Genomic DNA, 142,829 nt, shown 5'->3' with positions numbered 1-142,829 from the left:
CCCCGCAAGGTACAGCCACCCATACACAGGTGTAGGTCATTAGCCCATAACATCCTATGTGTTATGTATGTGCGACTATGTACTGCGGGCTGTGTGCAGCGCCGTCGACTCCATCTCCGCTGTAGCGCAGGGACAGCCCGCCCCGCAAGGTACAGCCACCCATACACAGGTGTAGGTCATTAGCCCATAACATCCTATGTGTTATGTATGTGCGACTATGTACTGCGGGCTGTGTGCAGCGCCGTCGACTCCATCTCCGCTGTAGCGCAGGGACAGCCCGCCCCGCAAGGTACAGCCACCCATACACAGGTGTAGGTCATTAGCCCATAACATCCTATGTGTTATGTATGTGCGACTATGTACTGCGGGCTGTGTGCAGCGCCGTCGACTCCATCTCCGCTGTAGCGCAGGGACAGCCCGCCCCGCAAGGTACAGCCACCCATACACAGGTGTAGGTCATTAGCCCATAACATCCTATGTGTTATGTATGTGTCATTAGCCCATATTGCATGGTCACTGGCCCATATCGTACTAAGTGTATAGGACATTGACCAATATCATTCTATGTGTGTAGGTCATTGACCTATATCATTCTATATCACGAAGCCATCGACCCATATCACCCTATGTCACAAGTCATCGACCCATACCGTATTTGTAATTTGGTCGTTGACCCATATCTTCCTATGTCGCTAGGTCATCGACCCATATCTCTCTGTGTACAAAATATCTCGAGGATTATTTAGGTATATGTTTTTTTTTTGTTTTAGGAGGAAATCGTCCTGTCGAGGGTCCAGGGGAACTGGCTCAAGCGCTCGATGATTTCGATGTAAGTTCAATATTATTAAGAATACTGTGTCATTTGGTCTTCAATCCATATCATTCAATGTCATGTAATTATCGGCACGAATCTTGAACGCTGATCTTCATCTGCGCAGAAGTAATTTATTAGCAAAGAACCAATCCCGAGTGACGGCTATGACGCGATGCGCTGCGATGCACTGCGGACCAATCACCGCTTTAGCCTGCCCCCGCACAACGAAGATATAACACAATAGAATTTTTTGCAACGTCACTTTTCTTACTCCTTGCTTTCGACTGATTCTTAATACATTTTCTTTCTAGGAGCGTATGGTGATGGAGCCGCTAGCATACTCGGAGCTCCGCACTCGACCCTCGCTCGAAGAACGTCTGGAGTCCATCATCTCCGGCGCTGCTCTCATGGCTGATAGCTCTTGTACCAGGTACGTTATACTCTAGCTAAGTAGCTACTTCCCGCAAGAGGATAAAATATGTCATATTGCAAGTTTCTTACTTCTGAAAACAGGACTTTCGTACAGAGTAACACAGTTGAAAGCCGTTAGGGGTGGATTCTCGTAAAATTCGTTCTCAACGTATGTCTATTGTAGTAGCTACTTCCCGCAGGAGGATAAATTATAGCCTATGTTACTCGGGGAGATTGTAGCTTCCCAACAGTGAAAGAATTTCAATGGTTTTTTAGCCTTAAGGGTACAAACAAACAAAATATATTTCTTCTTTATTAGAAAGCTAGACTATCCCAGAGTAACATGGGTTATTTTTAACCGGGTGCGGTGTAGTAGTTCCCCTGGGACGCGGATGAATCAGCGCGGAAAAGCTTGTCATAATATATGTCATCCATATTGCATGACATAGCTTTTTTCCCAACTATGTTGGGATCGGCTTCCAGTCTAACCAGATGTAGCTGAGTACCAGTGTGCCACAAGGAGGGACTGCCTATCTGACCTCCTAAACCCACTTACCCGGGCAACCCGATACCCCTTTTTTTTAACGACGTCAAAAATCATCAAATGCCCCCTCCCGCTGTGGGTTAGCACCGGTGAGGGAGTGTCAGACTCTTACTGACTAAAAACCGTCGTGTTCCGTCGTAGGCCTTTTATGTACCAGGGCCGCGGTAACTCGCGCGAACAATCCCGCAGCCCCGGCAGGCCTAGGCCCTACTGGGCCCCGCTGGGGTTACCCAATACCCCTTGGAAAGACTGGTTGCTATGTTACTTAAATATTAAATATGTACATTTGTTGCAGAGACGAGCGTCGTGAGCGTATAGTAGCTGAGTGTAATGCGGTGCGACAGGCCTTGCAAGATCTTTTGCACGAGTATATGGCTAATGTGAGAACCCTGTTTTATTTAATAACTAGCTGTTTCACGAACTTAGGTGCCATGAATGAAAAGTACGCTATAATCTGTTTTCATTAGAAAAAATTGCATAATTTTGAAAGATATTTTTAATGTTTTGTATACGTTTCTTCAAACCATACAGACAGACATGTGTTGCTGGGGAGTTTGTTGCGCCACTTCTTCTTCCCAGCAACAACACATAGGAAGAGGTGAAGGGCGGGCGTATTGGGGGCTGTCTATTGTAGATTTGACGTTCAAAAGTGATGATTTTCAGCCTACTATGAATGAATGACTTTTGATTTTGACGTGACTGTCCACTTTTATGTCGCAGATAAGTCTGCGAAGTATTAAAATACATCAGCCCATTGTGTATTTGTGCCCCGAAAAAAGTTATGTTTTACGTCTTTGGTCAATTTTTTTTTCATATATTAACACACAAAGTTTCATGCCTGATATATAAAAGCCTGTGGGTGTAGCTTCCCCAAAATCAGTTCAGTTGTTTGAAGCCTGTGTCGATGCAGACAAGCAATGAAATCTTTTAGCTTTATATAACATTGCATAAATTGTACTTCTCTCCCAACATGATGATGCAACGAACGGCGGATTTCTATAACCTATCCGTTGTTTTGCGATTAGTGATTTATGGCCAGTCCCAATATTTCATCTATCTTTTGTTTTGCGTACTAGAGATAGGAATTTGACGTTATTTGTATGGAGCTAATGCCAAAATTCTATATCTAGTAAGGGAACAGATAGATGAATATTGGGAATGGCCGATAGACTTCGGTCGCACACAAAAATTTCACCGAAAACAGCGTTACCACAGCTACAAACTTCAGTCTAATTCACAGACCGGGAAGCCTGAACAATCTGCTGGCTTGGAACGAGCCATTGAGAATATGTGTCGCAAGACCAGAGACTTGAGGAGACAGCTGAGGAAGGCCGTTGTGGATCATGTTTCTGACAGGTAAGGGCTCAAAATAGTTAAAAATGCAGAAAATATGAGGGGGTCATTTGGGGGTCAATCTCCAAAAATGACCTCCATATGATCTCAAAGTGACCCCAAATGACCAATAAATATAATGGCTTTGGGGGTTGACCCTATAAATAGATTAAAATGCAGAAAAAAATTAGGGTGTCATTTGGGGGTCAACTTTCAAAAATGACCCCATATGACCTCAAAAATGACCCCAAATGACCAATAAATACAATGGCTTTGGAGGTCATTGTTGGGGGTTGACCCTATTTGACATACTACCCGGTAATCCGGAACAGTCAGCTGGCTTGGAACGAGCCATTGAGAATATGTGTCGTAAGACCAGAGACTTGAGGAGACAGCTGAGAAAAGCCGTTGTAGACCATGTTTCTGACAGGTAAGATCTCAAAAAAAATTGTAGATATGATTTATAAGAAAAAAATAAGAGGGGGTCATTAGGGGGTCAAATTTAAACAATGACCCCATATGACCCAAAAATGCCCCCAAGACCATGTTTCTGATAGGTGAGGGTTTTAAGTTGTTTATGCTTAAAAATAAAGATGTGGTCAACTTCCAGAAATGACCCCATATGACTCCTAGTTACTCCAAATGAGTGCTACTGAACAATAATAGATAATGGGTCTGGGGGGTCGTTATTGTGGGTCCACCCCACCAAACCTTTAAAAATAACTAATTTTAATGTAATATTTTCTTCTACAGTTTCCTGGAAACCAACGTTCCTCTCCTGGTTCTGATGGAGGCAGCTCGCAACGGCAACGAGAAGGAAGTCGAGGAGTACGCTGTCGTCTTCACCGAACACGCCAACAAACTCGTCGAGGTAAGACATTGTAGTCAGAAGCCTGTAAGTCTGACAACCAGGGGCCCGATTCTCTTAAGTTAATAATGTCAAAATTGATTCGCAATAGCAGTTTTAACCATATCGGGCATTCTGCTACTAATATAAGACCAATCGTATTCCAACGACATTCGATTGGTTTGCGATTGGTCTGCTATTCTGGTCATTTTGGTCTACACGGTAGTTTGCTCTACAATCATATTGCAATCGTAAATCGTTTACAGACAAAATGATTCATTATTGAATGACCGAAAGGAATAAATGTTTATTTCAAAGAAAAAAATAGTGGAATGCCACATACGCTTCAATCGTAATTGAGCCGTGATTGGATCTCAGTCGGATGTGAATCGTATGTCGCTTAAGTTAAATTAGAAGAATCGGGCCCCAGTCTAACCGAGGGGTATTGTGTTGTCCGGGTAACTGGGTTGAGGAGATCAGATAGGCAGTCGCTCCTTGTGACACACTGGTACTCAGCTGCATCCGGTTAGACTGGAAGCCGACCCCAACATAGTTGGGAAAAAGGCTCGGAGGATGATGATGATTTGTAATAATATTTTGTGTGTAGGTTGCAAATCTGGTGTGCTCGATGTCCAACAACGAAGACGGCGTGAAGATGGTCCGCCATGCTGCCGAACACATCGAAGCGCTGTGCCCACAAGTAAGTACTAGTTAATAGATAGAGAATTTTATTTCAAACTTATTATGAAAATGAGCCCACATTTAGAGTCCTTAACTTGTTCCAACCTTTCGCATAGCATTCGTCCTCTTTTCCACCGTGTATAACAACAAACCTCGACAGCGCAATGGTCACCATGCCGGACTGCCGAACCTGAGGTCCCGGGTTTGATTCCCGGTTCGGTCAACATTTGTGTGATGAGCATGCTTGTTGGCCGTGGTCTGGGTGTTACAATATGTATTTCTAATTATGTGTATATGTAGTTTATCAGTTGTGTTAGCACCCATAACACACGTTAATTAATAACTTAGCATGGGGCTAACCAACCGTGTGTAAAAAGGTGTCCCGACATATTATACTAGCCGTTTTCCCGCAGTTTTACCCGCGTCCCGTGGGAAGTACTGCCCTTACCGGGATAAAATATAGCCTATGTTACTCGTGGATAATGTAGCTTTCGAATGGTGAAAGAATTTTTAAAAACTGTCCAGTAGTTTTTGAGCCTATTCATTACAACCAAACAAAGTTTTCCTCTTTATAATATTAGTATAGATTACTAGGCTTGCAAAATTAAACTATTAGATAAAAAAAAAAAAACAGATAAAGGCAGATTATATCATTCTACCCAATTATTATTCTAATTATACAACTTATCTTCTTTGCTCTCGTGTGACACACAACTTTTCAATTCAGGAGCGGACATAGTATAGTTTTTTGCTACCATCCCGTTGCTGAAAGCTCTAAAGTCTACTATCTTATTATAATAAAACCAACGGGATTGGTACACAAATCTTCTTTATTCCGTAACGTAACACCTTTGACACGGTTTTAGAATATTCGTAGACGATAAGTATCCAATATACAATCAGACAACCGCCAGCTATCGCTCCGTGGAAAAAGAATGCCTACCCGCTGTCATCACCCCACCGAGCTCTAGTCTCTGTGTCGTGTTGCCAGCACAAAAACTTTATTAACAATCAATAATTTATCCTTTTTACTTTAGTTCAATATTTATACAACTTATTTATAATAACATAATTTTATATCCCTTACATTATATTGTTTATCGTGTACCGTTTTCCTCTACGTAGGTTATAAACGCGGCGCTAGTATTAGCAGCCCGCGCTCGGTCCCGCGTGGCGCAAGAGAACGCGGCCGCCTTCGCCCGCGCCTGGGAGAACGCCGTCAAACTGCTTACAGATGCCGTCGACGATATCACTACTATTGACGACTTCCTGGCTGTCAGCGGTATGTCATTCATGCACTCTGTCGCTTATCTAAATATATAAAACTCAAAGGTGACTGACTGACTGACTGACATAGTGATCTATCAACGCACAGCTGAAACCACTGGACGGATCGGGCTGAAATTTGGCATGCAGGTAGATGTTATGACGTAGGCATCCGCTAAGAAAGGATTTTGATCAATTCTACCCCCAAGGGGATAAAATAGGGGATGAAAGTTTGTATGAAACTTTGTCAATTTTAAACCGATCGGACTGAGACTTTGCATGCATAAAGCTACTATGGCGTAGGCAACCCTTAAGAAAGGATTTTGATTAAATTCCATCCCTAAGGGGATAAAATAGGGGATGAAAGTTTGTATACATCTTCTTAGATTTTATGAAGAAGTCCTGATGATGAATCAGAATTTTATGATGACGTTCGCTTAAATACGTTTTTGATTAATTCAACCCCCATTCAACCCCCACGTGTGATAAAATAAGTGATGATGAAGGATGTAAAATGTATTAGTTTGAACCTATCAGTACATAATGCGACTGCTAAGTGCTAATCCTAATTATACTGTCACGTGAAAGAATGCTCCTACGGGATAAGTAGTATTTTGACTATTCTATATTGCCCACGCAGACGAAGTTGCGGGCAACAGCTAGTAGTGACATAAACATCGGCACGGATATTGAGCCCTGACCTTCACCTGCGCAGAAGTAATTTATTGGGTCCCTTTTGGTGGTATGGAGTGAGGCGCGGGTGCTAAAGCGGTGATTGGCCCGCAGTGCATCGCGTCATAGCCGTCACTCGGGATTGGTTCTTTGCTAATAAATCACTTCTACGCAGATGTAGGTCAGAGCTCAAGATTCGTGCCGATAACTATACACACTACCACTGTCTCACACATGACTGCCTCGTTGGTCTAGTGGTCGCAAGTGCGGCTGCTGTGCTTGAGGTCTCGGGTTCGATTCCCGGGTCTCTTTGTGGGTTTTCCTAAACTTTTACAAAGCATTTGGTGATTGATTCACCCGTGCATCGTAGAGCACGTTAATGTCGGTCCTGCACTATTCCTTCACTCTCATAGCGCGATGGGACGGCAATACGACACGACCGGAGAGAGATCACAAGCAGGACTGACATTAACGTGCTCTCTGATGCACGCGTGTATCAATCACCAATTTCCAGACTCCGGGTTGCTTTGTGCTGTGTTCTTATAGTAATGATATTATTTGTGTACAGAGAACCACATCCTTGAGGACGTGAACAAGTGCGTGGTGGCGCTACAGGAGGGCGACCCCGACTCCCTCGAGCGGACCGCCGGAGCCATACGCGGGAGAGCTAACAGGTAACTAATCTATCCACACATACAAAGAAATGTTTCCTCATCCTCCGAGCCTTTTTCCCAACTATGTTGGGGTCGGCTTCCAGTCTAACCGCAAGCAGCTGAGTACCAGTGCTTTACAAGAAGCGACTGCCCTATCTGACCTCCTCAACCTGGGCAACCCGATACCCCTTGGTAAGACTGGTGTCAGACTTACTGGCTTCTGACTACCCGTAACGACTGCCAAGGATGTTCAATGACAGCCGGGACCTACAGTTTAACGTGCCATCCGAAACACAGACGATTGTGTCTAAGATATACTTTAAAAGTATATACAAACTTAGAAAAGTTGCATTGGTACTTGCCTGACCTGGAATCGAACCCGGGCCCTCATACTCGAGAGGTTGGTTCTTTGCCCACTTTTTTGCCCGAGTCTTACAACCAATTTTACTAAGAGTTACTTAACTACTTCATCATCATCATCAGCCTATCGCAGTCCACTGCTGGACATAAGCCTCTCCAAGTGCACGCCACTGAGATCGATTTTCGGCCCGACCTTTCAATCCGACCCCAAAACGTTACGAAAATTCCAGTCACATCGCTGTGCCCATCCTGTCTCGCACATATTAATACTCATGTTATTTCCAGGGTGTGCTCGGTGGTGACTCAGGAGATGGACAACTATGAGCCCTGTATCTACACCAAGAGGGTATTAGAAGCTGTCACCGTGCTGAGGGATCAAGGTTAGTCGTAATATAGGCTGTTTTACCGACTTCCCATAAAATATAGGGTTCTGAATTCGGAGGTTTTTTAATGTATTTCTTCAGGTATATAGGTCGTTTACCAACCGATTTGAACGATTCATATTTTTGTTTTTGAAAGTGGCATTATGTTAGTCCCATTGTACGGGCGTCGTTGCCAAACATATTATTCAAACGTCATTATGATATCTACAGTTGAAAAATTCTAAGGCGCATAACAGCTTTGGCCCGCGTCGCCAAAGTGCCGAAGGGTCTACTTCCCGCATATGGATAAAAATTAGCCTACGTGTTATTCTTACTGGCAAGTTTCATTAAAACACATCCATTAGTAGATTTTTTTTTATTATTCACTCAACTCACTTATTTATCTCGGGAAAGATCCATATTAATAACATAAGTTGTATGCAATTACATAATTGTCCAAAGTATAGTAAATAAAACACTAGATTTATTAAACATTTTTATTACAATAACGTAATATTCTTATCACAGTACAATAATTATAAGAAAAACGAGTATTTTTATAAACTTAAACTAGTTATATCTAATTTACACATCCCCCTTTTAAGTTCTGCTATCTTTCTCTTTCTTTTTGTTTTTCAAAAAAAGAAGGAGAGAGATATACTTGTGACGTCTCTCCTATTAAATTGCGTGTGAAAGAGATAGCGAAAATATATCTTTCGCATACATTTTTAACCAATATTGATAGTTGTGTCACCCTCAACTTAAAATTGTCATCTATGACTAAAATTCTGTACTACGCGGCATTGACGGTGAATTGCACCATTTAACTATAACGATAACCAAACCATTTTCAATTGTCAACTTGCCGATTTGACCAATGAGCTATTTCACGACTGAATATGGTCTGTGTAACGTTTTAGTTAGATGGTGTAGCTCACCCTTAAGTATAAAAATTGACTTAAAGTTGTCAATTGTGACTAAAAAAGTGTCATCTAATACAAAAACAGGTCATCTATTACAAATAACGTGCCATCTATTAGAAAAACATGTCATCTATTACAAATAATATGTCGTCTATTACAAATAACATGTCGTCTATTACAAAAACATGTCATCTATTACAAATAACATGTCATCTATTACAAATAACATGTCATCTGATATAAAAACAGGTCATCTATTACAAATAACATGTCATCTGATATAAAAACAGGTCATCTGTAACAAATAACATGTCATCTGTTATAAAAACAGGTCATCTGTTACAAAACCAGGTCATCTGTAACAAATAACAGGTCATCTCTTACAAATAACGTGTCATCTATTACAAATAACATGTCATCTGTTATAAAAACAGGTCATTTATTACAAATAACATGTCATCTGATACTAAAAAGTACCGCCTGTAACATCAAAGTGTCATCTTTAACTAAAAAGAGGGATATATAGTAGATACATTATTTTAACATATTATCTACTTAGTTCTCGACCTTGGGGGGATGGTCCTTGATGTACTGCAGAGCGCGGAGGATGGCCTCCGGGATGGGAGGAGGGGTGGGGAGGTGGGAGCCCTGAGAAATAGAAATTTGCATTAGTGTACGAAAACTATTATTGTTACTGGCTATTTGACTGGGTTTAAATAAGGTCTGGTTGAAAATGTGTCATATTTATAACCGATTTAAGAAAAAAAGTTTTCAGTTTGACATTATGTATGTATTTTTGTGCGCGATTGTATCATGTATTGCTAAGCCGATTTTGATGCGGTTTAGAGCATAGTATTTGTCAGATCTAGAAGGTTTTAAGTATATTATTGAAGCCGGTTTTACTTTTTTGTTAAAAGTTTTATGGCCACCAGTCGATCGCCAGAGCCTCGTTCGGTTTCATTCAGAACACCAAGCAGGGATAACTCACCGCGCTATTTAGTAGAAAATAATTGAATATCAAAACATTTTGAGGAAACGTGGACTCTAGTCTTAATTGAATTTGAATCTCATCATCAGACTCAAATCGAGTACAGAGTGCCTAGTGCGGGTTTTGCACCTTATCATAGAATTGTTTATTTAATAAAGTCTGTCATCGGTACTTGGTCGTATAACACTCCAGCTCACTTTTACGAGTGTAAGCATTATTAACCGGCAAAATAAATGAACATGTAATATCTAAATCATGTGACGTAGCATACGACTCTATATTTCAATTGACTTATAATTACGTATCGAGTTGCGAACGCACACAAAACTCAGAATCAGCACTCTGGTCTATTTAAATAAAAACTCTTGATTTTAATCTCACCTGTGGCTGGTATCCGTTTTCGTCAGCGACATACTGTAGGCTGATGACCTCTCCCTCGGGGGATGTCCAGCCCGCTGCACCCTGAACTACCTCAGCTGGTGTCTCCTGGAAATAATGAGTATGATTTTAGGTCCAGTTTTTTACTATAGGTTACTTCAGTAAAGGTAGAGATCCCGGGTAACTGGGTTGACTGGCTCAGATAGGGCAGTCGCTCCTTGTAAAGCACTTGTACTCAGCTGCATCCGGTTAGACTGGAAGCCGACCCCAACATAGTTGGGAAAAAAGGCTCGGAGGATGATGATGGCATGGGTAATGGGGACTTTGGTACCAAGGCCCGAAAAAATAAACCTGAGTTTTATGGAAACAACTCTCACAAAAACACTGCGAACCATTTCACAAAGATTTCAATACATATCAGGTGTGTCGTACCTAATCACATTAAATTAAATACGTTAATATTGGCTATGTGCAAAGCGAGTAGAGGCGGACAGATAACGACCGCAGCGCACAACACGGCAGAAATTGGAAACAAATGCGGATGTTTCAAACCCGGTTTTTATTATTATATTCATTTTAAAGTAAAACTATTGAATAAATTGCACTTAAATAATGTCAAAAATACTATTTTAATCTTTGGTTTTATTTATATTTGCAAAGAAAATTATAATGTTTACATTGTTATTATTTGACAGCTTCCGCAAATGTTGCAAACGCTACGCGTCGCCACCGTCGCGCACATGGCCAATACTGGTTAATATATTTATGTCGATTAGCACAAAGAAAAAAATAATTACGTAAAACTAAAAATGTGCGAGAATTAGAACACCATGTAAGATTCAGTCATTACAAACAATTGAAATTCTCCCTTGAAAACTGACAACTGTCAACTGGTCAAAACATTCAATACTCCTAACGTTATCTCTGTTTTACACATGATGTTGTAAATTATGAAAACGAAAAATGACTCCTGTGGCTAAACCACTGAATGGATTAGGTCTTTTTTATGACCATCTTACGTATTTGACCAAGAAGAGGGAGCCTGACGCCTCGTTTGTTGCACTCGTAACTGATCGTTTTTGTCATGACCTCCATACGTATCCGACCTAGAAGAAGGCCTGACCTACCTCAACATAGTTGGGAATTGGCTAGGCAAATGATATAAGACACTTACGGCTCCAACATTCTTCAGCGCCCCGCTCTCGCTGGCTGTGATGCCGTTGTCAGTCTCAATAGCCCACTGGTACTGGCCTTCAACTCCCACGTCCAACTCCTGGCGCACGATCACGGCAGCAGCATCCTTGGAGGCGGGTGCCAGGATGTGGGAGACGTCGGCAGCAGCGAACGCCACGAGGGTTGAGATGAGAAGGAGCTTCTGTGGAAGATATAGACAGAATTATTATTTAGGCATGGTTTAATGTTTTCGTGGTGGCCTAGTGGGTAAAGGACCAACCGCTCAAGAATGAGGGTGCGGGTTCGATCCCAGGTCAGGAAAGTACCAATGCTGCAAAACTTTTCTAAGCTTGTATGTACTTTCTAAGTATATTTTAGACACCATTTGCTGGGTTTCGGATGGCACGTTAAACTGTAGGTCCCGGATGTCATTGAACAATGAACATCCTTGGCAGTCGTTACGGGTAGTCAGAAGCCAGTAAGTCTGACACAAGTTTAACCAAGGGGTATTGGGTTGCCCAGGTAACTGGGTTGAGGGGGTCAGAGAGGGCAGTCGCTCCTTGTAAAGCACTGGTACTCAGCCGCATCCGGTTAGACTGGAAGCCGACCCCAACATAGTTGGGAAAAAGCTGAGCAGATGATGATGAGTAATATTCACTAGAAAATCAGTGAAAAACTGTACTTTTGGAATGTCGAAGTCATCCCTCAAAACGCCCACCCTTCACAATGAGGTTTTACTAGCTGTTTTATGGGGAACTACTGCCTGTACCGGGATAAAATATAACCTAGGTATGTGACTCGGGAAGAGTGTAGCTTTTAACAGTGAAAGATTATTTCAAATCAGTTCAGTAATTTCGGAGCCTAAAATAGTATCCTTTTCTTATTCTATTCTTAACTTTAATAAAAATACATTATCGTTTTGGCGTGAAAGATTGACAAACATACACAGCTCCTCACAAACTTTCGCATTTATAACATTATAATAGGACAACGGAAGACCTTTATAAATATTCACAGCTATCGATTGTTATAAATTCATTCATAAAAATAAATCTTGCAATAGACATACATACATATATTATTAACTACTATGTATTTATCTAAGCATACATTTTACTTAATTATTTATTTTAATATTAATAATAAATCATTCATTTAATTTATAACTAATCCCTATTTGTAAGAAAACTTACAATTATTTTTTAATTTGAGTGTACCTATCTATAGTCTATACTAATATTTAATAAAAAAAATTGTTTCTTTGGTCTATAAGCGCCATATCTACTTGCCCTATTTGAAAAAGTATTTCACTGTTGGGAAGCTACACTATCCCCGAGTAACATCCTAACTATATCCTAACTAATATTATAAATGTGAAAGTAACTCTGTCTGTCTTTTCTTCACATCTAAACTACTGAACCGATTTGAAAGTGAAGTTTGGTAAAGACATAGTTTCTAACTGGAAAAAGGACATAGGATAGCTTTTATTACAAAAAAATAAATAAAAATAAAATAGAAAATTTATTCCGGACATATAGCGTCAAACGAAAAATCTTCCGGAAGTCACTATTCCACGCGAACGAAGTCGCGGGCAAAAGCTAGTAGACTATATTTTATCTCGAAGAACTTCCCACGGGACGCGAGTGCAACCATACGACACAACTATTATAATTCAGTTAAGCCTTAAAACCTTGAAACTTAATAACTTAATACACATATACTTTCGCATTCAAAATAATAGTAAGGATGCATCTCATTATGAAGAAATTATTTTAATATTAATTAATTTATCAATACATATTGAAAACATATTTGGAAACTATAAATATTGATTGTTAAGGAGAATTAATTTATTAATTGTTGAGAAATAGGTCGCGAAATATATTTATCGGAACTAGATTTTAATAATTTAGTAAATGGTTTATGGAAATAAACTGATATGAAGTAAATAACGTTTATGGTTGAAATATATTCTGCTACTGTGATAGACCTACAGTTTCATCCGCATCCCGAGAGAAACTGGTGTTTCTCGTTAATCCTCTAATTATTGTAAAAAATATGGAAAAAATCGTTTTTTTTTACAAAAAATAGAAAATAGGTTCATTGTACTATTTTTAAAATTAATGTAAATATTTCAATTAAATAAATCGCATCATAGGCACATTAATAGAAATAGCATAATTATAAAATATCCTATAAAAAAAGCTTTTCATCGTAATAATATAAATACGACAATTCAGTCTCTCTTTCGGTCTGTTATGCCAAAACAGCTTTACATTTGTTTACACAGATAGTCAAAATCTAGAGAAAAAATTTGAGCTACTTTTTACTCGAATGCAGAAAGTAGATACAGCTGATTAAAAATAGGTATACTAAAATTCACTTCGTTCCGAAAAAATACTATTATTATTGAAAAGCTCACCATATTGAGTAGTTGAGGGCTCGGTGTCGGCAGTCGAACTGATAGCACTTATAACACGAGCTGTATATACATCTGTATTGTGCGCGCGCGCAAGGACACAACTAGTATAGGGGTTATGCACACTAAGGTTTTTAAAACGGGCCGTTGACGTTTTTATCGGTCGTACGAATCAAAGATGACTTTTATTCCTTCTCCTTCACAGTTCACGCAGTACTGTTGTGGAATTCGCTGCCGCCTGAATTAAGGAGCTGTCAAACTGTTGCTACTTTTAAACAGAAACATAAAAACTACTATTTGTCCTCCTCTTCTTCATAGAGTCGTTTTATAAAATATGTATTTATATTATCTTTTGCTTTATATATATATATATATGATTATATGATTAATTTATATCTTTACTACGTCTTTTTACACAGTCTATCTACTTCTCTTTATTCTAACTCTCCTACTACGGGTCTGCTAGAAGAGATTTCGCTAGAAATAAGCAGTACCTTTGTACTATTTTATGCTATCTCTACTTCTTTTATATTCTTTCGGTGTACATAAATGGTTAAATAAATAGAAATAAATCGATGAACGGAGATGCCATGACACAAAATCTCCAAAGAAAAAAGCGCCCCAAAATAAGGGTGTACGGGGGATGAGAAACATTACTGGTTTCGCCCTTACACTCCTTCTTTACAACCTTATGTTGATCGACTTACAAGAAAGCGCCTGACCCATCATCATCCTCCGAGCCTTTTTCCCAAACTATGTTGGGGTCGGCTTCCAGTCTAACCGCATGCAGCTAAGTACCAGTGCTTTACAAGAAGCGACTGCCTATCTGACCTCCTCAACCCAATTACCCGGGCAACCCGATACAAATTACCCGGTTGAAGGCGCCTGACCCAATAGCATCTTTATAATGGACCGAATAAGCCCATCGATTGCGCGTTTAAAAATCGTGATGTGCACAAGGCTTTATGTCCAAGTTCACAACTTTTTAATCATGAAATAGTTGGTATAGAGTTGTTTTAAGAAAACTGATGTTGTATGTTGACGTACGGCCTTTGTAGTATAGTCACTTTTAAATAAGTAAAATCCTGGTCCCGTTGGTCTAGAATCTAGATCGGTTCTGCGCTTGATCTCTCTCCCGTCGTGTCAGATTTCCGCCCCGAGGATTTTAAAAGGAATTTACCTTTTTTTTAAATTAAGTTTTCTTATCTCTAAACACAACATATATTTCAACTAAAAATAAAGTTTTTTTTTACTAAAACGAAAAAACATAATTTCACTTTAACCTCTTAACCTGACCTAAATAAAAACAAAAGAAGCTCAACAGAGCCACCAATCATTATCCGAGCCTTGAGCATTGCTTAACCGGCTCTTCATACGTACATACATACAAATACTCTCGAAATGTGCACATGACATCATATTTAACGTCAGAACACGATTTATTATTGAACTTTTAAAAGCTTTCTTTGTAAGGATGCCTCTTTTTAACCGACTTCCCGAAAAGGAGGAGGAAAAAGATGAAATTCATTTCTAAAAATATTTTTTTGGTGAATCGGCCTAGATCTCGGTGCGACATAAACATAGTTGCATCCATTAGCTAGCTAGAACCTAACTTCTAGGCCGATGCACCTAAAAATATTTTTTTAAGCTTTTTGAATTAATGATATTAGACTTTCATCTCCCGAGTTTTTTTTCCCAACAGCGTTAGGGCCGGCTCCCAGTATAACGCGATGCATCTGAGTACCAGTGTTGTACGGTAGGCTGCACATCAGTGGTAACTAGGGCTGCCATCCGTCCGGGTTTCCCCGGATTTGTCCTCGTTTGGAGACCGTCCGGGGACCGTCCGGGCGGGTTTTCAAGAAGTGTCCGGGGAAAACCCGGACACTCATTGAATTTAAGTATATGTTAATAGTAAATTAATTACAAATTAGGTATTATTTTGTTAAAAAAAATCGTACTTGTTTCGGGGAAAAATGCGATTTACGCCAAATGTCCGGGTTTTTTTAATGATTGTCCGGGTTTGGCGAAATTCAAGATGGCAGCCCTAGTGGTAACTGTCATGCACCTTCACTCAATAGTAATAAGTAAGATTTTCCTATTAAACTATTACCACTGACCTGAAGTTGACTGTATGGAACGATTGCCTATTTGACCTCCTCAACCCAGTTACCCGGGCAACTCTCTCTCCCTTACCTAAATTCTTTTTGGCCTGATTTACAAGGCCTCTTTTTGTTTATAGAATAATAAATTGGGTTTTTATCATATCATTCATGTCATGAGTTTTTCCACAACTTCGCTTTTTAAAAAGTATTACTATATTATGTCGAGAAAACCCTACACCGTTGTAAATAATGTACTTACAATACATTGAACTTTTAAGCTCGTCTGCCGACCTACTTGTATATTTCACGATGATACATCGCGAAGGGCTTTCCAATCAACACGCGAGCGACCCCAATATACGGCCCGGTGTGACCATTTATCGAGGAAGGCTATAGGCTACTTTTTATCCAGATTTGTACAGAGGCATCCCACGGGATGCGGTTGAAACCGCTAGCTGAATACAGTTATAATTGTTATTGTGCTATAATATTTAAAGCAGAAGTAAATTTAAGTTAACAATGAACAATACAGCTTCCTTACTAAGCTTTGCTTATTTCAATGCTTGCTAAGACTAAGTTGTCATATTTACCGGCATTTAACTACCTTTGGTTTCTGTAAAAAATGACATGATATGTATGTTCGTCAGTATGTTTATGATATATAGCTGGTGCCCGCGACTTCGTCTGCGCAGGTTTAGTATTTCGAACAATATGTTTACAAGTTGTAGCCTATGTGTTATTCTGATGTATAAGCTATGTTATTGTAAAGTTTCATTAAAATCCATTCAGTAGTTTTTGCGTGAAAGAGTAACAAACATCCATACATACAAACTTTCGCGTTTATAATATTAGTAGGATTTTGATCAGAAACCAAATGAAACTATGACTTATTCATACTTGATACCAGCTTCCATCATCGGCAAGCGACATTTTAAGCGAATTGCCGAATTACCAGCCTAAATATAGTTATTTTAGTCCTACGCATGATATCTAATAGGTCTACTGGCATATGAATATGATATTATACGCTAAGGTCTTTGGAATTTTGGTCAAAACTTCGCTCACGTGAATCTGTAACCCTCCTTTGTAAATGTAGGTACATTTCAGAAATAAGTTTCTTGCTTGTGATCTCTCCGGTGGTGTCGGATTGTCGTCCCATCGCGTTATGAGAGTGAAGGAATAGTGAGTGCACCGCAGTCCAAGCAAATGTGCGTGCACTATAATATGTCCTGCGCAGCTGGCTGATCTCCTTACATAAGAACAGCCGTAAAATTCGGCGTGGCTGCCATTTATTAACGTCCAAAGCCAGCTAGTTATTTAGAAAAGTACAGTAAATAAACGTAAAGCTTATTGCTTCATCTATTTTATATCTAAAGTCCACATCAAACTGTCATGGCGTCGCGATTCTTTACAAGTGATGATAATTAATGTTTCGTTACGTCTGTCATTCTTTTCATAGTTGGGTAATACGCTTTTTTTGAAGGCGTGTGATTTTTTAAAGTATGTACCTAGCTAGATATTTATGAAACGAGTAAGTCGTGGTGACCTAGTGGGTAACCAACCTCTCGAGTATGAATGTGGGTTCGATTCCAGGTTAAGCAAATAACAATGCATGCATACAATTTCTAAGTATATCTTGTCACCAATGACTGTGTTTCGGATGGCACGTTAAACTGTAGGTCCCGGCTGTCATTGAACATCCTTGGCAGTCGTTACGCGTCAGAAGCCAGTAAGTCTGACACTAGTCTTACCATGAGGTATTGGGTTGCCCGAGTAACTGAGTTGAGGAGATCAGATAGGCAGTCGCTCCTTGTGGCACATTGGTACTCAGCTGCATCCGGTTAGACTGGAAGCCGACCCCAACATAGTTGGGAAAAGGCTCGGGATATGATGATGATGGTGATTTAGTAAAGAATTATAGATACACCTTTCTATTAACTTTTGTTTACACAAGTATGACGTCACTAGGTCATAAGTCGTCACAAAATATTTCGTAACTCCGTTGTTCGGAACATGATTAATGATGATCATCAGCTTAAGTATAATTATGAATTATTTATCAATTCCGACTGCTTACGTTGTAAACAAATAATAACGCGTGCTTTTCAAATGTCAATGTCATTGGTTTAATTTAATTATTAAAATGTTGAAAAATGAGAAAGGAAAATATTGAATAAAATAGTTTTATTGAGCACTGACCCAAAAATAAGGGTATTAACATTGACAGATGAAAAAAATATATAACAGAGCGACAGTGATTTCAGATACAAAATATGTAAATAACCGACTTGCTATAATAAACTTGAAATCTTCTCTAAATCTGTTATTCATGATGCATCAAAATCGGTTCAGACAAACGTGAGATAATCGCGAACAAACATATATACAGGTCAAACCGCGAACCTCATTATTTTGAAGTCGGTTACAAAAAGCTTTTGAGCGTCGTGAGATTTTCCTTTGATGCTTGCTTTCAAAGAAATAGAATGCCTATAAACAGTTTAAACAAAGATCGAAAATTAAATAAAACATAATGTATTGTTTACTTAACTAACATTTAACTGTAATATAAGAAAACTGGTACTTATGTTGTACACATAAAAATGTGGTATTTCCTGAAATAGACGGACCGAGTTTGTGCACCTTGACCTACGACATGTAGAGTTAGTAATGTTTTAGACGCGGCAAGAATAGTAATGGCGTTTATAAAAATGCAGCTTGAATTAAAAATATAAAAATCAAAATTTGTTTATTCAAACTTGGCTGCAAAACAGCACTTTTCGAACGTCAGAAATTTACAAAATATATGAGACCTTTTTAGAAGTGCATATCATCCATGTAATTGTATCTGTCTGTCTGTCCCAAAATTTGGTACACAGGCAGTCTGAAAAGGACTACTTTTATCCGGGTGCGGGAAGTCATTGCCTGGGGACATGGATGGTACCTCAGAAGAAGACTAGCTGCTGATCTTTTCTTATATAATTAAGGGGGAACATTCGTTTGGTTGTACTTTGGAGGTTCCGAAACAACTGAACCGATTTGAAAAATTCTTTCACTGTTGGAAAGCTACACTCTCCCCGAGTAATGTTTATTGTTTACGTCGGTACGAGCATTAGTGCAGTAAAACGACTAGTTAGTAGGTAACAAATACGTCTTATTTACTTACCTACCTTTCGCAAAATATTATTTTTATTTACGGCACGTAACATCGACTAATCTAATCATTTATTTCCAAAGGCACACTGGTACTCAGCTGCATCCGCTTAGACTGGAAGCCGACCCCAACATAGTTGGGAAACGGCTAGACAGATGATGATTTCCATAAATACAATATGACAACCGTCTATCCGTTTGTAATTCTAAGCACGAATACCCTTCACCTTTATAGAATTAGTTGTTCTTGTACAAATATATGCCTTAACTACGCAACATGCGTCTGCCGAGAATTCTTTTGTTTATCATACAGGATCTTTTATGTTTTAAAATGTCTAAAATATTCTATCCTATGTAAGGCTATATTTTATCCATCTAACTCGGGGATAGCGTAGCTTTTTAACAGTGGGAATTTCTAAATGTAGTAGCAAGTTTCTACAAGCGAAATCGGTTCATTAGTTTCAGACCTTTTTAGATTCAAACAAAGTGTATTTCGTCTTTATTATATTAGCTCAGATAATTCCTAGACTACCTCGTTGATCTATATTGGTCGCAAGCCGACTGCTGAGCATGAGGTCTCGGATCAGATTCCCAGGTCGGGCCAAAATCGCTTTATGGGTTTTGTTATGTTTAGAAATTTTCATAAAACAACCTATAGTTAGTCTGGAAGTTGGTGATTAATGCACCCGTGCATCGGAGAGCACTTTACTGTCGGTCCTGCGCCTGATCTCTCTCCGCTGTCGGATTGTCATCCCTGAGAATTATGAGAGTGAAGGAATAGTGAGTGCACCTGTGTCCAAGCAAATGTGCCTGCACTGTTATATATCCTGCACAGCTGACTGATATCCTCAAAGAGAATATCCGCTGTGACCGAAATTCGACATTCTTCTGTTTTCGAAATTCTTCTGTTTCTTCCGCTTTCTGAGGACATGTCTGCCAAAGCCCGCTAAATAAAGTTCTCGTCTCCGCTCACTCAGTAGTTCCTCTATAAGGGATAAAGGCAGATTCTAGCCTATGGATATTTGTTATTTAAATCCAATATTCCAATACAATTAGGCCTCTAACTCATCAGTCATTGATGATATTAATAAACTAGTGTTCGGCCTTCTGAGATCTTGTTTGATATGTTAATTCGGCACTGTTTGTGTGTCTGTCTGCAGGGCTGTGTGTGCACTTGTCATTATAAACGTGTTGTTAAAAACATAACCTTTCTTGGCATCATCATCTGCTGGCTCCATATTTCGGGAAATAACTATGTTGGGGTCGGCTTCCAGTCTAACCGGGTGCCGCTGAGTACCAGTGTTTTACGAAGAGCGACTGCCTATCTAACCTCAACCCAGTTACTCTAGCAACTCAATACTTTTACCCTATACGTAGCGAACTGCTTTCATGATTTTTTCCAATCTGTTCAGTAGATTAGGCTTAGTCTAGACTTTAGGGAAAAAACATCTTTATAAGGAGTATAGCTGTCACCCGATGACAGTGAAGCCTTCCAATAAAGATTTTTAATATCGGCTCAATGGTTTCGGAGAAAATATTTACGCGTATAAACAAACAAAAAATATTTACAATATTGGTTGATATAATTTCATGACAACTCCTTCTACAGATTTTGCGAAAACAGCATGAAAAGCTTAACTTATAATTACTTAACTAAACTTTGTTTTTTTTTTAATCCGAAGTTTGTTTACTTCTTTATACGTAATCCAAATCAACCCGGATTCTTTCATTGTCAAATAACATTTAAAGGTCAAAATCAACTAAATAGAGCCTACTAATACTACTAAAAATTTACATAACTAATGATTTTAGACAGCCCTGCTATAATGTCACCTCTAAGGGTCACGGTTTTATTACGCAATCGCATGTCACAGCTATATGCGTACGCGCATAGGCTTAGCTATACTGGTTTAATGAAGAGGACACTTTTTTGGACGCTTGAGATTCAGAAACTACTGAACCCATTTGATAAAATAGGCTAAGATAGGCTAAATAATGGGATGAAGTTCCTGCTAACACTGGTAAAACCGTGGTAAAGTAAGTAAGTTATAAAGAGGAAAACTTTGTTTGTTTATTTGGTTGTAATGAATAGGCTCAAAAACTACTGGACCGTTTTTAAAAATTCTTTCACCATTCGAAAGCTACATTATCCACGAGTAACATAGGCTATATTTTATCCCGGTACGGGCAGTAGTTACCACGGGATGCGGGTGAAACCGCGGGAAAACGGCTAGTATAATATAATTAGCTTCCGCCCACGGTTTCACCCGTGGCCCTTTTGAACTTCTCTCCGTATCAGGAAACAATTATCACGGTTCATGAGATACAGCCTTTTGACAGACGGACGGACGGACAGAGGAGCGAAAACAATAGGGTCCCGTTTTACCCTTTGAGTACGGAACCCTAAAAATAGCAGCATTTTGATTGATTTGGATCTTGAGATGACCCAAAGGTTTAAGATAAGTAATGTTTACCAGCTCTGTTAAAATATCACCCGAGGAAGGGTCACGGTTCATTACGCAATGGCATGTACCATCTGTATGTCTACGCCACGCCTTAAAATTAAAGTAGGCTTCTGTGGTTTTGATTATTGGAAATATTTTGGTCTTTTGAGCAACAAATTACAAAAATTGCAATTTTAGTATTTATTATATATAATTGCTTTTTTATTTTTTTTATAATATTCTCCGAAAATATTTATTTAATTGTCAGTATTTGTTGTTATAGCGGCAACAAAATACATCTCCTGTGAAAATTTCAGCTCTCTAACTAACACGGTTCATGAGATATTAGCCTGGTGACAGACGGATGGACGGACAGAGGAGCGAAAACAATAGGGTCCCGTTTTACCCTTCGGGTACGGAACCCTAAAAAATTAACCAAAAATTTTCTTCTTCCACAGTAATGTCTAAATTCGGCGTGCGCGTCGATGCAGCGGTTTCCGCGCTCGGCGGCGGCGCGGGCGCAGCACTAGACGAGAACGACTTCATTGACGCGAGTAGACTGGTCTATGATGCTGTGAGGGAGATCAGACGCGCTGTTCTGATGAATAGAGTGAGTTTTGAAAGATGTTTTTGAAGGAAAGAAAAATGATTGAGCTTTTTTTCAGTGGTAAGATAGAAGTTCAGTCTAACCAAGGGGTATTGGGTTGCCCAGGTAACTGGGTTGAGGAGCTCAGATAGGCAGTCGCTCCTTGTGGCACACTGGTACTTAGTCGCATCTGGTTAGACTGGAAGCCGACCCCAACATAGTTGGATAATGGGGAGGGAGATGATGATGAAGTTCGATTTCTGCTCTGGGTTCGAATCCCGAGTAAAGCGTATTTTATGTTTTGTCTGATATAAATTGTCGATAAAGACTTCATAGGCGCGAGCAGACTGGTCTACGATGCTGTGAGGGATCTGATATCATATAATAATATATAATGGCGTCCACGGCCGATTTCGGCCACGGCGGCTGTTCTCATTTAAGGGATAATCCAGCTGCCCAGGACATATTATAGTGCACGAGCATTTGCTTGGACACAGGTGCACTCACTATTCCTTCACTCTCATAGCCCGATGGGACGGCAATCCGACACGACCAAAAATAGATCAGGCGCAGGACCGACATTTACGTGCTCTCCGATGCACGGGCTCAATACATATCAGGGCGCCAAGTTTTGTACTGCGTTTAATATACCTCTCCCTAATCTAGGATGAGGAGGAACTAGACCCTGAGGATGTGGAGCTCGATGAACACTACACGTTGGAGACCAGGAGCAAATGTGAGAGCAACCGTGTATATGGCGAAATGGGAACTTGAAATGCTTTAGTTAGATAATATTGTATTTAGATGTATAGGTTGTATCTTGAGAGTATATATTTGCAAAGCCGGATAAAATAATAGCATACTAGCTTTTGCCCGCGTTACAATCGCATTCCAAGGGAGCTATGTCCCGTACATGGATTAAAGTAGGCTATATGTTACTCGAATATAAATAAGGTACCTATATTTTTGTCATGTTTTATCCAATTCAGTAGTTTTTGAGCGAATCAGGGCCATACATACAAACTTCCGCGTTTATAATATAGCCCATGTCTTGATGGGTATATTTTCGCGCACTCGGATAAAATGTAGCCTAAGCTGTTCGATAAATAGGCTATCAAACACTAAAAGTATGCGGACTTGTGTGTGTTCCTGAGATTTTCGTGAACATTAAAACTTATTAGCCTTTTTGTTCAAATATTCGAAATTCCTATCAAACTTTTTCAAAATAAATCGAAGCATTTCGCGTTCTTGTTTCGCCAAAAAAAAACATTAGTGGTTGCTTTTGGTTGCTCGAATGTGCTCGTCTTGTATTTGTGGTTGCTAATCCCATTGTCCATCTAGGTTGTTTTTAATTTCATGGGTTATGCGTATGTGTGAGTGAGACAATAGTTATTTATATTATCGTAGCGTCATGAAAATTGTCAGCTGTATGTAGTTCTGATGACAATACATTAATATGGTACTGTCGAACTGATCTGATGATGGAGCCGGAAGATATGAACTGGAACTTCATGATGGAACATCGTGTCATAGCTGTGTTTGGACTTGTTAGAAACGTCTTGTCATGAACTTTGACCATGAGTTTTGTATTTATTAAAGCGTGTTTTTCTACTGTATTTTTCTTCTCACTCACAGTTATGCAAATCCCATGGAATTTTGTGTTGTTCTGTTGCTAATGTCATGTCCATTTTCAGTGTCATTTTTAATATTATGGTTTTTAGAAATGAAAGCTATCATAATACGGCAATCCGACATCACATCTCATCCACCGGAGAGAGATCAGGGGCCCGATTCTCCTAATTTTACTTAAGCGACATATATACGATTCACATTTGACTGATATCCAATCACAACTCAATTACTATTGAAGCGTATGTGGCATTCCGCTATTTTTCTTTGAAATAAACGTTTTTATCCTTTTCTGTCATTCAATAATGAATCATTTTGTCTGCAAATGATTTTAGATTGCAATATGATTGTAGAGCAAAGTACCGTATAGACCAAAATCACCAAAATACCGCAGACCAATTGCAAACCAATCGAATGTCGTTGGAATATGATTGGTCTTATATTAGTAGCAGAATGCCCGATATGGTTAAAACTGCTATTGCGATCATATTGCCATTCGATTTCTATTCAATTTTGACATTATTAACTTAGGAGAATCGGGCCCCAGGCGTAGAACCCACATTTACGTGCTATCAATGTCCTACAAAAACTCGGACGCTGGCCATCCTAATAACCTACTATGGTTGCTTTCGTTTCAAATATGTTTACAGGTTTTTTTTTTGTTTCTGGTTATTCTATAATTTAGAGTGCATCTTTCCAATATTTATTTTTGCTAAGCTCTGCCTACGCAAATGGCGACGTCGCCGGCTATATAACCAAGCAGTTAATATTGAAATGTATGGTACCTAACTCACTTGGCGACGTCACCAAATTGGAAGCGTGGCCACGAGCTACAGTTCTCTACTTTGCTTCTGGATACTCTGCCAGCGTGGCGACGTCGCCATGGCGTTTCAATGAGGCAGAGCTTTTAGTGTTTTGGATCATGTTGCACTCTAAATTATATCGGATGCTCTTGATTTCATGTGTTTAATATTGTCATTCATTTATGTGTTAAATATAGAAAGGATTTTGTTTCTAAACTGATAAAGAAAAGACAGACAGACTTTCGTATTGATAATATTAGTTAGGATATGACAAAAGGGCAGATAAAGAAACAGAATCCTATCTCTGCATGCATGCTTGATGTCGTGTTTGTTCGCATGTTCATCATCAGACCAGCGAGGATCTTGACACTGACACCGAGTTCGAACCAGTCGAGGACATGACCATGGAGACTAGGAGTCGATGTAAGTGGACGTGACACGGTGATGGGAGTAGGGGAGATTTCTCAGGTGTGCCACACTGTGACGCACACATTGCCTGCGAAAATTTCTTAAATGTCCGTGAATCAACAAAGATTGTGACAATCTATGTGGAATCTCGCCATGACTGGCTTAAGAGATTCGACGGATATTGCCAGCGTTAAAGGTCTCTGCACACAGCGGGCGCGGCGCGGCGGGACGGGACGGCGACGCGACACTGAGCAGTTGTAATGTACTAGATATTACGGACGACGCCTCATAGAGCCGTCCCGCTCGACGCGACGTGACGCGTAATGTCTAGTAGATTACAACTGCTCAGTGTCGCGTCCAGTCCCGTCCCGCCGCGCCGCGCCCGCTGTGTGCCGAGACCTTAAAATCCTGTTTTGACAGGCACAAAACAGATATAAAATCACTGAGCTATTGGCTTACCCAAAGTTACGGTAACCCACCAGAAGATAGCATAGAAAATAATTTGACTAAATCGTAGTTCATAATTTTCAAAGACTTTGCCCTGTTAACTGACAGCCGTCCTCAACATAGTTGGGAAAAGGATGAATATCGTTTGATAAAAGGGCTGACATGAGTCATATATACTTAAATAAAAATATAACATAATTTCATGGGAATAAAGTTTAAATTTCGTTTCCCAAACAATTACAATTTGTGCTGGTTTTTTCGTAGGGAAATTCAATGAAAAATGGGATCACATAACTAAAGAGATTTTTTGAAAATGATGTATTTTTAACACATTGGTAAGGCATGGGTTCTCATCAATCATCTTTTGTGTTTAAAGCTAGAAAATGCATGTTTCGCTTTTTATGTTGCAATATTAAAATTTGTTGGAAATTAATATAATTGTGGTAATTATAAGGGTAAGCAGGACTTTGTGTTAGACGTTTGAATATAATGTATTACTTTGTTTAATTTTTGTGAGTATACAGGTTGATACAAAAGTAACCTTAAATATTTACAAAGTGGTTTCTGTAGATTTTAAGATTATGGGTAACACGAACATTGACTTTTAGTGAGTAACCATTCTGCGTAATTATATCTTACTATAGTTCGGCCGCTCAGAGAATGCGTTTCTGACACATCGCGATTGAACTGACGACGTAACTTTGTAATGGCGTTGCAGTTACGATAAAAATATTTTTGCTGGTTGTTTATCGTTTTAACAATTGTTGAGCATTAAAACAACATTATTATATCAATAATAATCAATGAATGTTGTAATTTTGTGCCAAATTGAGTGTCAAATAACTTGGTAAACAATATTTTTCTAAATCTATACTGCGCTATTACAAGGTTATGTCAGCGCTTTATATTTGTAGTGCTGTGCTAAAAATAACAGGCAAGTATCGTAATCTGTTCTGGTTGATGGTTCTTATACAGTTATACTTATAATATAAAATAATACGTTTTGTTTTTCTTTTTAAGAATTTGAAAATAATGGACTATAGGATAACTTTTATGAAATATAATAATAAAACTATGATCAAACTGAACGCGCGAAAGAAAGTAGCATTTTTATATTTAGGTTGAAAATGGTAACCCCAAATGGCATCATGGGCCGTCATTTTGTGACGCTAAATAGTCGTTTGTTGTCGTTTCGTGCGCTAAGACTAAGTGCCCTGCCTCATTAGGACGCCAATGGCGACGTCGCCGGCTACGTATCCAAGCAGTTAGTATTGAAATGTATGGAACCTAACTCACTTGGCGACGGTTTGGCAACGTCGCCAAATTGGAGGCGTGGCCACGAGCTACAGTTCCCTATGTGGCTTCTGGCTACCGTGGCAACTTGGCGACGTGGCCACAGTAGCCACTATAATGTACACGGTAAAGCGCACCTCCCTCACACAGTCGCCAATGTGGTCGCCAGTCAGCTTGCAATTTCTTGAGCGACGACGTAAACAATTGACTGTCGAGACGCCATGGCCACTCGACTTGGCGACATTTGGATGCCAGAAGTAGCCAGACCGTGCCGCTGGCGACGTCGCCATGGCGTCCCAGTGAGGTAGAGCTCTAAAAACCTGATTTTGGAAGATTTTGACCGAAATATCAGGATTGATTCTGTTATTGATAATACCTAATATAATTATACACGTAGGCGAAGATGATGATGAAGACAGCACCTCCTCAAGCGAATCGGAGTCTGATTAATATTCTGTACGCACATTCAATTCAATGTACTTACTTTATTGCATAGAAATACAGATTGTAACTTTGTAACAAAGAATAAATAAAACGATTTTATTATATGAATATTACCTTTTTTTGGTTTCCACTTAAATAACTAAAATATAAATTTTAAATGATTCCGCCAATTTAAAACGAAAATAATCTTTAAATAATGCGGCGGTTTATTTTGGGGGAACGGTAACGAACTCAGTGTTATGTTGTGCCCATCACTAGTCCTGACTAACTGATAGGTGTCAGGAACGCATTCTCTGAACGGCCGAACTATAGCTTCTGCCAGCGGTTTCACCCGTATCCCGTGGAAACCTCTGCACGAACCCGGATAAAAAGTAGCCTATAGCCTTCCTCGATAAATGGGTTATAACACTGAAAGAATTTTTCAAATCGGACCAATAGTTCCTGAGATAAACAAACAAACTCTTCAGCTTTATAATATTAGTATAGATTTCTTTTGTAAAATTGGTCCGACATATCAATGACATATTATGTAGGTATGCATTAAAACTTTCCTACGGGTTTAAACCCGTATAAAAAAATTTCGTAAAGCTTAGAGGGGGTTAGAAGGTCCCTTGCAGAGAATCCATCTACATTTTAAAATGTTTAAAATGTAGATGGATCATCTTCAAGGGACCATCTACATTTTCTAACCCCCTCTAAGCTTTACGAAATTTTTTGTAACAACTTGTATAAAGTCAGTATTTCCACCTCTATCCTCAATTAAAAGAAGGTCTCTCACATAGTCCTGGTTACCTTCAGTCACTACTGGACACACTCAGAGACATTTAATGGTTACTTAAGCCGTTCCTTAGTGCACAATTCTATGAGAATCTGTCACTAAGGAGTGACTTAAGTAATTATTAAATGTCTCTGAGTGCGGCGGTAAATAACTTATTATAACATAATGTTGTATGTTACAGCGAGCGCGCACACTGGTGAGCATGGTGTCGACGAGTATCCTGACATCAGCGGTATTACTAATGCTAGAGTGAGTATTATGTATTACTAGCCGTTTTTCCGCCGTTTCACCCGTTACAGTTACAGCCTTTTTATCGTCCCACTGCTGGGCTGCGGCCTCCTCTCACACGGAGAAGGATTGAGCATTAATCTACTACACCAGAATACAAAAACCTAAATGTTATACTGATACATTAGCTACAATACTGCCAAGTTTCATCAAAATCCATCCAACTAAAACTAGCTTCAACTATTATGTATCAATTTTCCTCGAACTCACTAAACTTCCTCTCCCCTCCCAGGAAGCCATGCGCAAAATGACGGAAGAAGACAAACGCAAGATCCTCCAACAAGTGGAGCTCTTCCGTCGCGAGAAGATGACCTTCGACAACGAGGTGGCCAAGTGGGACGACGCCGGCAACGACATCATCATGCTGGCCAAGCACATGTGCATGATCATGCTGGAGATGACTGACTTTACTAGGTGAGTCATCTTTACTGGCCAAGTCATCTTTCCTGGCCAAGTCATCTTTACTAGGCAAGTCATCTTTACTAGGTAAGTCATCTTTGAAAGGCAAGTCATCTTTGATAGGCAAGTCATCTTCGATAGGCAAGTCATCTTTACTAGGCAAACGCAAGATCCTCCAACAAGTGGAGCTCTTCCGTCGCGAGAAGATGACCTTCGACAACGAGGTGGCCAAGTGGGACGACGCCGGCAACGACATCATCATGCTGGCCAAGCACATGTGCATGATCATGCTGGAGATGACTGACTTTACTAGGTGAGTCATCTTTACTAGGCAAGTCATCTTCATTAGGTGAGTCATCTTTACTAGGTGAGTCATCTTTACTAGGTGAGTCATCTTTACTGGGTAAGTCGTCTTTACTAGGCAAGTCATCTTTGTTAGTCAAGTCATCTTTCAAGGGTAAGTCATCTCTTGTGGGCAAGTCATTTTTACTAGGCAAGTCATCTTTACAAGACAAGTCATCTTTACTAGGCAAGTCATCTTAACTAGGTCATTCATCTATCTGCTTAGCCTCTTTCTTATGTGACTGATTTTACTAGTGAAGTCATCTTTACTCGACAAGTCATCTTTGATAGGCAAGTCATCTTTACTAGGCAAGTCATCTTCGATAGGCAAGTCATCTTCGATAGGCAAGTCATCTTTACTAGGTAATTCATCTATCTGCTTAGCCTCTTACCTAGGTGACTGATTTTACTAATGAAGTCATCTGCCTAGCCTTTCCCAACTATGTAAGGGTCGGCTTCCAGTCTAATCGAATTCCGTCTTTAGATTTAATCCTTCACAAGAACTTATGAATGTCAGGAATATAAATAAGGTTGATTCTTTTGCCCTTTTCAAAAACTTTCTGTAGAGAAGAACGGCCAAGGTACTTTAGGGATCGGTCTTAGGTTGAATTGAATTGAGCACTGCCTCTTGTGGTCGTGGGGTGCAGGGAGTTGAGAGAAACACGGTGTTCGGATACCGGATATATTTCGCGTAAAGCCCCAGATAGAAACGTTCACTCGGACCAGTACGCAGTAGCTGTCCGGGCCTCGCATACGTCACGCTCTCACACGTTTTTGCTTACCTTGCACTCTGCCATACATACTTATTTCGGTACATGTGTCCCTACAGTTCTCTTGAGCTTTTTAAAAATGTCAATACAAACCTTAAATTTTTCTTTCCAAAGGGGTCGTGGCCCGCTCAAAACGACGATGGATGTGATCAACGCCGCCAAGAAAATCTCCGAAGCCGGCACCAAGCTTGACAAACTCACCAGGGAGATTGCTGAACAGGTAACATACAGTAAAGGCAGCTTTTCACTATTATTTTTTACATGACAAACTATATGACAACAGCCGCTGTGATCAGTGAGGATGCTATTATTAAGCCGACTATTCAATATAATCAAGGGATATTATGTTCTTATATAAGGATATCAGCCACCAACGCAAGACATAATAATATCATAGTGCACGCACATTTGCTTGGACACAGATGCACTCACTATTCCTTCACTCTCATAGCGCGATGGGACGACAATCCGACACCACCGGAGAGATGCATGTCACTCTAGCATGGTATTCTAGAATAGTGTAGCTTCCCAAACTGAGAGAAATTTTCAAATCGGTTCCGTAGATTTGGATACTTTATTTATTCTCCTTTCCCACTAAATATAGCTAAATATAGATAAGGATTAGATTAGTAATGTGTATCAGGCTTTTTCTTACCCACGAGCCTCTCTAATTTATTATACTATCATTTATACTGTCTTGGTTCCAGTGCCCCGAATCATCAACAAAGCAAGATCTTCTAGCGTACTTGCAGCGCATAGCGTTATACTGCCACCAGATACAGATCACGAGCAAGGTGAAGGCCGACGTGCAGAACATATCCGGCGAGCTCATCGTCAGCGGGGTGAGTGTATACAAGTGTCTGGTTACTGGCCGGAAAGTGTCTGGATTTTGCTAGATGCTGTTCAGAAAGTCTGGTGTCCGGAGGCAACTAAGCAAGGTCTGCTAGCGTATCAGCAGCGCATAGCCCTGTATCCAGCGAGCTCATCTTCAGCGGGGTGAGTGTATACAAGTGACTGGTTACTGGCCGGAAAGTGTCTGGATCATGATAGATGCCCGGAAAGTGTCTGAATTGTGGCAGATACTGTCCGGGAAGTATCTGGATCATACTAAGTGACGTCCGGATGTTTCTTGGTGTCAAAGCCATCCGGAAGGATGGCTAGGCTCTAGTTGGTGTTTGGGATTCTCCATTTGATGCAATGCCTAAGTCGGTCTGGAGATTACTTAACAGTATCCGGATTCCGTCTGGATTTTATCGCAATGTCAGACACGGTTTTACCTTTAGTTGTTGAGTTTATATTGCTGTAAAAAAAAATATCTTACCAACTTTATTTCTACGACTTTCTACAGAACAACACAGAAATGCAGGCGCAGACTAACACCGGGGTCATTGTAACAGGGGTGAGTTGTAACACGGGTCGGTTGCGGTTTCTGTCCGGTTTTGTGTTGTCAGTTTTTATATGTCGCTGGTTTAAACACGAGGGTGAGTTGTAAGACGGATCGATTGCGGTTACTGTCCGGCTCTTGTCCGGTTTTCAATGTATTGACCGCTTTTACATGTTACTGTTTAGAACATAGATGTCATAGATGTTGCAACACGGGTTGGTTACGGTTACTGTCCGGGTGCTGACCGGTTTTAATTGTGTTATCCGTTACTACATATATGTTGCTATTTGAAAGCAGAAGAAGAAAACAGGTTACTGTTAGTGTCCAGTTGTGTCCGGTTTTGTTGTGATGTCTTCGCGTTTTTTCGTTGCCTTATTGGTCTACTTGTAACATAGCGCGACTGACACATGGTCCCCGGGTAAGTTGCAACACGGGTCGGTTGCGGGTGCTGTCCGGTTTCATTGTGAAGTCTCTACGTTTGGGTTGGCTTCAAGTCTAAACGGATGCAGCTGAGTACCAGTGTGCCACAAGGAGCGACTGTCTTTTGTTCATTTTTTGGTGATAGACTATCATTATAAAACAGGTGTTGGTTTTTTCATATCATTATCATCCTCCTGTCCTTATCCCAATTTTATTTGTGGTCGGCGCATCATGTTTTCTCCTTACATACTCTTCTATGTGCCGTCATCTCACAAGTAACATTCTATCTTACCATATCTACGGTGTTGGTTTTTTCATAGTTTTCATAAAAACAATTCATTCTATCTCTTCACATGACTTACATCTAAGTATGTGTCTTCTGTGACGTTTTTTTTTTTATATTTTAAAAGTGTGTGCCAAAAATAAAACTCACAAAATAACCAAAAAACTAATTCACAGCTGGACAGTGCCACCTCTCTCATTCAAGCGGCTAAGAACCTCATGAATGCTGTTGTTCTAACCGTGAAGGCGTCGTACTAAGTACACCAGACAGGGAACTATTACTGAATAGGAACGACTGTCTATCTGACCTCCCCATCCCAGTTACCCGGGCAACCCACACCTTGGTGAGACTGGTGTCAGACTTACTGGCTTCTGACTACCCGTAACGACTGCCAAGGATGTTCAATGACAGCCGGGACCTACAGTTTAACGTGCCATCCGAAACACAGTAATTGGTGTCTAAGATATACTTAGAAAGTACATACAAACTTAGAAAAGTTGCAGAATGGTACTTGGGGGGATTCTTTATCCACTAGGCCACCACGACTTTCGAGGGCAAGATTTTTAGCCATTTTTGTTGACATTCAACATTTGGTTTTCATAAAACAATTTATTAATTCTGTCTGTTTGTCATATAGCTTAGATCAAAGTATGTGTCTTCTTTGGCGTTTTTCATATATTTTATAAAAAATAAGACCCACAAATTAACCAACATACTCATTCACAGCTGGACAGTGCCACCTCTCTCATCCAAGCTGCTAAGAACCTCATGAATGCTGTTGTTCTAACCGTGAAGGCCTCATACGTCGCTTCCACTAAGTACACCAGACAGGGAACTATTGCTGTAAGTATTAAAATAAATATATGTGGAAATATAGCTAGTTATTGTGTGGTTTTGCTCGTGGGTTGAAGGAATTTCTTCGAGGAACAGGATAATAGTGTACTATAGTTATCGGCACGAATCTTGAGCTCTGACATACATCTGCGCAGAATGGATTTATTAACAAAGAACCAATCCCGAGTGACGGCTATGACGCGATGCGCTGCGGGCCAATCACCGCTTTAGCCCGCCCCCGCGCCTCACTTCATACCACAAAAGGGACCCAATAAATTACTTCTGCGCAGGTCAGAGCTCAAGATTCGTGCCGATAACTATAGCTAATCTCAGCGGTTCCATCATTATTTCAAGGGAATTACTTCTCGCACCCAGTTAAAAAGTAGCTTGTGTATTCAATTTTTATATATCATTTAAAATAGATATTCTAGTTAGAAAGGATAAGCTACTTTTTATCCAGGTGCGGAAAGTAGTGAACTCGGAACACGGATGGTATCGCAGGGAACCGCTAGAATACAAGTAATTCTTATTAACATTTAAAAATGTATCCTTAAAATATCTAGGTTTCTTTAGCCTGGTTAATCTAATGAATATTTTTAACTTACAATTAATAAAAAACTACAACGTATAACTTTAAATGCACAAAATTCCAGACTTCCCCAAAAAAAAAAGAGACCAAAAAAGGCATTTTGTTTAAAAAAGTATAAAAAGTCGTAAGCAAATATGAAAGTCATTTAAATAATAGAAAAAAGTGGTTAAAAAGATAGAAAAAAAAAATTAAAAACAAAAAAAAAACGGCCATTAAAAAAGAAATTATGGCGACGACTTTTGGCGAGTTCGTTCGCGCGTGATGGCTTGACCTATTCGCAATATTTTTAATGAAGATTTTTTGAAAAATATGTACCTGTGTTAGAAAGATTTTGATTCTGCTCATTTTTCTGATGAATATATTCAGGATTTTGCGCATTTAACGTTACACATTTTATAAATAAATAACTATAACTAGTCTAACAAAATACCGCGGTTCTGTTCGAGCGTATTTTTTCCTATTTCACAGATAAAGTCGGAAGTTTCAACTGAATAGCCATTACAGTTCTGCGATATCCAAAATATTCGGATATCTGATGCAAGTACATAAATCAAAAATGCATCCCCCCCTATATCGAAAATGTATACAGCATGTTACCAAAACAAATGTATCCAAAAATGTAATATATGGCTTCGCTATTATAGTAAAAAATATGGCTTGAAATTAGGTTTTTTGATGTCAGAATTAACCTGAGTTCCGTGGGAACTACTGCCTGTACCGGGATAAAATATAACCTATGTTACTCGAAGATTATGCATTTTCTTTCCTTCCATCCAGTAGTTATTGACGTTATCTAGAACAAAGAAATAAAACAAAAATACATTTTTTTCCTCTCTATAATATTAGTATAGATATCTGATGATTCTGACATCAAAATATTTTCCTACTTAAGAAAATAAGTATATACACATAAAAATATAGGAACATATATCCGACTGGCTTTAAAAGTACAATAAGTATATATTTAAGTAATTTAGGCTTATAAAATCCTACCCGAAACGCAAATATAGCTTCTATCTCAAATACATTAGAGTTATTTTTCAAGTTTATTATATTTTTTTATATAAAACATATGCGCCTGATCTTTCTCCGGTCGTGTCGGATTGTCGTCCCATCGCGCTATGAGAGTGAAGGAATAGTGAGTGCACCTGTGTCCGAGCAAATGCTTGTGCACTGTAATATGTCCTGCGCAGCTGGCTGATCTCCTTATATGAAAACAGCCGATGATCGGCCCAATTGGCGTGATTATGTTCATGAAAAATAACTCTTATGCTAATATATTTAAGGTTAAAATCTCAACCCGCATAACGCTAAGCTAATATAATATACCTTCCCTCTATTTCAGTAGGCACTTAATTAAAAATACACAATCTTGATACAAATTTTTATTTAAAAGTTCAGTTTAAAAAATAAATGTCGCTAAAAATCAATCATCATCTGCCTACTATGTTGGGATGCCTTTTCCCAACTATGTTGGGGTTGGCTTCCAGTCTAACTGCATGCAGCTGAGTACCAATTTGCCACAAGGAGGGACTGCCTATATGACCTCCTCAACCCAGTTACCCAGGCAACCCAATACCCCTTGGTTAGACTGGTTGTCAAACTTACTGGCTTCGGACTATCCGTAACGACTGCCTAGGATGTTCAATGACAGCCGGGACCTACAGTTTAACGTGCCATCCGAAACACAGTCATTGGTGATATACTTTTAATCCCCCATCCCGTGCATCGGAGAGCACGTAAATGTCGATTCTGCGCCTGATCTCTCTCCGGTCGTGTCGGATTGCTGTCCCATCGGGTTATGAGAGTGAAGGAATAGGGAGTGCACCTGTGTCTCCGCAAATGCTTGTGCACTATAATATGTCCTGCGCAGCTGGCTGATCTCCTTATATGAGAACAGCCGCCGAGGCCGAAATCGGCCGTGGACGCCATTACTTTAAATATATATTTGTGTAAAAAGTATCAAGACTGTTTTGACTTTGAGTTGAGTGCCTGCTCAAATCGTGTATAAGTAGTAATTAGTATAAGATAATTTTAAATATTATTATTAATTAAAATGGCTAATTTGTACCAACGCTTGGCTGAGGACAGAACTACGTGAGTTGTAGAATTCTGTGTATTTGTTTCAATGTCTCATTTTTGGAAATTATAGTTGAGAGCAAAAATATTGAGTCGGTGTCAAAAAGTTTTTAATGAAAAATGATGACTTCACTTGCCGACTAATTTCGCCACTATATTAGTCTATGCTTCCTTATAACGCTTTCACACAATCACACAAGCGGATTTTACGCTTGATTTTTTTTACACGCGAATCATTCACATCGTTAAAAAACTGCTTGGAAATACCGAGCGGGAAGTCCACTAGCGTGAAAACGCTGAAATAGTGTCTGACCTCTATTACGTAGTTATTTCATAAGAGAATACCCCTAAGTAATTCAAGGCAATAACAGTCAAACGGCTACTTTGATTGAATACTCACAATTTCGAATAAGAAAGATTTAAAAAATGTCTGATCCGATTTTATTGCTCTCAACTGTATTTATCATTTTTAGCTCTATCATGTAGCTTATATGCATATTATCCTATCTGCACATTCATATACAATGCAAATATATTGTGTATGTGCATGTATTTATTTTTTATATTTATATACTTCTCGCAAAACTCAAAATCGTTCCGTATTCTTTTTCCGAGACGACAAAAGGTTTGGCGAGAACTACGTTACTGTTTTAGCCTGAATTTTAATTTTATTTCTAGTAATTTTCACGGTTTTAGCCAATTTTTAAATTTTCAGTTTATGTTCATGGTTAAAAATGTTATTGTGATCATTCTCTACTTTAAAATATTACATACATATACGTTTTATGTTTTATTTGTAGCTCATAATTTTTGAAAGTTATGTTTACTACTTTATTTCACTTATATTATATACTTCTTCACATTCCCGGAGAGAAGCATATATATAGAGGTAGCTTTCCTCAATAAATTATGTAGAAATTAGCGCGTCTCTAGACAGACGGACTACATTTCAATTGCAATCCAACTGCAAATCAAACATGCAGTTCAATTGCAGTCGGCGTGCAGTCATGTTCTGAAGTTGATTTGCAGTTCTATTGCAGTCATGTCAACTGCATTCGAACTGCCGTTGAACTGCGCAGTTAAAATGCAGTCCGTCTGTCTAGATCAGTGGTTCTTAACCGGTGGTCCGCGGACCACTGGTGGTCCCTGGAGGCATTCCAAGTGGTCCGCGAAGCTTAGCTTCGCGACGTTGCTATACGTTATCTAACTTAATTTTTATCGAATAATAATTGCGAGCGGGGGTTTTCGCATGGACGTATATCGGGTGTATCGTACCTAGTCCCCCCATTCATGAAAATGTATGTTTGGGCTACATTTTACGTAATATTTGGCGGAAGTCCGATAAAAATTTCGCGCTCGCTTCGCTCGCGTATTCAGAAACTATATGCCCTTATTTTGGCATTTGTCAACAAACAAAAAGTAAAGTACGTTTGAGCTAAATTTCACGTAATATTTGGTTTAAGTCAGATAAAATTTCGCGCTCGCTTCGCTCGCGTATTCAGAAACTGTATGCGCTTACTTTTGCATTTGTCAACAAACAAAACGTTAAGTACGTTTGGGCTAAATTTTACGTAATTTTTGTTTTAAGTCCGATAAAAATTTCGCGCTCGCTTCGCTCGCGTATTCAGAAACTATATGCCCTTCTTTTGCATTTCTCAACAAACAAAAAGTTAAGTATGTTTGGGCTAAATTTTACGTAATATTTGGTTTAAGTCCGATAAAAATTTCGCGCTCGCTTCGCTCGCGCATTTGGAAACTACATAGGCAAGTTTCTTTATTTGCATTTGCTTACCTACACAACTGCTGACATGCATTTAGCTTTGAGTAGAACTTACCCAAAAATTCAGTTTTTTTTTATAAATAATTAAAAAATTAAAGCTAATTTAGGTAAACCGATGAGATGGTCCCCGGCAACACAAATTTTGGTTAAAGTGGTCCCTCGTGTCAAAAAGGTTAAGAACCACTAGATCCTTACAGTCTTCATCTCTACAATATTAGTATAGATTTCATCCAACACATATTTTACTGTCTCTATTTAGCACACCACACCTTCACATCTAAACCTATTTTCCATTAAAAATTCTCAAATTATTTCCAGTCGCCGATCGTAGTATGGCGCATGAAAGCCCCCGAGAAGAAACCTCTCATCCGACCGGAGAAGCCGGAAGAAGTACGGGCCAAGGTCCGCCGCGGCTCGCAGAAGAAGCAACCTTCGCCCGTGCATGCGCTCGCTGAGTTCCAGAGCCCTGCCGACAGTGTGTAGTGGTGAGTGGCTTAGGGGATTACGTGGCTAACCTATTGTCAGAATGGATGTTACCTTTAGCTCCTGATTATCTTTAAAACTACAGGGGTAACAATTAGGTAGCAACTCGGTAACAACTCAGTAGCAACTAGGTAACAACTCGGTAGCAACTCTTTATATTTCGAGGGAACCTGTAAGTAGTGACAGCTATTATTATGGTCACGGCTAATAAGGTTTTAGTATTCTTAATGTACAAGCAAAGCACAGTCTTGTATTTGTAAGGCAGCATTTTACAAGTTTAGCTGTTTTTTCAAGGTAAAGTAACATTTTTTAAGTGACTTACAGAACTGTCAACTGCAACAGGTCAGACCATATCTAGGTAGTATTACGTTACTACTTGTTTTCCAAAGTTTGAAAGTGTCTAATATTATATTTTTCTTATTTTCAGAGGCTGTTTAAAATCCACATTTATTTATTGATAACATAACGTATAAAAACCTACACACATTGTATGAAATCATAATTATTAAGTTTATAGCGAAGAGGTGTGGTATATAACTATCATTCAATCACTATAAAAAAAACGCTAAATTAACCCTTTTGTAGACGTTTTATCTCAGGAAAGCGTATAAGGCAAACTAGTGTGTGTGTGAACATACGTACATGTCGCAGTCATGCGGTAGAATTTGCCATTTTATTGAATGACTAGCACATTCATTGAATCGATGACTGTTAATGGAATGACTACAGGACAACTCGTCAAGTCGTTGATTGTTAAATTCAATGTCTTCACTAAAAGTAATTTAATTGGCAGAAGAACGACTCTTGTTCAATCAACATTCGGCTTACTACAACGCGCTAGTCATTCAATCAAATAGTAAATTTAACCAAATGACTGCGACATACACAATAGTCTAGCTCTCACACTTTCCTGGTATAAAACATATGTATAATCATCGGCAGGGATATTGAGCCCTGACCTTCACCTGCGCAGAAGTGATTTATTGGTTTATTGCCTTACGTGTACAGTGCGCAAAGCGATCCCCACTCTTCCGCCGAGAGCTCATTATCCGTGCCGATAACTATACCTAAACTTTTATTGGCAGCTACTCTTCGCTATAAAAAATGTATTATTTAAGATCATCAATTTATTCCACACATATTAAAACTAGTATTAAGTGACAATATTATTATTATTACGTAGTATTTCTTAACGATAATCGCATTTTTACCTGCATTTTAATATTTATGGTTAAAATGGCTAATTTTGGGCAAAATTGCCCAGTGTTGGGCTGACATTTTTAAGTAAAATTATAGTCGTTTTTGGAGTTAAAAATTCTCAAAGCTGGTCATATTTTTTAGCTAAAAATATTACCCCAGCTTTTAGGTATTCTTATTTGAAACAACATATAAATTGATATTTAATTTATTTTCGTACTTATTCCTTACAATTTTTTTTTTCAATTCTGCCCAATCATCATCATCATCATCATCATCTCAGCCATAGGACGTCCACTGCTGAACATAGGCGTCCCCCTTAGATCTCTACAGATACCTGTTGGAGGCGACATGCATCCAGCGTCGACGGCGACCTTTATAAGATCTGTTCATCTTGTTGGTGGACGTCCTACGCTGCGCTTGCTAGTCCGTGGTCTGCCCAATGTTAGCCATTTAATCAAAGCTTCAGGCGGATAGTATAAAACAGTGTAAAAGGACAATGCTCAAAAAAAACCCAAGCCCGGCGCAAACGAAAAGTAACTCAAATTATAGGTAATAATAAGTAATGAAATACTGCATAGGAGGCATCATCGAAATCAATGGCTAAATGTATGAAATTGCTATTTGATTTTTTAAAGGGGTAACATGAGCAGCTGGGGCTTATAGTTTAGTTAATGTGCTATCTGAAACAACAAACAAGTAATATGGCAAGTAATAAGCTTCTCCAAAAAGATAAATCAATACCGAAGTACAGGCTGCAGCGCCCACGTCATCGCGTCCTGAGCGTTTTACATTACATAGGGTGGGCTAGACATGAGGAACAGTTCGCGCATCCCGCAACATTTTTGGATCTCGTCGTGTTAGAAATAAAGAATCGATGACTTTTAAGCGTTATTATTAAAATGAAAAGTACATTCATATCCATATTCATATTAGTTCTATCATCCTATTATCTTGTAAAAGTAGGTAGAATAGTGGAGAAGTTGCTATAAACATGTCATTATGTACACTCTTAAACCACAACTGTATCTGTTTGCTGTTCCTTTTACTAATACATTATGTTACCTCTAAAATCTTGAGTAGCAATGTACCGCAGATGTTAAAATTCGAATAGCAATTTCACACATATAGCCACTGATTTCGATAATGCCCCCTATGTAATATTTAATTACTTATTTTTACCTATATTTTAAGTTACATTTCTTTTGCGCCGGGCCTGGGTTTTTTTCTCATACTTCATGAGCATTGTCCTTTCTAATAAAAATATAGATAAATAAATAGCTAAATTCTTACCTTTATAATATATCTTTAGATAAAAATCTGCCTAGAAATTGCCCTCTAGAGTAAAATTTAAAAAAATATATGCGAGCGATTGGATTTGTATCGAATTTTGAAATAAATTGCTTAAAAAACAAAATATGTTACTATTAACTGGTATTTAAAGAACAACTTCCAGCAGACGGCAAAAAAATCGCACACCCTTTTTTTAACGACGTCAAAAATCATCAAATGATCCCTCCCGCTGTGGGTCAGCAGCGGTGAGGGAGTGTCAGACTCTTGCTGACTAAAAACCGTCGTGTTCCGTCGTAGGCCTTTTATGTACACCTTTCAATCAGCCATTGGTGTCCAAAATATACTTAGAAAGTACATACACACTTAGAAAAGTTGCATTGATACTTGCCTGAACTGGAATCGAACAGACTCATACTTGAGAGGTTGGTTCTTTACCCATTAGGTACTTATACTTATAAGCAATTTATTTCAAAATTGTAAATATCTAAAGGACTGATGAAAAAGTCGAATGATTGATGACAGCCAAATTTTGTTTAGTTTATAACTTATAGAAATAGGTATCTAAGCTATATGTATATTCTACGGTACATCAGCCTGCCCCAATCTGTCAAATGTTTTCAATAGATTCTCAACCTTATCTGTTTCGGATGGCTCGTTAAACTGTAGGTCCCGGCTGTCATTGAACATCCTTGGCAGTCGTTACAGGTAGTCAGAAGCCAGTAAGTCTGACAACCAGTCCTACTTACAGGTATTGGGTTGCCCGGGTAACTGGGTTGAGGAGGTCAGATAGGGCAGTCGCTCCTTGTGGCACACTGGTACTCAGTTGCATCCGGTTAGACTGGAAGCCGACCCCAACATAGTCGGGAAAAGGCTCGGGAGATGATGTCTTCAATAGATTTTCAACCTTATCACAATAGGGGAAGGTTAATGTTCGATTGGTATTTGACAGATTTGGGTAAGTTAATCTGCTGGCAGCTGTACTTTATAATGACGATTTATATTCTTTAAATATAAAGGAAATTTCTTTTATACTCTGATTATTAGCCAATTTTCAAAAACTCACAATAATTCGGCATATATTACTTAAGTATATGCACTTGTACTTTTCCGAGGTTATGGCTCTTTAAAAACAGACAGTCGAATTAAGAGCCGCCTTTTTTGGAAGTCGGTTGAAAAATCGGTTCGCTTGTGTTAATAATCGGAATATATTACAAAGAAACAAAAATAGTATTATTTAACCGTCTTTCAAATAAATATTGACGCTTTTTCTAACACTGTAATTATTGAAAGATATGGGTTATTAAAATTGAAATAAAAACCATTTCTAAATTGTATTACAACTAGGATCTCTAAGTTCCAAATTACCTTTTTTTTAACGACGTCAAAAATCATCAAATGACCCCTCCCGCTGTGGGTTAGCAGCGGTGAGGGAGTGTCAGACTCTTACTGACTAAAAACCGTCGTGTTCCGTCGTAGGCCTTTTATGTACCAGGGCCGCGGTAACTCGCGCGAACATAGTTCCACATTACCTGAATTTTATTATTGAATCGCTCTATCTAGACACACGGCAGTGTGTCCGCCAAGTTCGAGCAGTTTTAATAGAAAATTAAATACTTGATTCATTGCGTTTAGTAGGTTTATAACAAGGTGTATGAAAACTTGCCAAGTAACATCATTAGAAAGTAACTATTTTTAACTGAGGTATGTGTATGGAACTTGGTACTTATTCAGATCTCACTTCTTTTATAGGCGAAGCGTTCCCATATTATCGAACTTGGCAGTCTTTCACATTTTTGTTTTCGGTGGGATTAAAACCTCTTGAATCGCTTTTTGGTAAAGGATAGACTTGTTTCTGATTTTAGCCACTGAAATCACCAGTTGTAAGATTTAGCGTCAATATTAATTTATTTTGAGTTTATTTTAATCATAGTATGAAACGAAAATAGATATAAGAAAATATTACAACTATGTAAGACTTTTGATTGAAAAAAAAATCCTAAAACACTTTATATAAAATATGTTCTTAGTTATAATTTGTACTTTTAGAAGTGTATTTGTCAATTTTCTACCAATTTTTGATAGTTAGTTTATCCTATTATGGTTTGATACTGATAATTTTGAATTTAATGAGAATAACAAAAAAATCGCTTTAAAAATATGAAATACAAACTAGGCAACAGCCGCGCGGGTCGATCGATCATAAGGTTAAGCAACGCTTGGCGCGGTCACCATCTTGTCATCGGAAGGCACGTTAAACTGTAGGTCCGGGCTGTCATTTGAACATCTTTGACAGTCGTTACGGGTAATCAGAAGCCAGTAAGTCTGACAACCAGTCTTACCAAGGGGTAAGCACTGCTACTCAGCTGCATCTGGTTAGACTGGAAGCCTCATTTTAAAAATTTTGAATGAAGTATCAGAATTCATAATTATCAGTATTTTACAATTTATATTTATTCAATTAGGGCGGCTGAAAAGTTGGTATTAACAAAATATGATTTGAATACAATATACCTTGTTGGTTTGAAAGTATTTTATATTGAAAACTTTTTTTTTTTCAAAATTATTATAATTTTAAAAAAGTATTCTAAATGACAATAAAAATGTTAAAAAACTTGTGTTTAATGCATATTGTCTTAAATTATTATATTCCTTTTAACAAAATTGGTAAAATTTATTTTTCTTACAAACGAAATTGTGATTTTTTATAGTTTAAGTTGTATTTGTAATTTTTGTACGCGACTCATTTGAATTTTCTACCAAGTTAGTAGATTTTGTAGAGATTATACCTAGTACAATAAATTATATAAATATTACTTTTGTGTTTTTATTTTAAAACTAGCTTTTGCCCGCGACTCCGCCTGAAATAGTACTAGACTTCCTTCAGATTTTTGGTTTTACCCACATAGTTCCCGATCTCGCGGGAAAAATTATTCTTTCATTTCTCAAGTTCCCAAGTCACAAATTTCACACAAGTTGGTTCAGTAGTTTAGGTGTGAAGAAAAAAGAGACGGAGTTACTTTCGCATTTATAATATTAGTTTGGATAACTATGTTACTTTTACACAAAAGCACTTTATTGTTATTAACCTGCCTGCTCCCCGTGCTCGCTTTTCACGACGAGAAACCGTCTGTGTATAAGAGGCCTTTACTTCGATGCAAAGATTTCATCGAGGCCAAAATAATATTTATGTAGGTAACTAGCAAACAAAAACAGCTAGGTATATACTGAACATCAAGTTTTTAAAGTTTTTAGATTTGCGACACAAAAAGTAAACAAAATTATAAAAACTGTAAAGTGACAAGTAACCGTACTTAACTGTTTTACACCCCTACGTAGTAAAAACGTGGATGAGGTTAAGCACCAGTCGTCGAGGCTACCGTTTGGATGGGTGGGGTTAAACAACAATCGTCGAGGTTACAGTTCGGATGGGTGGGGTTAACCAACACTCGTCGAGGTTACAGTTCGGATGGGTGGGGTTAAGCAACACTCGTCGAGGTTACAGTTCGGATGGGTGGGGTTAAGCAACACTCGTCGAGGTTACAGTTCGGATGGGTGGGGTTAAGCAACACTCGTCGAGGTTACAGTTCGGATGGGTGGGGTTAAGCAACACTCGTCGAGGTTACAGTTCGGATGGGTGGGGTTAAGCAACACTCGTCGAGGTTACAGTTCGGATGGGTGGGGTTAAGCAACACTCGTTGAGGTTACAGTTCGGATGGGTGGGGTTAAGCAACAGTCGTCGAGGCTACAATTTGGATGGATGGGGTTAAACAAATATTGATACCACAAAAAATATAGACTCAAACAAAACAAAATGTTGTCTTAAAGTAATGTTTATTTTGGTCCACAAAAATGATTAAACTTAGCAAAAACTTAACTAAACAATGGTTTTCTTAAATAACTATTTAAAAAGCAGATTTTTAAATTACACTGTTCCTTGCAGTTCCATCTGCTTTGTAATGACAAAAATCTTGCAGGAAAGATGAGACAAAAAGATTGAGGCTGGTTGATCTGTACCAAACACAAATTAAATTGGTTCAGTAATTTTGGTAGTTACTTTCACATTTATAATGTAAGTAATTTACACTTGAATTAATTCATCATAATCAAGGTATGTTCTTTTTCTTGGTAACTATTAGTCTATTTATATGCCTTTTTTTAATGGAAAATCATCAAATTCCGCTGTGGGTTAGCAATGAGTGTCAGACTCTTGCTGACTAAACCCACCATGTTTCTTCTTAAGCCCTTTATGTACCAGCGCCGCCGGTAACTCGCGCGAACAATCCCGCAGCCTGGCAGGATCTATTTATAATTTGTGACAACTAGAAGTATTGTAGGTATAGATTTTAGCAGTACATTTAAAAGGTAGTTTCAATTAAAAGAAAATCATTTTCAATCAATCTTGGCTTAGAAAACAATACATTTTTAACAGGAAAGTAATACTTTTGTCCAACACTATTCACATATTATCTCACTATAATAAAAACTACTGCTCAACAGCTCATAACTTTAACTCTTTTACTGGCATTCTCTATTTCCTCTTCTTCTCTCAATCTCTTACTTTCTCTATTCTCTTTTCCCTTAGTTTTCTTACCCACGCCTTTCCCCTTTTCTCCTTTTGGATAATATTCTTCAATTTTATGACATTCTTCTCCATTTAGTGGTTCTAAATCAATGGTTTCGTCTAGAACTGTGTTTTTTGGTTTTTCTACTAATACTTCATCTTCAGTATCTGAATGTATTATGTTAGATTTTTTCTGTTTTGGTTTTGATGTGCCAGCTGTGGAGAAAATAGAAATTTAATTAATGATGGAACCGTTTGTAGAAATATGATGAAGGATAAATAGTAGATATGCTAAGAAAGAATGTTACTTGTGAGATGACGGCACATAGAAGAGTATGGAAAGAGTATGGCGCCGACCACAAATATAATTGGGATAAGAGCAGGAGGATGATGAAATAGCAGACTTTTGGGTAAAAATGTAAATATGCCGCTTCTTTCTTCTTAATAATGTTAGTGTGACGACATCTACATATTTTACTCGATTAACTGTTTCAAATTCCCCAAAAGAGTAGTTAAATACCAATTTTGAATAGTCCTACCCCAAAACCACTGGCTTTTTAGAATTCCCCTAAGAGGCTTAATTGCCAACGTTTTAGAGCATTTGTACCCTTACCACAATATCAAGGTAATCACAACATAGTATAAAACAAAGTTGCTTTTTCTGTCCCTATGTACACTTAAATCATCAAAACTACTCAATGGATTATGATGCAGTTTTTTTCAATAGATAGAGTGATTAAAGAGGAAGGTTTATATGTATAATAACATACATTAAATAGTGGGGAAATACTCTTTTCCCGTACAAAGCCGAGGCGGATCGCTAGTATATAATAACTGTTGTCTTACCTTCTTCATCATCCATCGGTTCATCCTCTCGCCTCTTGGGTTCATCCTTGTTGATGAAGAAGTTGGTGATGGGTCTCTGCCACTTGGGTGTCTCTCGAGGACAGACGGGGTTGCCTCCAGAACTGGTCTTGGAAGTGCGGTCTGAACTGCCTAAGGGTAGAGGGTAAGTATGGTAAGTGCATGTCATAGATAGTTAAAGATAAGTTATTTAACTGAAATTAATTTGAACAGTGTAAAAAGCACCCTTTGGGAATTACTTGGGTAAAATGAGTCTTACCTCCCCACTCAGAGACATTTAATGATTACTTAAGTCGCTCCTTAGTGACGGAATGTCATACAAATCCTTCACTAAGGAATGGCTTAAGTAACCATTAAATGACTGAGTGGGGAGGTTATTATTCGATAATTGAGCAATTTAACACTGGAAAATTCTTTAAAATCAACCACTGTTGGTTGTACGGTAACTTATGTTATCTCAACAGCGTATGTTCACAGTTACACACACAGAATACAGACAATAAGAAAAATAGAACACATAGTACAAAGACACAGTTTATACATTTAATATTAGTAGATAGGTAATATATTTACCAGAAGCTCCAGAGCTGCTGGATGGTGGTGCCACACTACATCTAGCCTTACTGCTCTTTCCCGCAGACACTGAAACACGGAGACCAGAATATTAACACCTTTTTAGCACACAAAATGCTATCAGACCAGTGAGGGTAAACTAAACAACACAGAATGCCAAAACCCACCTTTAGAGCCCACAGAAGCCTTTGTTCGAGCCATATTCTTGCAATCTCCTTGTAAATTAAAGTAACATCCAAATAAAAGACACTAAAAAGTTTATTTACCGGAATCAAAAAAAATATCGTAACAAACTTCGCAGAAAACGCGCGAAAATATTATTTTATTTTGACAGTTTCTGTCAGATAGTTTTTTTAATTTATTATGAGTTTGACCTAGGCTTTTTACTTTGGTAGCAGTCTAAGTTATCAAACGACACCTCGTTTTATGAAATGATTGCTTTTTTTATTCGGTCTTTCTTTGTGTTGTCTGTGATATTTTACTACAGTGTTTCTAGTTTTATACGGTTTCCCGTTTTCATAGTAAATCTCAAACATATTATTTTAATACACAATTACACATGAGGCAACGAATGGCACCTATGTTTAATATTTCTCAGCTTCCTTCTTCATGTATAAGCTCAAGGATATCTACGGAAAAAATAAGCATCCATCCAGGCATAATAGTCATCACAACAAAGTTATAACGTAAGCACTTAAATTTTTTATAAATATAATATAATATAATTATAAATATAAATAGACAGCTTTAACTTCCATATCTTAAAGTTGTAGATCAGGTAAAATTAATAAAACATTGGCAGCACTACTTCAAAGTTTGGAATGGCAAAGTTAGTTGTCATTTATCATCTGTGGTAATCAAAATATGGAAGACGGGAAATCAAACATTTTTGCCCTAATTCTGTGCTTTTAACTAATTTCTGTTTAATTGATGCAGTTTCTAAGTTAATTATTAATTTTTAAAACAACCGTGAATAAAGAAGACTATAGTGATTGTGTGATACACCTAAGTTATGTGAAAAAACTTCAACCAAATTAATTTCGGAAGGTAACCTAGGACACGTAATTTTTCTCTCAATACAAGATAATCTAACGGTTTTTTGGCATACATTTAGGCTGAGAACACTATAGTTAACAACTTTTGTATTCGTACTGATGATAACATTCAATCACTTAAAAAATTCACAGATGAGTTTCAAAAAATCAAAATAGTTCCGACATTAGTGGTCAATGACTGTAAACAGTAGAAAATATTAGATATTCTTTTATCAACTGCTTCTATTTTATGAATCATCTACAATTAACAAGTTGACAAAACACTCATATCAATTTTGCATTATTTGTGTTATTCTTTTTGCAAATGCCAAACTCAGTAGACTAAAATATCATTGTAAAGTACTGGTAAGAATCGAAAATTTTAGATACCTTCAATACTCTATAATGAAATATAATATAAAACTGAGACAAACAAATTACCCCATACCTATACAGCTGAAGTATTCAAATTGTCAAAAATGTATCTTTATTGTACACTAGCTGTTTCCCTGCGGTTTCACCTGTGTCCCGTGGGAACTACTGCCCGTAACGGGATAAAATATAGCCTTTGTAACTCGCAGATAATGTAGCTTTGTAATCTTGAAATATTTTTTTTAATCGGTCCAGTAGTTTCTGAATTTATCCATTATAAACAATAAAAAAATCATTTTTTCTTCTTTATAATATTAGTATAGATTAATATGTTGCTGTGCAATTTGTGTAAACTACAAACTTAGGTATTTCCTATGTGTCATTTCAAATGATTTTGGGACTGTCCTAAAGTATATGATATTGATAAACAACCTCATAAGAAAATTATGATCAGTATTGCGTATTTATTGATTCTTCAATAGTAGAATGTCTGATTTTTTTCACAGTTTGCATGAATAGACATGCAGTTTTATATTTATTTCATGTGTTTCTGCAGTACCACTCATGATTCTTACAAATGTTATAAACTAGCGACCCGCTCCGGCTTCTCACGGTGTAACTGTATTTCCCCACTATTGATGGATGTTATTATACATATAAACCTTCCTCTTATCTGATAACAACGCATGAAAATCGGTTGCGTAGTTTTGAAGATTTAAACTTACAAAGGGACATAGGGACAGAAAAAGCGACTTTGTTTTATACTATGTAGTGATGCGAAAGAAACTATATGTGTTATGCAGTCATGGTAAAAATAGCTAAACTGTTTGAGATGAGAGATGAGACATTATTACTCCCCTAGGCATAGGGTACTTATATCCAGTTGCAGAAAGTAGTTCTCTTGGTATACGGGTGAAACCATAGGCAAAAGGTAGTCTGAAATAATTTTATGCACCCAAATAAAAAGATAATGATAGCTTATACCCTCTCAAGATGTATGGGAATATCCCCACAGCAAATTCCAATTTTATTTATTCAGCCATTTTATTTGGTAGCATAAAAATACTAGCTGGTTTCACTCCATCCGTATAAAAAGTAGCCTATAGCCTTCCTCCACAAATGGGCTATCTAAAACTGAAAGACTTTTTAAGGTTCCGTACCCAAAGGGTAAAACGGGACCCTATTGTTTTGAGCTCCTCTGTCCGTCCGTCACCAGGCTGTATCTCATGAATCGTGATAGTTAGAGAGTTGAAATTTTCACAGATGATGTATTTCTGTTGCCGCTATAACAACAAATACTGAAAACTAGAATTAAATAAATATTTTGGGGGGCTCCCATACAACAGACGTGATTTTTTTGTCCGTTTTATAAATAATGGATAAATTAGTATGTCTGCAATATATCAGGTTTCAATTTGTCTATTGTAATAGTTGAATGACTTCTAAATAGCTGACTCACATAGTTTTATTATGTTGAGACAAGCATTTGGTCAGCATGCAAGTGCTAAATTATTGTAACCTTGTTTTTTTTTTATATGCACGTTTTTAAGCTATCTGCCTGTTTGTAACCAGACTAGCTTTTGTCCGCGTGGAATAGTGACTTCCGGCAGATTTTGGTTTGACCATAAATCGTCTTCGGGCACAGGGTCCAAGGTACCGGTAGTTAGAGCCCCAGAGACGGAAACCTCCTCACAATACGCGCCGTATCAAGGAGTACTGCCTTCTGAATCAGTCCCTTGATCCCAACGAGAGCCTCCTGAGGTGTTGGCTATTAGACCATTGGCCTTATCAGTCCCTTGATCCCAACGAGAGCCTCATGAGGTCGAGGCTCTTGGCTATAAGACCATTGGCCGTAACGACAATCGGCACAATAACAGCCGTGTCGACGCCTTATCACCGGCTGTCGCTGAAAACCAGCGCTGGGACTCTGTCTCGTTTCGGGTCGCAGCATTATGCTGAGCGAGGGCCGTATTGCGCGCTTTAAGACGCATATTCTCCCCTTCTATCATTATTTCTGTATAATGTGCCTAATTTTATACGTCTTTTGTTGCGCAATAAAAATTATTTTCTTTCTTTCTTACATTCCACATGGCGACAACCTCGTGCGCTAAGTCAAGATACTTTGTTTACAAGAGGCCTAACATTATTATTTTTTCTGGTCTACCAGCAGCTACCATGGACGACGATATAGACATTGAGGAGCACGATGTGCTGGACAACCCTCGTATCAAGAGTATGTTCCCGGACCTCTCCCGGGTGAAGATCGAGATACCTGAGGAAGAAGATATTGACGGTAAGTGACCATCATCATCTCCCGAGCCTTTGCCCAACCATGTTGGGGTCGGCTTCCAGTCTAACAGATGCAGCTGAGTACCAGTGTTGTACAAAAAGCGACTTACTGCTTGTCTGACCTCTTCAACCCAGTAATTTTCCCTAATTAATATCGGGAAGTCGTTGTTATAGCCGAAAAATGTCCACTGTTAGATAAAGGCCTCCCCCGAGGTTCGCAACTTAGTTTGGCTTCCAACCGCAATTTCTGCCGGTGACCCTGGCTTGATCTCTGGAAATATTCGTCTGAATTCAAAATAAAAAGAGCCAAATACCCCAATTATCAAAGAAGCCCATTTATTTCTATGCGACGTGGCTGAAATCTCTAAAGGCCCTCTGAGGAGATCAGTCAGCTGCGCAGTACATATTATAGTGCACAAGCATTTGCTTGGACACAGGTGCACTCACTATTCCTTCACTCTCATAGCGCGATGGAACGACAATCCGACACCACCGGAGAGAGATCACAAGCAGGACCGACATTGACGTATATCGATATTGGCAGATCTATAACTAAAATCCGGTGTATAAAATCATCCTCCGAGCCTTTTTCCCAAACTATGTTGGGGTCGGCTTCCATTCTAACCGGACGTAGCTGAGTATCAGTGCTTTACAAGGAGCGACTGCCCTACCTGACCTCCTCAACCCAGCTACCCGGGCAATCTGGTATAAAAATCTAATTAATATATTATTATTTATAATCTTTCAGAAACATATAACCATGAAGAATTAGAACTCAAAACTGAAGAACCTCAAGAAATGCTATACCAAAACGAATACAGTTTTGAGACGATGCCAGAAGATGTTGGAGAAACCGGAGAAAATGAAGAATATGAAGAAGATAATGAATATTTTTATAATAACCAGATTATATTAGGTGAGGTTTTTTTTTTCTTTTATTTTTGTGTTTTTTTGAAAAGTTGTGGTGGCCTAGTGAAAAATCTCTCAAGTACTAGTTCAAATCCAGATCAGGCAAGTATCAATGTAAGTTAAGCCTTATTTTATAAGAAATCATCAAATGATTTCTTATAAAATAAGGCTCCCGCTGTGGGTTAGCAGCGGTGAGGGAGTGTCAGACTCTTACTGACTAAAACCCATCATGTTCTATTCCATTCACATGAAATTCAAAAGCTATCCTTAATAAATATTATAAATGCGAATGTAACTCTGTCTATCTGTAAAACTACTGAACTGATTTAAATAAGGTATACAGATATTCAGTCTGAAAAAGGGCAAAAGCTACTTTTTAGCTAGATAAATTTGACGACCTGATGGCACAATGGTCACCAGCCGGACTGCCGAACCTGAGGTCCCCGGTTCGATACCCGGCTCGATCGACATTTGTGTGATGCGCATGCTTGTTGGCCGCGGTCTGGGTGTTATATTATGTATTTATAAATATGTATATGTGTAGCTATATGTAGTTTATCAGTTGTGTTAGCACCCATAACACAAGTTAATTAACAACTTACCATGGGGCTGACCGACCGTGTGTGAAAAATTGTCCCGACATCATTTATTTTTAATTTAAATAAAATGCATATAATGCAATACAATTCAACACTTTATTTCTTATTTTCAGGGTCCAAACCGCCAATAGACCCAGAGGTCCTATACCAAGAAGCCTTAGAATCTAACCCAATAGTTTATCTAGAAAATTGGGAAGTAAGACTGAAAACCAGCCCGTGCTACTGCGAAACGTGTGCTATCCTGTTCCCTACGGTCAACGCTTTGGATGCTCACAAAATGATAAGCCACTCCTATCTGGTAGCTCTTGACAGCCCGATGAAAAACACAGCCAGAAAGAGTACGGTGCCTTCTAAATATTGCAACCACTGTTCTAATACTTTTCCCGATGATACATCTCTGATAAAACATTTATATGAATTACTACCTTTGAATAACTTCCCAAAAAACAAAGAAGATAAAGCTGAGCCGGATGTGATAAGAAAAGTACCCTCGACTAGTTCTGTACCATGGCCAAAAAAGGTCAAAGGCATACCTCAGGCGTTCCCAAAAATTGTGCCGAAGAAAATCAAGGTTGAAAAAGAAGTCAAAATTGAGCCGGAAGTCAAAACAGAAGTCGAAACAAAGTCTAAATATGGCAATAGGGATGGCAAATTTTTTGCTGCTTCCTCCTTAGTGCCGCAAAGTACGCTTTTTCAGTGTAAAATATGTCAAGTTGCGTTTGTTTCCTGTTTTTCTGCGCTACAACACTCTAGGTCCTGCGAAAAGTCAGCGCCATTCGAAAAGTGCGGCGTTTGCAAGCGTAAAATACGCCCTAAAGATGCAAAGTTACATAAGTTACAACATAATTACAATGATAAGTTAAAAATTTACACTGTCACAAAAAATACGTATTATCAAATTTTGTGTAAGTGCCCTAAATGCTTGGCCTGTTTTGATGAGCTAGGGTTTTGGGCTCATTATCCAAAATGTAAGAGAGAGAAGAAAATTACCTACTGTTCAGATTGCGACTTAAATATTGCCACAATAAGATACCAAAACCACTGCTTAAAACATACAGTGAAAAAGTTCACGAAAAAAGATTTTATTCTCATAGAATTTCATGATTTAAAAGCTAAAAAGTCTTCCGATGTTGTGTCGACAAAAACTCAAGAAGAGGTCAAAAGTTTAATAAAAAAGACTCGGGAAGCCAAAAATGATGGTGAAAAAGCCGAGAATGGGATAACCCTATATTATTGCGAGTTCTGCGGCTGTTGCCAATGTAAGCTAACTTATAAAGGGCATGAGAACGGTCTGTGCAAAGAAAAGATAGCTTCACAAAAAAAATACTGCGACAAATGTGGTTTAAGTTTCAGCACTAAGAGTTACGTCTCACATTTAAATTTACATGAAAAATATTCCTTCAAGCTACAAGACATTAAAATCATCAGTTTGACCACGGGCAAAGAAATCGACCCACCGATGCCAGAATTGTACAAATGTAAGGATTGTACCAAACATTTTTTGTACCGCCAACAGAAACGGTCACACAAATGTAAGACAGAAAAATTCACAACGTGCAAGATTTGTGCTAAGAAATTCAATCTACAAGCATATAAGATACACAAGCTATTTCATAAGGCTGATAAATTGATCCCGGAGTTGCTAAAAAAATACAACTCGATTCAAAGTACTTGGAATATAATGTATATGTGTGCAACGTGTAATTTGGTCACTATGACATATGATTCTGCGATAACCCATGCTCAAGGACACTTGAATTATCTAATAAGTGATTTTCCGATGACTTGTAAAGTCTGCGAGCTGAAAATAGCTGAGAAAGAGTTTGGATTGCACGAGAAATTGCACAGCAATAATGAGAGCATCAATAGAGAGTCGTTCAAGATATTAAACTACAGTTATGAAAATCTGTTTAAGACGGATTGGCTGACCATGTTCGATGAGTTGCCGGAGCAAGATAGGCAGCAGATTCTGTCGCAGAGTATATATAGGTATGTATTTTTTACTAATTTTTCAGTTTTTTAGAGAATAATGGCGTCGCGGCCGATTTCGGCCACGACGGCTGTTCTCATTAAAGGAGACCAGTCAGCTGCGCAGGACATATTATAGTGCACGAGCATTTGCGCAGACACAGGTGCACTCTATTCCTTCACTCTCATAACCCGATGGGACGACAATCCGACACGACCGGAGAGAGATCAGGCGCAGGACCGACATTTACGTGCTCTCCGATGCACGGGTGTATCAATCACCAACTGCCAGACTACGGGCTGCTTTGTGAAAGTTATAAACTAATTGATCCATTGAAAGTTCCGATATACCAGTGTGCCACATGGAGTGACTGTCTGTCTGATCTGATGCCTCTAGGTAAAACTGGTTGTCAGACTTACTAGCTTCTGACTACCCGTAACGACTGCCAAGGATGTTCAAATGACAGCCGGGATCTACAGTTCAACGTGCCTTTCGAAACACGATTTTTTATAACACTAGCTTCCGCCCGCGGCTTCGCCCGCGTATAGTTTGGTTATATCGCGTTTACAAGAGAATTCTTCAAAAGTCCGGGATAAAAACTATCCTGTGTTCTTTCTCAAGGTCAACTCTATTTCTGTACCAAATTTTATTTAAATCAGTTCAGTGGTTTAGACGTGAAAGCGTAACAGACAGACAGAGTTACTTTCCCATTTATAATATTAGTAGGGATTAAACTAACGTTAAACTGTAGGTCCCGGCTGTTATTAAACATCCTTGGCAGTCGTTACGGGTAGTCAGAAGCCAGTAAGTCTGACACCAGTCTAACCAAGGGGTATCGGGTTGCCCGGGTAACTGGGTTGAGGAGGTCAGATAGTGCAGTAGCTACTTGTAAAGCACTGGTACTCAGCTGAATCCTGTTAGACTGGAAGCCGACTCCAACATAGTTGGGAAAAGGCTCGGAAGATGATGAGTGGGGATTAAACTTTATTTTCTAAATCTTTTCCAGATACACGCGCAGCATAAAAATGCAAATTGAAGTGAACGCCTCGACGGACGACTACAAATATTTCTGTATGAACTGCAACAGCTTCGTCAACGGTCCCGAGATCAGCGAGCACATACGAACAGAATGTACCAAATCACTCAACTACGTTTGTACCACATGCGGGGAAATTTTCAAAAATTTTAAGCAATTTTTGTCGCATGATATACATGATGAAGGTATCAAAAATTCTTCTATAGTGACTTTTAATAACGAGTGCGATAAAGATTTTAATTCTCACTTAAACATGATAGAATCAAAAACTAAGCCTACGCCTAAAAAAGTTTCAAATAAAGTCAAAAATTTACCACTTTCCAAATTGAGTAAGATTTCATCCGACAATTCTGCAAATAATAAGAAAATCTATAAGATTTACAAATGTTTAAAATGTTCTTGCTGTGTTAACTTACTGAAGTCGGTTGAAAGGCATAGCTGTGTTATATCAAAAGCAGACCGTTGGTTCTGTCAGATATGCGGACAATATTTCTTTGCTAGAGGCAGACAAATGCATATGGCGGCTCATAAGAAAAAACCTCAAATTACAAAAGATAAAATAGCTGTTATAACCTTTAATGGTAAAGAAAAAATACTCCCAGAAAAAAGATTAGTTGCCAAAATACTCCCGGAAAAAAGATTGGTTGCCAAAATACTCCCAGAAAAAAGATTAGTTGCCAAAATACTCCCAGAAAAAAGATTAGAAGCCAAAATACTCCCAGAAAAAAGATTAGAAGCCAAAATACTCCCAGAAAAAAGTTTAGTAGCCAAAATTTTTCAATGCAAATGTGGTTTACATTTTACTTCTCAAAAAACGATTGAAACACACGTTATGGGGTGTTCTCCTAATCTCATAGTGTCCAAAGAAAGTTGCAGTAAATGTAAATTATTGTTCCCCACGGATGTCTTGGTCACCCATCTTGTAAATCACCACAATAAGCCAATGAAATTCGAAATCGAAAAGTATGATAAAGCCATTTTTTGGAAGTGTAGTAGCTGCGAAATACATTTTTTGTCCCGAAATAGTATTGCCGAACATTATGAAGACTGTGACCCTCAATATGCTATACAATGTACGTCGTGCAAGCTTAATTTTACGGGAAAAGGTGTAGTCAAACATTTGTGCAGTAATAAAGACATTACGTACGTGAATAAAGTTACTATTTTCGAGAAAGACGCGTCTGCTATAACCGTTTTCAAATGTGCAGACTGCGATATCTGTTATTTGCGACGTAACTCGTTCAACTACCACTATTTTGATGTTCAACATAGGTTATATAAACCACCATCAGTTTGCACACATTGTGGTCTAAAATTCACCCACTGTTCGCTACAAAAACATTTGAAACTCCATAAGATAGCGAACAGAAAATTCCAGATTAAAGTTCTAAATCCTCTAACCGGTGATTCTAATATAGTCACCGGTATTAACGGATCGAATGATGATGACGATAAAAGGTCTACTAGAAAACGTAAATTAGAACTTGATAACAGTGCCTTAATAAAAAACGAGAAATTTAGTTCTAGAGAGACTAGAACTCCTGAAAGAAAAAGTCTGAGACTCCGACTTAATGATACGCCATCGACTTCCAAAGATGAGCTATCGACTTCCAAAGATACGCCATCGACTTCCAAAGATACGCCGTCGACTTCCAAAGACGTGTCTATCAGTGACAGTGACGAAGAGTCGACAAGTATATCGAAAAAGTTGAAGTCCCGAATTCTCGTCCAAGGTTATAGCAACCGTTTGTACAAATGTGTTATTTGTAACCAACATTATATGAAAGAGGCGTCTTTCGATTATCACGCGAAAAACCATAGATTACAAGAATTGAGTGAAAATCACGAGTGTGACATATGTCATCTTGAATTTTCAAGATATACTTTACCCCGTCACAAATATGTACATCATGACTGTATGAAAGTTAAACGCGAAGATTTTATCATATTTACCGAAACTGCTAATAGTAAAGAACAAGAAATTTTAGATAGAATCGAAAGTCTAAGAAAGGCGGAAAGGCTAAAATCTGAAAATGTAAAACAGAGTAAAAATGAAAATCATGATGATACGTTAAATGTCAGTGATGATATTTGTCAAACTGGAAATATCAATGATATTTGTCAAACTGATATCGACAAAATTGTATACTATAAATGTTTTGACTGCAATGTATGTTTTCTGAATCATGATATGTGCTTACAACATACCAAAAACCACGAATCTATTGACTCATTAATGTATATAGAATGCAAAATTTGTAACTTCCAATTTTTAATAGATTCGTTAAAAGAACATATGGTTTTACACCATGCAAATGATTTTAAGATTGAAAATTTGACTGTACATGAATTCAAGGCTGCGGGTTTGGGTCTAGACCCAAAAATAGATATTTATCAAGCAGTCGACAAAGTACAGTCTAGACTGGTCAGTACAACTACAGATGTTGGTATAATTTGAAACTAAAAATGCCTAAAATCCTGTTTCTTATTAAAAAATACGGTTCGTCTTGCTTGCAGACAGTTTTAACCGACTTCCAAAACACGAGGTTCTCAGTCTATTTGTATTTTCAAGGTTAAAAAAATAGGATGCTATTTCTAATATTCGCTGTCCGTCTGTCACCAGGCTGTATCTCATGAACCGTGATAGCTAGACAGTTGAAGTTTTCACAGATGATGTATTTCTGTTGCCGCTATAACAACAAATACTGATAACTAGAATCAAATAAACAATTTCAAAGACACGACTAGCACTTTTCTTACGGTTTCACCCGCGTCTTGCGGGAACTACTGCCCGTACCGGGATAAAATATAGCCTATGTTACTCGGGAACAGTGTAGCTTTCCAACAGTGAAAGATTTTTTCAAATGGTTTCAGTAGTTTCGGAGCCTTTAGGGTGCAAACAAAATAATGGATCCTCTTTATTTTATTACTAGCTTCCGAGTTCAGTTATATCGCGTTTCCAAGAGAATTCTTCAAAAGTCCGGGATAAAAACTATCATATGTTCATTCTCAAGGTCAACTCTATCTCTGTACCAAATTTTATTAAAATCACTTCAGTGGTTTAGACGTGAAAGCGTAACAGACAGAGTTACTTTCGCATTTATAATATACGTGAAAAGTTACTGTCGGTAAGCAAAATGAATAGTTTTTTATTTATAAGAAGCATAATTTGGGCGTTTCGGATTTGTAAAATGATTATTTCTGTATATATTTTCTTTTTTCAGACCACTAACTTTAATTTTCGAAGTCAGATTTATCTCTAAGAAATGACTTTCATATAATAGGTAATTATGTTAGTAAGAAAAACTACATTCAAATATGGACGAGCAATTTTCGTGATTAGCCTTGATAAAAAGGCTAATAAAATTTTTACCCGACTGCCGAAGGAAGGAATAGTAATTGAGTATTCAATGCATTTATATAATCATTATTATGTTTACTTAAATTCATGCAGTTTCGCGGACATGTTAGTAATGTTCGCGCGCAATGTGTTACTCTTTGCTAGAGCGAGTACACCGCGAGATACATGCGGTGTGACAAACAGTGTCGCACTAAGGGGGAATCTCTCTTATATGTATAACTTATAACCTTACTCGATTTATCAAATTAATGTACCGATCCAAAGTTGGCTAATAATAATCATGTCCCGAGCCTTTTCCCAACTATGTTGGGGTCGGCTTCCAGTCTAACCGCTTTGCAGCTGAGTACCAGTGCTTTACAAGGAGCGACTGCCTATCTGACCTCTTCAACCCAGCTACCCGGGCAACCCAATACCCCTTGGTTAGACTGGTGTCAGACTGGTAAAGCTATTTAAATAAAAATAATTATTTCTAAAGTACCTATGTATTGTTTTAATTTAAGTGTTTTTTTTTTTGTTAATATTTTGATTGAAAAGTCCAAAATTGCAGTTTTTTTTAGCCCACCGACTTTTTTTCATATCTTTAAAAATAATAATTGCCATATTAATAAATACTCTCTCACTTACATGTTGCTACACACAAAAAATGCTAAAATTAATCTTCCTATGTTATTTTGAACATTGTTTTCACACTAGCGGATTTTCCGCTCGTTTTTTTACGGAAAAAATGATAATAAGAACGTAAAAATGACTATTTAAAATCGAGCGATAAAATCCACCAGTGTGAGAGTTTTACTGAACTTTTGTTAAAACTTACTCTTTGAGTTGCACCATTTAACTATAACGATAACCGAACCATTTTTCAGTTGTCAAATTGCCGATTTTACCAATTGGCGGCAACTATAGTGGCTGGTTATCGTTATAATTAAATGGCTAATTTAACCTCCCCACTCAGAGACATTTAATGGTTACTTAAGCCATTCCTTAGTGAGGATTTGTATGACATTCCGTCACTAAGGAGTGACTTAAGTAATCATTAAATGTCTCTGAGTGGAGAGGTAAAACTTATTCTTAGAAAAACCTCACTGCAAACTAAACAGTCGGCCGACAGTTGCCCGGAGGGCAACTCTCCAGTTGGCAATTTTTTAAAGAAAATCTTGATTCCAATCAACGTTTTCACCGGTCGGTCTGATACCGGCAACTTCGCATCTAAATCCGCCGTGAGTTACTACACTAGCGCTACTCTTGCGAGCGTGTTTGCGAGTTGAACTAAATTAAACTCGAGATTTTGACACATAAAGTATGAGATGACTTTTAGAACGTTTTGAACCGAATGTGAAGTGAGAGTGAATAGCGAAGTGAAATGCGAGTTGTTGTCTGAATTTTATAGAATCGACGTACTGATCTCTGTAATGTGCGTACTACCATTCATCTTCATACTGATTTATGAGCACAAACAAACTATCGGCCGACTAAAAGTTTGCAGTCTGCTCATAATTTTGATTGAAAAGATGATTTGTGAATAAAAATAATTAGATTAAGTATTTTTGTTTTTTTTTTTTTTTACTTTATAAGTCTTTTTCCGCTGATTTTTGTTATAATAAGTGTTATTGTAAATAAAGGATGTGAAATTTGTAATTTTTCGTTATTTTATTTACAACCTTTGTTTAGTTAGGTTTGGTATCACATTAGTATACTGGTTAATATATGTCGATTAGCACAAAGGAAAAAACGAAATACGTAGGTACAAAAAAAAATTCAAACGGTTTGGTTCAAAAATATTTTTTCAAATTGGTAATTTTTAGTAATAAAGTTATCAAAAAAAAGATGATTTTTATTGTAATTTGTATTACAATTTAATCAGTAACATCGGCAAGTAAGTAGGTTGCTCCCTCAAATGCACCTTAGGAAGTTTCTTTGGATGTTTTTTCGGGACTTCATCTACATACATCAGTGTGATGACATTGCTCAACGTTAAGCCAAGATGTTTCTTCTCGAAGCCGTAGTTCTTAAACCTTCTGCGAACAGCTTCAGAAGAGAACAAAGTTGTGGAAATTACTGAAATAAATAAGAAATTAGGTAAGTCGTGGGTTGCCTGGGTAACTGGGTTGAGGAGGTCAGATAGGCAGTCGCTCCTTGTAAAACACTGGTACTCAGCTGCATCCAGTTAGACTAGATGCCGACCCCAACATAGGGTGCTTACATAAAGAAACAGGTTACCGGTACAGACAAACCTGAACGGGTAGGTACCGATCAGTGCAGGTATAATATTTCAATATAATCCTATTGAATCAGAAACAGGTTTACCTGTTTCTTTGTAAGTGAGCAACTTTTCTAAGTTTCTATGTAGGTACTTTATAAGTATTTTTGGACAAAATGTCTGATCAAAGGTGAAGGAAAACATCTCGGGGGGAAAACTGGACTTTAAAGTGTGAAATCACCGTATAATAATCCGAGACAAGCAGAGAGAGATTAGACGCAGCACATAGGGGTATTTTGCATTTTTAGCCGGGCGAAACTATTAGTGCGGGTTTTTCTGCTGTAAAGTAGATAGGACTTACTAATATTTACAGAAAACCATTGAGAAGGCCTTAATTCAAAAGTGAACATTATGGGCTGATACGATGATAAAATAAAGGAATATTCATGATTTGGAGAAGGTTTTATTGACTAACTAATTAGATAAAAATCATATTAAACAGGTATTCTCTACTTAAATGTTTGTAGTTAGAGCTCCCTGGTATGCCTAAAACAATAAATAAGCGTGTTAAAAAGAAAACATTTAATAATTTGCTTGAAAAAAGTGGTTAATTGTTTTTAGTTTACACCAGCAGTAACGTCTAAGTTCTGTCAAAAGTAGCAAAAAGTAGCACCTAATGTGTGTAATATCTATCATCTGACAGTGTTTGTAATACGTTACAACAGAAATCATTAGCCGGAAGCACTCGGAAGATAACTATATTCACTGTGGAAAGTACAATTCATTAAAAAACGGTTCAAACATTTTGAACTTTAAGAATTGATTTTGAACCTTAAAAAATGCTCGTAAACATTATTAAATCCTAACAAATAAAACTGTTCTTATCTGTATTATGATAATTCATAGTTGTTTTGGTTAAATAGCTCACAATAAAAAAGTTCTGAGGTTTCAAACACGGTACGTTTTTAATGTAGTCTGAACTGACGCGAGTGCATGTCACAATGATCAAGTTCCGAGAGATTTGTGGCTGGATGGCGCGGGAGTAGGAGTCTGAAAATGATCGGATTTTGTTCAGTAGTTACCTGGCTTTCTAACAAGCATAACATTTTTCTTTTCTGTTGAAGTTTGTTTTTCTAGTTTCGCCCGGCTAGAAATGCCAAATACCCCTATGTGCGCAGGGCCGACATTCACGTGCTCTCCCATGCACGGGTGAATCAATGACCAACTTCCAGGGTCCGGGCGGCTTATTAAAAGTTGCTAAAACTTGCTATTTCGGCCCGACCCGGGAATAGAATCCGAAACCTCGTGCTCAGCAGCTGTGATTGCGATAATTAGACGTAAGTAGGTATTAGCCACTGCCGGGGCTGCGGGATTGTTCGAAAGAGTTACCGCGGCCCTGGTACATAAAAGGCCTACGACGGAACACGACGGTTTTTAGTCTGACACTCCCTCACCGCTGCTAACCCACAGCGGGAGGGGTCATTTGATGATTTTTGACGTCGTAAAAAAAAGTAAGTATTAGCCAAGTTTCTTAAAAATACTTACAAATAAAAATCATGATCTGACAACGAACCATACTGGGTTAGGTGTTGAAATTTCTACCTTATTAAGTACAACTCCGTCTTGTAATGGGTCCCTTACTGTAAAACAATAAATATTATATATGTACCTAATGTAAGTACCTCAGTAATTAAACTGGAATTAAAATGCAATTTGTTCCAACATTTATTAAATTAATGATTAACATGAACATTAATTTGTAATACATAAGCAACGGTAATTATTTAAATCCATTAAAAAAATCTTTTAATTATGTTTTCTCATTTCTTCTGAATATTTTGCGTTTTGAAACAAAACTATGACTATTTCGTAGGTCAAAGCATTTGCTTGGACACAGGTGCACTCACTATTCCTTCACTCTCATGGCGCGATGGGACGACAATCCGACACCACCGGAGAGAGATCACAAGCACGACCGATATTTACGTGCGAGACGATACACGCGTGTACATACTTATTTACTACTTATGAAATATTATACTAGTTATGAAACCTTAAAATTGCTTGTTTAGGTACCTACTTATTCTATCATGTCATATTTAAATGGTATGCAGTTTTGATTCCTGGTCAGGCAAGTATCTAGGTACTTATGTAACTTTTCTGTTACCTACATACACTTGCTTTCAGGTCAAGGAAAACATTTCGAGGAAACCTGGACTTTAATTAAAGTCTGAAATTATCAAATACCTAGCTATGCTATATATATGCTTGCTTAGCATGATGATTACTGATTATTCTTTCACGTCGGACAATAAAAACTTTTTACAAAAATAATAAAATAAAAACAATAAAAAGCAAAAAAAAAATCGTTGAAACATCGGCCTAAAAGTCGTTACCTAGTGGATACAGCTATTTTTATTTTGTTTTGTAATGTTTTCACACATATAGTTCCCTTTTAAGCTGTTACCCAATGTATGCCTAGGTACAACTTTTGAAATTTGCCCTCGATTTCTCAGGGGTTTCCATCATCAGATCCTGACCTGACGACGACTAAGGGACCACCTGGGAAGTACACCCTTTCAAACCAAAAAATATTTTTGAAAATCGATCTAGATGTCTTTGGGAGCCTAATCGGTAACATTTATGTACTATGTATTTTTATAAATTGAGACCCGCTTCCTTGTTGGGAAGTCGGTTAAAAAGTCTGATTCTTCTTCCTTCTGCCCTGTTACCAATTTTATTTGGGGTCGGCGCATTATGTCATTCCCATCCATTTTCCCCTGTCACTCTTCATAATGACACTCACTCCCTTCCTATTCATGTCATCTTTCAGGCAATCCATCCGTCTTTTCTTAGGTCTTCCTCTTCCTCTCCATTCATCTACATTCATACTTAGCACACACTTTGTTGCATGCGTATCATCCCTCCTCATTACATGCCCATATCATGACAAAAAGTCTGATTATGACTTGATATCGAATCGGAAACATAATAGTTAGGTACATGCTCTACAAGTTTCTATCTATTAATAACTGTGACTAATATAGTTACCCAAAAGGTTTACAGTTTTTAAAATAGAACAACTGTATCAATATAAGAACACAATAGATTACGTAATATCAAGACTATTTTCCGCAAATGGTTAAACCAAGTTTCGTGTTTTAAAAGGCACACTAAACTGTAGGTCCCGGCTGTCATTTGAAGATCTTCGGCAGTCGTTACGGGTAGTCAGAAGCCAGACAGTCTGCCAACCAGTTTTAGTAAGGGCTTGTCTATGTAACTGGGTTGAGGAGATCAAATAGGCAGTCGCTCCATGTGACACACTGGTACTCAGCTGCATGCAGTTAGACTGGGCCCCGATTCTCCTAAGTTAATAATGTCAAAATCGAATAGAAATCGAATCGCAATATGATCGTAATAGCAGTTTTAACCATATCGGGCATTCTGCTACTAATAAAAGACCAATCGTATTCGATTGACATTTGATTGGTGTGCGATTGGTCTGCAATTTTGCTGATTTTGGTCTATACGGTAGTTTGCTGTAGGTACAAGCATTTTGCAATCGTAAATCATTTGCAGACAAAATTATTCATTATTGAATGACAGAAAAGGATAAAAAGGTTTATTTTAAAGATAAAATAGCGGAATGCCACATACGCTTCAATCGTAATCGAGTCGGGATTGGATTTCAGTCGAATCGAGTCGAACGTCAATCGAATGGCGCTTAAGTAAAATTAGGAGAATCGGGCCCCTGGAAGCCGACCCCAACATAGTTGGGAAAAGGCTAGGCGGATGATGTAATATCACTAAAGTAGCTCGTGATATTATGACGCACTTAATTAAACAAATATGTAAACTGAAATAGCAAATAAAATTAATGTAAATACCATAATATTCGTTGAAAATTAACATATGAATAAAATAATTAAAACAGATTTTAATACAATTTGCAATACCGTAAGTTATTGTCTATACCTAAATATGTATTACTACTTACTAATATAATAAATGGGTAAGTAACTTTGTCTGTCTGTAGTCTTCTCGGCAAAATTACTTAATATCAAAAAATCAAAATAAATAGTTATTTGTTATACAAGAGTGCAAAGTTGCTTTTTAACCGCGTGCTCAATTTTGATGACCGAGCAAGCGAAGGATTCTAAAATTGAAGCACGAGCGTAGCGAGTGTTTCAATAATTAGAATCCTGAGCGATAGCGAGGGAATCAAAAGAGCACAAGGTAAAAAATCTTTGCACTCGAGTGCAACACGTAACTTTTCATCCCACCTCATCGAGGAAATTTAAAAACAAAATGGCGCGCACATATGATTATGAAATTAAAAAGAAGTACCTATTAAAGTTCACTTATTTGAAAACTCAGTTTAAAAATGAAACGAGGTCAAAAATCTATGTAAAAACAATAATAAAAATTACTTAATTAATTGAATAATTATTTTAAGCAGTATTTTATTTGTTTAATATGTATTTGTTTGAAAAGTCTTATCAAGATTGTCACAAATGGAGTATTGCACACGATGTTCTAAATTCAAATCACTTTGCCGCTCTAGAGGATAAAAACGGCTTTTGCGCTCAGATATCAAAGGGTAAAACTACTCTTTCCGAGATGGTGGGATGAAAAAGTCATTTATTCAAACGTGGCTGCAAGACAGCACTTGAACGTCAGGAATTTACATAAGACAGCCCCCAAAACGCCCGCCCTTCACCACTTCCTATGTGTTTTTACTGGGAAGAAGAAGTGGCGCAACAAACTCCCCAGCAACACATGTCTGTCTGTAGGTTAGAAGAAACTTAACCATTGTTTGATATATACCTACATAAACTACCTAAAATAACTGATTTCAATGATATTTGGTATATACAGATAGTTTAGCTAGGGCCTGAGAAAGGATTATAAGCACATTTTTATCCAGGTGTGGGAAGAAGTTCCCTCTAGTACCTATTTAACACAAAGTTTTTACACGTATTAGTTAGTTATTAGTTAGTAGCTATCCAACAGTGATAGAATTTTTCAAATCGGTTCAGTGTATTTTCGGACCCTTTAGGGTACAAAAAGCCAAATAAATGTAGCCTCTTTGTAATATTAGTATACCTGGATAAAGATATTAAGAAAAACGTAAATAAGAAAATCTTTTTTTTGTGGGAAATCATCAAATGCCACCCGCTGTGGGCGCATCGTGAGGGAGTGTCAGACTCTTACTGACTAGACCCCACCATGTTCTTTCTTAAGCCCTTTATGTACCAGCGCCGCGGTAACGCGCGAACAATCCCGCAGCGCCGAAATAAATCATACGTAGTAGTTTTAGTTAAATAATTTCAACAAGGCAACTATGTATATTAGCCGTATTTCTGTAAGTATAAGAAAACATCTGTTTCAATACTGCCTAAACTTACATTCTTTTATGACAAACAAAGATATGACATATGAAAAACACTTGGATTCGTTTATAATTTTATATACGTCCGTCATTTCTAGAACTATTATAGATTAGAAAGATTTGATAGATAGATCGCGAGCAAACGTGCTAGATTTCATATCTATACTTTTTCTGTACTAATATAATAAAGAGGAAACATTTTTTTGAACATTGTCATTGAACATCCTTGGCAGTCGTTACGGGTCGTCAGAAGCCAGTAAGTCTGACACCAGTCTAACCAAGGGTTATTGGGTTGCCCGGGTAACTGGGTTGAAGGGGTCAGATAGGCAGTCACTCCTTGGGGCACACTGGTACTCAGCTACATCCGGTTAGACTGGAAGCCGACCCCAACAAAGTTGGAAAAAAGGCTCGGAGGATGAAAGAGGAAACATTTTTTTGGTTGCCTGTTTGTGCCGTAAAGGTTCCGAAACTACAGGACCTATTTCAAACTTCTTTGACTGTTGAAAAGTTACACTGTTCCCGAGTAACATAGGCTATATATTGCTTTGACAAGAGCTTTGCCGAGCCTTTTCCCAACTATGTTGGGGTCGGCTTCCAGTCTATCCGGATGTAGCTGAGTACCAGTGTGCCACAAGGTGCGACTGCCCTATCTGACCTCCCCAACCCAGTTCCCCGGGCAACCCAATACCCCTTGGTTAAAACTGGTTGTTAGAATCACTGGCTTCTGACTACCTGTAACGACTGCCAAAGATGTTCAAATGTTCATAGTTGGAAAATGCTTCGAAAATAATGACAAACAGACAACATTAATTCTGACTATAATAATAAAAATTTTGTTAATACGGATTCAACAAACAAAAGATGGTTTCGGCATGTTATAACAATACATTGTTACTGAACAAATTTTGATAATTACGCATATGTGTACAACGATATATATTGAGTAGGATTTTGTGGAAAATTCAGTGATTTCTGCAACACCACACCGACTATACCACTAGAAACATGAAGACCTTCATTTTACTCGGAGTCTTGGTAAGTTAATTTTGTATTATACTTGATCGTTAGGTAGTCAGAAGCCAGTAAGTCTGACACCAGTCTAACCAAGGATTATTGGGTTGCCCGGGTAACCGGGTTGAGGAGGTCAGGCAGGGCAGTCGCTTCTTGTAAAGCACTGGTACTCAACTGCATCCGATTAGACTGGAAGCCGACCCCAACACAGTTGGGAAAAGGCTTAATAGATGATGATGAGGCAGTCGCTCCTTGTAAAACATAGTTGGGTCCAACATAGTCGGGAAAAGGATCGGGACATAATGATCACTAACATCATCTGCCGAGCCTTTTCCCAACTACATAATATGTTGGGGTCGGTTTCCAGTCTAATCGCATGCAGCTGAGTATCAGTGTGCCATATGGTACGGCTGTCTGACCTTCGGAATCTTAATGAGCAACCCTTGTAGCACACGGGTACTCAGCTACATCCGTTTAGACTGGAAGCCGACCCCAACATAGTTGGGAAAAAGGCTCGAAAGATGATGGGCTTGAAGTTATTTCTACGGGATGCAAGTGAAACTGCATTATAAACAACTGGTATTTAATGTTAATAAGCTGAAGAATTTATTTGTTTCAACGTTAAGTCCTTCCTAGGTCCGATTTGAAAAATTATTTCATTGTGTGCCCATTTATCAAGTAACGCTATGTATTTCATATCTATGATGATTTTTTTTTCTATTTCGCAGGTTGGCAGTGCCCTCTCACTCCCTACTTTAGGGGGTCTTGGTGCACTTGGTGGACTCAGTGGTATGTTTCTATCATCATCAGCCTTTTTACTGTCCCTCTACTTCTTCCTCGTTTGACTGCCTCGTTGGTCTAGTTGTCGCAATTATTGGCTGCTGAGCACGAGGTCTCGGGTTCGGTTCCCGAGTCGGGCCGAAATCGCTTTGTGGGTTTTAGAAGACTTTCACAAAGCAGCCCGGAGCCTGGAAGTTGGTGATTGATACACCCGTGCATCGGAGAGCACGTAAATGTCGGTCCTGCGCCTGATCTCTCTCCGGTGGTGTCGGATTGTAGTCCCATCGCGCTATGAGAGTGAAGGAATAGGGAGTGCACCTGTGTCCAAGCAAATGCTTGTGCACTATTATAATATGTCCTGCGCAGTTGGCTAATCTCCTTACATGAGAACAGCCGCCGTAGCCGATAATCGGCTAGGAGGACATCATCACTTCTTCTTAGCGAGTGAGCTGCAGGTTTAATCACCTAGCAAGAGTGTCAGAGTTTTCTCAACTCCGCCTGACGGCCTCTGACGTGGAATTGTAACAACGACTGCTACTGAGTAGCATTCGGGGACGCCGGCGACACGTGCCCTCCCAGGCACGGCGGTGTAACACCGATAGCAAACAGACTCCGGATTAGATTCCAGAATTCTGTCACACTGCTGGGCTTAGGCCTATTCTTATACAGAGAAAGAATGAGCGTTAATCACCGCGCTGTGAAAACAAGTATAGTTTAACTGTCAGAGAAGTTCTTGACAGACTATCTGAGATTTTATCAGTCATACTTAAATCTTTTATTTTTCAGGAGCGGCCGGTGGCGCCGCTTCATTAGGTAATTATTCATATTCATATTCATATATTATTTATTTGCATTCCACAATGTTTAAAGTAGGTGTTACAGTTAGGCTTAGAGCTAGGTATTATTTTTAATAAGCAGTAAAAACTAATTACAAATACATGTAAGGCAAACATGCCAAAAAAAGAGAAAACTTCAGAGAAATAAAAAAAATATAGGAAGAAAACATAAGAAAAATAGAAAAAATATAGAAAAAAAAAGTATAGAGAAAACAAAAAAAATTTGAAAAAAAAACGAAAATTTAGAAAGCGCTCCAAATGTAAGGACCTCTACGTAAACTGTACTTATGTAGTTCTGATGACCATACAGTAATATAGTTCTGTCGAACTGATCTGGTGATGGAGCCGGAAGATATGAACTGGAACTTCATGATGGAACATCGTATCATAGTTGTGTTTGGTCTTCTTAGAAAGGTCTTGTAATGAAGTTTAACCAGAATTACTGTGTTTATCCATCCATTATAAAAGCGTGTTTTTCTATTGTTTTTAACTATCAGTTTATTTTCTCTTTAGGTGGTGCCGCTGGTTTAGCTGCGGGCATCGGTGGCGGCGCAGGAGTCGGAGGTACGTAATTAAACAACGCATGTAAATATCGGTCCTGCTTGTGATCTCTCTCCGGTGGTGTCGGGTTGTCGTCCCATCGCGTGCAGAGTGAAGGAATAGTGAGTGCCCCTGTGTCTGCGCAAATGTGCGTGCACTGTAATTTGTCCTGTGCAGTTGACTGATCTCCGTATATGAGAACAGCTGCCTTAGCCGATCATCGGCTAGCAACCAGTTTTCTTCATCAAAAGTAAAAGCCAAAGTAATGTCTGTTTTTTCAAGGCGAAAGTAAACAGCAAAACGAATAGATAAAACTAATTTGACCGTTACTTTTACTTTATGTCATTACTTTTGATGAAGAAACTGGGGCTAGGAGGACATCAAATTGACTACGTCGTTGTCTCTAGACTCTGGAGAAGTATGTGAGAATTTTTGAAGGTCCTACAAAAGTAACTTTGTTCTCAGGAGCCATTGGCGGAGCTGCCGGGGCTGGTGCCGGAGTAGCTGGGGCTGCTGGTGGAGCCGCTGGTGCTGGTGCCGGAGTAGCTGGGGCTGCTGGTGGAGCCGCGGGTGCTGGTGCCGGAATAGCCGGAGCCGCTGGTGGTGCAGCTGGGGCTGGGGCAGGAGTAGCTGGTGCCGCTGGTGGAGCCGCTGGTGCTGGGGCCGGAGTAGCTGGAGCCGCTGGTGGAGCCGCTGGTGCTGGGGCCGGAGTAGCTGGTGCAGCTAGTGGGGCCGCTGGTGCTGGTGCCGGTGCTGCTGGTGGTGTTACTGGTGCTGCTGGTGCTGCTGGTGGAGTAGCTGGTGCAGCCAATGGCGCAGCTGGTGCCGGTGCTGCTGGTGATGTTGGTAAGTTAACCAAACCTTTATCTGCTAACGGTAGTTGGTGGTTTTCTACCTGTATAAGCTTCCTATCCGTCCTTCCCAGGACCCTACTTTCTGATGCCTCATTTACATTCAGCTGTAGTGAGCAGGGAAGTGGGCAGGACGAGTATGTAAATGTATACTTCTCATGCCACTGCTTAATGCCACTCGCGCTGCCCAGCGCTCCCCAAAAGAGCGGTTTTTAGTGCGGACGTCAAAGGACCGGCAGGGCTACCGCTCGCGCTGTTTACATTCTGCTCAAGCTCAATAAAATAGTATCTTAAGCAGGTTAGGCACTTACAAAGTTCTTTTACGGTGAATAGATATCATCCACCATTTTCTACGACGTCTTTTATTTTTTTTTTATTTGATTTATTTTTAACTGACGCACATAATATGTATCGCTAAAAGACACTGCGCGGTCGCTGCCAAAATTTCAACGTCTTTCATTGCCGGAACTTGAAAGCGAAGTGAGAGGAAGTGCAGTATCTAAACACGCAGGCAGGATCGAGGAACATGTGTTCCTCGATCCTGCCTCAGCAGTATTTAGGGAATTATTGCCGGCAGCGCGAGGAGCAGCGATAGGTGCTGAATGTAAATGAGGCATGACTATTTGGATGACTTTTTAACAGTTCCTAAATTCCTAACCTTTATCTGTTAACGGTGAATTTCTACAATCATCATTCCATGGACCCAACTTAATTTTCTACATTTTTCTTCTGTAGCTGGCGCAGCTGGTGCAGCCGGTGGTGCAGCTGGTGGAGTAGCTGGTGCAGGAGCAGGATCAGCCGGAGCAGGATCAGCCGGAGCAGGATCAGCCGGAGCTGGATCAGCAGGAGCAGGATCAGCCGGAGCAGGATCGGCCGGAGCATCTGGATCTGCTGACGGATCAGCATCAGCCTCAGGATCAGGATCAGCATCAGGATCGGGATCAGCCGGAGCATCAGGATCCGCTGACGCATCAGCTGGAGCATCAGGATCAGGATCTGCTGACGGATCAGCCTCAGCATCAGGTTCGGGATCAGCCTCAGGATCAGGATCTGCTGACGGATCAGCCTCAGGAGCTGGATCAGCCGCAGGAGCAGGATCAGCCGCAGGAGCAGGATCAGCCGGAGGCGCTGGTGACGCAGCCGGAAGTGTAGCTGGTGCCGCCGGTGCTGCTGGTGGTGCCGCTGGTGGAGTTACTGGTGCCGCTGGTGCCGCTGGTGGAGCCGCTGGTGGAGTTACTGGTGCCGCTGGTGCTGCTGGTGGTGCTGCTGGTGGAGTTACTGGTGCTGCTGGTGGCGCAGCGGGCGCTGGTGCCGGCGCTGCTGGTGCTGCGTCCGGAGCTGCTGGTGTAGCTGGTGGTATTGGCGCTGGAGCCGGAGGTGCAGCTTCAGGAGGTGAGCTCTTTGAGTCATTTGATTATGAAGATGTAGACTGTTGTTTTCTTACGGTTTTAACAAAGGGACAGCGCGTATTGTGCTAAGTGAATTTTTCGTCATCCCCACTGTCCTTAAAGAACTTCTCTCCATACTGTCCTAAAGTCAAAGTCAACTCCATATTGTCCTTTTCGTACTGTACTAAGAGTACTACTTGTCGTATCCTCCAAAGGGAAATCCATAAATAAAAAGTAGGCCTTATTGATTACCTCTCATGGTTTTTTGAAGATGCAGCGACATGAAACGCATACAACCTTTTCGACTCGCAACCTTCAATAGTCATGAAGAAAAATACAATGAAGTTCAAATGTCAAATTCAAAATTTTCAATTTTCAAAAGCTGATTTTCGTTGTCGCAGGCGTACACATATAAATAGGGCGCCGCCCGTTTAAATAAATAAGTCGACATAAATTCTTCGTGTGTAATTCATCTCCTTAAAAACATTTCAAAACATCATCATCATCATCTGCTTAATCTTTTCCCAATTACCTATGTTCAGGTCTTACATGTTTAACATGGTGCGACTGCCAATCTGACCTCTTCAACCCAGTTACCCAAGCAACCCGATACCCCTTGGTTGTCACTTTTGACTACCCATAATAATTTCCAAAGATGTTCAAATGACAGCCGGGACCCACCAATTTAACGTGCCTTCCGAAACACGGATGAACTCGTCATGACAAGATGGTGACCGCGCCAAGCGTTGCTTAACCTTATGATCGATCGACCCGTGCGGCTGTTACTTAGCCACGCGTTCTTCCTAACATCATCATCTCCCGAGCCTTTTCCCAACCATGTTGGGGTTGGCTTCCAATCTAACTGGGTGCGGCTGAGTACCAGTGTGCCACAAGGAGCGAGACCCATATGACCCAGTTATCCTGACATCCCAAAAGTATTGTGGTGTCAGACTTACTGGCTTCTGACCACACGTAAAATCCTTCTAACGATGTTGTGTGTTTGCAGCTGTTGGTGCAGGTCTCGCTGCAGGTCTGTCTGCAGGTGCAGGACTTGGTGCAGCAAGTGCTCTCGGTGGTGCAGCAGGTAAACCACTCAAAACTCCTCATCTCGGTACCTTTTCCCAACTATATTGGCGTCGGCATCCAGTCTAACAGCATGCAGCTGAGTACTAGTGGGCCACAAGGAGCGACTGCTCTATCTGACCTCCTCAACCCAGTTACCCGGACAACCCAATAGACCCTTAAGACTAGTTGTCAGAATTCCTGGCTTCTGACTACCTGTAACGACTGCCAAGAATGTTCAATGACAGATTCCCCTACAGTTTAATGTTCCCTCCGAAATACAGTCTTTGGTGTCCACGATATGCTTAGATAGTACATACAGACTTGGAAAAGTTGCATTGGTACTTGCCTGACCTGGAATCGAACACACTCATACTTGAGAGGTTGGTTCTTTACCCACTAGGTCATCACGAGGAAGAGTTTTGAATAATGTCTATTAATGTTTTCACAGGTGCAGGTCTCGCTGGAGGAGCCAGCATTGGAGGAGCTGCATGTAAGTTGATCTACATACTACCTTCCACTCGTGGTTCCACTCGCGTACCGGTTGAACTACTCCCCGTATCTGGTTGTAGTAAAATGCCTATGCCAGTGTAGCTTCCCAACAGAGAGAGAATTTTTCAAATCGGTTCTAAAGTTTCGGAACCTTTAGGTTACGTACAAACCAAAAAAGAATTGTTTTCTCTTTATAAATAATGTAATGAACATTCTTACTTCCTAACCTCCTTCAATCTTTTAACCACTGTAATAATTTAAACTTTTGAACATAAAACAATTCTAAATACTTAGCCACGATCTCTTCTCTTGTTAATTAACCACATTAAAATATGTATTGAATAAGCGTTTACCTGTAAGACCTAACCATCCCGGTCTTTTGCAATCCCTTTCTTCCGATCATCAATCACCAAATCTGCCTATTGCCTTCAAAGATGATGAGGATAAGGAAAGAGCTCTTCAGATGGTAAAAAACTTTGTTTTTCTTCAGCTATCGGAGCTCAAGTAGCCGGACAAGCCGGCGCAGGAGCAGGCGCAGGCGCAGGTAGCTATCATTAATAACAAAGTTCATCACTATATGTAGAGTATTACACTTCAAACTCGCTTGACGGACTTACAGCCAGTGTCTTCATCAAAAGTAAAAACCAAAGTAATGTCATAAAGTAAAAGTCAAATTCGTATTTTCACGATTTTATCTTATAGTTTTGCTGTTACATTAGTCTTTTGTCATTGCCTTTACTTTTGATGAAGAAACTGGCTGTTATGTTTAACAGCCAATTACCGACAGAAAGAAAGAAGTTAGAAATACATTTATTTTGACACACAGACAAACAAAAATTACAGTAAAAAGTTCAAAATAAGTGACTAAAATAAGAAACACTAAACTAGAAGAAAGTAAATAGCGAGATACCATGAAAATTGTTCGCGCACGGCGGTTGCAGTGTCGCGGACATGTTAGTAATGTTCGCGCGCAATGTGTTACTGTTTGCTAGAGCGAGTACACCGCGAGATACATGCGGTGTGACAAACAGTGCCGCACCAATGGTATACTCGCCTCTAGGTATACATTTTAAGATTATTTTTTCTTTGTAATTAATTATTATTTTTCTTTTCTTTTTCAGTTTAAATTGGAGTTAACCATCGATGAAATTCGTCAAGCAAACTTAGTTTCTTAAGATCATTAATTGTGTTATTATGACACAAGTTTTTGATCACCGGCCATATAAAAAAAAATTACTACTGTTTTGGATTTTGATGTATAATTGTATTACTTTAATGTAATATATTTATATCATTTTTGTATACAATTAAGTGAATTTACCAATAAAAAAAATAGATACTGAAACCTTTTTTTTTCTTTACTTGCCCTTATTCCAACTAGGTATGTTGAGGTCAGCTTTCAGTCTAACCACAGCAATGTCGTTGAGTACCAGTCCATGGAGTGATTGTCTACTAATCTCCTCAACTCAATGTAGACAAGACGGCTTGTCAAACTTTCTTACATCTGACTACCCGATACGACAGTCAGACTTGACTAAAGGGCCTTTTTTTTTTTCCGACGTCAAAAATCATCAAATGACTCCTCCCGCTGTGGGTTAGCAGCGGTGAGGGAGTGTCAGACTCTTACTGACTAAAAACCGTCGTGTTCCGTCATAGGACTTTTATGTACCGGGACCGCGGTATCTCTTTCGAACAACCCGCAGCCCTGACTAAGGGGCCTCAAAGTGAGATTCCACTAAAATTATTCGCGAATAATTATGGTGGATACCGTCCACTACAAACTAAATTGTCGGCAAAATACTTATGGTTGGTGTTGACAGTTTATTATAAAAATAAGTCGAATCAACGTATGAGTAGATAGTCGGTCTGCTACCGAATCGAATCGCAATATGATCGCAATAGCATTTTTAGCCATATCGGGCATTCTGCTACTAATATAAGACCTATCGTATTCCAACGACATTCGATTGGTTTGCGATTGGTCTGCTATTTTGGTGATTTTGGTCTATACGATATAGAGCAAACTATGCTCTACAATCATATTGCAATCGTAAATCATTTGCAGACAAAATAATTCATTATTGAATAACAGAAAAGGATAGAAACGTTCAAAGAAAAAATTGCGGAATGCCACATACGCTTCAATCGTAATCGAGTCGGGACTGGATCTCAGTCGAATGTGAATTGTATGTCGCTTAAGTAAAATTAAGAGAATCGTGCCCCTGTGCGCACTACCATTCATCTCCATTCTGATGTAAGTAGGTACCTATGAGCCCTATCAAACTACAGACCTACTAAAAGTTTGCAGTGTGTCTTAAGTGTAACCAAAAAACTGTTACAATTATGCCCTTCCTTTTTTAGAAATAATACAAATGTTAACAAAACAATTTAATTATTTGTCATATAATTTATGACAATGTTCTTCTTTTGGTCTTCAATGAGTAGGTATTTCTTCGTTTTCTTAACCCCTGGAGAATGGTGGGGAAGCGTTGGTTTCCAAGTAATAAATACCGGATTGTCTGTAAAAAACAATAATTAAAATATATATAAATAGTTGTTACAGTAGGTTATTATAATAACACTATAGTGTCTTAGAGAACATTCCACTGGTGTACTAATACATGCTGGTCTATTCGCTGTAGCAACTACGTGCGAACAATTCTAAAATATCCGCCAAATATCAACTTTGGCTGTCAGTATGGGAACCAGATTGAAAGGCAGACCTTCAGTTTTACTAAGGGGTTGGTTGCCTGGGTAACTGGATTAATGTGATCAAATAGTCTATAGCCGTAGGTTATATTGGAAGCCTACCGCAATACAGTTTGGTTTTTGGCCCTTTGGCTAGACCGATGATGAAAATTATGTGTAAAAGTTGACTTAATAAAAATCGTCGTCATCATAACTACATATGAGGTACAATACGTAGCCCATGATAATGATGATTTGTTCAATCCTTCTCTGTGTGAGAAGAGGCCTGTGCCCAACAGTGGGACGATAAAAAGAATGATAATGATGAAGATATAACTCACCCAGTCTTCGGCACCAGTCCTCCCATCCGCAGTGTACCCCACAGATGACAGTTGCCTGTCATAGCTGTCAGGTAGGACAGGCAACGCTGTCCGGTGAAACCGCCAGTTCTGAGGGACTCTCCCATATAGTAGAATGATCTGGAAAATGAAAGGGGTCTTAGGTACCCAATCAGACTAACAGCCAATTTCTTCATCAAAAGTAAAATCCAAAGTAATGTCTAAAGTAAAAGTAACGGTCAAATTCAGTTTTTCTATTAGTTTTGCCGTCACTTTAGCCTTGAAAAAACGAATTCGACCGTTACTTTTACTTTAGACATTACTTTGACTTTTATGTTTGATGAAGAAACTGGCCGTAAGTTTAGACAAAAGTCTACTTTAGTTCTCAAATGGTTGATTTCTTTATAAACAGACTTTTAATAGGTCAAAGTATATGTAACTATGTAATGGAATCTATGGTTAATAAATTTAACCATCTTTCAATGATTTGCAGCTGTATGTAGTTCCGATGAGAATACAATAATATGGTACTGTCGAACTGATCTGATGATGGAGCCGGAAGATATGAACTGGAACTTCATGATGGAACATCGTATTGAATCATAGCTATATTTGCACTTCAAGTAACATTTATAAAAGCGTGTTTTCTAGGTTCTTAACTAGTAATTTATTTCTATTAGTATGTACATCGGAATTCATATCAAACCATACGCGCAAAAGTTCGTAAGTCAGGAAATATCGATTTCTGTCCCTCTTCAAGCAAAAACTACTGGATGCAATTTGATGAAACTTGTCAGTAACATAGCATTTATGTCATTTTTTCGTTTCATCATCATCTCAGCCGGCGGACGTCCACTGCTGAACATTGGCCTCCCCCTTAGATCTCCACAGATACCTGTTGCAGGCGACCTGCATCCAGCGTCGACGGCGACCTTTATAAGGTCGTCTGTCCACCTTGTTGGTGGACGTCCTACGCTGCGCTTGCTAGTTCGTTAGTTAGTTGCTAGTTTTTTCGTTTATGGCTATGTATGGGGAATAGTTCCCTCGTTCTCCAACTACAAACACACTTCTTCATGCCACCTACCTCAAATGATCACACTCCTGCGTCGAACACCCGGGCATGTTCAATCCCCCATTAGGATAGAAGTCAGCATCAGCCAGCGTTGCCATATAGCCTAACAGACCAACGTTGGTATGTATGACCTCAGTGTACACTCCGTCGGTTGGACGGAACTTGTCGTTGTTTGTGTTCCAGCCGGGGAAGGCGGGGTCGAGACCTGGAAAGTTCGAGAAGGAAGTTAGAAAGAGGAAAGAAAAAAGAAAGCAAGAGGGATTAAGAAAGAGACTCGTGGCTAGGGCTGCCATCCGTCCTGGTTTCCCCGGATTTGTCCTCGTTTGGAGGCCGTCCGGGCTCCATCCGGGTGGGGTTTCAAGAAGTGTCCGGGGAAAACCCGGACACTTTTCATGTAAGGAATAGTAAATGGATTACAAATTAGGTAATATTTTGTTTAATAAAATCGTACTCGATCGGAGAAAAAATGCGATTCACGCCAAATATCCGGGTTTTTTTTAATGTTGTCCGGGTGTGGCGAAATTCGAGATGGCAGCCCTACTCGTGGCCAAGTGAAGCCCGAAAACAAACGGACGGTTTCCCCGTGTTTCGGAAGGTAAGTTAAATTGGTGGGTTCTGGCTGTCAAGTCTTTAGTAGTTGTTACGGGTAGTCAGAGGCTAGAAAGTCTGACGACCAGTATTACCAATTGATATCAGGTTGCCAGGTATCTTGAGAAGGTGGACTTGATCCATCAAAACTATATTGCTGGACGTGGACTCGCTCCATCAAAACTATATTGTTTTGATGGAGCGAGTCCAGCGAGTTGCATCTGGTTAGACTTTAAGCTGCCCCGAATGGGAAAAGATTTAAGTATGCGTTAAAAAATCGTTTCAGCTTTTGATAATAGCTACCGAAACTATCCACATATCTGGCATTTAGATACATGTATGATGTTTCCTTCCAAAACAAAATCTCCAAAGACAACTTACCAGTGATATAAGCAATCTGTCCACCGACGTTTCTGCCAATGATTCCAACCTGATGTCCTCCGAGACTGTGCCCCACCAAGTGGTACATAGCGGGAACTGCACCAGTCGCCTGGTTCAGCCATGTGATGAAACGGGCTACACTTTCACCTGAAAACAGATCGATGTGGTAAATAAAAAGACAAGATTCTAACAGTAGAAAAGTATTTACCTACAGTGTTCAGACACCATCTGCGGAATATATTTACTGATTCGATTTGTAAAATTCTCTCAGAGTTGGATATAAATATCTTATTTATCGATGAAGGTTATATGACTATGACTTATTATGATATTAAGCTTTTATCCGGGTGCGTTCCTGGCCTATATCCTGGGGGGCTAAATGTAGTTCCCACTGGATTCCGGTAAATCAACTGGAGGAGTGACAGACTGGTGGCCGTATAACTACCACCAAGTGAGATATTAAATCATCAAGTATTTCTGGAGCTAATAAAGCTAGGTAAATGTTCGCTAGGAAGCGGTGAAAGGAGGGAACTTTTGGAGGGTGCTGTACAATGTTATTGAAAACGTGCTAATTTAATTAGCCTAATTAAGTTAAATCTATTTTGCTTTGACCCACCTGAAGGCACAGTATTAGCGAGAGCAGTGAAGTAGTTGATGGTGCCTGCGCCCGCGCTCCAGTCCACCACGATCACGTTCACGTCCTCAGCTGACAGGAACGCTGGAGAAGATTGGGCTAGTTAGTAGTGCACGCTGGAGAAGGTTGGGCTGTTTAATGTAGGTACGGTGGAGAAGATTGGGGTTTTTAGTTGTGTCGAATGGAGAAGATTGGGGTTTTTAGTTGTGTCGAATGGAGAAGATTGGGGAATTATATTTCTCGAGAATTTGGTTTAATACTGCTTTGCTACTATACAATATTTCTGCGACAAACAATGATGCTTTTAGTTGTTATTTTTAAAGATTGGGGCTTAATTTTATTTAATGTATACAGTCATGTGACCATTGTGGAGAGTATATTATAGGTCATATGTTACAAAGTTAAAAATAATTCAGAACCTCCTCAGCCCAAAAACCTCTAGGACTTTCTATTTGAACTAAAAGAACTATTATAGAGAACTACATAAGCTCCTTTGAATTTTGACATAAGCTCTATGTATCACAGTCATTGGTGCAAGATATACTTCAGATAACTTACCAGGAACCAGCACAGAGTTGAAGTCAGAAGTGACAGAGTCCAGCCAGCCGTGGACGAGGACGACTGTTCTTCTGTTGGGGCTGTAGTTGGTGATGCCGAGAAGACCTTCGCTGCCGATCAGGAGTGGCTGACTGACGGTGGGGTTTTGTCTGGAAAGAAGAAAATATGGGTCTGTATTTTCACTTCATCATCATCATCATCATCTCAGCCATAGAACGTCCACTGCTGAACATAGATCTCCCCCTTAGATCTCCACAGATACTGGTTGGAGGCGACCTGCATCCAGAGTCTTCCGGCGACCTTGGTAAGGTCGTCTGTCCACCTTGTTGGTGGACGTTCTACGCTGCGCTTGCTAGTCCGTGGTCTCCACTCCAGCACTTTTCGACCCCATCGGCCATCTGCTCTGCGAGCAATATGGCCAGACTTCAACTTGCTAATCCGGTGGGCTATATCGGTGACTTTAGTTCGTCTTCGGATCTCCTCATTTCGGATTCGATCACGGAGAAACACCGAGCATATTTTCACTTATTATGAAGTTTTGAAAGAGGGTAGTATTTACTACTTCGATCAAACTACTCTGAGCAAACGGATAAAAAGTAACTTGCTCAGAAGAATCCTTGATAAATTGGTTCCTCATTTCATTTCATATTTCATATTTTCAAGAGTTCATTGGTTCAAAAAACAAATGAACTCTTTCGATTCATAATATTAGAATAGGTAATTGTATTATTATCGAAAAGATGAGAATATTTCAGATAAATGTTAACATGCTTGGAGTTTCAGACGCCCTTTATTTAACCTTTGCTACTTAAGCCCTTTATGTACGCTCGCCACGGTCACGGCAGTTTCACAAAGCAATCGCACTATGCGACTATAATGGCGTCTATAATGGCGTATAATGGCGCGAATAATGGCGTCCACGGCCGATTTCGGCCACGGTGGCTGTTCTCATTAAAGGAGATCAGCCAGCTGCGCAGGACATATTATAGTGCACGAGCATTTGCGCTGACACAGGTGCACTCACTATTCCTTCGCTCTCGTAACCCGATGGGACGACAATCCGACACCACCGGAAAGAGATCAGGTGCAGGACCGACATTTACGTGCTGACTACGGGCTGCTTTGTGAAAGTTTAAGAAAACCCACAAAGCGATTTCGGCCCGACCCGGGAATCGAATCCGAGACCTCGAGCACAGCAGCCGCGCTTGCGACTACGCGACTAATAGACTACCATCATTATCATCATCTCAGTCATAGGACGCCCACTGTTGAACATAGGCCTCCCCCTTAGATCTCCACAGATACCTGTTGGAGGCGACCTGCATCCAGCGTCTTCCGGCGACCTTTATAAGGTCGTCTGTCCACCTTGTTGGTGGACGTCCTACGTAGTAACTATTATAGTAATCTGTGGTCCTACGCTGTACCAAGACTACCAAGACGGTTCAACTTACCTAGTAAACAGATGATAAACATTCTGCCTGTCAGGATTGTATCTGGCAGCTTTAGCCAGGTCTTCCACTGTCCCCCACAGGTCTACCAAGTGAGGAGTTCCGTCAGGTCCTCGCATGTACTGGAAGCGGAGACCAGAGTCCAGCTTTCTGATGATAGGGTCGTGAGGAAGGGCTGGAATTGAGAGAAAAAGGGAATTTGAAGATTTTTAGGGTTCCATACCCAAAAGGTAAAACGGGACCCTGTTGTTTTCGCTCCTCTGTCCGTCCGTCGGTCCGTCTGTCACCAGGCTGTATCTCATGAACCGTGATAGTTAGAGAGTTGAAATTTTCACAGATGATGTATTTTTGATGCCACCTTTGTTAGTTTTCATGCTTGACCGCGAAAATTTCAATTTTTACTATTGCCGATTTCGAAAAAAAATACTAATAGAAAGCCACATATTTGTGACCATAGGAAATTGCGTCACGTCAGGAACAGGTAAAATTGACATTTTAATTCATAATTAATGTAATCAATCACTATCACAGATTATTAACTGTTAAGCCTTCTTAGTAATATCTTATAGCTGGTCAAAAGTTATTGATAAGATTTTACATAATGCGATTGTTAATATAAGTGGGGTTAGCCCTTAGAAAATTAAGGAAAGTACATCAAAGTTCTAGGGATTAACGGCTTCACTGGTTACTGATAAAGTCTCTGATAGCCTATCAGAAACTTATTTGACAGATCGCTACTAATATTTGATCTACTAATTTTGAAGAATTCTCTTGGAAACGCGATATAACCAAACTCTACGCGGGCGAAGCCGCGGGCGGAAGCTAGTAAACTATAACTTTAGCTTCAACAGGTCTCGGATAGCAATATCTGGCAAAAATTATAAGTAGTCTCTATCCAGCAGATAGCATTAACTATCACATAACTAACTGACACATTATCAGTAACCACTGAAACCGATCTTTAAATTCACAAAGCACCGAAACTACTGAACCGATTTGAAAAATTCACTGTTTTAAACCTACACTCTTCCCGAGTAGCAGGCAGTAGTTCCCACAGAACACGGACAAAACCGCTGGCAGAAGCTAATAAAATAAATAAATAAATTACCTGATACAACAGCCAAGCCAAATAATAAGAATACTAGTCCCTCCATGATGGCTGAGTCGAACGAACTGATTTAAACAATTAACTATTATCATAATAATCTATTCAGATAATCAGATAGCTTATAAATCAGTGATATGTTGAACTAACTATTTCCTTCGACATTTCTTGTATAATCATCGGCACGAATCTTGAGCGCTGACCTTCACCTGCGCAGAAATAATTTATTGGGTCCCTTTTGTGGTATGAAGTGAGGCGCGGGGTAAAGCGGTGATTGGCCCGCAGCGCATCGCGTCATAACCGTCACTCGAGCACTTGCTAATAAATCACTTCTGTGCAGGTGATGATCGGCACTCAAGATTCGCGCCGATGATTCTAACTACGCTTGGCTCGGTCCGGACGTGACGAGTTCCTCCGTGTTTCGGAAGGCACGTTAAATTGGTGGGTCCCGGCTGTCATTTGAACATCTTTGGCAGTCGTTAAGGGTAGTCATAAGCCTGAAAGTGTAGTTGGGATAGGTTTAGGCAGATGAGACGATCTCTCGGAACTAAAAAAGTATCCTGTGTCATTAAATTTCACGTCGTCTAATATACATAGCATTTTATTGAAATCGGTTCAGCCTCAGATGTTATCAATAGAAGGAATAAATAAACTAGGCATTTATACCTACACATAACACTAGTTTTGAATACTTTGGGAATTATTCCGCTCGACCAGCTAAAGATATAGCCTACGTTCTACGGGCTATATTAATTTTAAATCGGCCCTTTTCTACCGTACATTAGAGCGTGAAACTAAGCATACTCTTCAGAATGATCATGTTAGCAGTTAGAAGGTAAATGTCGGTCCTGCTTGTGATGTCTCTCCGGTGGTGTCGGATTGCCGTCTCATCGGGTTATGAGAGTGAAGGAATAGGGAGTGCTCCTGTGTCTGCGCAAATGCTCGTGCACTATAATATGTCCTGATCTCCTTAAATGAGAAGAGCAGCCGTGGCCGAAATCGGCCGTGGACGGCATTATTAGGTAGAAGGTATCTTAAAGAATAATCAAAGTTCTCGATATAAATAAACTAACAAACAAACTATTAAAACAGATTTCCTGTATCATAGACGTACTTAATTAATGAACAAAAACTCCATATTAAGACTAATTATTTGATAACTCTTATCCGTTATCTATTAGCAGGTGCAAAATTATATTGTTGTCAAGTGATAAAAACGATTTCGTGGTGGCCTAGTGGGTAAAGCGCCAGCCTCTCAAGTACGAGTGTGTTGGTTCGATTCAAGGTGAGACAAGTACCAATCTAAGTATATCTTGGACACAATGACTGAGTAAAGGTGAAGGAAAACATCTGGAAACCTGGACTTTTAAGTCTGACATCACCAATCTTTGAGAAAGTGTAATTAATGGTCATTCTTTCTCAGTATAAGAGGACCTGTCTTAACATTTTATTTTTTAACGACGTTAAAAATCATCAAATGACCCCTCCCGCTGTGGGTTAGCAGCGGTGAGGGAGTGTCAGACTCTTACTGACTAAAAACCGTCGTGTTCCGTCGTAGGCCTTTAATGTACCAGGGCCGCGGTAACTCTTTCGAACAACCCGCAGCCCCGGCAGTTCTGTCATACCCCTGGTACAACCTGTCTTTACCTTGAATCCGATCAAACTGTTGAGTCGGTCTGATTTCGACTGAGTGCCTAATCATTGTAACGTGTGCACTAACGCCTCCATACTGACTTATTATAAAACTTATCGGCCGACTATTTGCTGTGCAGACCTTTTTGGATAAGATGTAAATAATGAGCAAGTAAAACAACTGAATAAATATAATAATTTATTAGTCTTGTGATGGAATGGTAGGCCGGCATTTGTTGCTATGTAGAAGATTCCAGAAGATCTGAAAATAGACAATATAATTTTGTTAGGAATTTAAAGATATTAATAAATATTTATTATAGGTACCTCTGGGAATTGTTTAGAATTGCTTGACTGTTGGCTACAAGACTCATCTCTCACAGAGAAGATGGGCAACAAGGCCCAGACTTCTCCAAATCGAAGAAGAGCGGAGAAGTTTTAAATTCATCATCATCATCTCCCGAGCCTTTTCCCAACTATGTTGGGGTCGGCTTCCAGTCTAACCGAATTCGGCTGATTACCAGTGTTTTACAAGAAGCGACTGCCTATCTGACCTCCTCAACCCAGTTACCCGGGCAACCCAATACCCTTTGGTAAGACTGGTTGTCAGACTTACTGGCTTCTTATATGGATATAGTGGAAGAGGAAGACCAAAGAAACTATGGATGGATTGTGAGAAAGTAGATATGGTATGAAAGGATGTTACTTGTGAGATGACGGCAGATAGAAGAGTATGGAAGGAGAAAACATGCTGCGCCGACCCCAAATAAAATTGGGATAAGGGCAGGAGGATGATGATGATGATGAAAGTACCTACTGTATATTAAAGAAATGACACTCAGAAAACAAGAACCAATGAACTCATTTTCACAACAAATCCACGACACAATTAATTAGAATAATGACAATATCTTAAGATCTATACTGTTAATGAGTGTGTGAATCAATTTACAATGATTGATATTAAAATGATCTTTATCCTTATCGGAATAAACAAATTTAGGTACAAATTATTTAGAGGCTGAATTAAATAACATCATCCTCCTGCCCTTAGCCCAATTCGTTAACTTAAAAGTCATCATCAGCCTATCGCAGTCCACTTCTGGACATACGCCTCTCCAAGTGCATGCCACTGAGATCGATTTTCGGCTTCTCGCATCCAGCTCCTGCCAGCCGTCTTGCGCAAGTCATCACTCCACCGTGCCTGAGGACGTCCTACACTACGTTTGCCGAGGCGTGGTCTACACTCTAGAACTCGTTTACCCCAACGGTTATCGGTTCTTCGGCTAATATGGCCAGCCCACTGCCACTTCAGCTATGTTCATTTATTTTTGTAAGGCTGTTTATTTTATTTTTTTCTTATGATTAAGTTAGTTAAGTAAATGTCTCATTTATACTATCTTTCAGATTTTTAAATATGCACTATGCTTCTTACAAAGAAATGAACTAGATTAACTAAATGGACTAGATTTACCAACTGACTGACATGACATGTTATCATATATTAAAAGAAAACTAGAATAAAATAATTAATTTGGGGGGCTCCCATATAACAAACGTGATTTTTTTGCTCATTTCGATAAATATATAGATAGAATATTAGTTTGGATGGTACGGAACCCTTCGTGCGCGAGTCCGACTCGCACTTGGCAGTTTTTTGTTTTAATCAAGTGTAAATTGTAGATTAGATGCAATATTTTGGTAAAATCCATTGAACTATTAAAATTACAGCTTCTATCCCATAAAACCCAGCTTTTTAAACAGAAATCCACCGACCTCAATTGCAGGGGAAGACGTAGCAACCTACATAGAATGGCTGAATAGCGCAAGCGGCGCCTCGTTGCACAACTACCACATAGTGGGACACAGCCTCGGCGGCCATCAGGCTGGCATCATCGGCAGAAACCTTGGCGGACAGATTGCTTATATCACTTGTAAGTACAATAATTTGGACACTAGTACCTACCTAACTTGAAAAAGTCGTGGTGGCCCAGTGGGTAAAGAACCAACCTCTCGAGTATGAGAGTGTGGGTTCCGATTTCAGGTCAGGCAAGTACCAATGCAACTTTTCTAAGGTTGTATTGTACTTTCTAAGTAATCTTAGACACCAATGGCTGATAAAAAGGTGAAGGAAAACATCTTGAGGAAACCTGGACTATATAGTCTGAAATCACCAGCCCGCATTGAGCAAGCATGGTGGAGGAGAGGAGGCCGCAGCCCAGCAGTGGGACGATAAAAAGGCTGTAACAGAACCTAACTTATACTTACAGAGGCCCGATTCTGCTAAGTTAATAATGTCAAAATTGATCAGAAATTGAATCGCAATAGCAGTTTTAACCATATCGGGCATTCTGCTACTAATATCCAACTCGTATCGTACTCCAACGATATTTGATTGGTTTGCGATTGGTCTTCCATTGCAATCGTAAATCATTTGCAGACAAAATGATTCAACGTTTATTTCAAAGAAATACTAGCGTATAGCACATAGGTACTCTGTACTCTTCAATCGTAATTGAGTTGTGATTGTATTGTATGTCGCTTAAGTAAAATTAGAAGAATCGGGCCCCTGTGAAAGAATTATTCCAATCAGTTCGATAGTTTCGCAGCCTAAACAAACCAACAAGAAATTGCTTGCTCTTTATTGCATTAGTAGGTACTGAATATAACTAACAGCACTTCTCTCCCCCAGCCCTAGACCCCGCATTACCTGGCTGGATCTCCAACCCTCACGGCTTCCAGTCTTCAGACGGAGTCTACACCGAGGTTATGCACACAAATGCCGGTGTGTCAGGCAAGCTGGCGCCTGCAGGAGATGTGGACTTTTATCCTAATGGGGGGGTCAATATGCCTGGCTGCGGGAATAATGATTGCAGTCATCATCGGTGAGTATCTTATGTTTCGGTCAAAGACGAAAAAGTCATGTACTGATAAAAATATGTATAAGTTTTTTCGTGAAATCAAAATCAAATCAAATTGTTTTTATTTCAAATAGGCCTTTGCAGGCTCTTATGAAACGTCAAATTAATATTAATTGCACGGTTCCAAAAAGTTGGTCTCATGGAGAAGAGCCGGCAAGAAACTCCAAAGACACTCTTTTAAAAGTACAATTTTCACAAATATTCACAAATATTCATGAATCAATACAATCCAAAGAGAGAGTGAGAGTAAGGAACACCCATACATTACACAAACTTCCACGTTTATAATATAAGTAGGATAGGATTTTAACTGTTTCAACATATGCCCCATACATTAAATACAAACGTTCACGTTCATATAATATGCTCTGTAAGTAGGATAGTACAATTAAGTAGGATTCATATGTTGGGGTCGGCTTCCTGTCTTAACGAGATGCGACTGAGATCCCAATGTGCCACATGAAGCGATTTTCACAAAGCAGCCCAGTCTGAAAGTTGGGCATTGATACACCCACGAATGTCGGTCTTGTTTGTGACTTCTCTCCGGTGGTGTCGGATTGTCGTCCCATCGCGCTGTGAGAGTGAAGAGTGCACCTGTGTCCAAGCAAATGCTGCTGCACTATAATATGTCCCGCGCAGCTGGCTGATCTCCTTATACGAAAGTAGATACCGTGGCCGACAGTTAATATTTCTTCCTATTAATATGAAACTACATACTTGCTTTCCAGAGCCGTCTATTACATGGCGGAATCTCTCACTAGCGGCGGTTTCACCGGTCACCGCTGTGCTGACCTCGCGTCAGCTCTCGCCGGCAACTGTAGCGGTGATACACTCAACATGGGCGGGGGTAGAGCTAAGACTGGGTTAGTATATAATTGTCTTGTAAAAAAAAAGTCGTGGTGGCCTAGTGGGCAAAGAACCAACCTCTCAAGTATGAGGGCGCGGGTTCGATTCCAGGTCTGGCAAGTACCAATGCAACTTTTCTAAGTTTGTATGTACTAAGTATATCTTAGACGCCAATGACTGTGTTTTCGGATGGCACGTTAAACCGTAGGGTAGTCTAACCATGAGGTATCGGGTTGCCCGGGTAATTGGGTTGAGGAGGTCAGGCAGGGCAGTCGCTTCTTGTAAAGCACTGGTACTCAGCTACACGCAGTTAGACTGGATGCCGACCCCAACATAGTTGGGAAAAAGGCTCGGAGGATGATGATGTCTTGTACCTTTGTTACGGCCTTTTTATCGTCCCACTGCTGGGCTGCGGCCTCCTCTCACACGGAGAAGGATTGAGCATTAATCACCACGCTTGCTCAATGCGGGTTGGTGATTTCAGACTCTATAGTCCAGGTTTTGCTCAAGATGTTTTCCTTCAGCCATTGGCGTCGAAGACATACTTAGTCTTCTTCTTGAGTTTTATTGTCAAGACAAAAATACTGCAAAAAAGGGATCCATATCTGAAAACGGCCAAAACTAGCTATCTAAAATATGCCTTACACTTGTAAAGGACAATGGGCGATTCCGGTCCAAATGTCCACCACGAACGAGACCTATATGGCTAGATAGCCCGTTAAATGTAGAACATTTTTTGTTATGAAAGTAAAAAAAAATATAATGCCAGAAAAAAGTTATAGCAAAATCAAATACAACATTTTATAGATAGTTCAACTCAGATTTGCGCGCGGCCCTATGTGTGCGTCGGCTTGTAAATATACAACTTTCATTTGTGTGACAGTGACGTCGTCCGAGCATGACGTGTTCTTATCGCTTTTTGTTATGGGTACAGTCGTTTACGAAAATGTCTAGTTCTTCACGGAGAAAATGTTTCAAAGGAGTCAGGTAGCGTTTCAAAAAATGAAACATTCAAAGCTTTTTATTATAACATTTTACAGTTTTTCATTATTTTCTCATACGTCTTTTCAAATTGACATTGACAGTGTCTAAGAAATAAATGACGTGAAATATCTAAGATGAATTAAATACTCCTTACATATTTTCTAGCTCGGGGTACGCGGACAATAAATAAAAGTGTGCACTAAGAATGTAAAAAAAAAACGTAATCGTGTATAATAATGTAAACAAAATGTGTGGGGAATTTTAAAAAATTATATTGCTTCGCATAATGTCGACCAAAATAAGACGGAAATAATGAAACTCATAAATGAACGTTTAAATCAAATTGATTAAGGGATGTGGGGTAATACTTGTCGACATGTACAAAAGAATAAAGAAGAATACTATAAACATTTTGACATGGAGTCAGAATTTATAATTCACCTTGGAAAGTAGCGAATCCAAAAATTCATCATTTGATTTTTCAAGTAGCGATTCAGAATCGTTATAAAAAGATTAACACTAAATTACGTTATAACTATTTTTCTTAAACACCTGTATACAACCCCGAAATAACTGTATTTGTACCTGACTGTACCTCTTGTCACGCACACAAAGTCACTGTATATGTACAAGGATTACCCACACAAAAGGCCGCGCGCACGACTGAGTTGAACTTACTATACAGATTTTTTCAATTTCATTTTTTCAATTACTTTTCGTGATGTTCGATTTTCGTACTTTCTGTAACTTCTGGCAAAATAGACTTGTTCATTATTAGAGAGAAGACACCACCAGTTACCGCTGGAACCAGGAACCGCTGAGTATATTCAAGCACTTCTGGCGCCTCAATTGGTTAGTGATTCGTACATCCATCGGGCAAAAATATGGGCTGTTTATATGCAAATGTGTCTTACTCATCTTAATTTTAGATAAAGTGCGGAAATGGAAGTGAAATAAAATAAAAAATTATAATGATAACATACAAAAACTACCGAAAATTAAGAATACATTTTTGGCTATAACTTTTTTTTGGCATTGTTTTTTTTTATACTTTCTTAGTAAAAGTTACTCTAAATTAAGTGGACTATTTAATTATATAGGTCTCGTTCGTGGTGGACATTTGGACCAGACTTCATACATTCTTGCCCAATCTCCTTTTGTGTCCTTTATTGATTTACGAGGCACCGTGCGTAGCGATGACCCTGCCACCTCGTGACTTATATCCGAAACTTTCCCTCAAGTGTCAAAAATTGTACTATCAAACCATGAAAAAAATTCTGAATATTCGTGTTAAATTTTGCTAATTTCAGTTATCAAAATGTATTGTTGTATTGCTGGATGCTGTAATACATCCAAAAACAACTCCAAGGGTATAAAATTTTACTATTTCCCTACTAATAGTACTCACATACCATGGCTTAGGGATAAAAGAATTAAATGGATAAATGCAGTTGTAAAACACACGTAATACTTTAATACTTATTTGTGGAGTTGGAAATAACTCTGCCATTGTCACTCCTTTATCATAACCCAGTAACTGTCGGTACGTTGGTTTGCCCCATTGTTGTGCATAACTGGTTTTCGATTCTGCACTTTCTGCAGAATTTACGTAATGCACTAAGGCACAGACGTGCTTACATTGTCCTGATAGACCTGCCTTGCATTTACAAGTTGCACTTTTAATGTTTCTATTGCAATCAAGCTGAAAGGACAGAGATAAAAATTAAAAATAGAAATAATGATTTTCTAAAGATATTGTAATAACAATTAATTTAAAAAAGGTACTTACTGTTATCTTAACATCATATACATTTGAAATTTTTGTCTGAGCAACAATTTTGCCAGTTAATATTGTTTCTTGTTCTTGGCCAACTGTTTCTATGACATCAAAAACATGGCCCGACTCGAATAGCTTTTGGCCTTTTGATATATTTGGACCACGCTGCCGATCATTGTTTATCGGTAGAAAACCATATTTTATAATTTTAATCATTGTATTTTATATATTATATTTTTAATCATTGTAAAATCACATTTACAGACTAGACGGTCACAACCAATGGGTTTGGAAAGTTTCTTTTTTTACTCGCACGGTGTCTCTACTGTCGGGATTATAACGCCATCTATAGTTTACGCACGGTGCCTATAGGTATATACTGACGTATGTATGGTTTATGGAAGCAATTTACAAGTGTTAAGTCAGGGTTATTTTAGTTTCCAGTATTAATTTTTATAGCAATTACCATATTTTTCATCATCATTTATACATAGAGATTCGATCACTTTGATATTCCTATATTTCTGTTTTCAGATCAACTGGAATTTATTTCTTAAGGACGAACGCTGGACCACCATTCTCTCAGTATTAAAATAGAATTTTAAAACTAATTTGATGTTTTCATTGCCGACTAGCTTCCGCCAGCAGTTTCACCCGTGTCATAGTCAGGGGAACTACTCTGCTCACCCTGATAATTAATAAATAGGCTAACCTCATCTCCCGAGCCTTTTCCCAACTATGTTGGGGTTCGGCTTCCAGTCTAACAGGATTCAGCGAGTACCAGTGCTTTACAAGAAGCGACTGCCTATCTGACCTCCTCAACCAAGTTACCCGGGCAACCCGATACCCGTGGTTAGACTGGTGTCACACTTACTGGCTTCTGACTACCCGTAACGACTGTCAAGGATGTTCAATGACAGCCGGGACCTACAGTTTAACGGAAGATTTTAAGAACGGACCCTGAGATAAGCTAGTTCAAGCAAAAAAACTTGAGTTCTATAATATCAGTAGGCCCAGGTTTGAAATACTATATATTTTGTAACTCTCATGTTAGGTTGATATAATAAAACAACAAAAATCGTTGTAAAATTATTTACTTCATTATTTTTGTATAAAATATGACTTAAACATTAAATTATATCTAAAACATAAGTATATAATATGGCAATTTTTCAATACATTTAGTTTATTATGCTATTTAACCCTAGGAGCTCACTTTACCATCCCGTGTAAGTATATTTTTGATATTACATAAATACCAATAGTTGATGACAATACGACAGTATAGTTACCGGCACGGATATTGAGCTCTCGGCGGAAGAGTGGGGATCGCTTTGCGCACTGTACACATAAGGCAAAAAACCAATAAATAGCTTCTGCGCAGGTGAAGGTCAGGGCTCAATATCCGTGCCGATAACTTTAAATTAAATATCGTATACCTCTACACTGCGGGTTGTTCGCGCGATTTACCGCGGCCCTGGTACATAAAAGGCCTACGACGGAACACGACGGTTTTTAGTCAGTAAGAGTCTGACACTCCCTCACCGCTGCTAACCCACAGCGGGAGGCGTCATTTGACGACTTTTTACATCGTTAAAAAAAAGGTTTCCTCAAGATGTTTTCCGTCACCTTTTTATCAGTCATTGATGTCCAAGATATACTTGAAAAGTACATACAAACTTAGAAAAGTTGCATTGGTACTTGCCTGACCTGGAGAGGTTGATTCTTTACCCACTAGGCCACCACGACTGAATATTAATAGCTATAAACACACTAATTTTCACACGATATTCTGAGCTATTCCAATTGGTTGTAAATGCACTATATTAAGATTTCCAGGAATTGCTTGTTGGAAGTACTGCATGCGATTCGCGAGTTCGATTCCCGGGTAGGGCTCTTCCTTCTTGACTGGGGGAGGTCGCGGCGGCTGTGGGGAGAAATAAAATTATTTATTCATTTATAATACTTTTTGCACAAACGCCTTAGGCGTTTTCTCCCAGTCTACATTTTGGGTGGTGGGGAAATAGCAGTGGTAGGTATTAAGTACATTTTATAAAATATATAATTTTATATGGGGAAAAATTGTTTGTGAGTGACTTTATATCTTGGTAGCGAGTGATTGTATGAGTGGGTGAGCATAGCGAGTGAGTGAGCGGGTGAGTATAGTATGAGTGAGTATGTAAAGCGTACGTGAACGTGTATAGTGAGTGAGTGGGTGTGTATAGTGAGTAAGTGGGTGAGCATAGTGAGTGAGTGAGTGGTGTGGAGCATGTTGAGTGAGTGAGTGAGTGGTGGTGAGCATGGTGAGTGGGAGTGAAGGAGTGAGTGAGTGGGTGAGTGGTGGTGAGTGAGTGAAGTGAGTAAGAGTGAGTGAGTGAGTGAGTGAGTGATGAATGAGGTGTGGTGGGTGAACACAGTGATGAGTGAGTGAAGTGAGTGAGTGGTGGATGAGTGAGTGAGTGTGTGAGTAGTGTGTGAGTGAGTTATGTGTGAGTGAGTAGTGTGTGAGTGAGTGAGTGAGTAGTGTGTGAGTAGTATGAGTAGATGAGTCATATTTACCTTGATCTTCTTATTGTCGTGCATCATCTTAGTATGCTTGTAGATGCTGGTCTGCCACATGAAGGTGGCCGGACAGAGTTATGATGTGTGTGTGTGTGTGAGTAGTGTGTGAGTGAGTGTGTTAGTGTTAGTGCTGTGTGTGAGAATGATGGTCTGCCACATGAAGGTGGCCGGACAGAGCTTACATTTGTACACCTTGCTGTTCATGTATGTGTGTATTCATCATCATCATCATCAGCCTATCGCAGTCCACTGCTGGACATAGGCCTCTCCAAGTGCACGCCACTGAGATCGATTTTCGGCTACTCGCATCCAGCTCCTGCCAGCCGTCTTGCGCACGTCATCACTCCACCGTGCCTGAGGACGTCCTACACTACGCTTGCCGAGTCGTGGTCTCCACTCTAGAACTCGTTTACCCCAACGGTTATCGGTTCTTCGGCTAATATGGCCAGCCCACTGCCACTTCAGCTTGCTGATTCGGTGGGCTATGTCGATGACCTTGGTTCTCTGACGGATTACCTCATTTCTGATGCGATCCCTCAGAGAAATGCCAAGCATAGCCCTTTCCATAGCCCGCTGAGCGACTTTAAACTTGTGGACCAGCCGTACCGTCAGTGTCCACGTTTCGGCTCCGTAAGTCATGACAGGTAGGACGCACTGATTGAAGACTTTCGTCTTTAGGCACTGTGGGATCGACGATGTTAGGACTCGACGTAGCTTCCCAAATGCAGCCCAACCCAACTGAATTCTCCTATTCACCTCGTCCTCAAAGTTGTTTCTACCTAACTGCAATGTCTGCCCGAGGTATACATATTTCCGAACAACTTCGAGAACGGCGCCGTGTATCGCAATCGGTTCCGGTAGAACATGTTCATTGAACATGACCTTGGTTTTGTCCAAGTTCATCCGTAGGCCGATGCGTAGAGAAGATTCAGCCAGGTCGTTCAGCATTTGTTGTAGGTCCTGCAGCGTTTCTGCCATGATGACGATATCGTCAGCAAATCGCAAGTGAGAGATGTGTTCGCCATTGATGTTGATGCCACGTCCATTCCAATTCAGCGTCTTGAACATATCCTCCATTGCATTAGTGAACAGTTTCGGGGAAATAACATCCCCTTGTCTCACTCCTCGATGCAACGGTATGGGCCTAGTTTGCTGATTTTGTACTTGGACGGACATTGTAGCGGCTTCGTAGAGACATCTCATCACTTGGATGTATCGCCAATCTACTTGACAACGCTGCAGGGACTCCAGAACAGACCAGATTTCAACCGAGTCAAAGGCCTTCTCATAGTCCACAAATGCTAGACACAGGGGCTGATTATACTCTTCGGTCTTCTGTATAATCTGCCGCACTGTGTGGATGTGGTCTATGGTGCCGTATCCGCTCCGAAACCCAGCCTGCTCCGGTGGTTGGAATTCGTCGAGTCTTCGCGCAAGTCGGTTCGTGATCACTCTTGAGAACAGCTTATATACGTGGCTTAGGAGGAAATGGGTCGATAGTTCTTCAACTGGGTTTTGTCTCCCTTTTGAAGAACAGGACGACAACACTCCTACTCCACGCCTCTGGAGTTCTCCTTCAAACAGGACGGCATTAAAAGCTTCTGGAGCTCCCCCAGTACGGGCTTTCCTCCTGCTTTTAATAGCTCTGTTGTAATGCCATCCTCGCCAGGGGCTTTTCCATTTTTGAGCTGTCTCAGAGCGATCTCGATTTCGCCACTGCTGACTTCTGGCAGGTCTTCGGTGAAATGGCGCGTTAATGTGGCTCTAGAATCCTCATTTCCGGGATCAGGTCGAGATGCATGCGATGCGTATAACCGGCCATAGAAATTTTCCACTTCCGAAAGGACTGCCGGCACCGAAGAAACGACTTCTCCACTTGTTGTGGTCAGCTTCGTCAAGTGGCTTCTTCCAAGAGATTGTACGAACACCTTTGACCCCGATTCAGCTCAATTGCTCTTTCAATGTCAAGAGTATTGGAGCACCGGAGGTCGCGTCGTACGTGCTTGTTGATCTCTTGGTTTAGAGCCCGCTTAGCTGACGAAGTGACAGGTGGGTTTTCACGTCGTCTCTTCATAAGCCCTAATGTCTCTTCCGAAAGCTTTGATTTCTTGCCCTTGCGCTGCATGTTACAGAATCTCGAACCTTCCTCCTGAGGATCCGAACCACATTTTCGTGGTTCTGGTTAACGTCTGTTGTGGTTTCCACGGCGGCAAATCGGTTCTCCAAATTTGACTGGAGCGTTTCAGATCCTGTCATGGTTTGGAGCAGTGTTGGTCGGAGCCTGGCCTTCATCAGACGGAAACGTTCAGCCTTGAAGTTGATATTCAGAGAGCCTCGGACAAGTCGGTGATCGCTACCGGTATTAAACCTATTGATCACGGAGACGTCTCTGAATATGTGCTTCTTGTTCGTCATGATGAAGTCAATCTCATTTTTAGTCATAGTGTCGGGCTTTGCCACGTCCACTTCCTTTGGGGCTGCTTTTGAAAAAGAGTTCATCAAAAGAGCCCCTCACGTTCGAGGAAGTTGACGAGCATTTGCCCCCTATGATTCCTGCTTCCAAATCCATGGGATCCTACTGCCGATTCGCCGCAAATCTGTACTCCCACTTTAGCGTTAAAGTCCCCCATGACAACGGTGTAATGGGTCTTTGTAGTGAAGTGGAGGGCCCTTGATATATCATCAAACATATCCTCCACTTCATCGTCTGAATGTGTCGAGGTCAGTGCGTACACTTGCACTACCTTGAGGCTATACCTGTCGGTGAGCTTTAAGATAAGGTACGCTACCCTGTTCGACACACTAGACACCTCCACAACGTTATCAGCTAGGGACTTATTAACCAGAAACCCAACGCCACCTTGGGATTGTTGGTCTCCCTCTCGGAAGTACATTAGGTGACCTGATTCGAGGGTTATGGTGTCCTCCCCCTCTCTTCGAACTTCACATAACCCTAATATGTGCCACCTAATCTTCCCAAGTTCCACCTCGAGTTGCGCCAGATGCGAGTCAAGCCGTAGCGTGCGGCCGTTGTACGTCGCCAGAGTCAGTTTTGTTTGGTGGCCTCCCGTAACCCGGAGATTCTTCGCACCCCCTGCCCCGCCGTAACCACGGTCGCCACCATGACCGGGAATAGCGGGACTGCCGGGAACTAGGGGCCGTGGCTTTTTTGTGCTGCTCATAGAGGTATTTAGCCTACTGCTATCACGCTGGCCAGACGGGTTGATAGAGGGTTTTTTCCGAGTTTTCCTTCTCTTGCACTGGTGTTTGGTGCATTTTATACTCCATTAGTCGACTTTTACGACACCCACTGGAAGAAGGGGTAGCGACATATGTATTCTTAAGCCGTCGCTACACGGCTAAGCCGTCGCTACACGGCTAAGCCGTCGCTACACGGCTAAGCCGTCGCTACACGGCTAATAAATAATGTGTGTATAGCGTATGTTAGTGTGTGAGTGAGCGAATGAGGTGCGTGTGGATGAACACAGTGAGTGAGTGTAGCAAGTGACTGTGTGTGAGTGAGTAGTGTGTGAATATGTGAGTGAGTAGTGTGTGAGTATGTGTGTAGTGTGTGAGTGAGTAGTGTGTGAGTGAGTGAACACAGTGAGTGTGGATAGTGAAAGAGTGGATAGTGGTGTGTGAGTGAGTAGTGTGAGTGGATGGATCTCTGCCACATGAAGTGGACAGAGCCACATCCCTTATTGTCGTGTGTATGTGGTATAGCTGTATGAGTTAGCAGGTGAGTGATGAGTGTGTGTGTGAGTGAAAGTGAGTGAGTGATGTTTTAAACTCAGTGATCAGGTAGTGGACATGAGGAGGAGTGTGTGGTGTGAGAGGTGTGTGTGAGTGATAGGTGAGTGGTGTGAAGTGAGTGAGTGAGTGGAGTGAAGTGAGTAGTGGAGTGAGAGTGAGTGAGTGAAGTGTGAGTGTGGAGTAGGTGGTATAAGTGGAAGTGTGTGTGAATTGAGTGATGAGAGTGATCATCTTAAGTGAGAGTGGTAGCATATGTGTGTGTGTGTGAGTGATTGAATGAGTGTGTGAGGGTGAGTGAGTGAGTAGTGAGTATAGTGAGTGAGTAGTGAGCGTGTGAGTGAGTGTGAGTGAGTGAGTGAGTGAAATGAGGTGTGTGTGGGTGAACGCAGTGAGTGCGTGAGTACAGCAAGTGACTGAGTGCGTATAGTGAGTGTGTGAGTGAGTAATATGTAAGTGGATGAGTATAGTACATGAGTGAAGGGCGGGCGTTTTGGGGGCTGTCTTTTGTATTTTTTTTATTTTTTTTTGTTTTTTTGAGTGATGTTTTATACTTATATTTACCTTGATCTTCTTATTGTCGTGCATCATCTTGGTATGCTTGTAGATGCTGGTCTGCCACATGAAGGTGGCCGGACAGAGCTTACATTTGTACATCTTGCTGTTCATGTATGAGTGTATAGCGTATGTTAGGGTGTGAGTGAGTGAATGAGGTGTGTGTGGGTGAACACAGTGAGTGAGTGCGTGAGTATAGCAAGTGAGTGGGTGCGTATAGTGAGTGAGTAGTGAGTTAGTGAGTAAGGGTGTTAGTGAGTGAGTGGGTGAGTATAGCGAGTGAGTGGGTGCGTATAGTGAGTGTGTGAGTGGGTGCGTATAGTGTGTGAGTGGGTGCGTATAGTGAGTGTGTGAGTGGGTGCGTATAGTGAGTGTGTGAGTGGGTGAGTACGGTGTGTGTGGGTGGATGAGTACTGTACATTAGTGATGTTTCATACTCATATTTACCTTGATCTTCTTATTGTCGTGCATCATCTTGGTATGCTTGTAGATGCTGGTCTGCCACATGAAGGTGGCCGGACAGAGCTTACATTTGTACACTTGTTCATGTATGTGTGTATAGCGTATGTTAGTGTGTGAGTGAGTGAATGAGGTGTGTGTGGGTGAACACAGTGAGTGAGTGCGTGAGTATAGCGAGTGAGTGGGTGCGTATAGTGAGTGTGTGAGTGAGTAGTGTGTGAGTGAGTATAGTGAGTGAGTAGTGTGTGAGTGATGGTTAATAATGAGTGGATGTTTGAATATTTACCTTGATCTTCTTATTGTCGTGATCATGTGAGTAGTGAATGACAGTGAGTGTGTGTGTAGTGAGTGAGTGAGTGTGTGAGTGAGTAGTGTGTGAGTGAGTATAGTACATGAGTGAGTATAGTGAGTGAGTGAGTGAATGAGGTGTGTGTGGGTGAACGCAGTGAGTGAGTGAGTAGTGTGTGAGTGGATGATTTTAAAATCATATTTACCTTGATCTTCTTATTGTCGTGCATCATCTTAGTATGCTTGTAGATGCTGGTCTGCCACATGAAGGTGGCCGGACAGAGCTTACACTTGTACACTTTGCTGTTTGGCCGGTTCGTGTGCATCGACCATACGTGACCTTTTAGGCGTTTCACCGTCTGAAAATAAATAAAATGTTATATTTTTTTAGATCGAAATTAGCGATGGATAGATTGTGTAAAAGTCGATATGGCTAGAAAGACTATTACTTGTGTTAGAGTACTCCTATCTGCCGTCATCTCACAATTGGAAGGAGAAAACATGTTGTGCCGACCACAAATTATATTGGGGACTAGCGACCCGCTCCGGCTTCGCACGGGATAACAGTATTTCCCCACTATTTAATGTATGTTATTATACATATAAACCTTCCTCTTTAATCACTCTTTGTATTAAAAAAACCGCATGAAAATCGGTTGGGTAGTTTTAAAAAATTAAGCGTACAAAGGGACATAGGGACAGAAAAAGCGACTTTGCTTTATTCTATGTAGTGATAAGGGCAGAAAGATGATACAACATTTATTTCATCGGTTTTAGACAGGTATACTAGGAAAAAAGGAATTGGGTATTCTTGATATCACACGGAATAGACAACTGACTATTATATAACTAGCTTCTGCCACCGGTTTTGTCCTATGGAACTAAAAAAGTAGCCTATAGTTTTCCTCAATAAATAAGCTATCTAACACTGAAATAATTTTTACACACTGAGATTAACGCGTTGAATTAAACAAACAAACTCTTCAGCATTATAATATTAGTATAGACAAGCTTCTGCCAGCGACTTCGTCCGCGTTAGATTCGGACTTTGTGCAAAGAGAGGAAGAAATAATAATCCTACCCAATTATCTAAATCTATGAATACCTAGCTTATTACTACTAAGCTTTAATCACTAAGGCTGCACACACGACGGAAGCTTAAATAAAACCGTTTAAAAATAGAGTAACTTCTCCCGTTTTCCCAACATTTTCTTTCACTGCTCTGCTCCTATTGATCGCAGCGTGATGAAAAGTATCCTATAACCTGCCCAGGAGTATGAAGAATATTTGTGCCACGTTTCATTAAAGTCCGTCGAGTAGTTTTTGTTTCCATAACGAACATACAGACAGACAGAAAGACAGACAGATAGACAAAATTTTTACTGATTGCATTTTTGACATCAGTATCGATCACTAATCACCCCCTGATAGATATTTTGGAAATATATTTAATGTACAGAATCTACAGATTTATTATAAGTATAGATAGCGCTATGACGGAAAGAAAGTAAGATAAATCTATGTGACCAACTCACCTTGTAGGATTTTCCGCATATTTCACACAAATGTTCTCCTTCCTCTTCTTTCTTCTTGCCTTCATGTATGTTATTGACATGAACTACTAATATCTTAGCCGTTTTAAACGCCTGAAACACAAATAAATAATTTCAAAAAACCGGCTTTTATAAATCATTGCCGAGCCTTTTTCCCAACTATGTTGGGGTCGGCTTCCAGTCTCACCGGATTCAGCTGAGTACCAGTACTTTACAAGGAGCGACTGCCCTATCTGACCTCCTCAACCCAGTTACCCGGGCAACCCGATACCCCTTGGTTAGACTGGTGTCAGACTTACTGGCTTCTGACTACCTGTAACGACTGCCAAGGATGTTCAATGACAGCCGGGACCTACAGTTTAACGTACCATCCGAAATACAGCTCCAGCTTTTATAAATACACCTAAAATAATAACAAGACTTGTCTAACAAGTTCAAACACAGCTATGACACGATGTTCCATCATGAAGTTCCAGTTCATATCTTCCGGCTCCATCATCAGATCAGTTCGACAGTACCATATTATTGTATTGTCATCAGAACTACATACAGCTGACAATGTTCATGACGCTACGATCCTTGGAAGATGGTTTAATTAGTTACCTTAGATTCCATTACATAGTTACATACAGGTCAACCTAATAAAAGCATGTTAACAAAACAAAAAAAAAATGTTTGTATCCCTGAATCCAAGGATCGTAGCGTCATGAACATTGTCAGCTGTATGTAGTTCTGATGACAACACAATAATATGGTACTGTCGAACTGATCTGATGATGGAGCCGGAAGATATGAACTGGAACTTCATGATGGAACATCGTATCATAGCTGATAGCTGTTTAGACTTGTTAGAAATGCCTTATGATGATTCATTTATTTATTTTTCAACATATATTTTACATTTTTAAATATTGAATATAAAAACAAAAAACATTTAAAAATATAAAAAATTATGATGATTTATTATTAATGTAAATTATGTAGTTTTTACCTTAAAACATACGCTGCACTGGTACTTGATAATCTTCAAATGATCCCAATCTATGTGGTCGGTCAGACACCATTTTGTGGCAAATTTCTTACCACAATAGTTACACTCGTGTCTGTAAATAAATATAAAAACAAATATAGGATAATTAAATTTTAGATTATGTTGTTTGGCAGATAAGGCCCGCCGCTGATTGCAATTTTTCGTCACTGTGACTTATTGTCACTGTCACTTGCTGTCACCCACGATGCGCTCACTGAATCTGTTCTTGGGTGACAAATCGCGTTCATTTTTGTAATGTCTGCTCAAAACGCGCGGTGCCGGCTGAGTGACAAAAAGTCACCAGAGAGCGGACTCCCATTGTAATGTACAGGGCGAGTGACAGTCACGTCACTCCGGTGTCGCCTGTTGCTGCAACTATTTGTCACCATATTATCATGTCACCATAATGAGCGCACTCGGTATAGTTTTCATTGCACTTGACTAAGTGACAAAAAGTCACGTTGACAAAAGATTGCAATCAGCGGCGCGCCTAATGTATAGTTATCGGCACGGATAATGAGCTCTCGGCGGAAGAGTGGGGATCGCTTTGCGCACTGTACACTTAAGGCAATAAACCAATAAATCACTTCTGCGCAGGTGAAGGTCAGGGTTCAATATCCCTGCCGATAACTATACCAATACATATATCACCTCCATGACGGAATGTTACCAGAGTTGTTGCAGGAGTGAGTGTTGCCAGCGTGATAGTGTTGCCAACATGATAGTGTTGCCAACATGATAGTGTTGCCAACATGATAGTGTTGCCACCATGATAGTGTTGCCAGGCTACTTACTGGAAGGTATCAGCGCAGACGTGCTTCTTGCTGAGCCGCATATGATTGTTGTAACAGTCGCGGCTGGCGAATGTCTTGTTGCAAGCGCGGCAGGCGTGAGTGTTGCCAGCATCACGCTCGCGGTGGTTGCGAGTGTGTCGAGCTAGGTTGCGCTTCCATTGAAACAGTTTGCCGCAAATTGGGCAAGGATAGGAGTGGCCCTCGTGGATGACACTGGAAACCAGAAATTTAAAGTTTAGTAGTAGAGCCTTTTCCCACCTAGCTGTGGGATTCTTTGAAAGAGATACCGCGGCCCTGGTACATGAAAGGCCTACGACGGAACACTACGGTTTTTAGTCAGTAAGAGTCTGACACTCCCTCACCGCTGCTAACCCACAGCGGGAGGGGTCATTTGATGATTTTTGACGTCGTTAAAAAAATGCCTTTTCATGCAGCTGTGTACTAGTGCTTTACAAGAAGCGACTGCCTATCTAACCATTTCAACCCAGTTACCCGGGCAACCCAATACCCATTGGCTAGACTGGTGTTAGACTTACTGGCTTCTGACTACCCGTAACGACCGCCAATGATGTTCAATGACAGCCGGGACCTACAGTTTAACGTGCCATCCGAAACACAGTCACTGGTGTGTAAGATATACTTAGAAAGTACATACAAACTTAGAAAAGTTGCATTGGTACTTGCCTGACCTAGGATCGAACTTGCGCCCTCATACTCGAGAGTATAATTATAATATGTAAGTATATATTATGTGTTGCTGGGGAGTTTGTTGCGCCACTTTTTCTTCCCAGCAATAACACATAGGAAGTGGTGAAGGGTGGGCATTTTGGGGGCTGTCTTTTGTAAATTCCTGACGTTCAAAAAGTGCTGCCTTGCAGCCAAGTTTGAATAAATGATTTTTTATTTTGATTTATATGTTTAGAAATAAAGACAAATATCAAAACAATAATACTCACGCATGCGCTCTATAGCTCTTCTTCGTATGGAAGACTTTATCACATCCTTTGCACGGTATGTACAGTTTCGGCTTCGGCTTAACATCCCCACTCTGCGGCTGCATGCGGCTGCAATAGTGTAGTAGATTGTGATGAGAGTGTGATAAGCGTGTGATGAGAGTGTGATGAGAGTTTGTTAGTGTAACAATAATAAAACATTGCACGGAGCTTAACGTAACCACTCTGCGGCTGCGATAGTGTAGGAGTGTGTGATGAGAGTGTGATGACAGTGTGATAAGAGTGTGATGGTGATAATAAAACATATTGCACGGTATGAACGGCTTCGGCTTAACGTCATTACTCTGCGGCTGCAATATTGTAGTAGTTTGTAATGATGATCATTATGTGATGATGGTGGTGCAATGATGATAGTATGATAATGTTTATGTGATGATCATGATAGTGATGACGATTTTTTTTGTAATAGTGATTTGACTGACAAAAGAGAGTTAGATGGTGACAGTATGCTAATAATTTAAGGTAATAATGACTTCACAATAATTTAAACGTGATGATGATGGTAACGTGACAAAGAAATTATGTGATTTTGATATATGATGATAGTGTGATGGTGATATAAAATTATGATGGAGAAAAGGGAAAGGAGGATGATGATGATGATGTGGTGTTATGATGATAACTTACTTGAGATGGTATTTCAGCGTCATTTTGTTGGCAAACACTTTCCCGCAACAGTCACATTGAGGTTTTTCTTGACTGCAGACGCCGCGGTGGTACGCTAACTTTGATTTTGTACTGGAACAAAAATTTACTGTTAGAATAGTTATAAAAGTTTTTTCTTTAGATTATTTTATAGATTCGTTTCTATTTTATTTGTCATTTTGACATTGAATGAGTTCCAAAAATTCAGCACCAGTAAAACTACATTTGGAGTAATGCCCGAACGTTGATCAAGTTTGACTTAGAACGGTCCAATTTCTAAAAAATATGCTTGAAAAGTCGCAGTCTGCAAGTCATCTTGCAGAGCTACATATGATGATGTTCTACTCACGTAAAGCTAGTGCCGCAGGTGTAACAGACATGAGCATTTATTTCCGCATGAGTAGCTACATGTCGCAGCATGCAGCGCTTGACTGCGCTAGTGTAGCCACACTGCACACACTTGTAGCTCTGCAAGATGACTATGATGATGATGATGATGATGTTCTACTCACGTAAAGCTAGTGCCGCAGGTGTAACAGACATGAGCATTTATTTCCGCATGAGTAGCTACATGTCGCAGCATGCAGCGCTTGACTGCGCTAGTGTAGCCACACTGCACACACTTGTAGCTCTGCAAGATGACTATGATGATGATGATGATGATGATGATGTTCTACTCACGTAAAGCTAGTGCCGCAGGTGTAACAGACATGAGCATTTATTTCCGCATGAGTAGCTACATGTCGCAGCATGCAGCGCTTGACTGCGCTAGTGTAGCCACACTGCACACACTTGTAGCTCTGCAAGATGACTATGATGATGATGATGATGATGATGATGATGTTCTACTCACGTAAAGCTAGTGCCGCAGGTGTAACAGACATGAGCATTTATTTCCGCATGAGTAGCTACATGTCGCAGCATGCAGCGCTTGACTGCGCTAGTGTAGCCACACTGCACACACTTGTAGCTCTGCAAGATGACTATGATGATGATGATGATGATGATGATGATGTTCTACTCACGTAAAGCTAGTGCCGCAGGTGTAACAGACATGAGCATTTATTTCCGCATGAGTAGCTACATGTCGCAGCATGCAGCGCTTGACTGCGCTAGTGTAGCCACACTGCACACACTTGTAGCTCTGCAAGATGACTATGATGATGATGATGATGATGTTCTACTCACGTAAAGCTAGTGCCGCAGGTGTAACAGACATGAGCATTTATTTCCGCATGAGTAGCTACATGTCGCAGCATGCAGCGCTTGACTGCGCTAGTGTAGCCACACTGCACACACTTGTAGCTCTGCAAGATGACTATGATGATGATGATGATGATGTTCTACTCACGTAAAGCTAGTGCCGCAGGTGTAACAGACATGAGCATTTATTTCCGCATGAGTAGCTACATGTCGCAGCATGCAGCGCTTGACTGCGCTAGTGTAGCCACACTGCACACACTTGTAGCTCTGCAAGATGACTATGATGATGATGATGATGATGATGATGTTCTACTCACGTAAAGCTAGTGCCGCAGGTGTAACAGACATGAGCATTTATTTCCGCATGAGTAGCTACATGTCGCAGCATGCAGCGCTTGACTGCGCTAGTGTAGCCACACTGCACACACTTGTAGCTCTGCAAGATGACTATGATGATGATGATGATGATGATGATGTTCTACTCACGTAAAGCTAGTGCCGCAGGTGTAACAGACATGAGCATTTATTTCCGCATGAGTAGCTACATGTCGCAGCATGCAGCGCTTGACTGCGCTAGTGTAGCCACACTGCACACACTTGTAGCTCTGCAAGATGACTATGATGATGATGATGATGATGATGATGTTCTACTCACGTAAAGCTAGTGCCGCAGGTGTAACAGACATGAGCATTTATTTCCGCATGAGTAGCTACATGTCGCAGCATGCAGCGCTTGACTGCGCTAGTGTAGCCACACTGCACACACTTGTAGCTCTGCAAGATGACTATGATGATGATGATGATGATGTTCTACTCACGTAAAGCTAGTGCCGCAGGTGTAACAGACATGAGCATTTATTTCCGCATGAGTAGCTACATGTCGCAGCATGCAGCGCTTGACTGCGCTAGTGTAGCCACACTGCACACACTTGTAGCTCTGCAAGATGACTATGATGATGATGATGATGATGTTCTACTCACGTAAAGCTAGTGCCGCAGGTGTAACAGACATGAGCATTTATTTCCGCATGAGTAGCTACATGTCGCAGCATGCAGCGCTTGACTGCGCTAGTGTAGCCACACTGCACACACTTGTAGCTCTGCAAGATGACTATGATGATGATGATGATGATGATGATGTTCTACTCACGTAAAGCTAGTGCCGCAGGTGTAACAGACATGAGCATTTATTTCCGCATGAGTAGCTACATGTCGCAGCATGCAGCGCTTGACTGCGCTAGTGTAGCCACACTGCACACACTTGTAGCTCTGCAAGATGACTATGATGATGATGATGATGATGTTCTACTCACGTAAAGCTAGTGCCGCAGGTGTAACAGACATGAGCATTTATTTCCGCATGAGTAGCTACATGTCGCAGCATGCAGCGCTTGACTGCGCTAGTGTAGCCACACTGCACACACTTGTAGCTCTGCAAGATGACTATGATGATGATGATGATGATGATGATGTTCTACTCACGTAAAGCTAGTGCCGCAGGTGTAACAGACATGAGCATTTATTTCCGCATGAGTAGCTACATGTCGCAGCATGCAGCGCTTGACTGCGCTAGTGTAGCCACACTGCACACACTTGTAGCTCTGCAAGATGACTATGATGATGATGATGATGATGTTCTACTCACGTAAAGCTAGTGCCGCAGGTGTAACAGACATGAGCATTTATTTCCGCATGAGTAGCTACATGTCGCAGCATGCAGCGCTTGACTGCGCTAGTGTAGCCACACTGCACACACTTGTAGCTCTGCAAGATGACTATGATGATGATGATGATGATGATGATGTTCTACTCACGTAAAGCTAGTGCCGCAGGTGTAACAGACATGAGCATTTATTTCCGCATGAGTAGCTACATGTCGCAGCATGCAGCGCTTGACTGCGCTAGTGTAGCCACACTGCACACACTTGTAGCTCTGCAAGATGACTATGATGATGATGATGATGATGATGATGTTCTACTCACGTAAAGCTAGTGCCGCAGGTGTAACAGACATGAGCATTTATTTCCGCATGAGTAGCTACATGTCGCAGCATGCAGCGCTTGACTGCGCTAGTGTAGCCACACTGCACACACTTGTAGCTCTGCAAGATGACTATGATGATGATGATGATGATGATGATGTTCTACTCACGTAAAGCTAGTGCCGCAGGTGTAACAGACATGAGCATTTATTTCCGCATGAGTAGCTACATGTCGCAGCATGCAGCGCTTGACTGCGCTAGTGTAGCCACACTGCACACACTTGTAGCTCTGCAAGATGACTATGATGATGATGATGATGATGTTCTACTCACGTAAAGCTAGTGCCGCAGGTGTAACAGACATGAGCATTTATTTCCGCATGAGTAGCTACATGTCGCAGCATGCAGCGCTTGACTGCGCTAGTGTAGCCACACTGCACACACTTGTAGCTCTGCAAGATGACTATGATGATGATGATGATGATGTTCTACTCACGTAAAGCTAGTGCCGCAGGTGTAACAGACATGAGCATTTATTTCCGCATGAGTAGCTACATGTCGCAGCATGCAGCGCTTGACTGCGCTAGTGTAGCCACACTGCACACACTTGTAGCTCTGCAAGATGACTATGATGATGATGATGATGATGTTCTACTCACGTAAAGCTAGTGCCGCAGGTGTAACAGACATGAGCATTTATTTCCGCATGAGTAGCTACATGTCGCAGCATGCAGCGCTTGACTGCGCTAGTGTAGCCACACTGCACACACTTGTAGCTCTGCAAGATGACTATGATGATGATGATGATGATGATGATGTTCTACTCACGTAAAGCTAGTGCCGCAGGTGTAACAGACATGAGCATTTATTTCCGCATGAGTAGCTACATGTCGCAGCATGCAGCGCTTGACTGCGCTAGTGTAGCCACACTGCACACACTTGTAGCTCTGCAAGATGACTATGATGATGATGATGATGATGATGATGTTCTACTCACGTAAAGCTAGTGCCGCAGGTGTAACAGACATGAGCATTTATTTCCGCATGAGTAGCTACATGTCGCAGCATGCAGCGCTTGACTGCGCTAGTGTAGCCACACTGCACACACTTGTAGCTCTGCAAGATGACTATGATGATGATGATGATGATGTTCTACTCACGTAAAGCTAGTGCCGCAGGTGTAACAGACATGAGCATTTATTTCCGCATGAGTAGCTACATGTCGCAGCATGCAGCGCTTGACTGCGCTAGTGTAGCCACACTGCACACACTTGTAGCTCTGCAAGATGACTATGATGATGATGATGATGATGATGATGTTCTACTCACGTAAAGCTAGTGCCGCAGGTGTAACAGACATGAGCATTTATTTCCGCATGAGTAGCTACATGTCGCAGCATGCAGCGCTTGACTGCGCTAGTGTAGCCACACTGCACACACTTGTAGCTCTGCAAGATGACTATGATGATGATGATGATGATGATGATGTTCTACTCACGTAAAGCTAGTGCCGCAGGTGTAACAGACATGAGCATTTATTTCCGCATGAGTAGCTACATGTCGCAGCATGCAGCGCTTGACTGCGCTAGTGTAGCCACACTGCACACACTTGTAGCTCTGCAAGATGACTATGATGATGATGATGATGATGTTCTACTCACGTAAAGCTAGTGCCGCAGGTGTAACAGACATGAGCATTTATTTCCGCATGAGTAGCTACATGTCGCAGCATGCAGCGCTTGACTGCGCTAGTGTAGCCACACTGCACACACTTGTAGCTCTGCAAGATGACTATGATGATGATGATGATGATGTTCTACTCACGTAAAGCTAGTGCCGCAGGTGTAACAGACATGAGCATTTATTTCCGCATGAGTAGCTACATGTCGCAGCATGCAGCGCTTGACTGCGCTAGTGTAGCCACACTGCACACACTTGTAGCTCTGCAAGATGACTATGATGATGATGATGATGATGATGATGTTCTACTCACGTAAAGCTAGTGCCGCAGGTGTAACAGACATGAGCATTTATTTCCGCATGAGTAGCTACATGTCGCAGCATGCAGCGCTTGACTGCGCTAGTGTAGCCACACTGCACACACTTGTAGCTCTGCAAGATGACTATGATGATGATGATGATGATGTTCTACTCACGTAAAGCTAGTGCCGCAGGTGTAACAGACATGAGCATTTATTTCCGCATGAGTAGCTACATGTCGCAGCATGCAGCGCTTGACTGCGCTAGTGTAGCCACACTGCACACACTTGTAGCTCTGCAAGATGACTATGATGATGATGATGATGATGATGATGTTCTACTCACGTAAAGCTAGTGCCGCAGGTGTAACAGACATGAGCATTTATTTCCGCATGAGTAGCTACATGTCGCAGCATGCAGCGCTTGACTGCGCTAGTGTAGCCACACTGCACACACTTGTAGCTCTGCAAGATGACTATGATGATGATGATGATGATGTTCTACTCACGTAAAGCTAGTGCCGCAGGTGTAACAGACATGAGCATTTATTTCCGCATGAGTAGCTACATGTCGCAGCATGCAGCGCTTGACTGCGCTAGTGTAGCCACACTGCACACACTTGTAGCTCTGCAAGATGACTATGATGATGATGATGATGATGTTCTACTCACGTAAAGCTAGTGCCGCAGGTGTAACAGACATGAGCATTTATTTCCGCATGAGTAGCTACATGTCGCAGCATGCAGCGCTTGACTGCGCTAGTGTAGCCACACTGCACACACTTGTAGCTCTGCAAGATGACTATGATGATGATGATGATGATGATGATGTTCTACTCACGTAAAGCTAGTGCCGCAGGTGTAACAGACATGAGCATTTATTTCCGCATGAGTAGCTACATGTCGCAGCATGCAGCGCTTGACTGCGCTAGTGTAGCCACACTGCACACACTTGTAGCTCTGCAAGATGACTATGATGATGATGATGATGATGTTCTACTCACGTAAAGCTAGTGCCGCAGGTGTAACAGACATGAGCATTTATTTCCGCATGAGTAGCTACATGTCGCAGCATGCAGCGCTTGACTGCGCTAGTGTAGCCACACTGCACACACTTGTAGCTCTGCAAGATGACTATGATGATGATGATGATGATGATGATGTTCTACTCACGTAAAGCTAGTGCCGCAGGTGTAACAGACATGAGCATTTATTTCCGCATGAGTAGCTACATGTCGCAGCATGCAGCGCTTGACTGCGCTAGTGTAGCCACACTGCACACACTTGTAGCTCTGCAAGATGACTATGATGATGATGATGATGATGATGATGTTCTACTCACGTAAAGCTAGTGCCGCAGGTGTAACAGACATGAGCATTTATTTCCGCATGAGTAGCTACATGTCGCAGCATGCAGCGCTTGACTGCGCTAGTGTAGCCACACTGCACACACTTGTAGCTCTGCAAGATGACTATGATGATGATGATGATGATGATGATGTTCTACTCACGTAAAGCTAGTGCCGCAGGTGTAACAGACATGAGCATTTATTTCCGCATGAGTAGCTACATGTCGCAGCATGCAGCGCTTGACTGCGCTAGTGTAGCCACACTGCACACACTTGTAGCTCTGCAAGATGACTATGATGATGATGATGATGATGTTCTACTCACGTAAAGCTAGTGCCGCAGGTGTAACAGACATGAGCATTTATTTCCGCATGAGTAGCTACATGTCGCAGCATGCAGCGCTTGACTGCGCTAGTGTAGCCACACTGCACACACTTGTAGCTCTGCAAGATGACTATGATGATGATGATGATGATGATGATGTTCTACTCACGTAAAGCTAGTGCCGCAGGTGTAACAGACATGAGCATTTATTTCCGCATGAGTAGCTACATGTCGCAGCATGCAGCGCTTGACTGCGCTAGTGTAGCCACACTGCACACACTTGTAGCTCTGCAAGATGACTATGATGATGATGATGATGATGATGATGTTCTACTCACGTAAAGCTAGTGCCGCAGGTGTAACAGACATGAGCATTTATTTCCGCATGAGTAGCTACATGTCGCAGCATGCAGCGCTTGACTGCGCTAGTGTAGCCACACTGCACACACTTGTAGCTCTGCAAGATGACTATGATGATGATGATGATGATGTTCTACTCACGTAAAGCTAGTGCCGCAGGTGTAACAGACATGAGCATTTATTTCCGCATGAGTAGCTACATGTCGCAGCATGCAGCGCTTGACTGCGCTAGTGTAGCCACACTGCACACACTTGTAGCTCTGCAAGATGACTATGATGATGATGATGATGATGATGATGTTCTACTCACGTAAAGCTAGTGCCGCAGGTGTAACAGACATGAGCATTTATTTCCGCATGAGTAGCTACATGTCGCAGCATGCAGCGCTTGACTGCGCTAGTGTAGCCACACTGCACACACTTGTAGCTCTGCAAGATGACTATGATGATGATGATGATGATGATGATGTTCTACTCACGTAAAGCTAGTGCCGCAGGTGTAACAGACATGAGCATTTATTTCCGCATGAGTAGCTACATGTCGCAGCATGCAGCGCTTGACTGCGCTAGTGTAGCCACACTGCACACACTTGTAGCTCTGCAAGATGACTATGATGATGATGATGATGATGATGTTCTACTCACGTAAAGCTAGTGCCGCAGGTGTAACAGACATGAGCATTTATTTCCGCATGAGTAGCTACATGTCGCAGCATGCAGCGCTTGACTGCGCTAGTGTAGCCACACTGCACACACTTGTAGCTCTGCAAGATGACTATGATGATGATGATGATGATGATGATGTTCTACTCACGTAAAGCTAGTGCCGCAGGTGTAACAGACATGAGCATTTATTTCCGCATGAGTAGCTACATGTCGCAGCATGCAGCGCTTGACTGCGCTAGTGTAGCCACACTGCACACACTTGTAGCTCTGCAAGATGACTATGATGATGATGATGATGATGTTCTACTCACGTAAAGCTAGTGCCGCAGGTGTAACAGACATGAGCATTTATTTCCGCATGAGTAGCTACATGTCGCAGCATGCAGCGCTTGACTGCGCTAGTGTAGCCACACTGCACACACTTGTAGCTCTGCAAGATGACTATGATGATGATGATGATGATGTTCTACTCACGTAAAGCTAGTGCCGCAGGTGTAACAGACATGAGCATTTATTTCCGCATGAGTAGCTACATGTCGCAGCATGCAGCGCTTGACTGCGCTAGTGTAGCCACACTGCACACACTTGTAGCTCTGCAAGATGACTATGATGATGATGATGATGATGTTCTACTCACGTAAAGCTAGTGCCGCAGGTGTAACAGACATGAGCATTTATTTCCGCATGAGTAGCTACATGTCGCAGCATGCAGCGCTTGACTGCGCTAGTGTAGCCACACTGCACACACTTGTAGCTCTGCAAGATGACTATGATGATGATGATGATGATGTTCTACTCACGTAAAGCTAGTGCCGCAGGTGTAACAGACATGAGCATTTATTTCCGCATGAGTAGCTACATGTCGCAGCATGCAGCGCTTGACTGCGCTAGTGTAGCCACACTGCACACACTTGTAGCTCTGCAAGATGACTATGATGATGATGATGATGATGATGATGTTCTACTCACGTAAAGCTAGTGCCGCAGGTGTAACAGACATGAGCATTTATTTCCGCATGAGTAGCTACATGTCGCAGCATGCAGCGCTTGACTGCGCTAGTGTAGCCACACTGCACACACTTGTAGCTCTGCAAGATGACTATGATGATGATGATGATGATGTTCTACTCACGTAAAGCTAGTGCCGCAGGTGTAACAGACATGAGCATTTATTTCCGCATGAGTAGCTACATGTCGCAGCATGCAGCGCTTGACTGCGCTAGTGTAGCCACACTGCACACACTTGTAGCTCTGCAAGATGACTATGATGATGATGATGATGATGATGATGTTCTACTCACGTAAAGCTAGTGCCGCAGGTGTAACAGACATGAGCATTTATTTCCGCATGAGTAGCTACATGTCGCAGCATGCAGCGCTTGACTGCGCTAGTGTAGCCACACTGCACACACTTGTAGCTCTGCAAGATGACTATGATGATGATGATGATGATGTTCTACTCACGTAAAGCTAGTGCCGCAGGTGTAACAGACATGAGCATTTATTTCCGCATGAGTAGCTACATGTCGCAGCATGCAGCGCTTGACTGCGCTAGTGTAGCCACACTGCACACACTTGTAGCTCTGCAAGATGACTATGATGATGATGATGATGATGATGATGTTCTACTCACGTAAAGCTAGTGCCGCAGGTGTAACAGACATGAGCATTTATTTCCGCATGAGTAGCTACATGTCGCAGCATGCAGCGCTTGACTGCGCTAGTGTAGCCACACTGCACACACTTGTAGCTCTGCAAGATGACTATGATGATGATGATGATGATGTTCTACTCACGTAAAGCTAGTGCCGCAGGTGTAACAGACATGAGCATTTATTTCCGCATGAGTAGCTACATGTCGCAGCATGCAGCGCTTGACTGCGCTAGTGTAGCCACACTGCACACACTTGTAGCTCTGCAAGATGACTATGATGATGATGATGATGATGATGATGTTCTACTCACGTAAAGCTAGTGCCGCAGGTGTAACAGACATGAGCATTTATTTCCGCATGAGTAGCTACATGTCGCAGCATGCAGCGCTTGACTGCGCTAGTGTAGCCACACTGCACACACTTGTAGCTCTGCAAGATGACTATGATGATGATGATGATGATGATGATGTTCTACTCACGTAAAGCTAGTGCCGCAGGTGTAACAGACATGAGCATTTATTTCCGCATGAGTAGCTACATGTCGCAGCATGCAGCGCTTGACTGCGCTAGTGTAGCCACACTGCACACACTTGTAGCTCTGCAAGATGACTATGATGATGATGATGATGATGTTCTACTCACGTAAAGCTAGTGCCGCAGGTGTAACAGACATGAGCATTTATTTCCGCATGAGTAGCTACATGTCGCAGCATGCAGCGCTTGACTGCGCTAGTGTAGCCACACTGCACACACTTGTAGCTCTGCAAGATGACTATGATGATGATGATGATGATGATGTTCTACTCACGTAAAGCTAGTGCCGCAGGTGTAACAGACATGAGCATTTATTTCCGCATGAGTAGCTACATGTCGCAGCATGCAGCGCTTGACTGCGCTAGTGTAGCCACACTGCACACACTTGTAGCTCTGCAAGATGACTATGATGATGATGATGATGATGATGATGTTCTACTCACGTAAAGCTAGTGCCGCAGGTGTAACAGACATGAGCATTTATTTCCGCATGAGTAGCTACATGTCGCAGCATGCAGCGCTTGACTGCGCTAGTGTAGCCACACTGCACACACTTGTAGCTCTGCAAGATGACTATGATGATGATGATGATGATGATGATGTTCTACTCACGTAAAGCTAGTGCCGCAGGTGTAACAGACATGAGCATTTATTTCCGCATGAGTAGCTACATGTCGCAGCATGCAGCGCTTGACTGCGCTAGTGTAGCCACACTGCACACACTTGTAGCTCTGCAAGATGACTATGATGATGATGATGATGATGATGATGTTCTACTCACGTAAAGCTAGTGCCGCAGGTGTAACAGACATGAGCATTTATTTCCGCATGAGTAGCTACATGTCGCAGCATGCAGCGCTTGACTGCGCTAGTGTAGCCACACTGCACACACTTGTAGCTCTGCAAGATGACTATGATGATGATGATGATGATGATGATGTTCTACTCACGTAAAGCTAGTGCCGCAGGTGTAACAGACATGAGCATTTATTTCCGCATGAGTAGCTACATGTCGCAGCATGCAGCGCTTGACTGCGCTAGTGTAGCCACACTGCACACACTTGTAGCTCTGCAAGATGACTATGATGATGATGATGATGATGATGATGTTCTACTCACGTAAAGCTAGTGCCGCAGGTGTAACAGACATGAGCATTTATTTCCGCATGAGTAGCTACATGTCGCAGCATGCAGCGCTTGACTGCGCTAGTGTAGCCACACTGCACACACTTGTAGGCCTGGAGGTGTAATTTCTTGTGTGCTGAAACGTTGTCCTTGGTTAAGAAGTAGGCTTTGCATATGTTGCATTGGTGGCAGACGGGGCCTTTCTGTAAAGGAATTTTATTTAGTGTTAGAACTGTTCCCAATAATCTGTTGATTTGGTTACTAGAGAAAGGACTTTAATATTATTTGTACAAGCCCAAGGAGAAAATTCTCTTAAAACTCGCTTTTCACTATGGGATATAATATGATGTATATTATGTACATCCTGAGATATAATATTTTTTATGTATATTATATGAATATATTAACTCACCAATTGATGTTTTCCGTTCATGTGATCTTGCATTAACTTCTCTGTATTGAAAGCTTTGATACAGTCATCGCACCTGAAAAATTTAATACATTACTTTTTTTATTTGTATAATATTTATTACTTTTTTTTAAGTCGTGGTGGCCTAGTGGGCAAAGAACCAACCTCTCGAGTATGAGGGCGCGGGCTCGATTCCAGGTCAGGCAAGTACCAATGCAACTTTTCTAAGTTTTTAAGTACTTTAAGTATATCTTAGACACCAATGACTGTTTTTCGGATAGCACGTTACGGGTAGTTAGAAGCCAGTAAGTGTGACACCAGTGTAACCAAGAGGTATCGGGTTGCCCAGGTAACTGGGTTGAGGGGGTCAGATAGGCAGTCGCTCCTTGTAAAGCACTACATTGGTGACAGACGGACGGACGGACGGACAGAGGAGCGAAAAAAATAGGGTCCCGTTTTACCCTTTGGGTACGGAACTCTAAAAAAATATTTTCTCTTTATTATATTTAATCATCATCATCATCTCAAGCATAGGACGTCCACTGCTGAACATAGGCCTCCCCCTTAGATCTCCACAGATACCTGTTAGAGGCGACCTGCATCCAGCGTCGACGGCGACCTTTATAAGGTCATCTGTCCACCTTATAAATAAATAATAATAATAAATAAATAAAATTCTTTATTTGCATATATGCCTTATATCTAATGCTTACCTATATTTAATTTTCTGAAACTCCTTGCTGTTCAAATCTTCGATTCTAACTTTCCACATTTCATCTTCTGTCATAGTATACAATTCTACCAAATTCTCCGGTAGATTCAGTAGCTTTCTACCCTTTTTCACTTTTTGCTCGATTGGCTCCTTTTGCTCGTCAGTGTCAGGAGATTTTTGCTTTTTTTCTTTCTCTTTGTGAATTTTTGGAGATGCCACCTGGGAAAAAAAAACATTAAAATTATTTTTAAAACTAATATTATAAACGAAAAAGTTTGTGTGTGTGTGTGTGTGTGTGTGTGTTTGTTTGTAACTTCTTCGCCGACTTAGCAGTAGTACAGGTCTTACATAAAAATGTCTTTCGTACCATTTTCTATATAACGGGGTAAAAAATTACATATGCTCTATGGGCGCCCTCTGAAATATTTATTATATTCTAGTTTTCACTAAAAGTCGTGGTGGCCTAGTGGGTAAAGAGCGAACCTCCCGAGAATGAGGGCGTGGGTTCGATTCCAGGTCAGGCAAGTACCAATGCAACTTTTCTAACTTTGTATGTACTTTCTAAGTATATCTTGGGCACCGATGGCTGATAAAAAGGTGAAGGAAAACATCTTGAGGAAACCTGGACGATATAGTCTGAAATCAGCAACCCGCATTAAGCAAGCGTGGTGATTAATGCTCAACCATTCACCCTAAGAGAGGAGGCCGTAGCCCAGCAGTGGGACGATAAAAAGCCTGTAACAAGGTTTTGTTATAGCGCCACCAGAAATTCATCATTTGTGACCATTTCAGCTCTCTAACTATCACGGTTCAAGAGATACAGCCTGTTGATAGACTTAGTAGTTTAGTCCCGTTTTACCCCTTAGATGCGGAACCCTAAAAATGACGGTATAGTAAATTTGGTATTACACTTAGCAAAGACTAGTTGTTTCCCAATGGTTTCTAAGGCGTCCCGTGGGAACTACTCCGTTCATCCGGATAAAAAGTAGCCTATAGCCTTCCTCGATAAATGGGCTATCTAACACTAAAAGAATTTTTCAATACAATCCAGTAGTTTCTAAGATTAGATAGTTCAAGCAAAATTAACTGTTCAGCTTTATAATTTGTATTAGTCTTCATCCTCCGAGCCTTTTTCCCAACTATGTTGGGGTCGGCTTCCAGTCTAACCGGATTCAGCTGAGTACCAGTGCAAGAAGCTACTGCCTATCTGAGCTCCTACCCTTTTTATAATTTGTATTAGTATAGATAAATAATTTAGGGTAAAAAGGTCAATAAAAAATTTACTTTTAGTACAAAAAAAGTAATCATTTATTCTTAAAAAAATTACAACAACTTAGAAATCCTAACTATTAATATTTTTCAGTACTTTAGTACATACTTAACATAATTTTTGGAAATGTTACATAAAAAAAAACTGTCCTGTATGTATAATGTAGGTACAGTCAACTTCAGGTCAGTGGTAACAGTTTTATAGGAAAATCGTACTTATTACTATTGAGTTAAGGTGCATGACAGTTACCAATGATGTGCAGTCTACCGTACATCAAAATCGGTTCAGTCTAAAGTGAGATAATCACACACAAATATACAGGCCAAACTGAAAACCTCGTATTTTTAAAGTCGGTTAATAATTTAAACATTTAAATGATTAAGTAAATATTCAAATACTAGCTTCCGCCCGCAGTTTCACCCGCGCTCGTGGTAACTACTGCCCGTACCGGGATAAAATATAGCCTATGTTACTCGGGAAGAGTGTAGCTTCCCAACAGTGAAAGGTTTCTTAAAATCTATTTAGTAGTTTAGGAGCCTTTCGGGTACAATTAACGTAGAAACCAAAAAAAAAATTTTTTTGTTCATTATATTAAGACAAAATTAACATATTTAAGTAATTTCAGTACTATTTCCATCCAAGTCGTTGACAATCAATTCTCTATTATAAGGATGAATTCCTGTACTTTTGAAACCATTTACAATATCTTTTAAATTTAATTTTTCACAAAATACTTTTCCTACTAAACTAGGTATTTCATATATACTAAATTTCTTATTTAAATTGTTGGTCAAATTTTCATTAAAAGACTTACTTAAAGATTTTTTCAAAGAACTGAAAATTTGGTTTAAGGGTTGTATATTTTGCCCAAAATATGTCGGTATTACAAGTAAAATTATATCATTGGCTTCACAAAACTCGATGCAGTCAATACTCAAATGATAGGTCTGATTTTCGAGTAGCAAAAGCAATTTTGGACCTATAGACTCTTTCAAATGATTTTGAAAATGGTTTAAAAATACTAGGAGGTCTGAATTTTCAGTCCAATCGGGTAAATTCTTGAGGTCTATACCATGTTTTAAGAAATTATTAAATGTAGTATTTTCATTAATTTTTAAACCGTCTTCAATTTTTATTTCCACGTCTAAAATTGAAGAATTCACGTCTTTTTCGGGTGGTATAAAAAATAAAGGGGGTATGATAAACCCAGCAGCATTAGCTGCGTAAGTCAATTTAACTTCTGAACTTTTTAAAGCCAAGGGACCACTCTTAGTATTTATTATACTGATCTTTTTATCTTCCTCTATATTAAAACCGATTTCGTCCACACAAAAAATATTTTGAGAACCAAAATTAAATTCACTCAGAGTAGACCAAAGTCTATCGTAGAAAATTTTTACTTTCTCTTTAGAATTCAACCTTTTAACTTTATCTTCTATGCCTTTATTTTTGAATGCAAAATTTTTGTACCAATCTGTCCCAGCGGTACCACTTTCCACCCAAGATTTTGGTCTTTTGATGCCTAATTTCGAACTGAACTCTGAAGCGTATATTCTGACAATTTTCGACGAAAGACCGAAGTATATTAGACCATATTTTTCCAAATAAGACGTTAAGATTAATTCCTGTTCTGACGAAAATATAGTGTTAGACGCATACCCCATTTTGACGGGGTGGTTAGAAATTTTTCTAAGAGATTTATATCGTCTTAAAGTGTTAAAATTTACGTTAAACATAATGGCAGCTTTTCTTAGTGAAGTTCCTTTCAATGTTTCGTGGTAAGCTGCCTCAAAATCAGCGGTTTCGCAAAGGCCGCGGGTGGATTTTCTTGGTTTTTTGTTCGCTGGCATCTAGAACAATAGTGTAGTTTGAGTATTTTTGAATTTTTTTGCAAAGATTTTTTTTTATAATTTAAGAATATTGTCATTTTTAATTTCAGTATTTTTATAATGCATTTTTACCGACTTCAAAACTATCAGCTTCTCTGTTTGACCTTTATAGTAACTATGTATTTTTGCGCGATTTTATTTAAGTTTTTTTTTTACATTTTTCTATACTAATATTATAAAGAGGAAAACTTTGTTTGTAATGGATAAACACAAAAACTACTGGACGGATTTTAAATATTCTTTCAGCATTAGAAAGTTATATTATCTGTGAGTAACATATGTAGGCTATATTTTATCCCGGTGTGGGCAGTAGCTCCCACAGGACGCGGGTGAAACCGCGGGAAAACGGCTAGTGTTAAATAATTTAATAGTTTTTAAGGTTCGTACCCAAAGGGTGAATCAGGTACGGCACCCATTGCCAAGACTTCACTATTCGTTTGCCACGATTCTTAGACTGTCGCCTTTATAACAACAAATACTGAAATCTAGTAATACTTTGACAATGATAAAGAACCTTTCATGAGCGAATACCTGCCTACTTTGAGTACACTATTAACAAAACCAATGGACCTGAACCTAAAGATACCTATATCTTTTTAGAAACCTACCTATGTTACAGTCCATTTTTATTGTCCCACTGCTGGGCTGCGGCCTCCTCTCACACGGAGAACAATTGAGTATTAATCACCACGCTTGCTCAATGCGAGTTGGTGATTTCAGACTTTATAGTCCAGGTTTCCTCAAGATGTTTTCCTTCACCTTTTTACTAGCCATTGGCGTCTAAGATAGACTTAGATAGTACATACAAACTTAGAAAAGTTGCATTGATACTTGCCTGACCTGGAATCGAACCCACGCCCTCATACTCGAGAGGTTGGAAACCTACCTATACTTTATTTATAATATATTTTTCCACGGAACGCGGGTGAAAGCTAGTAAAGTACATAAAACACTCACCCTATCCCTTTTCCTCTCATCCTTCCTCTTCTTCCGTCCCTTTTCCTCCTTCTCCTTAATCTTAGACAGCTGCACATCCTCATCTGAAGTCAGATCATGGTCCAGTATCGGTACCTCGTGGAATATATCTGCGTATGTGTGGTCTGAACTTTCTTCTTTTACTTCTGACGCGTCTGAAAGGGGGAATGATGTTTTATTTAAATCTATAGTAATGTAAAACCGGACAAGTGCCAGTCGGATTCGCGCACGAAGTGTTCCGTACCATCTAAACTAATATTCTATATATATTTATGGATATAGAGCAAAATTGAGCAGTAAAATCACGTTTGTTGTATGGGAGCCCCCCAAATTATTTAATGTATTCTAGTTTTTAGTATTTGTTGTTATAGCTCCTAATGTCATTCTCCTGGCGCTAAACTACCTCCCTACCAATTTTCGGCCAAATCGGTTCAGCCGTTCTTGAGTTATAAGTGGAGTAACTAACACGACTCTCTTTTATATTTATAGATATTCAGATACTAGACCGAAACTCACCTAATTCAAACTTAACATCGTCATCTTCGATCTTAATTTCCACAGTTTTGTCATTAGTAGCGGACACTTCAGTCAGAATATCACAGGACTCCACGTCCGTTGTTATAAATCTGCTTACTCTGCTATTGCAGTGGGGTAGGAAGTCATTCGGGGAATCCAGGAATGTCCGCTGAAAACATAACATTTGTTTATAGTTATTGGCACGAATCTTGAGCTCTGACCACAGAAGTGATTTATTAGCAAAGAACCAATCCCGAGTGACGGCTATGACGCGATGCGCTGCGGGCCAATCACCGCTTTAGCCCGCCCCCGCGCTCACTTCATACCACAAAAGGGACCCAATAAATTACTTCTGCGCAGGTGAAGGTCAGCGCTCAAGATTCGTGCTGATGATTATACATACAGTATTTCTATGTCTAGATTTTTTCTCCGTTATATGGAACTATTGCTGGCGCATAAGAAACGTCAATAGCTAGGTGCATGGTTCCAAAGAGTGGGTCTTATGGAGAAGAACCGGCGAGAAACTTCATGTCTAAACTCCATGGTATGGGAATAGTAAATTTTGATATTCAAAAAGGGTTTGTTTATATTTTTTTTTTGGGTTTGAATCACCAACATCCAGATTTATGGCAAATTACTTTGTGCTATTAATGCATAAATTGATTTTGGCCTGATCCAGGTACCAAACCCAGAACCTTGTGTTTTTTGAAGTTGTTTACAGATATTTTTAATCAGGGGAAACCTTTTATATTGCATTGCACAGCTAGATAACTAATTAAAAACCAACCTCTTGAGAATACTTGATGAGAAAATCAAAAGACTGCAGTATCTGATCCTTGAACCTGAGAGCAGATCTGATGTAGACCAGACATTCCCAGCATACTTGTATTTCAAGACCATCGGGCACCTGGAAGTTTCGATATTTTTCATTTTTCTCATAATCAGAGTCAAAGTCAAAAATCGTTTATAAAAATAGGCTAATCATTATATTAGCACTATTTAACATGAAAATTACAAAAATGAAAAATGTAGCTTTTGAATAGTTGATTTTATTTTTTCAAATTGGTTCTGTAGTTACAAAAAAAATCCTCAGTATAGATAACTCCCAAATGTGCGCTAATTTCGTTATAGGTCGTCTTCTATCGATATCCATATAAAATATATTTTCCGTTTTTATAAAATGTTCTTAATTCCTTTCGCATTTACATAAAAAAAGTAAATAATTCAGCATTAATCGATAGCTTATTCCAAGCAGATTCCAAAACATCTCTTTAAATATCTCTTTTAATGCTTTTATCAAACTAAGAATGAATCTGAATCCTATAGTGGTTCTAATAAAAAATTATAAAAATGTAAACAAAAAAAATATATACGCATCAACAAATGGCGGATCCAAGGATTTCTGTTCCGCGTTTTAGAGTGTTTTACTTCGAAATATGTATTAAAGTGTATACATGTATTACTTATAAATACTTCCTATTTAATTCTAAGCGAGTTTTAAAAGGAATTTTGTAGTAATAACGCAACTTACGTCAATATTTCCTAGCAAACGGAAACATTCTTTGATGTCTCTATGATAAAACATACGACGATTATAGCTTAAGCAGCCGACGCATATCCCGTTAACATTATAGCCTTCAATATTTATGTTTATTTCCTTCATTTTTATTGCACTTCTAGTCTTTAGAAGATGAAAAATTATTTAGCAACAAAAGAAACTTCATCGCTTTCTTTCGGCCATTTTAACTGCGGGCAGCTATGGTTTACATTCCATTCGTCCAAATCTCGAAAAAAAAACAAACTCTTTTCAGATAATAACAGACAAAACTTAACAAAAGTTTTATATCTTGATCATATTATAGCCAGAATCATCAGAACTAGTATTTTAAACATACAGATTTTTAATTTGATGATCAATTTTGCAATTTCGTGTTTAAATTTGTTTTCCACATTTTCTTTGAGACTATGCGTAAATCAGAACGTAGATGTGCGTTCCAGTCTTGTTCTGAGAATTTGTGATAATTTAAGCATGGTTTGAGTAATGCCATTACCATACCCTCTCAAAGCATTCACGAAGGCTCCAAGCCAAGTTGAGGTTTTTTTTTTTAAAGTAATTTAAAGTTTTTTTACGTAACTGCAGATTTCCTCGTTTCAACAAAATTATTTTAATAAAATAATTTTAAATAATCAAAATAACTGTAGGTCCCGGCTGTCATTGAACATCCTTGTCAGTTGTTATGGGTAGTCAGAAGCCAGTAAGTCTGACACCAGTCTAACTTGGGAAAAAGGCTCGGAGGATGATGATTAATGATGATAAAATTCCTGCCACAGGAGTAAGCTTGTAATGATTAAGATAACACAAACTTTATATATGAAATGTCTCTGTTATATAATAAAATACTAAAATCTATAAAGGAGCTACCATTAAATAAATTAAAATAAAAAGAGTTCCTGATTACGTAATGTTTTTATACAGTTAATGAATACCTTAATGATGCCTAACTATTGTGACATTTCGCTTTGATATTCGCTACGTAATATACCTGCCTAGTTATGTAAAAAAAAATTGTACGCCAATTACAGGCAAAACATGTATGGCTTTAGCTGACGACTTTAGATTTTTAATACAAAAAATCGACTCCATTGGCTTACAACTAAATTTATCAAAATGTGAAATCTTCATCCCTGATAACAACCAACAAGTCTTTTCGAAATTCCAATCCATAGCTCCAAATTTGACAGTACTAGAAAAAAGTTCCCTTCGCCTCCTGGGATCACCTATTCTCGATGAGTCCTTCACCAGTTATATTAACGAGAAAATTCAAAATTTTAATGATGTTTCAGAGAGATTATACAAAATCAGTAAACATTCGGCCTTCACTTTGATTCGGTACTGTTGTTTTGGACCAAAATTTACTTATATTCTTCGCTCCTCACATATATGGAAGCATCCACAAGTTTTGGACAAAGTTGACCAAATTATCAGAAGCACCCTCACCTCCATCCTCAATGTGGCCTTGGACGATCGAGCCTGGCAGCAAGCTGCACTCCCAATACGCATGGGAGGTCTCGGCGTCCGCAAAATTTCAAGTGTTAGTTTACCGGCATTCCTCTCCTCGGTTCACAGTACTGATACATTAACCAGAAAGATATTGTTGTCTTCTGCACTGGTTGATGTTGAAGTACCGTGTTTGACCGATGAGCTGGATGCCTGGAAAATGGCTACTCCCAATACGGATTTGCCCGGCAACCGCTGCTCTCAGAGACAATGGGACGGGCCGCTCTGTAGCACTATACGGAATAATCTATTAAATACGTGTAATGGTGCTGCTGAGCGTGCCCGTTTGTTGGCTGTGGGAGAGTGGGAGTCGGACCTCTGGTTACAGGCGATCCCGTCACCTAGCATAGGCACTATGCTGGATGACACAACGTTCCGCATCGCTACATGCTTACGGTTAGGCGCTCCCTGTGTTGCTCCGCATCGCTGCCATTGCGGTGAAGCCGTCGACAGCCTCGGGCACCATGGTCTGTCGTGCTGCAGAAGTGCTGGTCGTATTGCACGGCATGCCAGCATTAACGACATTATCCGTCGTGCTCTTTCCACCGCCGGCGTGCCAGCCGTGTTAGAGCCTAATGGACTGGTACGTGACGATGGAAAGAGGCCTGATGGTATGACGTTGTTGCCATGGAAGTTGGGCAGGCCCTTGGTGTGGGATGCAACGTGCGTCGACACCCTGGCGCCATTGCATCTTCCCTGCACGGCAGGTCATGCTGGTGCGGCTGCTGCTTCTGCAGAGACCACCAAGCGGCGCAAGTATAGTAACCTTATTGGGAACTATACTTTTGAGCCGTTTGGGGTCGAAACGCTCGGACCATGGGGCCCGAGTTCGCGGTTACTTTATAAGGACATCGCGCAAAGGCTTGTCGACGCTTCGCGTGACCAGAGGGCTGGCTTATTCTTCGGACAAAGAATTAGCATTGCCATTCAACGTGGCAATGCAGCCAGTCTTCTGGGCACGTTTCCGGAGGACAGTGATGCGGAGGAATACTTCGACGCCTGATCGATGCTCTTTTATATTTAATGTTTTATGTTTATATATATTTTGTATATAGTATTTTATTTTTAGCTTTGTATAAAGATAAGTAGTTTAAGTTTGTATATATGTATAGTGTTTACATTGTATGGCTTTAACCTACCTAATCTTAACACCTCATGTTTAACAATAGACAATACCTATGTTTTGTAAACATATACCCATGTTTTAACAAAATAAATTATCTTTTATCTTATCTTGCCACCACGTAGGTGTAGTACAGTCTGAAGTAAAATTATGCTAAAGATTGCTAAAACAGTCAACGATTAACTGGAATGTTCCAACGTAAAAAAATAAAAAACTAAAATGTCTATTGTCTGTGATCTGTCACTTTACATTCCACAATCATTTTCATTTTCGTCGTTGTTTTCGGCTATTTTAACCGCTGAAAAACTCTTCAAATACTCAATTGCAGCGAACAAACAACAATGTTTCGTTATCCCAAAGACTTCGCGTTTCAACCGCGTGAAGCAGTCAGTAAAAATAAAGAGGTTTACGGATTTTCGTGTGATTTATGCGGCAAAGGGCCTTGGTGTAATGAAATTGATTTAGAGATACACAGAAAGCATTCACACAAAGGGGACTTAATCCGAGCTTTGAAAGACCGAAACGTTCACATGTGTTCGGTAAGTTATTTGTTATTTATCTATAAACTGCAAAAGAAAGTGTATTGGTTTGAGAAGGTCTGAGCAGTCGCTCCTTGTAAAACTGGTTCTCAGATGCATCCGATTAGACTGGAAGCGACCCCAACATAGTTGGGAAAAGTCTCGGCAGATGATGGTCTATAAATTCAATTGTATATTAAAGTAGCTATATATTATCATCAAAAAAAATAAGTACAACAATAACCCGGCTCATTAAAGAAGGCGATATTATTATCATGTTTTTTCGCTTGCGCACTATAGATAGATGACACTAGTGTGCGAGTGAGCGGGAAAACATGGACCATTGGTTTCTAAACGGATTATACGACTAAATGAAGTTGCTAGATCAACAATAATTTTTTTCGAAGTTATTTTGCTCATACCCGCATTAAAATAATAATTAGAACCAGTTTTACCTTGATAGTTGTAGGTAGCTATATACATACATATTTGTGCGCGCGCATCTTTATCAAAATGGCCGCAAATAGTAAAAGTTAAAAGTTCGTTGCAACTTGCAAAGTTTTGCGAAGTCTTTAGAAGCTGATAGTTGAAAAGTTTTTCTGAACATTTTGGCTTGTGTATCAATCAGTGTATCAATTTAATAAGAGTAAGTACGAAACTTCTTTGCCTTTTGCACATAATATAGTCGGGTCGGCCTTTCGAAAAGTGCACGTGCTCGACCCTAAGACGACCCACTGACCCTCGATTGAGTCGATCTTAAACAAAAGTGGTTTCTCGCATTAATGCCATTCAAATTTCATGTAACAGCCATCTATATTGATATTAGATATTATTTGAATGTAAATATATAGCGTTGATAACTCTGAAACGGTAATAAACCTACTTTAAAGTACTTTGTCTAACTGTGCTGCCCTTTTTTTGTTCTTATGGAGTGAGCTGCAGGTTTAATCACCTAGTAAGCCCGAATTGAGCCCGTAGTAAGAACGACTGCTACTGAGTAGCATTCGAGGACGCCGGCGCCACGTGCCCTCCCAGGCACGCGGGTATACCACTGCCAGGTTGGCAGTGCCAACTCCACGGTGCTTTGTGAAAGTTTCTAAAACCCACAAAGCGATTTCGGCGCATCCCGGGAATTGAAACCGAGACCTTGTGCACAGGGCTGCGGGATTGTTCGAAAGAGTTACCGCGGCCCTGGTACATAAAAGGCCTACGATGGCACACGACGGTTTTAGTCAGTAAGAGTCTGACACTCCCTCACCGCTGCTAGCCCACAGTGGGGGGAAGGGTTTGATGATTTGCGACGTGGTTAAAAAAACAAGACCTTGTGCACAGCAGTCGCGCTCAAATTGGTTCAGTAGTGCTTTTAGGGTACAAAAAAACAAAGAGTTTCCTCTTTACTTAATCAGTTTTTATGTAATTACCTTTACAGATCTGTCTCCGAGTCCAGAAAGACAAATCAACGCTCATACAACACATACTAGTAAACCACTTATGTTCAGCACCAAACGCCACCCGAATTAACCGGGAAACTTTTATATGCGACCACTGTAATTGCATATTCTTCAACAAACAATTACTAACCTTACATATATACCACTGGCATTTACCCAAGACTACAAAGATAAAACAACTAAAAATAGCCTGCCCGAAATGTGAGAAATGGATTCGGACAAAATCGGCATGGTTCCATTTATTATACCATGGAGTGTTCAGCGTCTCAACTTGCCCTATCTGCTTAGAAATCTATGATAACCGAACCGAGTTGACACAGCATTTAAAAACCCATCCCGGGTATTTTAACTGCAATATATGTGCGTTTGAGACAACAAAAGAGTGTTATTTGAACAATCACGTGGCTAAGCATAAGAAGTCTGTAGTTTACAATGACGGAGAAGATGTTTCTAGGTTTTTTGTACCGCAAAGTCTACAGCCGTCTTTAAATAATAGGATGCATAATGTTTTTAAAGGAATACCGTTGGCTAATGAAGTGAGATTGTGCGTATTATGTAGAGCTTTATGCTTCGATGAAGATGAAATGAGAGACCATATACTAGGAGAGCATAGCCCAGAGGAAAAAGAAAAGAGTAAGATATACCAGTGTACTTGTAAAGAGGTGTTCTTTAATAATGTACTGTTGAAACACCACATTTTTAAGATGAAGGGAGATCATCGGGCTTGGGGTGAGTTGAACAATATTTTACAAGTAGCTTCCCGGTTATATCGCGTTTCCAAGAGAATTATTCAAGCCCGGCATAAAAACTATCCTATGTTCTTTCTCAAAGTCAACTCTATCTCTGTACCAAGTTTTATTAAAATCAGTTCAGTGGTTTTGACTTGAAAGCGTTACAGACATACACCGTCTTACCACAAAAACTTTTAAACGTCAGTTTATACCTTGTCTAAAAAAATTTCAAATTATGACGTTGACATATGGTTCATTTTGCAGCCAAAATTTTATTAGACAAGTGTAAAACAGGGTTTAAAGTTTTTGTAGTAAGGCCAACAGAGTTACTTTCACAGTTATAAAATATTTATTTTATTTTATTTATTTAAAATACATTGGTACTTGCCTGACCTGGAATCGAACCCACACCCTCATACTCGAGAGGTTGGTTCTTTACCCACTAGGCCACCATGACTTAGGATTATATTAGTAGTTTTATAATATCAATATTTTTTAATTTCAGATGGTGTTACGCCTTTACCGGAAGAGGATGTAGAAAACCAAATTGTTTTACAAGTTTATGAACTAGGTAAGTAAATAATACTAATACTTGTTGTTATAGCGACAATAGAAATACATCATCTGTGAGAATATCAATAACTATTACGGTTCATGAGATACATTGTAATAATTTTTCAAATCAGTTGAGCAGTTTCAGAAACTTATTAGAGTACAAACAAATAATAAACATTATTATGTTATTATTCTTTATTGCACATAAATACATTTGACACATTGAAAACAGAAAGATTATGTACAACGGCGAGCTTAACCCAGTGTTGGGTTCTCTTACAGCTAACCTTAGAGTAAAAGAGTGATTTGATGGGGTAGGGCAAATGTGCAACTTTATACTAGTAAAAAGAATAATATATACATATGTATAATACCTTTTTCTTTCTTATATTTCTAGACGATCCTTCTTCAACGGTCGGTAAAATAATTATCCAAGGCATACCAAACGAAGAGGCATTTAGTATCGAAGATTCTAACAGTCAACCAGAAGAAACATACTCTAGTAAAGATTTACCAGATATTAATCAAATGGAAACCTAGCATTTGGCAAAATTTTTGAAAATATCAGGCAAGTACCTCATCTCCCGAGCCTTTGCCCAACTATATTGGGGTTAACTTCCAGTCTAACCGGATGCAGCTGAGTACCAGTGTGCCACATGGAGCAACTGCCTGTCTGACCTACTCAACCCAGTTACATAGGCAACCCCTTGGAAAGACTCGTTGTCGGACTGACTGGCTTCTGACTACCCGTAATGACCACCAAAGATATTCAAATGACAGCCGGGACCTAGGTTGACCTGTATGTAACTGTGTAATCTAAGGTAATTTAACCATCTTCCAAGGATCGTAGCGTCATGAACATTGTCAGCTGTATGTAGTTCTGATGACAATACAATAATATGGTACTGTCGAACTGATCTGATGATGGAGCCGGAAGATATGAACTGGAACTTTATGATGGAACATTGTATCATAGCTGTGTTTCGACTTGTTAGAAAAGTCTTGTAATCTTTTTTATGTATATTTATTTTCTAGGGGGCTGTAAATTAAATTATATTTATTATATTTTTCAGATCATCCTTCATCAACTTACAAGCAAAATTATAATTCAAGACATCCAGAATCAAGTCGCTTCCAGTATTGAAGATTCTAATAATCAACATAAGTTAGTTAAGAACATTGGGCAAGTACCTATGTTAAGTTTTATATGTAGAGAACAAAATGACTAGCGGAGATGTCAGAACGCAAAATCTCCTAAGAAAGTAGCGACAACATGCGGGGCGAGGGGGACGAGGAACGTTACTGACTCCTCCCTTATATGCCCACTTTTTTGTAAGTCTTCCACAGATGTCTACGAACCTAAACGCTTCGTAAGTTCACTAGTAACTGATGGTTTTGGTCATGCCTGACGTGCGTTATTTGACCTACAAGAAGACCTGACCTACCTGCCTATGGCTTCTCCGCTCAACTTTCTTTTCTCCGTGATTCTATATAAGATATTGTTCTTTTAATAGGTTTTATATCCCACTACCGTTTTATAGATTTTTAATGCGTAATATGTGGTATGAGTCCAAAAAACTGACATTTTAGGGGCCTATAGTTGCTCCGTATGTATCAAACGCAAATTTTGTTTTCGTTCAGTAAAATGATTTTCAAGTTAATATGGAACCTGGTGTACGTTTCTAGCAAAGAGTATACATATACTACGTAAGAATATACGGGACTTCCATAGACAAAAATAAGCTTATGAAACGTCAAACAAGATGCAGAATAGCCAACTTAACAAAATCAAAAATCATTTATTCAAACTTGGCTGCAAGACAGCACTTTTTGAACGTCAGGAATTTACAAAAGACAGCCCCCAAAACGCCCGCCCTTCACCACTTCCTATGTGTTTTTGCTGGGAAGAAGTGGCGCAACAAACTCCCCAGCAACACATGTCTGTCTGTAGGTTAGAAGAACCTTTCAACATTGTTTGATATACTACAACAGCGACTCCCGTTGCGGAACGTACCTGTTCTAGATCACCGAACAATTTTATTCGTGTTCGCATTTGATTGCACCCTTTCAGTAAGAGCCCTGCCTCACTAAGACGCCATGGCGACGTCGCCAGCGGCGCAGGCCTGGCTACTTTTGGCATCCAAAGGTCGCCAATTCGAGTGGCCATGGCGTCCCGGCAGTCAATTGTTTACGTTGCCGCTGAAGAAATTGCTCGCTGACTGGCGATCACACTGGCGACTGAGTGAGGGAGGTGCACTTTACCGCTTAGATTATAGTGGCAACCACGCCAACGTCGCCAAGCTGCCAGAGTAGCCAGAAGCCACGTAGCGAAATGTAGATCGTGGCCACGCTTCCAATTTGGCGACGTTGCCAAACCGTCGCCAAGTGAGTTAGGTTCCATACATTTCAATACTAATGCTTGGATACGTAGCCGGCGACGTCGCCATTGGCGTCCTAGTGAGGCAGGGCTCTAATTGTCATATCTATCTTTTTACATTCGTTTCTTATTAATAAAATGGACAATTTGGTTAACAAAGCGTCCATGAATGAACAAAACATCCATGTCGAATCAACTTCTTTATGCATCATTACACAACAATGTTTAATAATAAAAAACAAGTGTTAGCAATATTTGATGGGTTGACTCTGAGAAAATTATACAGTGCAAGTTGTACTAGGACGTTATATGCGAAAATTATGATATAAACTGATTTTACTAAGTAAATAAATTAAACAAAATTTATTATATAATGCAAATATTGTGCTAGCTTTTCCTCCAAAGATAAATATCCTTTTCTCCTTTGATGGAACATATTTACATGACGTAAAAATAAACTTACTTATACATATATACAACTAAAAAAAATTATAAAATGGCATCAAAAAACTCCTCATCGCTGCCCACCGGGAGTGTACCCAAGAGGCTGGCAGCATTGCCACGTTGGATGGCAATGCTTAATTTTTGACCAAAATAAAAACCAGCCTTTGGGTCACTTGAAGTGTCAGCAAGTCGCTTTGACAGATCTTTAAAAAGCAGATGAGCACTTGGACCCCACGGCCCGAGGGTTTCAACCCCAAACGGCTCAATGGCTTTGATGGATTTTTTACTTATTTTTTTCTCTGAGAGGATTTTTCACGGCCCATATTCATTTATAATGACAGAAACTGAAGCGTTATCTAGTAATTATATTAGCTAGTTGTTTTACAGTTTCAGTGTCTTCATTGGTATATTCGCGTTTTGGCATGAAAACGTATAGCTGAAACAAATTAAGTACATCGGGAGACAGGCGGTCCTTTTTTTTTACTTTTTTTCACCCTACGTCAAAAATCATCAAATGACCCCTCCCGCTGTGGGTCCTGACTCCTTCACCGCCGCTAGGCGGTGAAGGAGTGTCAGACTCTTACTGACTAAAAACCGTCGTGTTCCGTCGTAGGCCTTTTTATGTGCTAGGGCCGCGGTATTTCGAACAACACGCAGCCCCGGCAGAGGCAGGCGGTCCTGGGGATCACTTATTATAGAATCTAGTAGAAGGATTTGTGGCCAGTCCTTGTGGAAGCTGTTTAAGTCTTCTCTCCAGCGTTTCCTTGGTATTCCTCTTGGTCGGTTTTCATCATCAGGGATCCATTTTGTGGTGATGTTGGCCCACTTTTCCGGTGGCATCCTGTAGATGGGACCCGCCCAGTTCCACTTGAACTTTGCAGACTTATTGCCAACATCGACTACGCCTGTCTTGGACCGGATAATGGTATTGTGTATTTGTTTTGATACTATTCTGGGATATTTGATGCTCAGCTATTTCTTTAGCCTCTTCAAAAAGCTGTCGATATATATCGTCCACATTTTCTCTTTTGTTTTTTAAAACACTTAAACTTTAACAAGTTAATTAATTAAACAAACCTTGTGCTAGCTTTTCCCCTGAATATTTTTGATCAAGTTTTTCTCCTTTGATGGATTTTACTTATTGTTTTCTAGTAGCAACACTGATAGGTCTTTATTTCTTTTTACTTTGTTTTTCATTATTAGACAGTCAGTTAATATGCTACTATTTTTTTTAACGACGTCAAAAGTCATCAAATGACCCCTCCCGCTGTGGGTTAGAAGCGGTGAGGGAGTGTCGGACTCTTACTGACTAAAAACCGTCACATCCGCATTTACGGACGCCCTGAGCCTCGCGGCTAGAGCGTCTGCGGCGGGACCTCCAGCATTCGGGCGCTCATTGCGTTCACCCTGAGCAGAAGGCCCTCGGTAATACACAAAGAAGATTTACAAAGAAGAGATTTTATAAGATTTATTCGGAAATTTCTATGAGAGTCGGAAGAACTGCGTTGAAAGATTATATATGCGTTTAATACAGATACGTTAAGAAGGCGTTTAAATAATTTTTTGTACCACACTTTTGTACGTTTTCTTTCACAAACTCGTAGGTTTTTATGCCCCTATTGGCTGCTTTATTTAGGATAAGCTGGCAAATCTTCAACCAGCATTTCCACATGAGCAGACTTTCGTCCAGGTTTAGGTCGGCAAGGTTTTGCCCAGGAGTATACATCTCCTGAAATTTTTTGTTCAGGTGTAAAAGAATTGGGTTAATCTTAAATAACCTCGCCTCCTAGTAGTCCAGGTCTGGAGCACACATGTCATCATTGTTATTGAAATGAAGACATTTGTTTAGCATTATAAATCGGTCGATGGACATGTGTGCGCTAATTTCCACAAGACTCAATATCCGTCTGAATAGAATCAAACTCGCTGTGTAACTCTAATATTTTATTTAAACGAGCTGTTATTTCAAGAACTTGAACCTTATTAAGAAATTTATTAGGCAAAAATGTTTCTATGTTGAGTAGTTTCATAAGCCTTTTTAAAAATAAAACTAGAAGTATATGAGATCAATCAGTCTTCATTGGTTAATTAAGTCGTCAAACTAATCAGTTATCATTAACTAGAAACTTAATGGCAATAATAATTTCACAGAATAACTAAAAATATTGTTTTTCTTAAACTTGAACATTTCCAAAATCTATTCCTGGTGGGATAATATAGCCTAGGGCCATATTACCCACCAGAGCAAGCAATTAAGCGCAAGTTATTTTGAGGAACTAAACTCACAGAAAAAAATATCAGTTTCCACTCCTGAGCATTCTTCATGGGCCCATAGGTTACAACATAAACATTGTATCCATGAGTCACCTCAGTTGTCCATAGAATAGAGAGGCTCGTAATACAAGCACTTCGCGTCAGAAAAATTGCGTCTATCTGGAGTTTCATCAGAGCTTTCATCGTACAAGGGTTCATTTTCTTCCTCCGAGCTAGCAAAGAAGATTTACAAAGAAGAGATTTTATAAGATTTATTCGGAAATTTCTATGAGAGTCGGAAGAACTGCGTTGAAAGATTATATATGCATTTAATACAGATACGTTAAGAAGGCGTTTAAATAATTTTTTGTACTACACTTTTGTACGTTTTCTTTCACAAACTCGTAGGTTTTTATACACCTATTGGCTGCTTTATTTAGGATAAGCTGGCAAATCTCCAACCAGAATTTCCACATGAGCAGACTTTCGTCCAGGTTTAGGTCGGCAAGGTTTTGCCCTGGAGTATACATCTCCTGAAATGTTTAGTTCAGGTGTAAAAGAATTGGGTAAATCTTAAATAACCTCGCCTCGGAGTAGTCCAAGTCTAGCGCAGACATGTCATTATTGTTATTGAAATGAAGACATTTGTTTAGCATTATAAAGCGGTCGATAGACATGTGCGCGCTAATTTCCACAAGACTTTCAATATCCGTCTGAATAGAATCAAACTCGCTGTGTAACTCTAATATTTTATTTAAACGAGCTGTTATTTCAAGAACTTGAACCTTATTAAGAATTTTATTAGGCAAAAATGTTTCTTTCTAGAGTAGTTTCGGGTATTATGGCACACCATAAGCCTTTTAAAAATAAAACTAGAAGTATATGAGATCAATCTGTCTTCATTGGTTAATTAAGTCGTCAAACTAATCAGTAATCTAGAACTAGAAACTTAATCCAAACTAATATTATAAGTGCGAAAGTAACTCTGTCTGTCTGTCTTTCTGTCTTTCTGTCTGTCTGTCTGTCTTTTCTTCACGCCTAAACTACTGAACCGATTTGTGTGAAATTTGGTACAGACATAGTTTGAAACTTGAGAAAGGACATAGGATAGATTTTATTACAAAAAAAATAAAAATAAAATTATTCCGGACATATAGCGCCATCTATTGGTCAAATAAAAAATCTGCTGGTAGTCACTATTCCACGCGAACGAAGTTGCGGGCAAAAGCTAGTGGCAATATAATTTCACAGAATAGCTAAAAATATTGTTTTTCTTAAACTTGAAGATTTCTAAAATCTATTCCTGGTGGGTTATAGCCTAGGGCCATATTGGCCGGTTAGGGCCATATTGGTTGGTTATTACTATAATACGATAGCACATATGTTTACACATTTATAAAATACTAAATATCACTACTAAAACACTATTATACATATTAGTCTTTTCTTTTTTCTGCTTTAACGAGTCTCTCAAGTCGTTTTTGTATGGAGATGAAGTCAGCAATGTCGATTTACAAGCTTTTCTGCCTCGGTTACTAGTCTTTGTAGGTGTTATTTCTGGAATCGGAGATAACTGAAAGGGTGTTATAAAATTGTGTGTGGCCCCAATCGCGAGTGGTCTTCTTCTTTTTGAGGGCCACCTGTCTGAAGGCGGACTTCAGTGTCTTCGCGAAGTCCGCCCTCCGACGCGTCTTCCTCGGAGGAGCTCTGGTGAACTGCTCCTTCGTTGCCCCCAGGCGCTCCAGCGGCCCTCTCACTAACGGGCTTTTTTGACCGAGGCCCCGCGGCCACCGGAGAAAGACCCTAGGTCGTCCGCCTTCCTCTTGAGGAAGGTCTCAACCCTGTGGTCCTTCTTGCTGCGGGGACCGCGAAGTTTCTCGCAGTTCCCTCACTGGATACGGACTCGCAGTCCGAGACTACATCCCACTCCCTATCTTCGTCTCTTTAATTTTTTTTTTGTTTTTGATTTCGGATCCCATAAATGTTCCCACGAGTATTTAACGTTATTAAACACCGGTCAGAATATAAGTATGCGAGCACCGACTGCCCTCGGGAGGAACCCCGAGGGGTGCCGGTGTCCGCACCCCAGGGTGCACCACGTGAAGGTTTTCTGCCCCAGCACCCCAAGCTACTAATTCCAACCGACTTACTGAAAAGGTTTTTTATTCGGTTGTTTTTCTTTTTCAATATTTCCGTGTTTGGACGGGCACGTTAAGCGTTCGTCCTGTTACTTAGGCTCGTTTTAACCGACGGCTTAAAAGTTTTTTTTAAAACATCTGTTTCCTTTTTGTTTTGTGAGTTTTTCCATGCAGTTCAAACGAGTATTGAACCTAAGTCTTAACAGTCCATGGAAAGACGAGGGTGGCTATAGAAAATACTTATGGCCATAGCCTCTCTCATAAAGTCCAACCATTTAGCCTGTAATCGTAATTCATCATCTCTTTGTCTCACCCTTTCTTGCATCTCTGACTCCTAATTCCTCTGTCACTAGGCTCACGCTCACGCCTATCACGCTCTCTAGCATACTCCTTTGCCTTTCTATCTGCTTCTAAAAACATTTTTCCTATTTGTTGTTCCTTGGCTTTTTTTTGTGGTGGTGGTTTCCACGTCTCTTCTTCAGGTATTTGAGGAGATGGAGGATGTACCTCAGTCGATGGGAGAGCAGGGGTTTCATCTGGTGGACTCGGTGACTTGAGTTAACATACCTTGCGCCATTTCTCCTCAGACCTAGACTCGCCTGTGCCTTCACTATTTACTTGATTTGACAATTCCTTCCATTTCATTTGTATGAAATTCCGACCTCGTGGGCCTCCTGAAGGTTTAGACAAATCTCCATTTCTGGATTAGAAATAGCATTGCACTTTAAAGTTTACTATTAAAACTGTTTACTCACGCTTCCATGAATTCAACCATCATCTCATATTGCGTGTGACTGGTTCTCATAATGATTTATTATCTTAAAAGCACTTCATTATTTGAAGAAAAAAAAATACAGAAATGCTTTTGTTATGGACGTGTAGCATAACATAAACTAACTCTAGGGACGGGGTCTGATATGAAGGAACGGAAGACGAAATTGATGTAACATCTCATCACCTCGCCTCCTAGGGTTTCAGATAAGCCAGCCATCCCATAAGCCCTCTCTGTTCCCATTATATTTAGGATTTTCTCCGTTGTTTCTGAGAGGCTAGGAATGGTGGTACTGTTTCCTGTCAGAGAGCGTGCTGCATTGGCACGTGCAGTAACATGCCGTGATTTTTTTTGAGATCTCGCCACGTTGCAAGTTTAAAAGTAATTGAATAAAATACCGTCCGCCAATGTTTCACACTTTTGTTCGGTCCGTATTCTTTCAGCAACTGCTGGATACCGAGCCATTCTTCGTCGTGGTCTTCCTTGCCCAGAGGACCCCGGTACTCGCCATTTGCGAAAAGAGCGTGGGTAGACATATAGTCTACCAACATCTCAATTTGCTTATTCACTTGGATTCATTGCGATTTTCCCTGTTAAGGTTTTTTGTTTTGAGTAGTTTTTGTGACTGCTTTGGTAGTGTTTTTGCATTTACTTTACAATTAGCTGCTGATTTCCAAAAAGCTTTTTTTTCCTTGTGCTTAACCTTTAACCTTGTCTCTCCGAAAGAAGTGGAGAAAAGTCTCAGTGTATTTAAAATTGACACGTTGCTGCGTTCGAAAAAGGTCCCCTTTAGAGGAGACCTAATTATGTTGCAGCCTGCACTTCTGCAACGCCATCTGAACCCCAACTTATAATTGGTATCGGTCTCCGCATTCATGGGACGCCCACAGGATGGGCAACGCGGCGTCTGCGACGGAATTAGGGGCCACCGTGCCGCTTCATTGGCCCTTTCTTCAAATTGCCGCAGCATAATTCCAAATATTAAAATTTCTAGCTAATACTAATTGAAATGGTTCCATTTCACCGATACAACTACAAACTAAAACTGCAATCTAAAACTAAAATAAAAACTAAAAACTGAAATCTTAAAACAAAACTACAAATTAAAACTAATAAAATAAAAAAACAAACTACCTAAAAAATTAATCAAATTAAATAATATGAACTAAAAATAACAAAATCAAAGCAAATAAGAGCAAAACAAACAAAAATAACAACTGAGTACTAAAAAGCAAGAAAGAAAAACTGAAATTTTAATATTTAGGACGTATTGAGAATTCCCAACAAGTTCCGCGTATTTTCTGTACCAGTACGTTAAGATCAAACTTTACGCTTTACAATGAGTCACAGACGACACTTGAAAAAAAACATGTTTTTTTTCTCATTTTTGCTGGTTTTTTTAACTCGATGTCATGGGTTTTGAGTAGAGCAACAATTTCTTTCCCGAAAACAGTCTCATCCGAGCTACCATTTTGGAAATATTAACCATTTTCTAAAAATGTGCGGTGCGTCGTAGGACCATGCTTCTCAGATCGTAAATGATTGCTGCAGGCAAGTTCGAACCGATTCGGCTACACTCCAACCGGTATCTCTTTCGAACAACCCGCAGCCCCGGCAGGCCTTGGCCCTGCTGGGCCCCGCTAGGGTTGCTGACATCTCTTTGTAAAGCGCGTGGAACAACGCGCGCCGTCGACACGGGTCTGTATTTATGTTCTCAAAACTTACAAACAATAGAAAGCAAATATCACATTCATCAGGAGTAAATTGGTCATAAACAAAATAATTACAAAAAAAAAAAAACACCAGAAATGTGAACATTGGAACAAATTCCAAATGTCCAACTTAGTAATTTTTTAAGTGAAATGATGTTCTCTTGAGGAATTATTATCTCTTGTTAACATCCAAAGCACTTTTCAACTAATATAAAATGAGCTGGTTTCTGATGACCTGATTCATCGACGCGTGACCCCTCATGCCCAAGCGTAAATGTATATTGTCATACGCTCGGTGCATGTCCGACATTATATAGGTGCCTGTGCGGACATTTGCCTCGACAATAGGGTCCAGGATCGTACGCGACTTATAAGGGATAAGCTCCACGTGAATTTTTTTGGTAAGGCGGCTTAAGCACACAAATGTCCAAGTTTGCCGCCTTAACAGCCGGCCCCGGTGGTGTTTTCTGGTGTATAAGTGGGTCTCAACTATTTCGACGATGTCCGTGTTCCTAACCGAGCAATTCCCTATCGTGGGCTTCTGCCACCTCACACACCTCTCTAAGTTAGTGATAGGTTTGAATTGCGGTTTTTTTTGTTAACCCCAATATCTATTGCTTGCGACACCTTATCCTTTCTTAAGAAGTGCAACATGAGACGTAGCGTATTAACGCGCGTCCCTGAGCAAAACGGAAGAACGGAAGCCGTTTATTGGACTGCTTTTTTTGGAAGTCATCTTCAAAAATATGCTGACTTACAGCCAGTTTCTTCATCAAAAGTAAAAGTCAAAGTAATGTCTAAAGTAAAAGTAACGGTCAAATTCGTCTTTTCAAGGTTAAAGTGACAGCAAAACTAATAGAAAAAATGAATTTGAGCGTTACTTTTACTTTAGACATTACTTTGACTTTTACTTTTGATGAAGAAGCTGGCCGTTAGCAAGACGAGAGTAAAAGGGGCAAATTATGCACGAGTCTTAGGGGAAACCGGGTGTAACGGTACCTTACGATTGTGATAAAAATTTTTAACTTTTCCGTGCTCGGGAGAGCACGTTAAACTTTTCCCCCCAATAAATATTTGGGTAATCTTTTCACTATTTTGTTTTCTAGTAGCACCGAGTTATATTATTTTCGTTATTTAAACGCCCAGTGATTGTGCTACATTTTGTAAAATTTTCCGTGTTAAGCACGTTAAAGCTTTCCCCTCATTCATATTTTTTCCCGTCGCTCGCCGAGCACGAGTTATTGTCGTTTCAACTACACTCTTGGGTTGCTCTGCAGAGCAGCTTATGCCACTTCACGGGTTAAAGATTGTTAAGTATTTGCACGGGAAATGGGGAACAACGCCTGTACATAGGGCCAGGCCACGTCGGCCAAGCTTACCGAATATTATCGGTGGGGACAAGTGGGCCTACATCGGTAATTTCTTATTCGGATACCATTTCTTCCTAGTCCTGGGTAGATTCTATGTATGTCGCGCAGTAAACGGCGGAACCTAGCAGCATCCGTGGGTAGGCTTTTTAAAATATTTTATCGGTACATATAATATATTAAAAGATATGAATGCATACTGAGGAAACAGGGCTCCATACAGACTGTTTTAAGGAATCCGACACAGAACGTAATCACCTTTTTTTTACGTACAGAGCAAGGGTCCGTCCGAGGGTAGGCTTTTTAGAATATTTTGTCGGTACATATATTCGCTCATGTTCAAACGCCGCTGAACATGGGCGAATATATGTATACATATATATGCCGTTATTTGAGCCTGGTACTGGGATCCACAGGGATATAAACAGTCCCCGCCGTAAATTGTCGACTGTGGTTGACGCTGGAATGTCCACGCATACTAAGTCTCAGGTGCTTGCCCTAGTATGCCCGGTGCTGGTCGGACACAATGTAAGAGTTTTGTCTAACATTTTGCTGGATTATTGGTTCTAATGTGGCCCTATTTTTGATCGGTTTTAGCTCTACGTGTATTTTTTTTGTGAGTCTGCTTATGCAACCAAATGACCATGTTTGCCTCTGCAGTTATCGACCCCTGTGGTATTTATTTGTGTACAGGTGGGTTTCGTCGACCTCCACAATGTCGTTGTCCCCGCCGATCATATCGCGGTCATGAGCTTCGGCCACCTCGCCAACCTCGCGTAGGTAATGGTAAATTTGTATGGCCGTTTTTCGTGTTACCTCTACGTCTCTAGCTGCTTGACACACCTTGTCTCTCCGAAAGAAGTGGAGAAAAGTCTCAGTGTATTTAAAATTGACACGTTGCTGCGTTCGAAAAAGGTCCCCTTTAGAGGAGACGTAATTATGTTGCAGCCTGCCCTTCTGCAGTTAATATTTTGGATGAATACCTTTATTTTTAGCCAGTCTTAATTCTTAAGTAAATCTACATGTTGATCTTTTAGTTTCTCACATTCATTTCTTTTAGACGTTGGTGATTTTTTATGTGAAATTTAATTTATTTTGTTTTCTTATTGATTTTACCAAATTATCACACAAGTCCGTTCCCCGAATTGACTCCCAAGCTTCTTGGCAGTGGTTTAATAGTTCTTGTTGGGTTCTCTCCCTTCTATTATCCCACCTTTGGACTATTATACCCCACAAATTTTCAACGGGGTTGAGGTCAGGGGATCGAGATGGCCACCGCAGGGTTTTTATTTCTGGTTGGTTCGCCAACCATTCCTGCACAATGCGTGCCTGGTGTATTGGGCAATTATCTTGAATGAACAGGAATTCTGGGAGCTCTGCTCTCGGATACACAGTGCGGACCATTGGCACCAATGTATCCTCGAGCAAGTTTCTATAATTTACGCCATTTGCTCGCCGTGGAAAGTGCACCAGCTCTCCGGGACCATCTGCACTCATCCACATGTTTAGGCAAATTCTGCCCGATTCATTATTTGCCACGACATTTCGCGGTTCATAGCGCGTATTCATTATGCGCCACAAGCGTTTACGGCTATGCTGACTTGACTGAAAAGTTTCGTCAGCAAATATAGCATTTGTGAAATTCGCATCCCTGTGCTCTCGTGCAAATCGCACTCGCGCAAGTTTTTGCTCTTCGGTGAGCACGATTTTTCCCGACCTGTGTAATGCACGGCGTATGGTGTCCGTTGACACGTCATATTCTTTAGCGAACACTCGTCGGCGTGAAGGCGTTTTCTTCTTGGTAGATGTCCACCATACGTTGGATGTTATCCTCTGTAAGGACACGAGTTCGTCGTACTCGTAACGTAGCAAAACACCAGAACGTAGGTCTCGTTGCTGGCTTTCCGATGGCACCAAAAATGAGTATGTCACCGCGGTAAATCGGATAGTAATTTTTTGAAACTTGAAATGCACAAAATTCCACTTTTTGCCATTTTTTTCTTTCACCACTACACCGATATTCATAGAAGTTTCACCCGCTTGTAGGCCTTATTTTTCTGCACGTTTTGATATGCCACTTGTACACGAGAAAGATACCACTTCTAGGAATTTTAGAAGGAATTTTTTGCTCGGAGCTTAGCTTGCGCACGTGTTCTCGTGGCGGGGGATGTCCGCATGACTCCTGTATAGACCTATTGCAGGTTCTTACGAAACGTCAATTGCTAGGTGGGGAGCTGGAATTTCACGCTCGACGACGACGTCTCGGTTCCTTGTAACCACTTATGCTGCCTCTTTCTGCCACTCTCGTAGCTGGCCCGGCGAGGGCTAGTCTGAATTCTCGGACTCTGATCGCCCGGCGGCGATGATCTTGTCTGGTCAGTTAATCACGTGCTCCACGTAATGTTACGGGGTGGGATGATGGAGACTTTTTAAAAATAACACTTTTGTTTGAACTAGAAGAAAATAGCAATTTATTCCGATTTAGAAAAATACACGTTTTTGGAATGTGTCCACATCGAAGTTATAATCCGATCTAAAGTCTCATACCAACGGAAATGCTGACGATACTTCGTATTTGCATCATTACTTAGAAATGAAGAAAACATCTGAAGCTGTGTCAGCAGTTTACTTCAAATTGGCAGTTTCTGTAGCGGTACGCCGTTGCTCAGGTTACACACAATCTCAGCCAATCTGCTATTATTGTTAGATACTTTTTCCGTGCTTAAGAGGGCACGTTAAACGCCTCGTGTGCGATTATTTTTAGCCGGGTCGCTTGACAAAACATTTCCGCAGTTTTCTTTACAGTAATGGGTTTCACTTCCCCAAAATGTAGCTCCCGAGGCCACAAATGCCTCGGCGAATTCCTTAAAATTATTTTTTTTTGTAGATTTTTCTTCCAGTTTCCCGGGAGAGATGCCGTAGCTCAGGTTATACACAATCTGCTACTATTGTTAGCTACTTTTTCCGTGCTTAAAATGAGAAGCCGTATTTTTTCCGCGCTCAACACGTTGAGTCGTAATTTTTCCGTGCTTAACACGTTAAGCCATCATTGTTTCCGTGCTTAAAATGTTAAGTCGTCACTTTTTTCCGTAGTCAACACGTTAGGCCGTAGCGAACACCTTGTAACACTCATGATTGCAATAAATATTTGAAGTTTGAACACGCTAGTCCGCAATTTGTTTCCGTTGTTAAAACGTTAGGCCGTCACTTTTCCGTGCTTAACATTTTAAGCCGTGTAACCTGACTGCTGGATTTACTACCACGGTTCTACAGTAAAAAAAAAACGACACAGCTCCGTTGATAATTAAATGTATTTCAAAGGCAAAGTCTAAATCGTTTATTAAAGTAGGCTAATTAGTATAGCACTTCTTCACTTCAAAATTACAAAATGACAGCACCCCCTTTCACTACTTCCTATGTGTTATTGCGGGGAAGAAGAAGCGGTGAACAACAAACTTCCCAGCAACACGGCTGTCTATTACAATTTAGTTGTAATTATTTTACAAAATATATTACAAAATCGTTTGAACCACAATAAAACACACTTTTTGTCCACTTCAGAGCTGCCATCTGCGTTTATCTGTGAAATAATCATTGTAATAAGAATGTCTCTAGTTTTGATTTTAAAAGACGTACGTCGCTTGACCTAACCTCCAAAATAAAGAGTCATTTATTCAAAGTAGGCTGAAAATCAGCAGTTTTTGAACGTCAAATTTACAAAAGACAGCCTAGCCTTAAGTATTTCTTTTAAGTTTCTTTTTATATTCCTCTTATGACCTTTAATATTTAAGTAATCATGAATTGCTTGCGCATTCTCGATACAAAATAAGCAAATTTTCTTTGGTATATGCCAAATTGTTATTTTTTATTCTTTTGTACTCTCTATATTGTACATATTTGTGTATCCCTTGGATTTCAGTCGTTTTGTAACTTCTAATACACTCTTTGCAATTATTTTTTTTGTCATTTTCCTACATAAATACCCCGCAGTATATGCTGACACCTGTACTCTCACTTTTCCTTCTACAACTCTTTCGACGCTATTTCGTCTGCTAATATTTCTCAAAATATTTTCTTTGCTAATATCTCTTGAAATATTAGCAGACGTAGAATATTTCAATATAGCGATATTGAGTTTGGTGAAACATTTTCGTCTTGTGATTGCAATGACTAAATAAATAATTTAAATGTATAAGCAAATCGCCATCGTCTACACAATTTCAAAATTTGGAGTTAGGGCTTAAAATGTTGCCCAAAACTAAAGATTTAAAGGTATATATGAAGGTATGCACATCAGGATTTACGTTAGTTAATGGACCTAATGCGACCAATAAATTTTTACTAAGTTGTAAAACGCCGTGCAGTATATCTGTCTGCGTAAACAGACAGGGATATGAATAACGATTCCTGAATCCACGATCATCAAACTGTGTTCTATCAAAATGCTTGTCACAAACAAATTTGTTTCTTAACTGATTTTTAGTGAGTCCAAGTTAGTTAGGGTTTGTAGGAATTAGGAATGACAACCACAAGTTCCTTAAATTATTGTTTACATTACAGTTACAAAAAACAAAATGTTTTGAAAAAAAGAGAGAACATAATACCTTCATTCAGTGAAAATAAGCAATTTTTATTAAAAAATAATAATTTTACAACATAAACAATGAAAACGGTGAACTTAGGATTACAGATCAAACCAAAAATCATACCATTATGGTACGGGTTTAACAAATATGTAGTCAGCTTCTTATGGCATCTCCGCTATCTTTCCTACCTCCGTGGCAGCTACTGTTTTCAAAACATCTATTGCATACAATATACTCTATTTTAGAGTACAGGTAGAGCTACCATAGACATACAACAGGTTCCATATACATGAAAAAATAAATAAAACAAAACTGATTATTTTCCAAAAGTTAAGTTTAAGATGCAAATTGGCCCAAAAATGTTTGTGTCTTTTAGGCACGTATCTATCGTTTACAGATATAGTTATCGGCACGGATGTTGAGCCCTGACCTTCACCTGCGCAGAAGCGATTTATTGGTTTATTGCCTTATGTGTGCAGTGCGCAAAGCGATCCACACTCTTCCGCCGAGAGCTCAATATCCGTGCCGATAACTATATTTGGCTGTGTTCAAACCAAACTGACAGTCAGCCGCCGAATGTGAGCTAACGTTACGCAGTCGAGTTAATTGTATTTCCATACATATTCACTTTTTCGTTCACATCTAACCGACCATGCGTTATTAAGCTATAGCGTATTTTCAGCATAATGTGAACAAAAAATACCGTTTATTTTCACGTTTAAACTTGGGCTCACTGTGAGCCTGCTCACATTCGGCGGCAGACAGTCAGTAGGTATGGTTTGAACACGACCTTAAGTCATTGATATTAAGAGCATTTTTATGTGTATTTCTGTTCATACTATAAACCTTATGTGTAAATACGGTAGTGGGATACTTCAATTTATATTACTACTGATTTCTATATCCGATCTCTCGGTTGTTTGTGATTAGAGATCGTTTGATGTCAATCATATCGCGCTTATGTCAAAATTCTAATCTCTCCTGTGGTGTCGGATTGTCGTCTTACCGTC

At 39.9% G+C, this 142,829-nt stretch overlaps 10 protein-coding genes across 17 annotated transcripts in view; 5 read left to right on the top strand and 5 right to left on the bottom strand.

The window, feature by feature from the left end:
- LOC110381804 (catenin alpha) overlaps positions 1-42,861 on the top strand; it is a 50,536-nt gene extending 7,675 nt beyond the window's left edge. Inside the window, exons 8-25 of one of the 3 annotated variants that reach the window (XM_064043336.1) lie at positions 771-829; positions 1,126-1,244; positions 2,065-2,149; positions 3,010-3,125; positions 3,855-3,972; positions 4,556-4,648; positions 5,755-5,911; positions 7,136-7,241; positions 7,866-7,960; positions 21,978-22,129; positions 22,772-22,841; positions 28,089-28,156; positions 28,428-28,609; positions 29,821-29,926; positions 30,414-30,548; positions 32,520-32,636; positions 37,394-37,560; positions 37,986-42,861. In XM_064043336.1, coding sequence (XP_063899406.1) covers positions 771-829; positions 1,126-1,244; positions 2,065-2,149; positions 3,010-3,125; positions 3,855-3,972; positions 4,556-4,648; positions 5,755-5,911; positions 7,136-7,241; positions 7,866-7,960; positions 21,978-22,129; positions 22,772-22,841; positions 28,089-28,156; positions 28,428-28,609; positions 29,821-29,926; positions 30,414-30,548; positions 32,520-32,636; positions 37,394-37,558 — 1,943 coding nt within the window. In that variant the 3' untranslated portion in view covers positions 37,559-37,560; positions 37,986-42,861. Of the gene's footprint in view, positions 1-770; positions 830-1,125; positions 1,245-2,064; positions 2,150-2,997; positions 3,126-3,854; positions 3,973-4,555; positions 4,649-5,754; positions 5,912-7,135; positions 7,242-7,865; positions 7,961-21,977; positions 22,130-22,771; positions 22,842-24,887; positions 24,961-28,088; positions 28,157-28,427; positions 28,631-29,820; positions 29,927-30,413; positions 30,549-32,519; positions 32,637-37,393; positions 37,561-37,985 lie in introns of those variants that run through there. The other 2 variants (XM_064043334.1, XM_064043335.1) reach the window with 2 other exon arrangements.
- LOC126054467 (larval cuticle protein LCP-17-like) lies at positions 8,426-13,950 on the bottom strand. Its single transcript, XM_049840274.2, has 4 exons — positions 13,827-13,950; positions 11,406-11,606; positions 10,235-10,339; positions 8,426-9,513 (listed from the first exon to the last, which is right to left on the bottom strand). The coding sequence occupies exons 1-4, from the start codon at positions 13,827-13,829 to the stop codon at positions 9,421-9,423; spliced, it is 402 nt and encodes a 133-aa protein (XP_049696231.2). The 5' UTR covers positions 13,830-13,950; the 3' UTR covers positions 8,426-9,420.
- A 1,568-nt stretch (positions 42,862-44,429) lies between the features above and the next one.
- On the bottom strand, positions 44,430-61,324 carry LOC110381799 (PCNA-associated factor). 2 transcript variants are annotated; one of them, XM_064043369.1, is made up of 5 exons: positions 61,315-61,324; positions 46,214-46,318; positions 46,047-46,115; positions 45,456-45,605; positions 44,430-44,825 (listed from the first exon to the last, which is right to left on the bottom strand). In XM_064043369.1, exons 2-5 carry the CDS (start codon positions 46,245-46,247, stop codon positions 44,539-44,541), a joined length of 540 nt encoding a protein of 179 aa, XP_063899439.1. In that variant the 5' UTR covers positions 46,248-46,318; positions 61,315-61,324; the 3' UTR covers positions 44,430-44,538. The 2 variants fall into 2 exon arrangements, with proteins under 2 accessions (XP_063899439.1, XP_021197877.2); XM_021342202.3 differs by lacking the exon at positions 61,315-61,324 and having other exon boundaries at positions 46,214-46,384.
- On the top strand, positions 46,878-59,209 carry LOC110383182 (zinc finger protein 91). Its single transcript, XM_064043333.1, has 5 exons — positions 46,878-47,093; positions 49,620-49,745; positions 50,490-50,657; positions 51,363-53,238; positions 54,225-59,209. Exons 2-5 carry the CDS (start codon positions 49,628-49,630, stop codon positions 56,710-56,712), a joined length of 4,650 nt encoding a protein of 1,549 aa, XP_063899403.1. The 5' UTR covers positions 46,878-47,093; positions 49,620-49,627; the 3' UTR covers positions 56,713-59,209.
- Positions 61,325-66,145: 4,821 nt separating the features above from the next.
- LOC110383181 (uncharacterized) lies at positions 66,146-73,509 on the top strand. Of its 2 annotated transcripts, XM_064043345.1 has the most exons (10): positions 66,149-66,239; positions 66,944-67,004; positions 67,782-67,808; positions 68,345-68,395; positions 68,837-69,217; positions 69,958-70,614; positions 71,617-71,694; positions 72,124-72,165; positions 72,655-72,708; positions 73,286-73,509. In XM_064043345.1, exons 1-10 carry the CDS (start codon positions 66,210-66,212, stop codon positions 73,288-73,290), a joined length of 1,386 nt encoding a protein of 461 aa, XP_063899415.1. In that variant the 5' UTR covers positions 66,149-66,209; the 3' UTR covers positions 73,291-73,509. The 2 variants fall into 2 exon arrangements, with proteins under 2 accessions (XP_063899416.1, XP_063899415.1); XM_064043346.1 differs by lacking the exon at positions 67,782-67,808 and having other exon boundaries at positions 66,146-66,239.
- A 1,030-nt stretch (positions 73,510-74,539) lies between these two features.
- On the bottom strand, positions 74,540-81,110 carry LOC110383184 (pancreatic triacylglycerol lipase). The gene is made up of 8 exons (XM_049840248.2): positions 80,980-81,110; positions 79,875-80,046; positions 78,424-78,572; positions 77,848-77,949; positions 77,232-77,378; positions 76,275-76,467; positions 75,194-75,331; positions 74,540-74,683 (listed from the first exon to the last, which is right to left on the bottom strand). Exons 1-8 carry the CDS (start codon positions 81,023-81,025, stop codon positions 74,626-74,628), a joined length of 1,005 nt encoding a protein of 334 aa, XP_049696205.2. The 5' UTR covers positions 81,026-81,110; the 3' UTR covers positions 74,540-74,625.
- A 1,062-nt stretch (positions 81,111-82,172) lies between these two features.
- LOC110383179 (pancreatic lipase-related protein 2) lies at positions 82,173-89,747 on the top strand. 2 transcript variants are annotated; one of them, XM_064043367.1, is made up of 6 exons: positions 82,173-82,261; positions 83,772-83,941; positions 84,396-84,542; positions 85,301-85,493; positions 86,258-86,392; positions 89,671-89,747. In XM_064043367.1, the coding sequence occupies exons 2-6, from the start codon at positions 83,926-83,928 to the stop codon at positions 89,726-89,728; spliced, it is 549 nt and encodes a 182-aa protein (XP_063899437.1). In that variant the 5' UTR covers positions 82,173-82,261; positions 83,772-83,925; the 3' UTR covers positions 89,729-89,747. The 2 variants fall into 2 exon arrangements, with proteins under 2 accessions (XP_063899437.1, XP_063899438.1); XM_064043368.1 differs by lacking the exon at positions 82,173-82,261 and having other exon boundaries at positions 83,699-83,941.
- Positions 89,748-90,214: 467 nt separating this feature from the next.
- LOC135119226 (zinc finger protein 57-like) lies at positions 90,215-101,885 on the bottom strand. The gene is made up of 7 exons (XM_064043363.1): positions 101,768-101,885; positions 101,084-101,191; positions 100,128-100,340; positions 99,295-99,406; positions 98,286-98,396; positions 96,957-97,109; positions 90,215-91,063 (listed from the first exon to the last, which is right to left on the bottom strand). The coding sequence occupies exons 1-7, from the start codon at positions 101,788-101,790 to the stop codon at positions 90,917-90,919; spliced, it is 867 nt and encodes a 288-aa protein (XP_063899433.1). The 5' UTR covers positions 101,791-101,885; the 3' UTR covers positions 90,215-90,916.
- An 11,040-nt stretch (positions 101,886-112,925) lies between these two features.
- On the bottom strand, positions 112,926-120,624 carry LOC110378963 (zinc finger and SCAN domain-containing protein 31). Of its 2 annotated transcripts, XM_064043344.1 has the most exons (7): positions 120,266-120,582; positions 119,522-119,641; positions 118,735-118,903; positions 118,201-118,373; positions 114,086-114,303; positions 113,376-113,448; positions 112,926-113,166 (listed from the first exon to the last, which is right to left on the bottom strand). In XM_064043344.1, the coding sequence occupies exons 1-7, from the start codon at positions 120,395-120,397 to the stop codon at positions 112,954-112,956; spliced, it is 1,098 nt and encodes a 365-aa protein (XP_063899414.1). In that variant the 5' UTR covers positions 120,398-120,582; the 3' UTR covers positions 112,926-112,953. The 2 variants fall into 2 exon arrangements, with proteins under 2 accessions (XP_063899414.1, XP_063899413.1); XM_064043343.1 differs by lacking the exons at positions 112,926-113,166; positions 113,376-113,448; positions 114,086-114,303 and adding an exon at positions 115,934-117,204 and having other exon boundaries at positions 120,266-120,624.
- A 2,529-nt stretch (positions 120,625-123,153) lies between these two features.
- LOC110378970 (zinc finger and BTB domain-containing protein 24) lies at positions 123,154-128,642 on the top strand. 2 transcript variants are annotated; one of them, XM_064043435.1, is made up of 5 exons: positions 123,154-123,454; positions 124,863-125,613; positions 126,121-126,186; positions 126,568-126,738; positions 127,244-128,642. In XM_064043435.1, exons 1-4 carry the CDS (start codon positions 123,257-123,259, stop codon positions 126,708-126,710), a joined length of 1,158 nt encoding a protein of 385 aa, XP_063899505.1. In that variant the 5' UTR covers positions 123,154-123,256; the 3' UTR covers positions 126,711-126,738; positions 127,244-128,642. The 2 variants fall into 2 exon arrangements, with proteins under 2 accessions (XP_063899505.1, XP_063899506.1); XM_064043436.1 differs by lacking the exon at positions 123,154-123,454 and adding an exon at positions 123,842-124,079.
- The last annotated feature ends 14,187 nt before the right edge of the window (positions 128,643-142,829 follow it).

The sequence above is a fragment of the Helicoverpa armigera genome, chromosome 31 (assembly GCF_030705265.1).
Source record: "Helicoverpa armigera isolate CAAS_96S chromosome 31, ASM3070526v1, whole genome shotgun sequence".
Classification (NCBI taxonomy): Eukaryota; Metazoa; Arthropoda; class Insecta; order Lepidoptera; family Noctuidae; genus Helicoverpa; species Helicoverpa armigera.
Note: the sequence above shows the minus strand (reverse complement) of the source record. Positions and strands in the feature narration are given on the sequence as shown.

Coding starts and splice junctions, on each gene's coding strand:
- LOC110383179 (XM_064043367.1), top strand. Junction 84,543..85,300: donor ACAGATTGCTTATATCACTT/GTAAGTACAATA, acceptor TCTCTCCCCCAG/CCCTAGACCCCGCATTACCT. Junction 85,494..86,257: donor AATGATTGCAGTCATCATCG/GTGAGTATCTTA, acceptor CTTGCTTTCCAG/AGCCGTCTATTACATGGCGG.
- LOC110383184 (XM_049840248.2), bottom strand. CDS start 81,025: ATGGAGGGACTAGTATTCTTATTATTTGGCTTGGCTGTTGTATCAG. Junction 77,379..77,847: donor CGCTAATACTGTGCCTTCAG/GTGGGTCAAAGC, acceptor ATCTGTTTTCAG/GTGAAAGTGTAGCCCGTTTC. Junction 74,684..75,193: donor GGACTGGTGCCGAAGACTGG/GTGAGTTATATC, acceptor TGTTTTTTACAG/ACAATCCGGTATTTATTACT.
- LOC110381799 (XM_064043369.1), bottom strand. CDS start 46,247: ATGGCTCGAACAAAGGCTTCTGTGGGCTCTAAAG. Junction 45,606..46,046: donor CAGCAGCTCTGGAGCTTCTG/GTAAATATATTA, acceptor CTCTACCCTTAG/GCAGTTCAGACCGCACTTCC. Junction 44,826..45,455: donor ACCGATGGATGATGAAGAAG/GTAAGACAACAG, acceptor TTTTCTCCACAG/CTGGCACATCAAAACCAAAA.
- LOC110378970 (XM_064043435.1), top strand. CDS start 123,257: ATGTTTCGTTATCCCAAAGACTTCGCGTTTCAACCGCGTGAAGCAGTC. Junction 123,455..124,862: donor GAAACGTTCACATGTGTTCG/GTAAGTTATTTG, acceptor TTACCTTTACAG/ATCTGTCTCCGAGTCCAGAA. Junction 126,187..126,567: donor TTTACAAGTTTATGAACTAG/GTAAGTAAATAA, acceptor TTATATTTCTAG/ACGATCCTTCTTCAACGGTC.
- LOC110378963 (XM_064043343.1), bottom strand. CDS start 120,397: ATGAAGGAAATAAACATAAATATTGAAGGCTATAATGTTAACGGGATA. Junction 119,642..120,265: donor GTTTGCTAGGAAATATTGAC/GTAAGTTGCGTT, acceptor CGAAACTTCCAG/GTGCCCGATGGTCTTGAAAT. Junction 118,904..119,521: donor TCATCAAGTATTCTCAAGAG/GTTGGTTTTTAA, acceptor TTATGTTTTCAG/CGGACATTCCTGGATTCCCC.
- LOC110383181 (XM_064043345.1), top strand. CDS start 66,210: ATGAAGACCTTCATTTTACTCGGAGTCTTG. Junction 67,809..68,344: donor CGGTGGCGCCGCTTCATTAG/GTAATTATTCAT, acceptor TTTTCTCTTTAG/GTGGTGCCGCTGGTTTAGCT. Junction 68,396..68,836: donor TGGCGGCGCAGGAGTCGGAG/GTACGTAATTAA, acceptor CTTTGTTCTCAG/GAGCCATTGGCGGAGCTGCC.
- LOC135119226 (XM_064043363.1), bottom strand. CDS start 101,790: ATGACGCTGAAATACCATCTCAA. Junction 100,341..101,083: donor AAGAGCTATAGAGCGCATGC/GTGAGTATTATT, acceptor TCTGGTTTCCAG/TGTCATCCACGAGGGCCACT. Junction 91,064..96,956: donor ACGACAATAAGAAGATCAAG/GTAAATATGATT, acceptor TTCTCCCCACAG/CCGCCGCGACCTCCCCCAGT.
- LOC126054467 (XM_049840274.2), bottom strand. Junction 10,340..11,405: donor CGCTGAAGAATGTTGGAGCC/GTAAGTGTCTTA, acceptor CATTATTTCCAG/GAGACACCAGCTGAGGTAGT. Junction 9,514..10,234: donor AAAACGGATACCAGCCACAG/GTGAGATTAAAA, acceptor TCTATTTCTCAG/GGCTCCCACCTCCCCACCCC.
- LOC110383182 (XM_064043333.1), top strand. CDS start 49,628: ATGGACGACGATATAGACATTGAGGAGCACGATGTGCTGGACAACCCT. Junction 49,746..50,489: donor TGAGGAAGAAGATATTGACG/GTAAGTGACCAT, acceptor ATAATCTTTCAG/AAACATATAACCATGAAGAA. Junction 50,658..51,362: donor TAATAACCAGATTATATTAG/GTGAGGTTTTTT, acceptor TCTTATTTTCAG/GGTCCAAACCGCCAATAGAC.